The sequence below is a fragment of the Photinus pyralis genome, unplaced genomic scaffold (genome assembly GCF_008802855.1).
Source record: "Photinus pyralis isolate 1611_PpyrPB1 unplaced genomic scaffold, Ppyr1.3 Ppyr1.4_LG6, whole genome shotgun sequence".
NCBI classification, from domain to species: domain Eukaryota; kingdom Metazoa; phylum Arthropoda; class Insecta; order Coleoptera; family Lampyridae; genus Photinus; species Photinus pyralis.
This window is the reverse complement of record NW_022170663.1, coordinates 24,946,703-25,090,881: the sequence shown is the minus strand read 5'-3', so window position 1 is coordinate 25,090,881 and position 144,179 is coordinate 24,946,703. Positions and strand designations below refer to the sequence as shown.

The following is a 144,179-nucleotide window of genomic DNA, read 5'->3' as shown; positions in this document are numbered from 1 at the left end:
CTACACAAACTATACACACACCTCTCAACGCTAAACAAAATTTTAATCCAACCAAAGGAATGGTGCCACTGAAATTGAATGCAATTTTCCAATCAATGAAACAGAATACTACATCCTCGGTTTCGGTTCCATTCTTGTAAATAAATACAATACAAAATCAGTTTCATGCAAATATTTTGCCCGGGTCGATTCCTCTAGGAGTATTAAAATTAATCTGCACATTTCAAAAAATAATGGACCGCTATTTTATACAAATAAAAAAAAAATTACTTACAGTTATTTACGTAATATTTTGTTCTGGTAACACTTCCTTGGAAAATGCGGTTTGCTTTAAAAGTATGGACACAGATCGCTTCGATTATACAGTTGACTTTCTGCAACTCCCTGTGTTGGATGGAACAAATTAGTGGAAAAGATGCCCATACTACTTTAGGATACAAGTAAACCGGCTTTAAATTCCTGAAACTAATGATCGTGATTATGCACAATAACGAAATGCTAATGTTCCGCTGAATTGATATTAATTTATCCCAATTTATTAACTAGATTTTGTTGCACCGATTAATTTTTATGTATCGCACAATGCAATATCCAACTTTGAGGAACTGGTTTTTAACTATAGTCATTACTATGAGCGACTCGGAAAAAAATAAATTCTTTGCTCATCACAATGAGTTTTAGTATCCGTTTATTTAATCTCGTTTTTATTTGAAAACCGCTTCGCCGACTCGAAAATGTTCCCTGGCATAATGTGCGTACTGACTCGTAACTACTCGTCTGCCAAAAACCCCCCTTACAATCTGTTCTACCTAATGTTTATCTCAAGAACAGGTTGCGTCCTTACCCAAATTCATACGTTGTTATCGCTCTTATTCGAGACATACTTTTGTTCACGTTGGCTATGAAGCGGTATATGTGAAAAAAAAACAAAATTCAAATTTCAAAATAAATCTTTTGCAATTTTAAGGTAGTATTGAAAATCATTCACCATTTCTTTACTCAAAGCTGAACGTTATTTTTTGGAATAGATTGATTCCTATAGTTTCTCGATTAAGGAAAGATAGATGCTAGATAGATTTTTGAAGTGCAATTCGTATGCTTCGTAGCAACTGTATTGCGGCCAAAAATTCTAGAAAATATCGACATAAACTTATCAGTCTTGGGAAAAAATGACATCTGTTAAATAATTTATCATAATCAGTTCCTAATTCCATATTTTTTGAAATAAAAGTGCTCACTGTAGAAAACGTTACAATAATCTTTAATTTCATTGACATGCCAACGGGTATGGTTAATGTTAACATGTATTTTGTTAATTAAAAAGTAGCTGAATACCTACGTTGGCAGGTGAGCGAAAGGCAGACGACGATATTTTGTCGAACAGGAAACAACTTTCAGATAAACGTCGCTCTTCATTAAAAAAAAGTTACAAATAAGTGGAGGGACGGACTGACGGATAATGAAATTTGAGATCAGCTTTCAAGAAAATGGGGGACATACAAATGGAGGTATTTTGCTGTCTATTAATAGCACTCTTCTGTAAAGAAAATGGTCTGAGGAACAGTTGCACGTCTTTTGGGAAAATGCACTAAATGGTTCCGAGATTATGGAGCAATTTCGATTTTGGAGTTCAGGAGTAGGATGACTATCGTACTGTCCTGCGGTAGTATTACCTAAGGACGGTCAAAAAAGGTTAAAGCGTGTATAAAATGATACCTGGTTGTACAGGGTGATTCAAATTCGTGACTCACCGTTGAAAGAAATTCATTTAAATGCGTCGACATCATAAGACATGTTTATTCAGCAAGATCTTGTTACCCGTGGATATTCTGTTGGGAAATGACTGTAAAACTTTTAGTTTTGAAATTTTTCTTGTAAATTTGTGTAAAAGTATAGAATGTGACACGTCATTATTTTTCTTCTTTTGTCGCCTATTTCATTCTGTAAAAATCCAATGTGGCACCCACAAAAACTAAGAAAGTAGCAACCTGTAGCTTCTACATATATTGCGCTATGGAAATTGTGATAACAGATTCAGATTCTCCGAAAAAAATGACCGAAAATGACCGATAAACAGATCGGCAGACTGAAAAAAGCGCTACTGCTAATGCTCCTCAAACGATTGCTGTCACTTTACAGTGAGTACCTATACTGAAACCAAACCTTGCTTTGGGACATGCAAAGTTTATCCTTTTGGTAGATAATTAGTGAGAACCTTTATACATAAACATTTTCAGACCGCCTGGCACACAATTGAAAACCTACGCTATATAATGCAAGAAAATTTAAAAGCTCTTAGAGAATATTGAATTAACCCCCGACGCGACGATTTTTAAGGTATTCACAATTGGGTCTTCGCATCGCCAGTAGATATGTATTGTCTAGACGTCCCGACCACCATTTGAAAGTACCTTCTTCTCGATACTCCATTCTCTAATGTATGATGAACTATAACCGAATGAGACCTTTCATTAAAATACCATATGACATGAAGGGTCGAAAATGTGTTGACCACAGTTTCCCAAGCAAACAAAGAAAATTTTAAGGAAAGGCGAACAAATCTTCACGAAACAAGTACAAAACAATTGCATATGATATGTTTCAAGGCACTCTGAGAATAAGAGGCGTTGCATTAAATTGCAACCTCCAACAGTAATTTTAATTTGCTTCAACACAAAGGGGCCCAAAACCTTGGAATCGGCGCACATATTAGAGCGAAATAGTACAAAATATGATATTGGTGTTTAGCATTAGGTTGGAGAAAATTTTTACTTTCTCTGAAAAAAAGAGCGCACAAGACAAATAGACGTGTTTTTGGAATTTTTGATTCTTATTAAATTACAATTGGTGGTTCATTTTAAAATGAAAGTCATGTATGTAAATTATCTTGTCTTATCTTGTACATCTTGTCCCTCAGAGCAGGTAAGGTTTGCCGCAGATAACATGATTTAAATCGTATCTGTACGCCGACGCCGTTCAGATACAGCATCAAATAATGAACAACATTATTTGGAAGCCGCCACACATATCATAATGCTATGTTTTTACGCACATTATCAGAAACGCCATCGTTAAATTTTCAAGTTATAACAAAACGCGCCGTTTCTGAGTTACTAATCACCGAAGCTTTGTCAAGTAATACCGCAATACTCTTGGACCCTTTCAAATTAGCACATATATAGATTTAATCATTGAATAAGTAATACTTATTCAATGATTTAATGCAGTATTTAAGTGGCAATGGAGCATTTTTTTATAAAGGTATATCGGTTCTGTAACCACCAATTGAAATTTTAATCTTCCGCCTTACGCCTATTTTAATTAAATGTCAACACTTTGGCATACACTACGTAAAAAGCTTTACAAATGTGGAACAGTTCAATCAAGCACTCCCCGAGTAGCTTCGGGAAACGACAAAAATTATTATAAAAGGAAAATTGTACATTGATTGGTACCGTCAGAACAGAACACTTTGGTAGTTGGCACACTTTGCGTTCTTATCTAAATTATAGGGCAGCGGAAAAAATTAATGTAGATAGGCAAAGCGTCGCACCGAAAAGACAAATACATTTTGTAAAGCTTAAAATGGAATTTAAACTTAATATCCGGTTTTATGTTGACAAAGCTTAAGTAATGTTAGTAATTAAAGTTTAAAATATTGAGTATTACACGAAGGTTTACATCCCACATTTTTTAATCCTTAAAATTCTTTTAGAAGAGCTTTTAAATTTTATTATTTTCGGTGTATGAAACGAAGTTTTAATTTAGCTCAGGGCAATTTTCTCTTATTTTCAGTAAAAAAATACACAACCTATTGCGATATTTGCCTTTGTGCGTTACGGTTTTTTTAAGTGCAAGAATAACGGTGAAGAGGCTGCTAATATAAACACCTTATTTCAATCAACCATAGCATAGCCACAAAGCTAAAACTGTTGAAGTTTACCGCGGAAATGGTTTTTAAGACTGAAATTAGTACTTTGCATACTCGCATTGATCATGGTCAGGGATCGCTACCGATTAATACACTCTCAATCAGCTTGGTGCACATGATAAAATCGCTCCAGCTAAAGCTGTCGTGATTTTATCACACTTTTGATCTCTTGATAAATAACACATAAAGTAAAATCAGTCCAATAGAAACATTTTTTACAAGCGATCAAAGAATAACACCCACTTTTTTCAACTTTTCTAAAAAACTGAGTTAACTTTTTTTAATGGACCACGCAACATTGGCGCATTTTGATAAAACTAATAATTACTAGTATACAATACATTATATAAACACTGAAAATCCTATAAATTATACAGAGTGAAACCTATCCATTGCGGATTTATCGAAAACCAATGATTAAAGGAAGGAGGTGGACAACTTTTTAACCAAAACCTACTTCACTCCCTTTCACCATTCTCTTAAAAATTTTAAATGACAAGTGGCATCGAGTAATAGCTTGCTTGAAAGGTCATTCGAAGTTCTTTATTTTGACGTTTGATTTCTTAAAATCGGTCGATTCGTTTTCGAGAAAATTAGAAAAACCTTTATTTAATTAAATTAAACGACCTATCTTAATTTGTTCAGATAGAAAACTTTCCCGGAAGTAAAGTGGAAGTCTAACTTAAGTAATATCTATGAATTCCACCCATATAATAAATGATTTATTTTTGAAAACTATACCCACCCTGTATCTCAAAAGTTAAGACTTTTAGGACATAAGTTCATATGAAGTTTTCTTTTTAAAATGGACGCAAAAATGTCCCCCTCAAATATTGACATTCAATTATGAAACACCCTGTATTTTGCTATTGTAAAGCCATCCTGTACGATTTTGACTCTCAATGTTTTGTATGAGTGAATAGCAACTTATTACTACCACCTTCTAGTTTAAGAAAGCAATAATTAGGAACTTTTTCTCTCTGTTCTAAATAATTAAAATCACAACCGCTGAACTTTAACTACCTTTAAACACCTTTAAATACCTTAAATTACACGCTTTTTATTCTGTCGGTGAATTTTTAAATGCGGAATGGCACCTGTAACTATTAATAATTTTTTTCTTTTGTAGGTAGTACATGTTTTTGTTTTGTTTCTTAAGCGTTCGTGTTATCTACTTGGCGAATCTGATATACTCGCAGCACTATCATAGAGTAGGTATTTACATTATTTAAAAAAAATGACCTCACTGTAACACATTTACCCCCGATCTTGCTATGTATACCTAATGTATTACAGTAACTCATACACGAAACACGTTCGAGGTTAATGCTTAGATTGAATATAAGAACATCACGTCATATTCTATACATTGTTCTGTTCACTGAGCTTAACCAACGAAGTGTTGAAACCATGTAAAGTTCTCATCTTTGCGAAATCGATTTAACAAACCGGTTTTAATCAAATTCGTTTTTGTTCTCTTGTTTATGAACGTGCTTCTGAACTGTTATTTCATATCTACGACATGCACTCATATGAGAGGCGTGGAGCTTTGAGGATTAAGCTTTATTATCACATACTGTGGCAGAAGTGGTATTTTTCAGCTCACCAAACTACATAGAAGTTGCTCGCACAGTTACGTTTTTCATTCGCTGATATGTTTTAGATTTAATCATAATGTGGACGTCGATTTTTAATATAGATAAAGTGACTTTGCGTTACGTTTTATGTTGCTTTGTGGATTCTTGCAATTCACTTTGAGAAATGAAAGGAAACTACGAAAAAATGATCTGCTCGGCCTTTGTTACAGCTTTCTTTCGAAAAAATAAAAGCAATGTTGATTAATACGGTCCAGTATAAATTGAATGTCAAAAAGTCAGAGGTCATCTTGGAGAACGTACTAATGGAATTAGTGCAATTCCTCAAACTTTATCGTGAGAAAATTGGCGACAATTTGTATTCTCATATGGTTATAATAAACTTCCAAATTTAGGTTGTGGTTAGCACACATTGCTTTACAATAATTGATATGGCTTCTGCTATAAAATAAAATTTTGTAGTATACACGACGATAAATGGAACTAGCCATTACGTGAAAGTTAATTCACTCGTGGTTGCGCCACTCGTGTATTGACATATTTCACTCGATGTTTAAAATATCCCTTTATCGTTTACCGTTTATATAATAAATAACAATTATTTTCTAGCTTTCTATACCTAAAGGATTAATTAATTGATGTTTGGTCATTTAAACTTTGACAGTCTCACATCGTGTTTCATCGGACAACTCTATATTATACTGTATGGTCTAAGATGCAATTTCAAAGGATGTCAGGCGACATCTAACGGAGGAATTTTACAACACTTGTTACAGGGTGTTAACAAATACAATTTTTACGTCACCCATTCTTGATTTTTGTTACAAGAGAAAGTATGAAATGCATTTCGATAGACAATATGATAAGATCCATAATGTTGCCATAAATACGACTAATTTCAAGATGCATATTGGATAAAACAGAAAGCCACGGCCGAGGAATAACACAAATAGAAATAACCAACTTAGAAAGCCGAGAGAACCAAGTGAGTTACCCATTTCTGAGAAATTTCGGAGAATAGTCACTGTTACACTTAACGAAAGAGAGACCTACTGTTCGTGGAAAAAGCAGCGCATATACGCGTTCGTTTTTTCTTTCCATTTATTAGCGTCACATACGCGTAGGTCAGACGATTTCTCTATAGTAGTCTTGTAAAATTTGTGTTTTTTTCCGCAGAGATTTCCGCCATTGAGTAAACGTAATTGTAATATGAATCGTACGTAATAGCGTTGAGTGAACTCCTTCACTCAACAATATAAGGATTACACAGACCCCATGAATCCGGCTCTATTGATGTTATATGTGGATGTTATGTAGAGATTTCACGGTAGGCAGTTTCATAACGTACTAATGATCGTATAACAAAAAATTCCCAACTCGAGCGTAAAGGACTGATCTGCGCCATTTATATGTGAGACTTTTCGCAACTTATAATTGTTCCTTATTATTCGTGACGTTTTAAAAGTGCTAATTTCTTAATATCTCGACCAATAGCATTAAAGTAGTAGAAAGGAAAGTCATCTTCTCGCACAATTTAGCAATAAATAAAATCGTTTAGACTCCATTCTAATGATTTTTATGATGAAACCCTTTGCACCGTTGGAGGATAAAGATAAGTAAGGAAATGGAAGAAAAGGAATCCAATTTGAAAGGGAATCAATTCTAACTGTTGCTGTAAGTAAACGACTGTGAACAAAATGCAGAATCGATAATCATTTTGTATTATTGAGCTTGGTTTCCACTGCAAATCTGCGTACAAAATCATAAAGATGTTGTGTACTAATTTTTCATTGCCCGCTTAAACGAAATGGAATTGCTAGAGAACTTATTACACATTTTTGGAAGTGTAATGGAATAAAAACAAAACTGTATTTAGAAAGTAAACATACGTAATAGGACTTTTATCAGCGAAAGTAAATTTTATTTAATTAATATTTCCCGCGAATTTTTTGTAAAGTCAGTTGTTTTAAGGAAATTTCTTCTTCTCTTAAGTAATTACTTTTGTTTTCCCAGGTGCACTTTGTTCCACAGCAATTCTTGTGAGTGAGATGGAGGGTGCTCATTATTAACACGCAAATGCTTTGGCAGATAATTTTCTGTAAGTAAACACGAATGCAGTATCTAATCAGTAGGCAGCAGTTAATATTACTGTTTGAAATTTCCTGCTTTGGTGCATTCCGGAAAACGCCGTGATTACGAAAAGCGCATCTGTATAGATTACACCTACCTATCTGCAGCGCACAAATTCGATAAAACTGCACCGAACTTCTGCTACACTGAATGCAATCAAGCTAACCTTATTAAATAATACAATAATTTTCAGTGAGGAAGCAACTTTTGTTGGAATAACTGAAAATTGGAATATAGGGAATTTGGCACACTGCGCTTATATGTAGATACGAAAAGCTTGAGGTAAAGTTTTTTCTCGAGTAGTTTTGTAACTGTATATCGTTTTTCGGTGTAATCCTGTCAGTGCCACTGCCGGATTAAATTGTTTAATCTTGTGTGATTTTATAGTAGATATATAAAGGAACAATATCCGGTGTGTCCAATACTGTAGCTAAATATTGCTCAATTGACTTTTAAATACGTAGTATAACAATTTGCTGTCCAATAGTATACAGAGTAAAACAATCAATCAGAGAAAATTGGGTGGTTGAAAACAAAAGCTTTTATTTAAGTAAATGAGAGATGCTTTGTTTGTGAGTCCCCAAAAAGTACAGTATCGTAAATTTAATTACGTGATTTATTTATTGCAAATTAACAATAAATGTATTTATAACAGTAAAAATTATTTATCACTTATACATACACAATTTATAATAGCGCGAATTATTTATTACTACAAAAGCTTTTATTTAAATAAATGAGAGATGCTTTGTTTGTGAGTCCCCAAAAAGTACAGTATCGTAAATTTAATTACGTGATTTATTTATTGCAAATTAACAATAAATGTATTTATAACAGTAAAAATTATTTATCACTTATACATACACAATTTATAATAGCGCGAATTATTTATTACTACAAAAGCTTTTATTTAAATAAATGAGAGATGCTTTGTTTGTGAGTCCCCAAAAAGTACAGTATCGTAAATTTAATTACGTGATTTATTTATTGCAAATTAACAAAGAATGCATTTATAACAGTAAAAATTATTTATCACTTATACATACACAATTTATAATAGCGCGAACTATTTATTACTTTGGCGTTGAAATTGGAACTCTCTGAAACGCAATTCTGTTTGTTTATATAGCAAACCCCCCTCTTTCTTGAAAGATCTCGATCGCTTGCGAGCGCTCCCAAGTATTCTAGAATGTTCTCGAACTGACACAAGTTTTCTCAATTAAATTCCATTGAATTACACATAATATATGGGAAACTTATCTAACTTATCCGAGGATTCCTGCACGATGTCGACTTTACCCTAGGGTAAGGTCGGCATTCTCGATGATTGTAGGCTTTTCAGAAGGTATTAAACTGATTCCATCCAGGATATAAATGGAAATGTAACTGGCTCCCCAAATCAATTGACCCTTATAGTCTTTAAATATTAACCACCATCTTCATCCGATCAAAGATCGGAATTAAACTGTTGAAAAAGTTTCTAAATAATTTTCGCAATAGTTTAGAAAGCGTACCACAAGTCCACTTTACTTAAAGTTGAAATATCTATGCACCCATTACTATGCCAACCACGCGCCTATATTGTTTTTCCCGTCGCAACTCTGCGTCCAGTAAATTTTACAGCGCCATATTTGCACAACGAAAGAATCCACGATTTTTTTGGTGTTTTATACTTTATATGTACTCTAATTTCTGCGGAACATTCCGCATGGGTCCGATTTGATGTTGGATGGGTAGGTCGGGAATCGTTACCATTTCTCCAGGCGATACAGCAGAGTGGGAAAACTGAGAAATACGCTTGTAAGCATCTCTACTGGGCTATTCGGGATTATTTGCGAGGAAACGATGTTGAGAGTGTGTACGTGTGGGGATGGAGCAAGAGTACATACGGTGTGGAGATTGGTGACTCCATCTTGAAGGTGGTGTGGTCGAAGATCTATAATCAATCCGTGGTACTGAACGGTAGGCGTAGGCCGACATCCAAGGTAAGCTCTTGAATACCGAAGGTCGTTACGGGCGTACCATTTGCTGCTGGAAAGTGTGTTGCTTGAGCGGTCTCTCTCGGGTAGTATTGTAAGAACAGAACCAGAATCAATGACGTAAGAGCCCCTTCTCACGAGGCGTTTTTGACGCGCTGCAGAGTGCAAGACAAGTTTGTTGCGTGGAAAGCGCACTTACCAGGTGGGGCCACCATTCTCTAAAAAAATGGGGTCTAGAGCGTCAATCTCGATGCACTGGAAGTGACAGCTATGGTATTTCACTTTACATTTTACCTATCCATTTTTCAAATGTGACCAATATGTTCAACCAGAATGGAAACGGATATGAAACACCGCAAATTCAGTTCTTTTTCACATAAACACTTCACCCACCCGATACAAAGAATTTACATGGTTTAGACATGAAAAAAATTTTCCAGTCTACGACTAGAACAATTTTTTTACTGTGGTAACACCTGAAAATAATCATAAAAAAGGTAGAGAACAAAATTTAGCATCAAAGAAATACAATTTTGCCGACTTGATGAAATTTGGTACAAAAATATAAAGGCGGGAATATCTCAAAACTTTCATTTTCAACAATTTAGCAATTTATTAACTAATTTCACAATGAAATAGAAAATATGGACAGATTGTATAATAAGACTGAAATAATTATTTCTTAAGCAAAAGTTTGCATATAGCGACGGCTCTAATTTGAATGAAATAAATATACCGAAAATGAATTAAACATGAACTGTTCCAATTAAATTTAAATAAAATATTCATTTCAAGTTAACTGTCAAGTGTCCTTCGGATTTTTATTTCCCAATGACAAACACTTTTTCCCTTGAATATGCAAAATTGTCAACCCTACAAAAATGCATAAGCTTTTCACATTAATTACCATCCGCACCCGGCTACAGAATCTACTAATTTTCATTTTATGTGAAAATATATATTGGTATTTTTTAATTAAAATATCAAGGCGAACATTTTTCCAACTGTTTGTTTACAAAAATATATACAACGTATTATGAAATTTAACATGTTCCCAAAAGTTGATATACGTATTTAATTCACAAGGGTATTTTTTGCTGTCGTCCATTTCCTGTGTGCCGGGATATGATTAATCTAATATTTTCATTTGGCTTAGTTTATTTAATTTACATGCGAAATAACTGACTAATGAAACATAGTGGGCTAAATTCCATTTATGCTAAATTGAAAAATGCATTTCGAGTTGCGGTTTAGCATTTTATTCTGACACCTTCTCGTCGTGAAACGGGGTTAAGTTAATAATAAATTTCAATTCAGTTTAATAGGTAATCCCATAGCCTTTTTAGCAAACCAAAGGTCCTTAGTCAGAAATTAATTATCTGTCGATTATTTAGTAGACAGATAAATAGTACTTATTAACGAAGGATATTTCATAATTTAATAATAATTAATAATCGTGCATATTGCTTGAGAAGGTTTCTGATTCAGATCCGGTTGTACAGTATGTCCTATTTTGGTTGATGCTGCAGTGTATCTCAGCTGTTTTTGAAAATAGAGACTTTGGTTTTCGCGACTACGTGTGTTTCTAAGATACAGGGTGAAAACGAACAGTTTTACTGTTGAGATGTTATCATAGCTTAGTACATAACCTACCCATAAATAAGCTATAAAAAAAAGGTAAAAACCGTTTTAGATGTTTTTACGTAGAATCCAATAGCGTAGTAAATAGTTATTTATATAACAAGAGCGCGAAGTTCAATTTCGCGCATTGAGACTGAAGGTATTTTGACGAGGCGAAGCCGAGTTAAAATATCAGTGAAATGCGCGAAATAACTTCGCGCTAGCGTTATATACACTATTTTTTCTACAACTGAACCGATTGTTAATTAAATTGCTGTTTAAGTTCAACTTTGTCCCGTGCGCGAAATACTTTTTTGTACTCATTGAATGGAAAGATAATGTTTCCAAGCATCCTCGATGCACGGGAAAACGACTTTCCCGCATCGCGGTGTTTTTTTAGTTTCCGCTGGAGAGAAGGGGTTATGCGCGTTCTTCGGTTGGTAGTACTTATTGAAGTCAACGAACGTCATGTCATGGTTAACTGTCATCTGCTGTAAAATCAATTAAACCGTTGGTTGAGGGTATTTAGTGCGATTAATCGGAAACAGACGTACACTAAGTTTTACGTAAATATATAAACAAGAACTTATAACGCAATCAAATTATTTTTCAGAATTGGAACTCAAGAAAAAGTAAAATTTATTGTTAAAACGTCTTAAAATGTGACCAGTGATATTCTGCAACTATTGGCATATGCAGTTTAAGAAAGCACATATTAACACACACAAAGCTTCCAAGGATTTTAAATGTAACGAGTGTATTTACGCAACTCAAGATATTCAGTGAAAACGATGCAATGCCGTGACCAGTAGTAGCACTCATTGCAAAGGCAAAATATGTATTAACCAAAGATGTGGAAGTTTTAAATGTGACCAGTGCATTATTAAAAGTGGGTAAAAATGTTACCAACCAAACATATGATTGTGTTACCAACTCATGATTAAAAAAAAGCTAATTTACAAAACTTTATTAATTTTGACCTTTTTTTACGCAATTCGTTACAAAAAATATTGTACCTAACTCTTTCGGAAAGAATTTTCCCGCATTCGCACTAAATGCAGCACTCCCTACGGTCGTGCTGCAAACAAAGTGCTCATGCGGGAAAATTAACTTACCGAACTTGTTAGGTAAATAACTATTTTTCACTGTTGACGATTTCGCGCACGTTGTCAAGAGCAACCTTACTTATTAATTAACCGATTAAAAATCTAGTACTTCGCGTTTCGAGATCCGTCAGAAAATGACAGGTTTTTTTGACAGTTGTAGAAAAAAAAATTTTTGGGTTACCGTTTCTAAGATTTGACCCAATGTTGGTATTTTTTAAATGCAACCACCCTATATATCTTAACATCAATTATTTGCATTCGTTTTTTTCCCCTTATATCTATTTAAGTCGTCTCATTATTTGATTTAATATGCATGCGAAGTTTTTGTATCGAAATATCAAATTTTTTTTCATACAGTAATGTTGTTTTCATGTTGTGCCATGTTTTAAAGTCTCATGCAAACGTTGTGCTCTTTGTATCTTACTTTTCTGTTTATTTGGTGCCATTTAAACTTCGTGCTATTACAATTTTCAGATTATTCAAATTTTTCGATTGGAAGCTCAGCTGCTTCACTACTTATACCTGATGTTGTAAAATTATTTTCGACCATCAGTTTTGAACTATTGAATGGAAAACCTTCATGTATCTTCATTTTGTGTATAACACAAATTAAGTGTCCTTATGGTTTTTACTTTGGCTTTACTTAACATCCTGGCTTAATGTAAATAAAAATGACACAGTAGTTCTTGGAAATTACTGCACCGGGTGATCCAAAATAATTGCAGACAGTTTAAATTTGGCGCTTAAAGCTTCTAGTGTTTTTTTCTTAAGGCATTGGCAAACATGTTTAGGTGTAGGTGTGTGAAATTTGCTTAAGACTCTGCAGAGGGTTCCTCCATAGTTCTTCATTTTGCGGATGTACGTCTAAGTCTATCAAAGAAACCTCCATTTTTTTCAAAGCTGCAAACTTCTTCACGAAATTATTCTTGAGAAATTTAGTTATCTTTCAGAGATTGTTCAGACCTTCAAAGATTACTCAAGATAGATCTCAAAAAATCCTTCAGGTTTTTTTCAGTGACTTTAGGGGTTGCGAAGATCTTCAGAGATACACTTGAGACTCATGAACGCCCCTTTAACTTTGTTTGCATATTCGAGATAATTTGTACTTATTTTAAGAATTCTAGTAAGAGTGTTCATTTGCGTTCTCTGACAATTTGTATCAATTCATGACCCATTACAAACACTTAAGATTCTGCAGTGCCTCACATAAGAGATTCTTCAGAATTTTCAGATATTTATCCCCTCGAACAAGGATATTTTAGAGGTTCTGCAAATGGTGGAGAAATTCTGTGGTGTACTCGTGTTTAAGTGTCTTTCAGATAATCCTCATATTTAAAGCTGTAAAATTTTCTTCGTATACTTTTTGTTGAAGTTCTCGTCCTCTGTTTGTCTGTCTCTCTCGTGTGTTTGGTCAGCCAGTCTAATTCAAATTGAGTAAGGTTACGTTCCTGTGACCTGAAGAAAATGTAAGTTAAAGAAAATTAGCGCGATACGTTATGTTTAGGTGCGTTTTTTCTGTGTCGCAATTAGTGGTTTGAGACCGGATTTTTTGGGATTTCAACAGAAAACTGGAAGGAGTAGTTTTGATTATTTTGTTTCATTTCGATTGCTTATGGGGGGTATGTAAACGGACCTTGTTGTAGTCCGCTTTGATCGATAATTTGTTTTGTGTGTTTAGAATAAATTTTGTTTTTGTGAATTCATGTAAATCGTGTGTTTATTCGAACCCTTTAACGATCCAGATAAATGTCTACTCATACTTAATTATGATTAATTTTGTTGATCTGGAAACTGGAAAAACAGTTTTAAGATATACACGGTTCTTGACATGATAAATCAACGTGTTGGATGTTAATAAAGATTTTTTTAGAAATCTGTCTTTTTGTTTCTTATTAATGCTAAAAATAAAACATCTTTGTTACTTCTTTTTTCTGTATTTTTAGCGCAATAAAAGCAATTCGAAGTAAAATCGAATTATCTTGCTTCCTGATTCCTGAACAATTTGTTTTTTTTACTGACTCTTCTTCCTGCCTGATTTATAGCTGATGCAATTGCGTTGGGCCTGTTGATAAACTTGCAAAATCTGCAATAAGAACGTTATTTTTACCGGCCAAAGCAAATGATTTGATATGTAAAACCTGGAATAAACTTCTTGAGGATTCTATTCATAATTCCTGAAAATTAACGATCAACAGGCCCAGCGTAATCGCATTAGCTGTAAAACAGGCAGGAAGAAGAGTTAGTGAACAAAAACAAATTGTTCAGGAAAGCAAAAGAATCCGATTTTACTTCGAATTGCTTTTATTGTGGTAAAAATTCAGAAAAAAGAAATAATAAAGATGTTTTATAAGGCAGTTGGGCACTCGAAACAAAAGAAAATATTTTAGCAACAACAAAGAGGAGAGAGAAGACAGATTTCAAAAACTTTTTATTAGCGCGGATCCAATACTTTAATTTAGTTGCAAAAAAAGCTATTTACCTACTATGTCTAAAACAGTGTTTATCCTAAAACTATTCCCACTGCAGTTTTTGCCGCTTTTCTTAAAATTTTTATATTGGAATAATATTTTTTATTTTTGAGTATTAAAATATAAGTCCTTACGAAAATTTTGCTACCCCGCCCATCTCTGTACGATGAAAAAAAATAGATTTTTCATCCCCTTGAAAAAGAGGTGGTTTTTTTTCAGTAATCGTGAGATCTTAGAAACCGTTCAACTTTACAGGCCCAAAAAATTATGTCCTTTTTTTATCATAAAATAAGCTGTTTCCTCCAAATTTCAAACGCCTACGACTTTTTTTCACAAAAATAAGAATAAAAAACGAAAAAAAAACAGTTTTTCTGGTTTTTCTAGGAAAATTGGAGGTTATGTGAAAATAGTGCAGATACAAAAGTTACTCATTTTCTAAATCTATAACTTTTATATTAAACATTTTCGTCTGAAATTAATAGTTTTGCCACTTTCCAGCCCTTTCAACCCCCGCGATTTCAGCTGTTTTAATTTAAATTTTTTCCCAATTTCTAATCATTTCACCTGCTTGAAAAACCCGGTTTCGCCCGGTCACTAATATTTTTTAAAAAATAAATCATTTTAGAACTATTTAGCCTGGACTATTATGGACGAGCCGGTTATTTGGCCGAGCCAGCTTACGAGCGAGGCGCAAATAAGCATGGTGAGTCCAAATAAAGCCTATTTATGAACGTGATATATAAAAAGCATTATGTACGACTGTAACAACCCTTAAAGAAGAAAATTTCATGGAATTCAATAAACGATAAAATCTATATATCATTGACAACAGATGTCAAGCATTTGTCAAGTATAGTATTTTCGTTCTAGGATTGCCGGTATGTCGTTAGCGCTTTATGTTTGAATACTCATTCCTACATTGTTCTTGTCCTTTTCTAGCTTATGTAAATCATTCTCACCTTAAATGTTATGTTGGGCATTTCTGAACGCCCCGGGCAATTATCAGGTAAACAAGGCTATTAACCATTGAGATATAATGAGATTTTCTTTTGTTACAAGTTTAAAGATCAGTGGTTATAAACATTTTATTTGCCAATGTTGTGATACATGATATCTACATAGAATGATTGATGTCTAATTCAATTGCGACATGCCCAAAGTTTGAGAACCGCTTACTTTTACGAAATCTTGAACCATACAGTTTACAAGTGGGAATTCCTAATTACATACCGGCAATGCTAGAACGAAAGCACTATATTTCTATAATCTGTTCACCCAACAGATGCAGTTAAGCCACTCCCAATAAATTATGGCCAATGTAATAACAGATCCGTTTCACAGTCACAAAATTGTAAAAACCGGGAAATTTAAAATCGCATATCAGATTGTATGACCGAGTGTATGACTAAGTTATAAAGTGTTATGTTTTGAATATTAACAGCAGTACATAGTTTCAAATTGTTTAATTTTAATTGTTTCAAAAAGACTAGTTTGTTGGTATAAATGAAATGAACGGCAAATTGAGGCAAGGCAAATACAAAACGCAATGGCAGGTTTGACGTTAAGGGTGTCAATTTAGATACAGCAATTATAATTGGAACCAAATAGTTGCGTGTGTTACAGGTTTTGAAAATTCGGCCAATTAAAAATGTTCATTTAAATTTGTCGGGAATTTTTTGGGAGGAGCTTAACTGCATCTGTTGGGTGAACAGATAATAAATACTTGAATTTACCTTGGATCGACACCTAACTACGACTGTCACATTGACAGGCGGCCGTTTTACTTTATCATTATGGACTAGGCCATAATATTGCAAATTATGGCCGCTAATTGCGACTGTAATCACCGTATTATTAAGCAGTCGTAGGTACATAAATAATTATATTTCTTATAGAAGCTTTAGAGAAAATGCGTTCGATATTAAATATTAAATCATTTGTTTTTTAAGTTAAATACAAAAGTTCATTATAAAAAGTTTCAGTGTCTTTGAAGGGCCATGGGACACCTTATATAGAACTCTTTCTCATATTTATCAAGAACTCTAGATTTTTATGGTGCTGTTGACGATTAATCAAGGATTGAGAGCAATCGATACTCGAATTTGTTTATTTAGTTGTAGCATATATGCTAAATTACATGAAAAGGTTAATGAAGTAGACCCCTTTGGTTTAGAAAAGTTTGCGTATTCACATTAAGCCTGATAAAGTACAAGTGCACTTCCGATTTCAAATGCGAACGTTACGCCACAGAAACCCAATATCTGTCAAAGAACTTGTGGGTATTGATTTAACGTCTGTCGAGTGTCCTACCCGTTTAATGACACCGGAAAATTTGGGTTAAGGGTGCATGAAGAAAAATTTCGGGAAACACGTGTTTAGTTGGTTAAGTGTTCCTCTTTACGACCTTGCGGACGATACTTTTAACGATGTGGGTATAGTATTACGCACTTTAAGAAAGGAGTACACGTGCTTGTGTTGAATATGATGTGTAAGTGATGATCACAGGACGTAACCACAGACTTTTGCTGTGGTTTGGATTTTGAAAGCTGTTTCGTTGTAGTAAAGCTTGTGCACAGAGCATTAGGATTTAGTTACATTGTTTATGTGGCACTGTAGTTAATATTTGAAATTCGGCACATCAAGCACCGGTTCTAACGTCAACTGCACTTAACAGAGTGATATGAGTTCCAGGTTTGCTTTAGGGAAGCTGAAAACGCTTTCGCTTTCCCACTGGAAAACACTGAGAGAATTCTGAATTGAACCTGAAGTCATAGTAATAGGTCGAGAACGAGAAAGGTTACCATAATACCTTCACATAAATCTCTCTGGCGCGTTTTTTTTGATCATATTGTATTATCACGCCGCATAAATAAAAGATATTAGAATTTTAGTTGGTCATAAATCGTAACCTAAGGTGCACATACCTTCCCCTTTATTAAACTTTAAATGGGGTAGTTTACAGCAACGTGTAGCAACGTAATGACAATATAATTCACTAACTACTCATTTCTGGCAATAACTGCCTGCTACAAGAATCCGAATAAATTAATAGCGCGTAATGGGAAACGCCGCGATTACGGCGCCAAATTGAGATCACGCAACCTCACGGTTTAAAGAAAACGAGCAAATAAAATCTTTGTCTTATTGACGATTTCATTGCTTTATCGAGGGTATAACTTTAATGGGGAGGCATCACCACAGCTTCCTTCGATTTATCGCCTCCGAAAGTGAGAATAATAACTCCCAGTTTCTTTCATACAATTTAATGGTATTTAAAAGGGTTCGAAATCAGTTCTTGAACACAATCAAATCATTGCTCTATAGGTCATTATCCATATATAATTAACAAAATGTTCATTTAGATGTTCTAAGCATGAAATTAGGATAAGTGACTATACAAGCTTTTTCAACACTGTTTGCACTTTCACACGCATAATTAACATCTCTTTGTATTATGGTCAACTGTAGGAGCAGATTAAGATCATATGTGTCCATCCTCCGTCCTGTACTGGCTAAAAATAAAATAAATACGCATTTGAACTTAGTTGATCGAATATATTAATAAAAAGAAAGGCGATCAAATTCAATTTTTCATTACACGTTCTTGGATGTAAATGTAATACTAAACAAATTCTCATTTGAGTAAAGGAATGGTATCACTGAAATTAACTGCAAATTTTCCAATCAATGAATCAAAATGACCCAAATCCTTTGCTAAGATTGGATTCTTATCAATAAGTACAATACAAAATTGGTTCATTAAAATGGTTCTCATAGGTCGATTCGTTTAGGAATATTAAAATTAATGCAAACAAAATTAATATGCGAATTCCTAAAAATAATCGACCACTTCTTTGTACAAATCAAAAAACTTAAAATAACTTACAGTAATTGGCGTGGATGAGATTCCTTTCAGCTTAGAATGGGTGTTATCTTTTCCCAGAAAATGCCGCTTCCTTTAGAAATATGGAAACAGACGGCTTTGATGACTTCCTGATGAATGTCCATACGTATTGCGAATCTAAGCAAACCGGCCTCAAATTCGCGAAAAATAACGCTGGAAGTTAATGCACCGGAATAAAATTCCAATGTTTCGCTGTGTAGATACTGATTTTGCACAATTTATCAACTAGCTTTTGTTGCAGGTAAATTGCACTGATTAATTTCCTTTAAATTCCCTGCCATATGCCGTTGCATATAAAATTTTATTTATCTCACAAGGCGCTGTCACTCATCTTTAAAGAACTTAGTTATAGCGAGCCATTACCGTTAGCTATCCGACAAATTAGTCTAAACCTACGCCCCAGCGCAAAATTAAGCTTGCTGATAACTCGCACTTTGCCACCAATCTGATTTTACTAATTCGCTTTCTACCTACGTGATTGACATTAACAGCTAGCTGGTTTCTGTACTTTCACTAAAAGAAAACTAGTTAGAGTTCGCCCGTTATAAGTTTGTCTCGTGTTTTATTTTTATTTTGAGTAGGTTTATTCATTTTTCGTTAACAAAAATACTACCAAAACTGCCTTGTGTCGTGGAGCGGTCCAGAATTAGGTCAAAGTACTTAATACACTAGCAGTTATTTTACAAACAAGCAATTTGTGTGATTTTAGGAAATGACAGCAAGAACCTTTATTACAATCGTCTTCCCCATCGATATACTAATAATTAATTTTGCAATCTAAAGTTGTAATTAATTTATATTGTGGAAATAATTAGATTTCACCGTTGCACTCTCCCCCTCGTAATAATAAAGTGTACCCATAGGTTCGGGGCATTAAATTGATGAAGACGTTCAGTTTTATTGGTAATTCCTCTTTGGCGCGTTTTAATTCGCTTCAATAATCTAAAAAACAAATTTAATAGAATAAATTTGACGCGACGGTGGCTTAAGAATTTGTAAAATGGAATTTGGAAAATTGTCACGCTCTCAATACTTGTACGCATTACGACTTCAATTTTATTTTAGACTTACAAACCTAATCAGAAAACCAGTAAGAAATGAAAGTGAAATGGAATTAAGTGAAGGAAAGTTCGTCCTTATTTCGTTTTACAAATTTGCTTAAGCTTTAAATATTCAGAAGAATTAAGCTGGAACTAATCAATATTGATATCGTCCTAATTAATTAAATTAATTAAGTAGTTCACGACATGCATTTGTCTAAGATTAGGGAAATGTATTTTGTTTTGGTATGGAAAATGCTGAAAGTGAGTAGTAAATATTCGCATTGTTTAGCAATTTTTCTTTTTATTTCAAATGAATTGTAGTAAGTAGGTTTTGCGAAAAATTATGTTTTAAGAGAAAATAAAATAATGCACTTCATTGTGTTTAGACCATATCTATTTTGTTCAGTGTAGTTTCAAAGTGTGCTTGAAAGAGTATTTTTAAAGGGCACTACTGCTAGATTTTGTCGTTAATTTAGCACGTGATTACGGTAGCATTTTTACTTGGCACATACTTGAACAGTTGTGAAGCTTAGACGTTGCTTTTAGGCCAAAACCCTTATCTCAACACTAATTTCATTATAAAGACAGACATTTCAACAATGAAAATAATGCAATTTAGTTGTTTGAGGAATCATTCAAATGTTTAGGTTAGTTATGTTTTGTCTGGATGAAATAACAGTACATTGTCACTGCACCATTTTTTCCACTTTGCGTTTGTAATTATTTTGCCGTTTGCGAGGATAAAATTCCTTCAAAAATGTCTCACCCATCAACCAGAACAAACGAGTGGGAATTATTTAAAGGTTAGGTCAGGCCACTTTCTCGGATGGGGCTCCGAATGCATTGCATTGCATTGCATTAACCTTGGTTATATACACTTAACCATGGCACAATCTCCAGAATAAGCACCCTAGTTTTCTTTGAAACGATCCAGATGACCCTGGAAGGGGTCCAGTTTTAAGACATTCGGCAGTTAATTTTCTGTATACTCAATTAATTTACTTATTTGCAGCTCAACTAAGACACTGGTATTAATTTTGGTGTATGGTAATTTCATAAATACATTGAACGATTCAGGATTCAATCATTTTACCATTCACAAATTTCTCATGAGCCATAATTTAATAGTTGCTTCACATATTGGTTCAAACTTGACCCGTATTCTGATTTTCATATGCCACTTTACTGAATGCCTCAGCGTACTGCTTTGAGACTTCTATAACTGATTCTGAATTGTAGAGAAGCACGAGTGATGCATCCTTTGGGGAAAAATAGGATATAAGTTAATAAGTGTCATTCCTTTAGCCGAGTCAAAGGTACCTACTCTCTTGAATGTGCTGAGTCCGGTTGTGGACAATTAGCACCCAAATAACTCGCACGAACGTACTCGGTACTCAAAATAAATAATCTAAATAATTTGTATACGGTTAATACGGTCCGTAATTTTTCAGTCATTTTTAATAATTAGAAAAATGTGCTACTAGACATTGGTCGAGCTGCCTTTCCATACGTCATCAATTTTCTGGTCTTGAGCCTTTGTTTGGTCTTTAATAAATAGCAAAAAATATGCTATTTCAATCGATCCCTTATAGATGTCGTATGTAGTCAACGTAGTGTCGGAGTGTCGAAATAACATAAGTAGGTACAATTTATTGATGCAATCAAACTCTCTTAAACTCTCTTAAAAGATGATGAGTGTCAGATCTGGGCACCTGGGCAAGGGTGACTGAGCGCGTCGAAAACCCCCAACACGTTATTAGCTCCCTTCAGATCCTTTTCCGCTTTAGATCCTTTTTCGTCTGCCCATGTATGGAACAACTCACAATCACATTCGGTAAACTGGTATTCAGGCTTTTTTATCCATAGGTTAGCGAGACAAAACACGTGTTCGTGTGAATCAAACACGAAAAAAATCAACCCCAACCGTTTCGCCGCCTCCGTTTCGTCCCCAGCCGTATCGCCTCCTAAAAGGAGAAACGGAGGAGGTGAAAGTCCGTACTCCGACTTTGTACAGCAACCTTCGTTGTACCTTCACCGAAAAAGCGCACGGTAGTAGCTCAGTAGCCCCAATCGACCTCCGAAAATTTCAAAAAAGTAATTACACAAATTTTGATTAACACCTCAAATAATAATCTAATGTGGGTCGCACAATAGATTCGAATAAACACACAATTGATTGATAGATTGACAATGACAAAAATTTATTTCGAAACATAAAAACAAATTAACAACAAAATCCACGGAAGAAAGCTTACAAAACGTGTGTGGAGATATTACTCCGCACTCAAGCGGTCGACAAATAAAATAAGAAATCTTAAAATCACTCTTTTCTTATCGTGGTACAAAATTTGCGATACTAGTCGCATTTAACTCACAAAAACACTTGCTGACAACTTCTGAATTTCACATTCTCTTTAACTCTCTTAACACTAAACTTGTTCCTACTTGTTGCATTTTATAACAATTTTTCGGTAGCTGTTCGGAGGACTTTTAACTTTTAGTAATAAGAGAAACTTAACAAAAGGTCTCACTGTACTACAACTTACAAGTGCTTTTTTTTTTCAACTCGAAAAAACTTTTTCCAAAATCGGAAATGTGTTATGAGTAATGACGAAACGTCTTCAAGTATACAAATAGGGCCTAACTGCCCGAAATCGTAGCCTACCGATAGAACTAGCCGTGACACTCATCCCCACTATTGCTTTGACGTCACAACTGACGGCGGCCGTCATATCAAGTAAGTTTTATGTTAACTTATTTTGTAATGTTGTATACTTAAATTAACTGTATTCGAACAGAATAAGTAAGAAAATGCCCAATACGTGCTGCGTCCCTGGTTGCAAAAGCAATTATAGTTCAAGACACAAGGTTACTGTTTTTCTTTTTCCGAAAAATGAAGACAATCAAAAAAAGTGGTTAAGATGTATTCACCGGGACAATTTCGAAATTACTAGTTACTCCAGGGTTTGTATAAAGCAGGGTTTGTATAAAGAGCAGAAATGGTATGTATGTTTCATTCCATTACTGAATCTCGCCCTTTGTACACATTTCTATGTAATTTAACCTAGGTACTTATTAAAGACATTTATTATTTCTCCGACATTTTCATTATTGGGGTAGATAAGAAAACTATACAAGACGGTACAGTATGAAGAGTTCCACGAGACCAGATTAAACTTGCCGAAGACGCGTATCCCACCATTTTCGAAAATCAGCCATCATATATGAAAGGGATGTAAATGATGAGTAACGGGAAAATATAGACCTGCGCAACTACAAATGACCGAAAACCCGTAGTCTCTAGGTGGTCCAGGGGCCGAAATATCGATGGAACAGACAGATAGGCAGACGACGGAAAATCGAGCACATATAAGCGTCACCTCAACTTCGTTGTGTTACGCTAAAAAAGGCAGATGTGTGTATTAGAATGTCTTTATTTTTTTCAGTGAGTATTTTGTTGTTTATGCACGTATTTAATAAAATTTTTTGCATAATTACACGTGTCTATAATTAGGAAAAAACATATAACAATCCTGCGGCTCAAAATAAGTAATTACTTAATGTTTACGCGTTAAATGAGTACGCGCGCGGATCAAATTGCATTTAAACACATAGTATCGCGTTGCAGTGGCCCATCTCCAGTTGTGACGCCACTAAAGCAATGTCACGGCTAGATCTATCGGTAGGCTACGCCGAAATTTAGCGTAAACAAATTTTTACCCTCTTTAACCGTCGCGAAACTCAACAGCATTTTTTCTCGTTGTCTCCAGTATTTAAGACCACTTCTACCATAAAATAATCTCCTTCTTTATTAAATTTCCAATAAATCATCATGAAGTAATGCGGCAAACATCCCCACTTTTCCAATATGAAAGGCGCCAAGGAAAAAACCCATTAAAGGCGTTAAGACACAGGCCGTGAGAAAAAGAAGCGTGAAAGGTACATGTAGTTAAGATTCCTTAAAAGAAGTGTGAAAGAGGTAGGCGTGCAGTAGAGGGCACAGAATCGCCAAAGTCGTTTAGAAATGATTTTCGTTTACACTGCGGGGTTAAAAGCTGAAACCAATTTTAAATGATGCATGATCATTAGAAATATCGAAATCCAGAAGGCGTCAAAAATCGTCCTGTACGGGGTGGCTCTAGAGGGTAAATTGTAAAAAACACCCCAAATTTTTTTTTGCATATTTTGAATTTATTGAATATATACTTTGCACTGCCCATAGCTCAGGTATGTGAAACCGATACAACTATTTATTATTTAGTGTTTTTTACGACCGAAAAGCACGGGATTAAATGAGGAATCTCAACTTTCGCCGGCGTCTAACGAACTCGACCGTAATATTTTGACAAATTAGCGCTTCAACTCGTCGTATCTAATTTATTTGCATCCTGATCAAAAAATATCCATTAATAACGTTGTAGAGCGTATTCTGGACATTCTGAACCACTATTTGTAATTCACTTCACATTACCGAAAAGTTTTGTATCGATTTATTTATAAACGCGCGCCTATGACTGAGTAAGGACGATTATCGCTTGCGCAAATGCATATACGCGGTTTATAAGGCAGAAAGTCGCGTATCTCCCTACTTGTACTATATTAAAAACGTTCTGGATATTAAATATCCCAGGTACTGTTTATTTTTTTAGATGCAAATTTTATACTATATAATTTTTTAACATTATTCAAATACTTAATCACAATCTAGTTCCTATTCGGATGTTTCTTGAGAGGTTTTCGAAATAATCTGAAGCTTTTTGCAAGTGGGATTCCGTCCCATACATTTACAGGAGCCAATGCACGGTAATTGCTTTTTGAGCACGAACATGGTATGATAAAGCACGAACAATGAAATCTGGAACATCCTAAAAAATAAGGTTATGTAAAATAATACAAAGACAAAATGTAATTAACATAAACCTTTTCTGCAGTTACATTTAGCCAAAATAGATGTATCAGCAGGCATTGATGGTCAACCACTACCATGAAAAATCTATCAAAGATTGCACATTTGCACGCGTACAAAGAGAACCTCGCAAAAGGAAAATATAAAGCGTATACTTGACAATGTATCTACAGTTGTGGCATTTACCTATTTATTCATTCCTCGTTTAACAAGCAACAATTAACAGATTTTTTATGTCGTCAGTTATATGAGTTTTCGAAAGATTCTAGTTTAACATTTGTAACCAGTGGAGGATTCAAAGACCTTACTGAATATAGATCAAAGTTTCCTCTTTGTAGTGATTTACTTGCCTCTTCACACGAAGAAGCAGATACCAGAATCCTACTGCACATTCTACAAGCAAAATTAGAAGGATATTCAAGGTGTATTATTGACTGCAGAGATGCCGACGTTCTTGTCTTACTTGCTCATTTCAAAAACCATCTCACCGAGGAAGTGTGGGTAAAAGTTGGAACGAACGACAACGTAGGGTTTATAGCAGTACACGAACTAGTCATTTCCCCAAGTCTATTGACAAACTTGCCTGCATTTCACGCAATTACTGGTTGTGATTCTACAAGTCAATTTGTTGGACTTGGCAAAACAACATGCTGGAAAATTGGTTTATTGTATCATGATTTACTAAACGGTGTTGGATCTTCGACACTTAATGAAGATACATTCAATAATATGACTCAATTTGTCATTAAATTATGCACAACTTCTGATATAAGTTGTATAAATCGTTTACGCAGTATCATGGTTTCTTCAAATTCCATCCACAAATTGCCACCTACTGCAGGTAGTCTTTATCAGCACTGTTTACGCGTAAATTATCAAACATACATTTGGCTGAACAGTCTTAACCCAAAACCGTCTCTAGCAGATCCTCTGGAAAATGGTTGGAAAATTGTTGGGAATAATTTCGTTCCAGTTCTTACAACGAAACCATCAATGCCTGCAGCTGATACATCTATTTTGGCTAAATGTAACTGCAGAAAAGGTTTTTGTTAATTACATTTTGTCTTTGTATTATTTTACATAACTTTATTTCTTAGGATGTTCCAGATTTCATTGTTCGTGCTCAAAAAAGCAATTACCGTGCATTGGCTTCTGTAAATGTATGGGACGGAAGCCCACTTGCAGAAATTCTTTCACGAAAAAGGTTCAGATTATTTCGAAAACCTCTCAAGAAACATCCGAATCGGTACTAGATTCGGATTAAGTATTTGCGTTAATGTTAAAAAATTATGTAGTATAAAATTTGCATCTAAAAAAATAAACAGTGACTGGGATATTTAATATCCAGAACGTTTTTAATATAGTACAAGTAGGGAGATACGCGACTTTCTGCCTTATAAACCGCCTATATGCATTTGCGCAAGCGATAATCGTCCTTACTCAGTCATAGGCGCGCGTTTATAAATAAATCGATACAAAACTTTTCGGTAATGTGAAGTGAATTACAAATAGTGGTTCAGAATGTCCAGAAAACGCTCTACAACGTTATTAATGGATATTTTTTTATCAGGATGCAAATAAATTAGATACGACGAGTTGAAGCGCTAATTTGTCAAAATATTACGGTCGAGTTCGTTAGACGCCGGCGAAAGTTGAGATTCCTCATTTAATCCCGTGCTTTTCGGTCGTAAAAAACACTAAATAATAAATAGTTGTATCGGTTTCACATACCTGAGCTATGGGCAGTGCAAAGTATATATTCAATAAATTCAAAATATGCAAAAAAAAATTTGGGGTGTTTTTTTACAATTTACCCTCTAGAGCCACCCCGTACAGGACGATTTTTGACGCCTTCTGGATTTCGATATTTCTAATGATCATGCATCATTTAAAATTGGTTTCAGCTTTTAACCCCGAAGTGTAAACGAAAGTCACAATTTATGGCAGTGGGAACTCTACTATAACTACAGTAGCTTGAAGGAAAAAAATAGTACTTTGTGTACCAAGGCGGGAAAGTGGTTGTTTTCCGGGGCGAAGGAAGACATGGCCAGGCGAGGCGTCGTAGATTTACCCCTTTCCCTTATAATATAGTTCAACGCAATTTCAATTTCTAGCGCGCTTGCGATTGCACAGTGCGGAGTCACCGAAGGGAGTCACGGTGCAACAGAGTAGATGTGCAAGTGGAGAATACCGATCATGTGCGAACTGAGTTGACATTTCCGGCATTTCACTGGCACGTGATTATTTCCTTAGAAAATAACGGGATTTAAGGGGTTGTAATTAATACCAGGCGCATTTGAAATTATTACTGGTCTTGTGTATTAACAAATGTGTTTTAAAATTGAATGTGTGTTTTCAGGGACAAAATCACACCAGTTACATTTTAAATCCTTGGCAGGATCCATGTCTTGTCAAATGTTAGATGCTTTTAAGACTGGATTTATGCTTGGTGACGAACGCGCAATGGGCACACTTTAAATCCTTGATGATCTTGTATTTTAAAAAAACGTGTTTTATAAATAGATTTGTTCATTCCTTACAGTCACACTGGACACATTTTTAACTTCGGGGTAGTCTCGTATGTCAAAATGCTACTTATTATGGATAAGCGGTGTTCTACTTACAGTGCAAAGTACATCTTGGTGTTAAATGTATTGACACAGATGCTCGTTATTGAAAGTAAATGGGAGATTATGACTTAAGTTTGAAACGTTTGAATTGGTCACGTGACATTGGGAAAGTATTCAAATTCACGAAACATTGATAGGTATAGCTTCGCGGTAATTAAATAAATTCTTGAATTCAGTAAAATAAAGTGAACATAGGGTAAATTTAATTATTAAATCAGTGTTGACGATTTTATGTTTCTTATTTAATTAAAAAGAAATAACTTCTTTGACATTTTTAAAGTCACTAAATATAGAAAGTACCGCAATCCATTGGGCTCGTGTGTTAGAGAGAGAACGCATGATTTTTGCCCAAAAATGGCGGAAGTTACCAGATTTTAGTAACTTTAATGTTAGGGATTGTTCCACCTGTTTGGAGATATCTGTATATATTTTTATAAAACATGACAGTACTATGAAGTTAGGTTATAAAAAATGACAGTTATTCAGATTTTATTTGTCAATTTTTTTAAGTTGGCAGCAAATTTGCCCAAAAATGGCGGATGATTGCGGTACTTTCTATATCTAGTGACTTTAGACATTTTATTACAACCGCGCCATCTAGCTTACATAAGACGTATTTTTTTTCTCGCCTAGCCGACAAAATTGAATTTTCTCGCACCATGCGTGCCATTGTCTTCTTTCGCGTCCTCACACAGGCGAGAAAATGTAAGTTTCTCCTTGTATAGGATAAAAAAGAGTTTGAAAAAACGGGTGAAGAAAGTGTGAGAGGAGGACTGAATGAAGGTGGATTGAAAGAAGGACGGCATAGTAACGGAATGTAGTATGCAGTATGACGTTGTGGAAAATTTGCGTTTGAATTTACAAACCTACAAAAAAACCATGTTTTGAAGTAACAACTTTTCAAAAAAATGGAAAAAGGGAAAATCAATAAGTAAATTGTAGACAAAGATGTGTATTGAGCTAGCCGAGGATCAAATCATAATTTCAAGCTTAAAGCAGGTGTTAGCAGACGTAGAAAAAGAGGTTAGGGAGAATCCAAATGGATTTTCTCATTTCATACGAAGGACGGAACCTTTTTTTCTCCAGTGGGTCCTTGTTTTTAAATTCATAAGAATAGAATTAGTGAGGGAGTGTAATGAATTGGTTGGAACAACAATGGGAACTTTTTCTTTATATTTTGCGAAATAGGAGAAAACTTCAATATTTAACAAAATTCACTTTACTGTTTTTTATCGGGTTTAATGAACACCTCCTTGGAAATTAGATATAGCGACTTGAACTTGAACTTGAAAAATTCAAACCCAAAATTAAAATACCGTCACAAAATATGCACTAAAGAGGTCCACTAAGTGAAGAGGCGTATAACGAGCGTAAAGAAAGAAAGTGTTAAGTAAGGCAACCAGAGGCGGGAAGCAGTACCTACTTAAGATGCGAAAGAGGTGTTTAGAAATGGTAAACAAAGCGCATGGAAGCGGTGTGATATAGGTGCAAAGGCAGATGCTAAAGAATGAATGGTCAGGGAAATAGGCATACCGCTTGCATGATGGAGGAATGAAGAGAAGTGGAGTAGAGCCAGCTTGAAGGAGACGAGGAGGACGGACACGCGAGAAAGGCATACGAGGAGGAGACGTGACATATTGATAAGAAGGAAAGAATAAGTCTTTGTCTTTGAATTTTTGATATTGGTGTATAAGTAGTGATTGCGAAAACTGAATTACAACAATCTCTTTTAGTTTACAAGATGAGATGGGATGATATTAATCCTGGGACCAAATAGAAAAATCTGATCGTGATAACTCTATCTGAGTAATACAATAGATTCAGTACACACTTAATTGATTGACAATGACAAAAAAATTATTTCGAAACACATACGCAATAACTCATCAATAAATACCTGAATTAAAAAGGGGCACAAGCCCGTTACATTTACCCCACACGTGGTCGACGCAAATAAATAGGTCTTACAGTTTTTTAAACAATCTATAATCTTATCATAACAATGCTTTTTCGATAATCAGACGCATCTGAAACTAAGATAAAAAACACCTGTTAACCACCAGGAACCTTCATCAATTAAAGGACAAAATTTCTGTCTTATGGCTATTCATACGGGAAACACTTCAAACTTTTTGCTAATAAGATAACGTTTCGTTATAGTTTCCCAAAATGAACGTTACTTTCTTCCGTAAACGGACCGCATTAAACTTGGAACGAAATTTAACTTAACTGTATCTGCACAGATTATTCTGATTGCGTCGAAACCGCGCCTTTAAATAATAACCAAAAAGGTCAATTAATTGACAAATTAGCATACAAAAGCGAACACGCTCTTTTCCCGTCGCGCAGCAATCAGAATACGATGAGACAGTCCCCTCTTTAATTTCGTATTTAACGCCACTTTCACTAAGCCACCATACTCCTACTTCCGCCAATAAGGAACACTTGAGATGTCTCCTCTTCCATAACAAAAACCACGTGCGTCTTGAAACCAATTAACTTGCATGATAGGAAAGGTCCTTATCGAACACGACCAGATAGCACTTAAAAATAGACACTAAAATCTCGTGGAGCGCGGATAAACGGGGTTCTACTGTGCAATGAATGACAGGTAAGTATAAGATAATATTCTAAAAAGGATTTTTTCTGTAATATGTACATCGCAGCAAAAAGATGAAGCAAAGGTGTGTGAGAGAGAAAGAACTAGTCACTTTTATCGACACTTTCTAATCGGTACCAAGTCGCACTTTTGAATTTTTTCTTTTCACATTTCAAGTTACAGTTTATCACTTACGAGTTACAACGCATCTGAAAAACTGTTGCTTTCTTTGACACCCGCGGATAGTTGGAAATGTCGCTGTAGCGGGTGGTCCACAATGTCGGGCATTTACGCATGGTATAATAACGCACAAACCACAGGGTATATTTATTAGCGGCGCAATAAAGCTAAACGAGCATTCAAAGAAGATAACGTTAAGCATTAAATCTTAACTGCGGTAGCTTCCATTATTCGATAATGAAATGGTTTATGACACATTAAGCTACTACCGATAACGTTCTTTTTCACAAGTTATGTGCCAGTTTACATTTTCATTATAATTAATGTAATGATCTTAGAAAAATAAATGTGCCCATTACTAATCCTTTTAATTACACCTCCAGGTAATTTCACGTGCTTTACGAGGGCACAAATTATCTTACGACAGAAAGTGTAAAATTTCCATGCAGGGAATGAATAAATATCAACTTTATTAAGGAGGGACCGATTCCATTACCGAGACCTGGACGTAGGGATCCGCGTTTTAATGGCATGTTAAAAAACCCCGAACAAATTAATAGTAAGCGACGAGTTTGAGATTAAAGACAAACTTTTTTTAGGCCTCCTTGGAACGTCGGGATATAATCATCAGCCATAACAAATTAGTTTTGTGATTGTGCTCCGGGCAGACGTTTACTCGGTCAGCCAACCTGTCCTTGTAATTTTACAAAATTTCCATTAGAAACACAAACAGTTCATTGATAATTGGATGACCTGAAGAGTTTGTTTTCCTTATGCAATCGATTTCTCATATTTTGACGAGAGCGTCCCTAATATAAGGAAAGAACGCTAAAACGCAAAACAAATGGCCTTTATTACAACAGTAGTATCCTTTCAGACAAGCTTACGAGGAAAAATAACGAAAATGTTAAATAAGAAAAGGATTTATTTGAAAAATTAGGTTTGTTACAATGTTTCCTTTATTTTTGCAACACATAAAGAAAAACGGAGCCATAAAAAAGCATTGTAGATGTTGGCGGTAACGACAATGCTTACTACCTTTAACGATGTTGGCATGTATAGAATTCAAATCTAAATGTTGCCAGTTAAATGTCGTTTTTATTCACATCGTTAAATTCGCCCACTTTTATGGTTACTTGCATTATGTTTCTCGTTTGCAACGTTTTCACCTTATAAGTATTCAAAAACTGAATTTTTTAGAATGCAATAAAATGCTTCTGATTTCTGCTAAATGCGGCGATTCTGTCTATGGTGGCAAAGAAACTGCGCGTTCTGCTCCAAAGTTTTCGCCTGAATATGCTGAATTTCAACTTTTAAAATTCCATCTAAAAATAAATGGGAAACCACCGAAGTGCAGTGTGACCCTATGCAAATTATTCTACTGACAGGGCTTTTTTATAAATTCCGAAACCGGTTCCGTTAAAATAACGTGCGGAGGTGTCGAAAACAACCGGCAAGTGGGTCACGCACGGAAAAAATCAACACAAGAGGAACCATTCTACTGAATTGAGTTTTATTTTTGTTAGGTTATATGTAAACAGCCCAAAACGATACTCGGAAGGACTATAAACTTGAACGTTTTGATGAGATAAGATGGGGGATACAGATTGACTAAAGAGAGAAATTTATGTACGCGAAAAGCTGCTTTCACGAAGATGTACGAATATGTTGAAGATACTTACGTTTAAAATAAAAACAAAATCATATGCCGCAAGAGAAAGATTTACAACTCCCTCCTAATGGCGCCCGAGGAATAATAAAAAAGTAGCTACTTTAAGCTTAAATTTTCTTTATTCCATTAGGCTCAATGCAGTTATATAGCGGGGATGTCACTTTTATATGTAAATTGTATCTAAGGAATTTATTTTGCATGACAAAAAACGCGATTTGCCTGTTTTTGTCGTTGAAGCTGCGATGATATTTAGAGCGAGTTGGATTCCATACGCGCAACTCCCGTTTCATAGACTCAGAAATTGAGTTCTCTTATTTTTTAACTAACTCTTCGTTATTATGCGGCAACTGTACGTAATTACTACATAATTAGTATGCTATACTACATAGTTATGAACGTGCCTAATTTTCATAGTTTTCCACAAAAGACTAAGGACTCAGACACTCAAACTTCTGTCGTGAATACCTACTATATACATCTATTATAATCGGAAATTTTACCTCAACGTATCGTAATCTTAAAAACCCAAAAAATTTGCTCTGCTTAGTTCTCAAAATGATTTCAATGTAGCTTGAAAGGAAAAACACAAGAGTGTATTTAAACTATTAATATTGTAGTTATACCTACTGTTAACAGACATTATTTATTTATGTTATTATTGATATTTATTAAGCATAATTTATCTAAAGAATTAGATCATGATTTTTTGATAGAATTGTTCATTTTGAACGCTTCTTGAACCGTTCAAAATTGTCTGATTTATCCTGATCCTTTTTCAATTAAGGGTGAGTGGATCCTCCTCGTACGATGGCCAGTGGTGTATGTTTTGAAGCAAACTTCCTATATGAATATGTACCAAAGCGAGTCTTCAAAAAAGAAACGAAAGAATTTGGCCTGACTACTGAGATCAGTTAGTGAGCAAATCCCACACATTTCTCTCTGTACTCTTTGACAGTCTTACATTTGTTTTTTGATAGGATGGTTTCAAGCAACAGCTTCACAGATTCAGCCATCCCGCAGTCAGCGACCTGTAAGAAAGCATCGGATGGAGGATACTCACTGACGAGTTACGTCATATATCCTTGAACGAATGTCTTGTGACGTTATTTTCTTTACCGTGTAATCTTTGCTTTGGCTTATATTTGAATTACTATGTGGAATCCTTCTCGAATAACATTATGCGAACTCTTACCTTTATATAGCAATCCTTATGCCATCTAGGTGTTCACATTATAACCCGATCCTTTATTTGCGATATAGTTTTCTTTTAAAAAGCTTTTGTCTAGTGTTCTGTTGATTGGCGCGATTATTCTTCTCCCACTCACTGTCGACGCGCGCAGTCCTTGTTGAAGAACTCGATTCGATCTTGACTTGTATTTGAACTACACGCCATTACACTTACTTGACATATTCGTCTACCTTTATTGGGATTTAATTAGTGGTGTTGTACTAAAATTAGTGAAGTTTTCTCTTATCATCTTACTTCCAATTTCGCTGATGACGCATTGCTGCGGATTTATCTTACAAGTTTAAGGCCGTTTTGCGGTATGTTATCTATGACGCATTATCTTTTTATTTTAAATAATCTAAGGCTACTTTCGTACTCCCTAAGTTTTCTTACTTATTATTTTGGTTTTACCAATTGCTTCCTGACTGTACATTGATATTTTGACGTGGAAACGCGAATACCCGATTTTCCATATGGTGCAATAGAATTCCATTGAAGTTTCGACGCCATTACAATCAAAAACGCTCTACATATTTCTACCTTACCGACTGAAGAATTGACTGAAGAATCACCGCCATTTCATGTGAAACCGATATTTGAACTGCTGACCCAATTTTACGAAGTTCGTTGACCTACGATTCATTCCTCCGAAACGCAAGTACTTAATTAACGAGACGTGTGGAGTTAGTACTGTGTAAATTTTTAATTAACGTTATGTATTTTGTTTTGAAGAACTTGCTCGTGTAATTTCTTTTGAATTGATAAGATTGCTTTGTCATTGAAGATAGATTCAGTTATTTTATTTGTACATTTTTATAGTATTTTTCTCTTAAAATTTCATGTCATTTTTTTTTATATCATACCGATTGTGAAAACCAACCCTTAGTCGAACCAAATTTTGTTTTGTTGTAAAGTCATTTGAATTTTTGATTCTTTTTAGTATTGATTGCAATTCTACGTACAAGAATAACCATTCGTGTCTTACGTTAACCATTGCTTATGCGATATATTGTGCAACGCGAATCACTACCCTTCTTATATTTTTTTGTTTTTGTGTCTGACTGTTTTCAGATTTGCAGTTTCGCGTCCTCTGAGCTCGGAAGGTTGCGACCGGAGTTCAAGGTAAATTTAGTTATTTTCGTCGTTTTTCCCTTTTAACGTTTGATTACATTTTGGTTGTTGATACTAACGAGTTGTGATTATTACTTTGTTTGAAAGTCACTTAATGATTATAGCTCCGTTGTTTCTGCGGAAGCCTTTGGATAAATATTTTCCCCAGGCTACGTGTTGGCTTCTCATTTGTTTTATTAGAGATTATTTTAAATTCCCAGTTTGATATACTAGATCGATATATTACAGTGTCAGATTTGTGATATTTTGAGATCTTTGTTATTAAACTACCCGCATTTATACATCAAATACTGTTTGTTTTCCCCATAATTGTGTATTCCTTTGAGTTTAGTAAGACGAGAACAAGGATCTCTTGGTCTGCCTTGTTCATCCCTTTAGTATTCCTCTCTCTCTAAATTCATCAAAGACTAAGTGGCGCCTATCCGGATTACTTTTACTGTTTCCTTCCCTTTTTGGCTTATTTGTGTGTGTATAGAAGAACCCCATTTTCACCCCGACCCACCTCTACTTTGCCTGAGCTTACCGTGTGCTTATCTAAGGTAATTTTGTCACGTTGGCCCAAAGTGAACGTAACAGTCTTACAAAAGTTTCTCTGCAGCAGCCTTGATCACCCGCAATTGCTCTTCCTCATGATTGCTGCTTGTTTTATTGTACCAGTTGTCGTACAGCTTTTTTGCCCGACATCGCGAAAACAAAGAAATATTTGGTGGCTGAGCCCGCGGCCAATCACACAAAATTGTATCTTGTCGCCAAAGCGTTCCTCACGGCGGCGATTTTCGATAGTTCGGCCGTCAGGCTTGAAATCACCTTTGATGTGACTCACGAGTTCATTTAAAGAGAACTGACATTCCACCCTCTATCCGGCTAGGAAAAAATAGATACAGTCCAGCTATTTTATCTCCTAGTCCTAGTGGCGGCGATACCGACTTGTTTTCAGGGTATCATTAACGGTGTATTGTGGATGGCCTTATTTTCTGGAGACCCGGGTCATGTTGAGGATTTCTTTCATAAAATTGAACATGCGTGGCGCATATATACTTGTATTAAGCTTTTACCACCCGCACGTTAGTAAGGGGGTTATTGCATTAGGGTAAAAATGACCCCCCCTCCCTTTTCTGACGGAAACACACGTTTTGAGGCACCAGGGAAACCGAATCAAACAAAATCTCGATGATGTCGATCGGTCTGTCAGTCTGTCTGTCTGTAGTCTCATTTCCGGCTAAACGACTGAACCGATTGGTACCAAATTTGGTACTCATACTCCTAGACATAAAAAGTCAGTCGCGCACGCTCAGGTGTGCGGGTGGCATCTGTGCTAGCCACAGCAATTTTTTTTTTATAAAATGGGGATATGTCGGTAATACTTCAATATATGTAGGGGAAGTTTTTAAAGAGGTTCTCCAAATTGAATGTTAAAAGGTTAAAAACCCCCTGGTTGCGATGAAAACGTTTCTTTATTAACAAAATCTCCGGCGTCGCACAATGGGCGTTGGCCACAGTATTTCCTAGTCGCTGTCCATGTAGTCCGAGTCGGAGCTGTCGACACTAAGATGGATGATGAGGTCCGAAACTTGATCGATAACTCCGCACCGAGTACACCATTGGTCTATAACGGTCTCCGTGTCACTCACGACAGAACGCCAGCGTTCCGGCATACATTCCGCCAGCGCACGGTTCCAAATTTGGAGGACATTGCCGTCCCCATAGCCGTCCTCACGTATGTGATTATTATAGTGGGCTTCGCCTAACAAAAATCAAATAGTAAAACTTGCAAACTTGTCTAAAAATTTCGATGGCGATGAACGGCAGTGTTAAGGCAGCAAGCGTAAAACTTCATGGCCGTACTCGGGCAAGTAGGAAAGAGAGAAAGGAAAGAGGGTAGAGACCCCTATCATTTGCTACTTCTTTAGTATGATTTGCCCGTAAAATGAGTACTTTCCTCGATATTGGTGTCAAAAATTGACCGAATCTTAAAATTTCACTTTTCTGGAAAAAATTGTCATTTTTCAAGGGCAGTATCTCAGTGAGTATTGAACCTACCGGGCTTGTTCTCATCTCAAATTGTAGCATAACACATATCTGTTAGCAAAACGTATAGCTCAGGACTTAACTAAGCTGCAAACTTGGATATACATTACCAATACCTAGTGGTCCTAATAAAAATCATAACTGGCCGTTAGTTTGCGATTTTAGCAATTTCTTTTGTTAGAAATGACTAGCTTAGAAGGTCTACGTACCCGACTATTTCCTAGGTCGCGTCGGGTGCTATTCTGCGCTGCGGAATTATTGGCTCCGTAGTAACTTTTTTTATTTAAATGAAACGTTGCGAATTCGGCTTACTCATTGAGTGGAACACTGTCACTTTAGATGCCAAGCACGGCAGCTTTCCCGTAATATCCTTTACGCTGTCAACACTTCGCGCTTTGTCCCGCTCGACTATTTCATCGAAATTTCTTATTCTTTACAAATTCGCCTAAAAACAGATTATAGCGACCATCTTCATTCCTTTAGCCAATCAACTTCGCACCAATCTTATCCTTTCAGAAACCATGACTCAGGCACAACTAGAGCTTAGAATTGAAAAGTAAGCGTTTCACACGGTACAATTATGAGTAACTATGAACGGTCAGAAAATAACAACCATTAACTCTGTCTTATTGCTCGTTATCGACCGTCAGACTGGCGCTAAAATCCTACTCGCGCCATTCACCGACCAGTGACACATGCGGTAACCTTTTAATTACAAAACAGAAAGCGCGAGATTCATTAGAAAACAAGAGAGTTTTCAATGGATTGCTCTCGGCATGTCGTAGTTAATTTAGTGCGCTATTTATTACAAAATTTACTTATTGTTCATCTGGAACAGATTGTAAATATGCAATAAAAATTTAAGAAAAAAATTAGAAAACTATTAACTTTAAAAAATTGAAAATAACATTTTGGAAAAACGAGTCTTCTAATGGCACCACCCTGTATATTTCATAATACTCGACTCCTAAAACACGCGTAACCCTAAAGAAATTTAATTGTAAACCATTAATTTGCCGAAACCGCCCTTAATCTCGTTCCAACTACCAAAAACGCCGCTACAGGCATGTGTCCTAATTGCTAATGCAAAAAATTAAAACTAAATAAACCTAATTGAAGACCTCCCGTTACCAACAATTTGCCAGGCATCCACATTTTTTAGAGCTGCAGGGATCTGTTACTTTCCACACCGCATCATTGCACTAAAAACAATTAGGGAAACATCTAGCAGTACGTTTGCTCCTTTTACATTTCAACGATTTCTTGCTTGTAGTAAGGGGTAAACGATAGGAAGATAGTAGTAATGTACACAGTTAATCTATATTTATGGCCATTCTGCAAAAGCGTTTAAGTGTGTGTTGCCAGTGACCATGTTGAATGGAGGGATAGCTTCTGAAATTAAAGGTCGATGGCAGGATTGATTATTGAAAACGGTTTCTCCTTGTAATTTGTAAACTCTGGGGAAATTTCGAAAATAGTGAAAGGTTGGGGGTTGATTTAACGTTCTTAATGACCAGAAAACTTTTTTTACTAATTACAACTTTTTACCTAGCGCATAATTTAGTGAATACAGTCGCAACCACACAGCTAATTTTACTGTTTTTTTTTTTACAGAAAAGGAAAGGTTTTCGTTTCCACATCGTATACTACTTAAATTCTTAGTAATGCAAAAACGTTCCTTCACAAGAACGATGCGTGTATTTTTAGTCTGTCGCCGGAAATTGTTCTAATTACTAGATACACGATAACAAATGAATGTTTATGATGCGTTTTTACAGGATACAAACTTCGGGTTAAACTTAAAATGATAAATTCTTTACATCATCACGACCACAATTTGTCTGGAAAGACACTTCAAAATAGCTTTAAAAATTTACTCTTTTCCGCGAAAAAAATGGAAAAAATTCAATGCAAACAATGATCTCGTTACTTGTATTGTCCTAGACTCACGTCATAACGTGGCCGATTTCGAGCTTGAGGACGAAAGTTCACGAAACCTCAGTTACCTACAACTGAGACTTTTATACCTTCTAGTTTGTGACGATGCATTTTTGTTCTTTCGAAGGTCGGGTCGAAAGTTACAGGGTCACATTTGTTCCCTAACCCATACATACGCTGGAGATTTTTAATAATAAGTTTCTGTATGTGTTAATAATGTTTTATACCTCACGGTAATCTCTTGGAAGCGAGGTGTCGTGAAGAGGAAAGTGGACGATTTCACCCGGTTCTTGAAACCGTGAACATTGCACTATCTTGCATTTTAATTTCAACCCCACAGTAGGGTGAATACTTTGAGAAAACAATGTTCTCGCAAATTATATACATCAAGTTGAATCGATCTTTTAACGTAAAGTGATAGCCCTATTATCCGAGATAAATATGTAATAACAAATTTCAATAACATATCCTAATTTGAGATAAAAGTTTATCTCGTGCATCAGGTTTACCACAGAAAAACCTACATCGAATCGATCAGTAAAAATAAATATTCGCAAATTTTTTCTCGTGTAAGAAATCCAGTTCCTTTAATGCTTTCAGGAGGAGGCTTTTATAAAAGCAGACGAAATAATATTAGCGAATCCACAAATGTTTTATCTCACTCTTTGTAACGAAATTATTTGCAAAACTTTTACAGTCTTAATGTGCTTTTTTCGTTTGTCATTATTGAATGCAGATGAATGCCTCTTTTTTGTTTGGCGCAAAGAAATGAGCAAACATCTGCTTCCTCGCTTCGGGTTTTTTTCTTAGCAATCGATTTAGCGACTCCCTTAGCAAGGGCTTGTTGCATGCAGGTCGAGGATTTAAATTTGATATTAACCTTCGTTTGACATTGTTTTTTCAACAAGTCCTCCCATTTCCACCTGCATTTTTATTTCATTGTGTCTCATTTTGTTACCGTTTTCCTTAGTGTATGATTAAAATTAACATAATTTATGCTTATAGCAATACCTCGTAAACGAAATATCTTATAGTAACTATAATGTTCACGCTATAATGCGGAATAAAAGTGAAGAAATAGGCAATTTGGTCACCTTTCCGTCGGAAAGTTTTTTCTTGTTTAAACGATCAGACTGACCTTCAAGATGAAATTTTTTGGCGAATAGTCTCTTTGATGTTTATCTCGCAAGAAAAACGCAAATTTTAAACGTGTTGGTAAAGGTGGTATTAGTGAGATCACGAATGCGTAAGAACTTATATATTGTCTTTACCTAAGAAGGGGCAAACTAAAAAGTATATGAATTTCTTCTAACTTTTGTGTAATGATCTTTTTTTAATTGCGGGCGCGGATATTGCTCTACAGGTACGTTCTAAAACGTGGAGTTCAACTTCCCTTAAATCACTCGCGGTGCAGTAGCTTAATGCGTAAGTTCTATTCGCGATAATGGACAAATATCTCAATGTTTTTTAATCAGCATGTCTTTGATTTGTTTTATTATACAATAATTCGTTGTTTATACTCACTTGCAAATATTTATTTATCCACTGTGTAAAATCCGCATTTTTTTCACCAAAATCTGTTGTCTTGACCGTAATTACGACGCAAATTTATTGAAACTTTAAATGGCTCGGTTCCCGATCGTATCGGTCACTAGCAACACGAATTAATTTTAATTTTTTCTTAAGGATGCACCCACCCACCGGGTCTGTGATCGTTTATTCGTTAACAAATCCCGCGCTACCAGTCAAAAATGATGGGAAAACCCATTTCCCTAAATTACTGACACCTCAGTTAACATTGCAACTTAAGAACACTAATAAAGCTAAAGTACGAAATAAACTCCATATTCTATGTCTCTATCGACTTCCTAATGCAATTAAGAAACAAAGCCCCATAGAAAACTAAATACGTAGAAACAATTAATGTATGTTCGCTGCACTGCAGTTGACCAATTTATCCTTTCAGAGTCCAACAAAACCACTATTTGTCTCGGAAATGATTTTGAACCGCCCGATAAAATTTCATGCGTAATGCTTATACTATCCAAATTCCCACAATCTCAAAAACTCTAAATTTAACTACGCCCAATAGTTTCGGCTATGCGTTGTCTGCTAGTCACTCAGTCAGTAACGGAACTACTACAGTTTCCAAGACATTTGCCTCATTTGCGCTGACTCTTTTACACCTGGGATACGCAAATTACATTTATGCCTTTAACAGCCCATAAGAGGTCTTAAAGAACATAATAATGCTTAAGGGTGTTTACTGTTTAAGAGTACTTAAGACCCTTAAGAGTCCTACATTGTTCTTTCTGAGACTTTCAGCCTTTAAAATCCATTACGAACATTTAAAGGGCATTATTATTATTGTGTAAGGGTCCTTAGTCACAGAGTAATGTTACCTAAAAATCTCGTGCATTCACAGACGAAAGCAAGTGTACTAATTAATTATTTATAAATGGATCTCGTCAGCCAACTGGCAATATTTTGTTAAACTGGAAACGGCAAACATTAAAAGCGAATTAAGTTAATTGATTTATGATTAACCCATCCTTGTAATCCAATCCTCGTTAAAATTATTCCGGAAATGAATGCTTAGAAGGTAGTTAAACGAGAATTTAACTTTTACTGATTTTCACTCAGCTTGAATTTATTATAATACAGTCCGGATTAGCAAAATTAAAATGTAATTGGAGAAAAATTATTATCTCGTTTAATTGTGCCAACGATGGATAAAGTTTATTATAGGTAATCGCATTTAATACCGCCAAAACAATATGACTATAGCTTAATTGTGAGGGAAATTATAAATTTCGCTTCGAACTTCGCGAAGTTCCACCAGTTGCCAAGTTGGATGTATAAGCGGAACGGTGTTGGGGAGTTCCCATAGTTTTCCTTTCAGGAGATATACACAGATCTTCATCTTACGAAAACGTACATTAGCGCATCACAGTTGGAGTTTAGCATTTTTGAAATAATTTGGTTAGTATAAAGCTAAATGCGGAGCTTTTTTGAGGAAAAGTCAGTCATATAATATGCATTTATCTTATTCTAAGAAAACAAAGTTTCAATAACAGTAACTTCCTCATATTAATTTTTTTCATTAATTTTTAATTTATTATGTTGTAATTTATGTACTGAAGTGAACCGTCTTTAATAATTTACACTTGGTATAAGAACGCTATGAAGATTTTAGCATAATGTACCGATTTATCTGAACTAATATTTCTAAACGAGCGTTGAAAGATCTTTCTTAAGCATTAATATGGGTCACCTCGTAAACGAACTATATTTATTTGACGCAGTTTCGATAGTATACATTTCAATAACTTGTCACATTCACATTGCGTGACCGACTGCATAAACAAAAACCTTTGGTCCCGATCCATTATAGTTCTGGGAAGTCATAAATGAACGAAATGGGTATTTAACTTGTAAAGAAAGCGCTCGGGACATCAGTCAATAAAATTCCTTTGTAGAGTAACTTACTGAGTCGACATGTGCAATTTAGGAGGTGAGGAAACGAATTCGTCGAATAAACATATAGTAGAAATGTACAAGTTGCGGTTGGGAATACTTAATTGTAAAGATACTGTGGTGCAATATTGTTGCCACTGTTAATGAACATCAATTTTCACCGTAGGGGGCATTGGTCAGGGTCGGACTTAAATAAATAAAAGTTAGAAGTTACAGATTTGTTCACGTGCTTTATTGTTAATGAAAATTAAGCCGCGCGAGTTCAAACCACAAACACAACTGCAAATCTGCTATATTGCTGGGATCCGAACATTCGGGCAGCATAAAAAATAAATGCAATGCTCCACGTTGCCGCGAGCAAATAATAATGCCGTGTGCAATGGCCCGACCAAAATAAACTGTACACCAAACACCATAAACCTATCTAGCCTTCTTATTAAAATTCTCCCAGGACACGTCCGTATATCGACTTCAAATAATGGGAACCATAAAAATCCTTACATACCAAGATTTTAAACAAATTTTGAAGGCACCTGAAACAACAAAATTGATCATAAATTAAGGATGAGACTTTTATCTGGATGGTTCAAGGGTTCGAATAAACACACGATTTACATGAATTCACACAAATCAATCATAAAATTCTACCAATCAAAATGGACCGTCCGTTTACATACCCCGCGTAAGCGTTCGATAACAATTAAACAAATCAATGAAATCATAAGCTACTTACAGTTTTCTGTTAAAATCCCAAAAATCAGGGCAAACCACTAACTGGCAATACGAAATCTTACGCAGCACGCGCGTATTTTGAACTTTCAACAAACAGTAACTCGGCCTGAAAATTATCGGAACGGCCCAGTTCTTACGCCAACTTTAGTATTTAACGTGTCTTCCCTACTTCTAAAATTCGAAAAGACTTCCTCCAATTAACAGAACGTAGCAAAACGATAACCAATCAAATCTCCGTTTCTTGATATAAGTCACGTTGGTATCAAAATTTTACGCGGAATTGTCTTATCTCAAATAACAATTTTCTACAAAAAACACGCAGTTTTTTGCCCATTATAATGCATTGGTCTCACTAAAAATTACATCAACCTTTTACCAAAATAATCAAAGTCACTTAAATGATTTAACAAAACAAAATTGATGACAAAAATAAGCGATAATTTGCCCTACATTTAACAATTGTAGGAAATAATCTTTCTACAAGAATAGAAAACATCACTTGTATACAAACGTGTGTGTTTACACGTAAAACCGCACCAGAGTTATTAAATAATTTGAAACAAAAATTTAACTAACAATTAAATGACCCGTTCAGGCGTCTGGACCGACTGGAAAAAGAAGTAAGAAGGTAAGTGAACACGTTTCCTGGAAGAGTTTCAGTAGCTCGTTATCCTTCCTTGTAATCATTTGAGACCCTAGAGCTACTCTCGGTTGTAAGAGGAAACTTTTATTTGAATTTTGATTTAAATGTTTTAACGTTTTAATTCAATTTCATTTTCCCCAGTTTTTTGTGTTTTATTTATGTTTGTTTAATCGATCCTCGACTAACTTGACACAACGTAGGTCCTATCACTAGACAGGTTTTTAACTTGTCGATCATGGGGTATGGAGTTTCGGTTAGTTTTGATTTTGATGAAATACTGGCCAAAGCACGGGGGCGGCGGCGCCGCCAACTTCACAGAAAACGGTCAACGGCTACAGGCGAACGGTAAAAAAGACAACCGGCCTCGCGCTTCTCTTTAAAACATTTCCGTGACTTATGCCATCTTCGATTCCACTTCCTAAATCTATTATTTATTAACCTACGCACAATGCTTATCTGACCACAAAAATAATTATTGTTTAGCCATGCGCCATCTCTTATCTAGGAAATGAGAAAAACATGAGATAAACTTATTAAATATTACGAAAATAATTTCGACAGGTCTCTTGTCTTGTAACACGTACAAGTAATTTCTTAACAATTAAATAAACAAAATAAGCAAATTACAACAATATTTTTCTAATAAAGTTTGTATGTTACTATTTGGAATCTCTTCAATATAAGCCGTCTTCATTTGGCTGCACATCTAACTGTCAATGCAGGAGAGCAAAGTGTTTACATAATACTTCAAAGAACGTTATCAGTTCGTTTGTCAGGCAAAGGCATTGAAACTCTTTAAGAACATAACAAGTTTCCTATATTTACACATGCCGATGCGTTGTATGGCAACGGAGTAGGTACGTTATTTGTAATTACTTCCTGCTTTCTACCCTTGCCTACTTTACTGTAAATTGTGTGATTAACCAATTTATACACTGTTTGAGAAACGGAAATGTAAGGAAAACACACGCGCCCATAACATACGCATACGGAACAATTATTTATAAGGAATTTGCCGGTTTTCTGGTACGTGATCTAAATTTAGGATGTAGGTATTCATCCCTGTTTAGGTCTACCAATTACCGTAGACAATAAGAGGAGTGCTATTAGAAAGCGTAATGTAAGCCAAATATGTTTCTCATTTTCTGGGCAATTAATTGCAGCTCCCACTCGAAATAAGAGGTACGAGCGCTTTTGATTTCCCCTAGAATTTCGTGAGCTAAACAGTCAGTTGTAGTAAAGAGCGTTTTAAGCAGCTTTCAAAGAATAATTTGTTTCTGTCTGCATTACGTATACATACACGTTGGCTATTTTCCGAGACCAGATAACGCTAGGAGGAAACAACTTTGATTTTTTGGTGTACACCCCTTTGAATTAATTTGAATTAACGTGAATTAATTTGAGTTAACGTGAACTAATGTGAATTAATTTGAATTAACGTGAATTAATGTGAGTTTGAATTAACGTGAATTAATGTGAATTAATTTGAATTAACGTGAATTAATTTGAACTAACGTGAATTAATCTGAATTAACGCGAATTAATTTGAACTAACGTGAATTAATTTGAATTAACGTGAATTAATTTGCTTTAAAGCTAATTATTCTGAATTGACCTGAATTAATTTGTTTGCATTTCTATAACACTTCCAAGAAACACTAACTTTCAAAATTATGAACCGATTTTTGACCAAACTTTAAGGATTGGTGTAACTCATAAATATCTCGGTCAAGTTTGTGAATTTACACCTTTTGGAACAAAATGGTGGCCACTTTTATATTAGCGTCGAATTTTAAACGAGACAGTTCGTGGTCTGAATTCCAGAAAATGGTTGCTCGTTATCAGCACGTGGAATATATGTCAAAGGTATTGGCGCTCGCAGTGATGAGTTTAATTCAAGGTTACCCACATTATTTGCATGTCGAACACGGGTTCTAAGCTGGTCCATTAAACCTAGATTTTGAATTAACACTTGAACCTTACAGTTAAAAACCCTAAAAGAAAATCAAACGTAACCCCTCTTTCTTGATGAACTAAAATGTACATACCTCCTAAATAAGGAGGCTAATTATAGATGAATGCAACAATCGTAGATGGACATTCTGATAGCCGAAATCCAAAGAAGAGGTACACTTCAATTACGGAAACTGCAAATGGCGTACTTACGATAAAGAGAAAAAAAACGCAACGTAACTTCCTCATACGGAGTTAAAAGCGAATCCATTCACTAAAAATATTTCTGGAATCCTCAAATTAATGAATTCAATCGCCCGAGATTACTATATATTGATGATGGCAATTAAAATTCCATGCGTTCTAAGCTAACGCTTCAGCTGTTGGATTTTAATGAAGTCTGACCCAATACGGTTCTGCACAGAAAGGAAGGAAAAATGAATGATGAATGTGACAATAGACAGCCACTGCGTAGTAAAATTGCGCGGTTAAAATTCCTACAATAGATGCAGTCATCTATTAAACTGCTGTTCAAAAGTTACGAGGATCGTTCAACGAAATATACAGTGTGCAATAATAATGCTTCAAATGAAGAAAAGAAACCGTTACATACTTCACAGTATTGCATTTTGCTACCGGGACAAGTCAATGTTTTTACTACCTGTTTATGCAACGGCAGGATCGCGGTATAACTTGAAGCAAGTCTCCCCATACATCATACATCTCTAATAAGAGCAATTTTTTACAATTTTGAAGGCTATTGGATATCTCTATCTGGCACCTAACACGCATGCCATGTTGTGGTTGTTTTGTAGAACAACTCACTGCCCTGTAACTTGTCAAAGTGTCACCTTTGATTAGGAAAGCTCTTCACTTGTGTCATTTGACGTGTAAAAAAACTAATTTCGTTTGTAACCATTCAGATCTCTGAATGCATTGATGCACAATGCTGCATTTCACACTCCGGCTTATAAAGGAGTACGGTCGTATTATTTACACGGGAATGAAAAGTGTATCATTTATAAGTACGCAGAACGAGCGCTCGAGTGGAGAGTGCTATTCGGTATTTGTAAAAATCCTTTAGGCTGAAAGCTCACTTTTGCTGTAAAATTCTAAGTCATTCCCTGTGAAGCCGTGTTTTCAAAATGATGCTCTCAACGCGTTGATCCGATTATGTTGCGCCCAAAGCGTAGAGTACCTTTTAATAATACTGTCTCTTTATTACAGCTCCTATTTAATGCCGTCTACAAATTACAGTGTAGAATGCGCATTTACGGTTAAGGTTCTTTAGAGTAATATTTTTAAGAGTCTCATTTTTAACGAGGCCTGTAATTTATCATCCGTATTGTTTTAATTTAGATGCTATCCTAAAAGTTGGAAACAAACAAAACTTTTATTTTGATTAAGTTGGACATCTGGAGAATTTTAATATAATCTGTTCCATAACTTTTTAGTTATATGTTATGTATAAATGCCGTTTGGGCAAAGTTAAGATGACAGTATCTAGTATACCGTGAAGATGTCATCGTTGTAGAATACGCGTATAATCAATAACCGCCCTATTTTGCTCGTCACAGTACGTTCATGTCAACGATTCATTTATTCAAGAATCAAATGCAATTCTGTTGCTGTTACTCAGTTCCTGATGAAAAATGAACTACGAGTCAATGCCGTTATTCTGGAGAAACAAGTACAACACAGATAGAATTCCAGGAAAATCTTGTTTAATTAATTAAACAACCAAAACCTTAGGGCGTGTTCATTTTCTTTTATCTTAATGGGATATTGTTTAAATCAGTAACGCTACAGATTACCACATCGGTTTTAAAATCCTACTCCGAAGGACATGTAAAAACCAATATTTTCAGAGGCAAGTACAAAATAAATAGTGCATATAGGTGAAAGACTTTCATGCACTTGCTAAGATGCACTTTTTTCAGAAATGTTTACTTTCCGTTAAAAAACATTTACATAAAAGTCAGGAAAATGACACATTACAGGCGAGGGTACGAGGCCCTTTTGGTATCGCGCCGTGAATTTTGGTTGTAGACCTTCATCTTCCTCTCGGAACGTACACTTCATTAAAACCAACAGCTGAGGCATTAGTTAAGAACGTATGGAATTATAATTGCCATCATCCATATTTTGTTAATTTCTGGCAATTGGATTCATTAGCCGGCCATACACAGATAGGTTGATCCGCCGGTTTGGAATGGCGCGGTTCAAACGTACAGATGTGAGGGGCTTTCTTTCGGTGATCCAAACGCGTTTGGATTGTCAAATCACGTTCTTTCGAAGTGTCATCTTATGATCATGATTGCTAAAATCGTGAACAAACTGAACATAAAAGTTTTATGATCACGAATTCCTAACCTATAAATGCAAAGATATTTTTGCTCAAATGTTAGGTTAGTCAATATTTGTAACTGAAGAGGAGCATAATCGTGCAAGTGCTTCCACTTATATTTAAATTATTTTCATAATCCAAACAAAAAACATATAATTCGAATGCAAATGTGTACTCCGTAAACTTAACCACACTTTGATTTAAATTCGCGACGCATCAAACTAACAGATTTGTTTGTCACAGTTTAAACCGGCGGATCAACTTTTCTGAGTATCGCCAGCTATTAAATTGGGGATTATGGAACGATTAGTGAACGAATTCGCCCTTAACTCTGTATGAGGATACAATTGCGTTTTTTCTTCTTTATCGGTCGGCAGTCATTTGTTCTACGACATTTTCTATCTAAAATTGGTGCCTCTTCTATGATAAGCCCTCTTATTTTAGAAATATGTTCACTTTATGACATCAAAGAGAGGGTTACATTTGATTTCTTTTAGGGTTCTAGTTTATGGTGCCAGTTTTAGTTTCAATTTTTAGGTTTAATTTAAACCAACTGTAAGGACCAGTTTAAGTTTTGGAGACGCTATTGTATGATTTAAAAAATGTTTGTGCAGACAAATGCAATTATTTTTGCTTTTGAGACCTTTTGAAAAAAATTGCCGCGACGAGAAGTGGGGTGAATTCGGTTCAAACTTTGCACAGTTAACCTTTTACCTATTGAAAATGGGTCAAATCCGCCGTTTTCCTAGATCTGCTTTACACGCTCTTTTGCATTGCAATTTTCGTTTGATTGTTTGCCAGCAGGATAACGTTTATTTTCAAACAGGGCGTTAGCGGCGATACAAAATCTAAATCGGAAGGAAGTAAATTGCAAATAACTTCCAATTCGAAAATAAAAATTACGAACTAACAAAAAACTATAAGAAACTGTAGGACAAACGCAAGAATGCTATGTGTAAACGCACCTACATGCCAGGATATAGTGAAATCAATGAAATCCACATGATTTCACTTTTTTGTTTATAAACAGGGTCGCTTTTATTGCTACCTCATATTAACGATGTTTGGATAAGCCATTATTCTTTTTTGTTGTCCAGAGGTACTTCATTATTAGTATGAAAACATGCAAATGGGTTTTCATTTGTAACAGGCTACGTTTTGTGCATTTAGAGTAATTTCCTTTTTATTCCTAATGTAGAAGAAATTATTTGTACATTATAAAAATTCATATTGTATCGTTAGCGTTGTTATTTCTAACAATATAACGACGGGGAAATGTAATACAATAGCAGTGAGCGAAAAGGAACGATTTTCGCTCGCAAGAAAAAGACGTGTGTTGTTAACGTCATGTTTTAGATTTAGTCAAAGAAAAGCTACGTTGATAAATTTTGCTCTTCTATAATAATCAATACTAATCAATGTTAAAGAAGTAGTGAGAGAACAAAACGTTATCCTCCTTGTTCCCAATACGAGTGGAAAATTGCAAACCATTACGGCAGAACATTTGGGTGGGTTTTCATAAGCTCCATACTGAAAAACCGCATATCTTTTCGTGGGTATTTAAAAACCGCTTACTAAATAATTTAAATTTCATTATTTAAATTTGTTTCGTTGTTTACTAGAATAAGTTAAATTAGCTGGCTAGCAGGAATATTTTTAGTTCAGTTAAAGAATTAGGATTTTGTACTTTTTGTTTGCATTTTATTGTGTTTACTCATAATAAATGTATTTTATTTCAGATAATCTTTTGTATTTTTAATATCGGTGCAAAGAGAGGAAAGTAAAATTTTATTTGGAGTTAGCACGCCAAATAATCTGAGGTGGATACACACTGATGAAGATGCAATTAGATCAAATATCCAGAAGCTAATGATGCTAGGAGTAACGCTATATTCATTAATTACGAAACGTGGGCCGTGGCAGAAATAAGATGAATATTTCAGTTTACTGTTTTGTAGACACTTTACGGTTTCCATACCGCAGAATGGATAGCCTCACCTCAAACCAATTCGAAGCAACACACCCTTACCTGTAAGTAGTAACGTCTGCATGCAACTGGGGCCTGTAATAATAAAATCCGGAGCGAGACACTTCTATTGCAATTCTGAAACATGAATTTAATATCAGCCCATTTTTTTAATTTTTCCGAACCGTTATACGTTATACACGGGTTTTAATAAGAGGTGCCTTTACTTTGCTAACCTTATTACTGCGAAAGATTAGCTTCAACTCGGAAAGTCTGTAATTGAATATACTTCGTTTGCTATAATTACTCGTCTCCGTAAGTCTTAAATTTCATCCACAAGTGTATACACTAAGACTGACTAAATAAATTTGTATAAAGAAAAATCGTTTCCATAAATTTTCCATCGATATTTATGAGAGGGGAGGTATCCTGGTGGTTGGCTTTCATATGTAGTATTGAGACATAAGAGCGAGATAGAGTAGATTTATTGCGAAGAAAACTGCAAGAGTGGAAAGTACCAACCCTATACAGGGAATTTTTCTTAATTGTATACATAGGAAATATGAATAGGAGGAATTAATGCCAAGGTTTGATGAAGTACCAGGTGCTAAACAAAATTAAGACGATGACCATTTGAGTGCATGTTATCATTAACGAACGAAAGGCATTACGAAATTGAAAATTCATGATAAACAACCGACTAAACTCAATGAAAAACTAAAGTGTATACATGGCCAATTAGTCTTATATGGGAAAGTAAAAATCATATCGAGTGATTTTCCGCAATGCTTAAGTGTACATAATTATGTCTATAAACAGTTCAATTTTCTACGAAGTAGACATCTTGCTGAAACTATATTGTACCGGAAAATTGAAATCACTGCGACCTGCAACTTTGCAGTGTACGAATCTACCCTTCTAGCTCCGCTCCAGCTGTTTCTACTATTTCGTTCCTTCGGACTATAGCAATTTGTGGGACCGTTAACAATTTTTTCACGATGATTGTGGTTCATCATAACATAAATATCCAAAAATAGATAAAAAAATATCGACTTATACTTAAACCATAATCTGTTATATTATGCTTAAACTTTTTCAGATATATAAACGTGGCCAAATTTGTGTGCATTCCACATCAGTTGAACAAAAATTGTGAACACGCAGTGGAAATAGTTGACTACTAAATCACGTTTTGTAATTAGTTTTTTTAAAATATAAATTCATTTACATCAATTTTGAACGTTATTAATCCTATAACATAAAGTAGGCGAAGGCGTATTGCGAAGGGTTATTTCCACCTACAGTTTGTGAGGGAATGGGACTCTAATTCAGTTGGGTAACTTCAAAAATATATGTACTTCATGATTCAACCTTTGTACTAACAATAGGAAGAGAGTCCATTAACGTTTTAAATACCTATAGCATTTTTTACGCGCTATAAAGTGCTAGTGTATTATAATAATAGCGACCACTCTAACTAGAGCATAGAGCGTGAAATACAAAAATGAAATTTTATTCAAAAGCGTTTACATTCCACTTTAAACACTTTTCGCTACAAAAAGAAACAGTTACAGTAAGTTCCATTTAAATTATACCGTTGATAGGACACTCAAATGTATGATACTTCTGCATGTGGGTACTTAAATAATGTAATGAATTTATACTGGAAATTAAAGGTTAAAGGTGAAAATATTATCACCTTGAAAGTCAAGGAAAAAGTGTGACCTACGCCAATCCGATAAATAATCAAATTACACGTATTCAAATACCTATCGTTTTATGACGTTTACCAATTACCAGTGATCCTGGATATTAAAATCTTAAATATGAATTAGAACGGTGTTTGATCTCATATAGCAAAACGGAAAAATTAACTTCTAAATATACCTACTGAATTACATATCACTTTCGGTTTAATTAGATTATGTACCACCTCACATCGCTTCATTTGGTTTGCGAGATCCTAATAAGAAACAGTCCAAAACGTGGTTGCTGTTCTATATTAATACACTCACCGCATTTAGCAGTGGAACCCCAAATAAATTGATTAACGATTGGAAATTCGTCCCTTGAAATTTAATTAGTTTTGACACGTACACGTAAATTTTCTCATTGTAGATACCCATCATTCACAGTAGCTCAGCATGCGTTTAAAATACAGATTTTCAATTTTTTAAGTACCACGTAATTTAGACCAATAGTGTCTTTAGCTTTGTAAGGAATTTGAGCGAGTTTTTTAATTTCTTGCACGTGGTACATTAAAATGAAAAGTTACATAGCACTCTATCTATACGTAACACAAAATTTCCCAGCTGCCCTAAATTATCCAAACACCGTATATATTAATCTCAAATGAAAACCACCCACACATATGGAAAGTTCCACTTGAACTAACTACGCAACGAAAACTACAATTACCTCCAACACCTTGTACTACTGTTCAACCTACTCATATCAAATAATAAAATCCACCCTGTAGTAAGTACGCCAAATGGAAATTCTCCGAAATGATTATAACCATTGAGTAATTAATCCTTCACTCAACGTTATAACATAATTCGTAATTGTTTTAAACGTAAATGAAGCGACGTTCGCAATGAAACGTCTACGTACATGCGAAAACATCACGTATGTGCTATCTATAACAAAAAGAAAACAAAGTTACCTGCCCTAAATACGGCCCCTACTTCAATTGTTAATTATTTTATAAAGTTTGCGCACTGTTAAGAAGTTATAGCCTTGCAATTCATTTATAAAGCAAACGCTCAAATAAAATGGCAAGCAAGTAATACAAAACAATTGCCCTACATCCCATGCCAATTACAGTAATTACAAAGTAAGTAATAAAGCATGCATTTACCTATTTTTGCGGATTAAACACATCGGGAAAACATTACATTAATGAAATGCATGAAAACGGGAACTATAAAATTCAAAAACTGTCAAGTATATCACACACAAATTTTTCTCAAAAAATGTGCTAGGAACATATGTAAACACATTTCTGATAACTTAATACACAAAGAAGTTAGATAGTTTTATCTACAACCATCTGGGGTCTAAAAAAGACTGATTGAGTGATCTAAACATTGAAAAGGCAACTTTTGCCCATAACTCAAAAACAAAAAGCTCTTGAGACTCTCTTTCTTCTCATAGCGAGTAATCACTCTGTTGATTGGTCTACACATACCAAAATTCTAACCGCCTTATCTTAGTTTGGGTTGGAATACTGAACGAATTAAAGTTTACAAGTATGGATTCAATAGTGTACAGAGAAAGGGAGATAACAGTTCCTAGGTGACCAACTTTTACATAATAAATATTTAAAGAGACTTCCCCAATTACGTTTTGGTGAAATACGCATAAAAATTAGAAAAAGTTTTCTACGTAAAATTCTTTTTCACAACGCCGCCGTGATTGTTTAGGGCAACAAATGGATTTACGGTATCTCTTAGTTCGTATTATTTAAAAACGTCAAGAGATCCAGAGATTCCGGCGTTATGCAAAATTACCCTAGGGCAAAGTCAGCGTTCTTTGGTAATTGCAGTGTTGACAATTGATGCAGCTCATCTCAGATGAAATAGATTGTACAGACTGCGAGTTTTACATCTAAATATACTTTTACTAGAATTTTACACCAGAACTGTGAATTATTTGCCTTTTAAGCCAATTATTATTATTAACATCACGCAGGCGAGCTTTCCGCTTTCGTAGCTGCACCCTGTCTTCTCTTTTTCTTTGTGATTCACTACTTATATTGCCGCGTGGAAAAACTGACCCAACGCAAATCTTGCGGAAACGTCCCTTTTAAACCAATAGCAGACCAGCATTTTTGTTTATTCTTCTCCTCTACCCGTACGAAGCGGAATATATATAAATTCGAAATAAAATTGTTTCCACACTCTCGATTATTGAAAAATTGATATCAGTTCTTACGAGACGAATGAATATGTTGTATAAAGGTTTTTTTAGTAGGAAAAAAAAATTTATTAAAAAGTATTGTAACAGTAAAAAAAGGTGGGGAAGGAACATCCTTAAAAATATTCTTCAGCTAGATTGGTCCATTAAATCATACTATCTGAGATTGTACCGTAAGATTCTTCATGAAAAGAAAACGCAGATGCAGATAAGAGATTAGAAAGGATTAAATTAATTGGAAAATAAATAGTTTGTAGGTAAATTAGATAAATGAATATCTCCGGCTTTTCATGTCAACGGGGAATCTCATTTCTGCTCACTTTTTTGGTAAAAATTTATTAAGTGCTTTGGATGTTTAAATTAATAATTAGTGAACTTTGAAAGGTACCGAAAATAATTACACATCATACAATCACTGTCATACTTTTTTTTTTACATTTTTAGACAGTCCGAAAATGCTTTTCACATGCCGTGTAATGTCTGCTATTAAATAGGGTTTTGGTTTTTTTTTCTTGCACTACAACGGAACTAATGGAAATCGACGACAATTCCATATAATTAAAGCCCCTGTAATTTAATAACCCGATTTCCATTCTGACAGATACCCATTACACGATTTAGTTCACAACATCGCCTACTACACAACATTTACGCCATGTCACACTAACTTAATTTAAACTGATCGAAAATAAACACTTTACAGTGAACCCATAAATTCGTGGACGCGACTTAAAAATTGCGACCCTTAATTGCCTTAGGGTAGAAATTAGATTCAAGTTTCCTGAAATAACGCGGTGATATTTAAGGCAACTCGAGGATGATGGTTATATGAAGCGAAATTTCGTACTGTTAGAACCTACATCATAAAAGCAATTTCTATGGTCCGCTACTCCTATGTTCCGATAACGAGAACGCTAAAGTTGTTATAGACCCTATTTGGTAGATAGCTTCGTCAAAAAGAAATACTTTAGAGGGCGGTATTTTTTTTTCAAAGTAAATCTCGGGAATCTCGGAAATCATATAATATTCTATTATAATTTTAAAATTACGAAACTAACGTTACCTTAATAATTAGAAATTCTGTATGAATTTTAGATGAAAGTGCCATTTACTCTCTTAGTTACAAGTGCAGTTTTCGTTATTGGGTGAAGTTTATGTTTTTGAGAAATAGTACTAAGCTTTAATTTTTTGAATGCATTCCACTTCGGTATAAACCAAAAAATTGTACACCTCTTTTTGGGACTCGGTTTCTGTCTTAGCCAATAAATGAAAAGTAGCAAACATTGAAAGAGCATTATGAATAAACTGCTCCTTTAATTCCCCACCTTGATTTCAGTTTTCAATTTTAACATAAACGTCATTGAAATGTAGATAAACACGTTAGGCATTGATTTACGTTTAGTCATCCTTGCATACAAAGGTGTAATTTTAGTTGAAATATAATAATATAGTTTTGTTTCTAAAATAGATCAGTGATCCAATGTTTGTTTGTCGCCTGTAAGGTTTTACAGAACGTTTTACAATCATAAGGGTGAGTTTTCATTGTCAAATAAATTAAAACTGTTCAGAAGAGCGATAAGTAATAATATATTATGAGCTGGCGGCCGCTAACGTCATGAGATAAACTTCTCACAAATTACGAAAATAATGGTTCTTATCCTACAGCATGTAACATTTAACAATTAAGTAAACAAAATAAACAAATTATAATACGGCTAAACATAAAATAGACATCGTTCCAAGCGGCGCAAAATTTTACACATTTCCCCCCCTTAAATTGAACATAAAATCAAAAAACACTTTTCTCCCCCCCTCCCCCCCTCACCTACCTCAAGGCCTCTCAGAAAATTTCAAACATAGCATAAGCTAGTGATTTGTCAGTTACAATTTCCTTATACAATGGCTACCACGTACAACTCTTCTCTCTATATTGCTTCTATTCTATTAATAAACCATCCTCCTGTTTGAACCCTCGAAATCGCTGCTTTTCAACTATCTTCTGTCTTAAAATCCGTAATTCTTCCGTCTCCTGGCTCACCCTTATCATTCCCAGCAAACCCAGTTCTCAACGAACGAAAATATTATCTCGATAACATAACACCTGTTTTAAGTGTTTGCAAATTAAATACATTTTTAGCGATAAGCAACTCTTATCTTCGGAAGGAGAAAAAACATGAGATAAACTTATCACAAATTATGGAAATAATGTTCCTTGTCTTACAACACATAAATTCTTACAATTAAGTAATTACACTACGTGCTAATCAAGAGTTTGTTGGATTACTTTAAATTCATTTAATAAAATTATTGTCCACCGGACTATGTGCCCCCAGCAACTCGAAGAGTTAATAAATGATTAGATAAGGTCCTTTATTTCTATTGAATACTCACTCAACCGGTGGAGTCTTGAATGTATGGGTCTACCGTGGATCCTAAGTTGTTTTTGTTACAGAATCTGTTGCGTGTAAAGCAAAGCATCGATATTTTTTGTGTGGACTGTATATGGAATGCTTGCTATGGTTTTCTGTAAGACGGATGATGAAAGAATATGGACAGTGATTATTTACGTTCTCATCGATTAAAAAATAAATTGATTCAAATTTTCTTTGGCGAGTCCATACGGAACGTACACATGTACTATAAATAAAGCAGGAACAGTTATGAAAGGAATATTCACGAAATATTATCGAAAAGGTCTTCGTAGACGAATGTGCGATAATGAAACTAAGGTTATAAGCGTTCTGAAGGATGTCGGTTACCTTTTACGATAGCGATAAGGTAGCTTTTTGGTTGATTAAACGACGAAAGTGATGATTTGCAGTGACAATCACGAAATTTTCCGTTGCAGAAGACGATGACGGCGATGAACAAATTAAATTCGATGAAATGACATGATGCATTTTAACAGTCATGTTCATTGTTGACGGTTGTACGACGACATCTTGTATTCGAATGTTGTTCCACAATTGTGCATATTCAGTTCCTGCTCATTTTAACTTTGACGGCTCATGCGCGGCCCATAGCCAGCGGAAATATATACAGGGACAGGCGAAATAGTTATACACAGGGCGTGCTAAGGATAATTGATTGTTCCAAATTCTTTCGATTTACCAATTCATTCAGATTCCGTAAATGCTTTGGGTTCTTTACTTCAGATTCCTCTAATCCGTCAAATTTAATGTTTCAGGTTCTTAAGGTCTTCTGGATTAATCCCGATTGCTAAGACTGTTGAATTCCAAGTTCTTTTTTTCAGGTTTCCAAAGTCTTCCTTTGCTTTGAAGTTTCCTGAGTCTGTTCTATTTTTTGATGTCATTTTTTGTGTCGTCCAAAACTGCAGATTAATAAAAGGTCACCTTTCCTACATTTGGGAGAACCTATAGCACAGTTACTGAAAAAGGCTTTTCCGTTGGCTACCAGGGCTTTATATATCATTTTCCGAACGTTCTTAGGGATTTTAATTGTAACTATTAACGTAATTTGATGGTTTGCAATTCATTAGTGTTACCCGATCGATGAATGATGAAAGTTTCTGTGTATGCTGTCTTCCTTCAGAAGTAGCGTGCGAGTTAATTATCATACTCGATATCGAAGCAGATTACGAGTAGTGCGAGGCCCTTCAGGCATTAGTCAAACTAAATATATACCGAGCTCTGTGGTTTGGGAGGTTCTTTGATTTTTTCAGTTCACTTCTTGGCGTCAACGTCGAACTTTATTCACGGTAACTGTTTCGCAAACAAAGAAAATCAGGTTCTTATTCAGTAATTGAGAAATATATATTTGATTGACTTTTACAAAATTTTAATACTGTCTATTATTTTTTTTTAACTAAGCCACCCACATGTTATACTGCATTTCTAACAGTAGCGTTGTTTTAAATTGTTGCTTGCACGGTGCGAATTTTTACTTGGAATATTATTTTATTTGTCCGAAATCGATTACCTAGAGGAAAATGTTTATAATTATAAGATTTTCTACGCAACCAGCCTTTTAATAAGGCGCTTATAATTCTAATGGGACAATACATCGAATAAGAATAGAAGCTTTGTGAATCCTCGGGTACCAGTAGGTATAACCTTTGTCTTGGCAATGAACAATCCATAAACAATGCATAAACAGTAAATAAATTAGTACTTTTGGTTGCATAAAACAGTAAATAAATTGGCAGTCTGTGCAAGGTTACACTTAACGAAATGCAAATTTTCAGCTCAGCTGAATACTTAGAAGCTATATGTAACATAATCTAATTTGATTCGCAGACATACAGATAAATACATTAACTAATGAATTACCTTGCGTTAACACTAACGACAAAGGCAAAAGATAAAATTAAAGTGCAATCTACAGTTGATTGGAAAGTAGAAACTTCTATACTTCATGTAATCAATTGCGGATCAATTCGTCACGACAATTGGTAAGGATAAACGGAAAGATAAACTAACGGCAAAGGCAATGATCAACAGGGTACTTGCAAGTTTGCAATTTCCGGTATTTGTGGTAAACATTTCCGTAGCGATCCTTCCATCTTAGATATAATGTAATAGATCAGGTCCAGCTAATCGATAGTTAGCATCTAGGTTAGCATTTTTCAATTCGAAAGCGAGTATCGGTATTTCAATTTCATCCAGAACACGGAATTTCTTTTACGTAACGTCCAAAGAAAAATATATCTAAAAAATATGAAATGTTACAAAGCAGGTCTACTTCCAATTTCAGATTACGAGATAGATAAAACGAAGATACGTAATTAAATTAACACATATGGCATAACATAAAACAAACAACAAAGGGGAATTCTATATGAAAATAACATTACCTAAAGATGACTACAGCCCTACCTCGTTCGTGTGAAGACGCTTAGATAATTAGCTAAACAATTTTAGCGTGATGACTGGAATTTTCCAATTCAAACCGAAATTCTTCGCAAAGATAGACCTGTCATTCTCCCGAAAAAAGCAAAAGTCAACTACTCCCAACACTCTAAGAGCGCATTCAGTCTGTTACACAAACCAAAGGAACGTTACACTAGTCAGAGGGTCGAGGTGGGATGTGTATCCGCGATGTTTGTTTACATGACCCTTGGGCGCGATAGTCAATTGAATGCTGCCATGCCACTCCTTATGATCGTACGCGTAAGGATACAGAGGGATGATTGGTTCTGACCACCAATTAGCGCCCATTTACTAGGCTACTTTCCTTGTTAAAAATACCAACCCCCCTCATGGCACCTCCGTTTTTCACATTATAAAATATACAACTTTGCCCTTTAAAATCAAGTTTATATCACGTTGAGCACATCGTAAACATGAAAGTGATATTAATTATGAGAACCTATTATTTAAATTGGCGAAACCGTTACCATCTAACTTTATTAACAATGACGCATATAATGAAGGAGTTATTTAGTTAATAATTAAGGAGAACTCGTGCCACTAAGGAACTTTGACGACATTAACCTTCCCAAATGTCTACAGTCGGAGTATAATACGTGTTCACTTAACTGAAATAATAATCACGCAGCATATCTACAATTATTCAGGTATTTCTCTGGTCTCTTGGAAATACTTAGAATAACTGTGTCAGTATGCAGTGAAAGCTGTGACCCTTTATGTGTTCTCATAGTGAACGGCGCTTTTCAGGTTTCATGGTATGTAGCTCGCAGCGCTTTCTGAGTCAAACAAATGGACTGTTTTTCAATGGATTTATATTTTCGAAATGTCCTTATCTAGAATATGATCCCATTTATCCGCTGTTCCTTAGCTGACAAAAACAAAACCTTATGCGCGCTGAAGATTAAATTGACTTATTAGTTTGGGTAATATTTGCTATGCAATTTTTTGGGTGCCATTTTTACTTTTTTCTAATAAAATACCGCCGAATAGCAAGAACAAACATGTTCTGCATACCATACGTTCTATTAACGTAAACTTATTTTTTAATTTCGGCGTTTTGAGCAGTCCCACCTTTTAGAGCGGCGCGCTTCTCAATTAAAACCGCGGCTCTTTGTCCTTCATAACGAAACATTTTTAGCATGTTGAAAATTTCCTAATTTTCAGGAAGGGAATTTCTTTGAAGTTTTCATAAAAGTTCAGTTCACAAGATGCGACCGTTATCGCATTCACATTGAAAGCTTTGTTACCAAGACGGGGAGTATCCGAGAAATGCATTTTCTCCGGAGAACTTCTTTATTTCTCACCTTTTATGATATAAATCGATCGGCTTACGCCTTTGAGCAACTGGCCTGTTCGGACTAAAGCTTAAATGGATAGGTCCCTCGGTACAACTCACGTTGGCTTCGCGGAAATGGGAAAAAGGATGTTCTCTGGGTTTTCACGTAACATTGTCATACACAACTAACCTTTACACCGCACCAAAAGCAATGATACGTGTACTATTTCATTGAAACTCAGGTCAATAACTCCTTAAGGCTTAAGAGAAGATAGGCAGGATCATAAAGGGGACGCGCTATTGTAACTGGAGCAAATGTTTTTTCTACAGTAACATTTTACCAGGAACGGTAATAATGATAAGAAAATTCACGTGGAATGATGTGAACCGACACTCTGCAAATAAAATACACTTTATTGGCGCGTAAAGCGAAACTTTATGTACATGGTGTAATAAAGATCACAGCTGCTAAAGCGTAGGTTATAAAATGTATCAATTGTTTCTGTTAATTTAAGGCGTCAAATCGCCTTCGAAATCCAGTTACAGGTTGACATTTTCCATAAATCATAACCGAAACAGCAGTAGTTTCTACTATTGTACATTTTTGCCTTCGTATTTCATAGCACTAATTTTGTGGTATTAATTTAGACACGAACTTGACGGTGCAGTTGAAACATACGTGCATTCAAACAGGGTTTTAGAGTCACTTTGTACTTTATTGACAACCTACCGTCTGGTCTACAATGGATTGTTGTTCCGGGAGGGTTGCAGCATTTGACAATGGTTGGTGACATTTTCCACTCTGCACATATTTAACCAAATGTGGGAAGGGCACAAGTGCACCATGGTTCTACGTATCATGCTAGGTCCTTATCTTGACGGTTCGCAGGTTCTAATGTCCTCCGTCTTTTCTCCCAAGAAGATTCCTTCCAGGTTTTCATGGATAAAAGTCGTCCAAACCCTCGTTGCTTATAGGACCACTCGTTCCACGTAACATGCTAGTGCCTGATCTTGACGATTCGAGTTCTAATGTCCTCCGCCTCTTCTCCCAAGAAGATCTCTTCTCCCAAGAAGATTCCTTCCAGGTTTTCATGGATAAAAGTCATCCAAACTCTCGTTGCTTATAGGACCACTCGTTCCACGTAACATGCTAGGTCCTGATATTGCCGATTCAGGTTATAATGTCCTCCGTCTTTTCTCCAAAAAAGATTCCATTCCAGGTTTTCATGGATAAAAGTCATCCAAGCCCTCGTTGCTTATAGGACCACTCGCATTTTAAGCTTTCAAGCTAATTTACCTTGAGCTTGACTTCTCAAACACTTGACAGACGGGATACTTCATTTAGCTTCGTGCTGTTTCATAAGACATCGAATAAACTCACGTAAGGCAACGTGCACCCAGGTTGAGACCCAACGTTTTACTAACGTTTCTGAATGCACCCAATAGGAGGCGCATGGAGAAATTAATATGCTGGAAAAAAGGATTATATTCCACTACACTGCGTTACCCTGCACCATGCTACCCTATTCTACGTTGGGCTACACTAAATCACAATACAAGAACATGACGTGAGTCAATTGTAGGTATATACGAACGAGAGATCCGAGGAAAAAACTCGTAAAAATGGAGAAAGCTAGGGAGAAAGTATCCAAAGTTTAATGAACATTATGAAAAATATGAGTTTTTGAAAGTTTCCCAAAAAACAGTGACAATTATACAATCTAGAAGGGCGATTCCACTAACCAAAAAATGTAGAAGAAACAAAAGAAGAGTTCAAAATCCGAAGTAAAATTGAAAGAGCTGCTGGATAGACCATCAAGCATACAAACCAAATGTGAAATGGAAGAGAAACACGGAAATGCAGTAAAGCCTACTCGACTGATTCGGACATTGTAAATCATTGCAGAACAGTAACGATGGATGAACTGCACTTCCATTTTCTTAAAAATGTCCCTGTCCCGTATCAGAGTTCCAAAAAATAGCGATGGCAACATTAATCCAGTGAGTTTAGACATGTATTTAGGATATCTATTTAAGATATTTTGAAGGATAAGGGACAATTGAAGAAAGTGATCGATTGAAGAGGCAAATTCGACGTTGAGAATTTCTTGAAAAATTGGAGAGACCAGATCTAGGACGTTTGACATCTTTCACAAACCAGGACTACAAGTGCGACGAACTTTGGAGCAAAAATATTAAATTTTAGTTGTATAATTCTATCCATAAACCATTAATCTTTGTACGAAGCGGTGAAAGCCGGCGGAATGGTACGGTTGTCTCGAGCGCCACCACGAGTTGTTTCCTTGCCCTTAGTCAAGATCGCATGTTTCCGAACGGTGCGGTTGCCACATTGTAAGTCAATCAGAGAACGGTCATCCAGGCAACAACGATCGACCAGTGGCAAAACTTCAAAGCAGAATATTACGGCACACGGAAACGGTATCAATTTTTCTAGTGGGAACGGGAGCAAAATTACCTATCGGTATCTACTGGGAGAACAACACTAAGGAAAGTGAAAATTGGTAAAAACTTACCTTGAAATTGAACGCTTCAGTTAAATTAAACTTACGACAAAATTGCAAAAATTTAGCGGTCCACGTTGAAAAGACCAAAAGATCCCGTCTAAATCATACTCATACTTCGGTTCCCTGTTGTCTTAAAAATCTGGGAAATGGCTTAAACATCTTGATACGTTAGCGCGCTTTCAATGATACTAAACATAACTTAATCGGATGATGCTTACTCAATTGGCCGGGTTGCAATTCCAAAATTCGATACTCCAGAACACCGACCACTCTTTATACACACCATGGGGTAAAATTCTTGTTCTACGACCTCCCTGAAAATGAGGTCAAAACGTATAATTTAGAAGCATGATTAGTACCCATTACCTACACCCGTGCGCAATGAAGAAAATGGGGGTTTACAGTGTAGTTGAATTCCGCAGTTCTAATTTAATAAGCGTGTACCTGAAACCATAAAACATTTTTTTGGACAGTAAAAGTTTATTTAAAAATAGAGGCTGATTAGCAAAAAATAATGAACATGTGCGGTTTTAAAGGTTTATTCAAAACGATATGATTGTGGCGGGCTCTGTTGCGACGAACTTCCCCCTTCGCTCGTGCACAACCGGTACCTTAAAAGATGAAAGCACAATATTATTTCAAGTTCCTTTAATGGATGACTAATTATATAATTGTACGATTCAATTCACAAAGTAAACGGTCGGTCGGTCTCTCGGGCGCCACCAAGACTTCACTCAGCACCCCCGAAGTCTTGGGAAAAGGGGCGGTGCGGTCTTCGCGGACGGGGTGGAAAGCCTCCGGGTATCCTCTAGTGGAGAACGGAATAACCAGGGATCGGTCAGGGTTCACCACAAAATGGCGGCGGTCACTTCCGGATTACCTAAAACAAAATATGGCCGACGGCCCTGACGGTAAATTTCCTAAAGGGAATAAAGCAATAAAGCACAAATCAATTAGCGGTGTCTAGGGGAACGAAAAGCGGAAAAACAAGGAGAACAGAATATACTTCCCCCCCTTTAATCAACGTAATTGAAAATTAAGCGCTTACCTTGGTTAAGTAACGGCACAGACAACATATACTACAGACGGTCAATCTTAAGGGGAAAAAGCACGCTAAGTTTTGTTTCAAATGTCCCCTTATTTAAAAGCCTGCTATCCCTCTATTTTGCTCCATCTATTAGCGCATACAACAATGTGTTGGTTCTTCTACAGATTTCTTTTATTGGAATGGTTTTGCAAATTGTCTAGGGAAAGAAGTATTGATACTTTATTGTTAGAAAGCTGTCCCACAAGAAATCCCCATAATTTACATCTGGGGCGAAGTGCTGATCATCTTTGCAGGTACACATCACATACAAAGCAAATATCACTTTATATTCGCAATTACGTATTACTCGTTGTCTTTGGGTGCATAAGAAACGATATATCTAACTTGCACCACTTTTCGAATTCTCGAAAAAAAGTGTAATCTCCGTGTTTGTTTATATACCTACGTTACGTACTCTACTTGCCTACTTGTCTCTCCCTTTGTGGAATAAATCTTGCAATCAGCAATTTAACTTCATTTAACTTGGATAAAGAAAACCTAAACGTAAGCAAATTTTCGAATGATTATTTGTATCATATGTAATAAATCCCATTTAAGGTGTGCAATTATAGGTCAATTACAGCGGTAATTGCATTGTAGAAAACGAAAGAGCCCTGCGATAATTGCACATTTCATGGGAATACACTTTAACAATTTTATAAGTAGGTAAGGTGAGTTTGTAATGTTTATTCGGGAAATATTCCCCCGAATTACACTCGTGCATCAAAATAAACCTGATAATTTTTAGCGCATTTTCCAACGAAGTTGGGTGCGCTATTGCAGCCACTTTCTCTGTCCGTCCGTCTGTCCGTCTGTCCGAGGCCTTAACTACTTCTACAGTTTTCAAGATATTTAGTTCGTTCTTTTTGCATTCGGTAGCGTATCGCTCTGGCACCTGAGTCAAAGAAAATCTTGACGATTGAACTGCGCATGCGCAGGCTGCGCAATGTTGACTTTTTTATTTATTAATATATTTTGTTGAAATTTTAATCACAGATACTTGTAGTAAAGGCAAATATATCGCATACAGTAAAAATCAGATGTGCGCATGCGCAGAATGCGCAATGCAAACTTTCTTATTTATGGAGATATTTCTTTGAAATTTTAACCAAAGATACTTATAGTAAAAGCAAACGTATTGCAAATTGTAAATATGAGATTAATAAGCGCATGCGCAGGACGCGCAATATCAACTGCGCAGTAAGTGTCAACTTCCTTATTTATGAAAATATTTTTTTTAAATTTTAACCATATATGCGTCTAGTAATGAAAAACGTAGCGCACATAGGTATGGCCTTTGGAGAAGTATTGATCAATTTATGGAAAATGCGCTGAAGTTACACTTCATACTTTGTTAAAAGAGCATTTTGATGCGCTTGTGCAATTACCTACGAAAATTGTCACAAAGCAAAGTTTTAATAGCGATCCTCGAGATGGTTTATAGTTTTGTATCTATTACTGTCTGCCGGTTTAGTGTGTTGTCACTTCACTCAACCAAACCATGTATTGTATGCAAAAAAATCCCCTGAATCCGTAAATGACAGTCTAGCTAACCGGAAACTCCGGGAACATATTGCTATACACAAGAAAACGAAGAAAATATGGGAAAATATCGTTTTTTCGCATTTGACTTAATTAGGTATCTCGTATTCTCGTTAACTATTCCTCTTACGGAAAAAATGAAGAGAACGATTTGCTTAGAATCGATTTTTCTATCAGATACAGTTGGTATGATTTTTTATTAAACAGCGTGCCAAGGGCCTATTATAAAGTTACTTTCTTGTTCTGTTTCTGGGGTTTCCACTAAACAGGCCACTAAACTAATTCCACAGTCCGTCGATTTGCAAAACTCATCGGGACAACAGACAATTGTTGGAATAGGTTGTTTTACGGTTCCACCATCCATAAAAATATTGAAAACGCTCCGGGAGTCATCCAGTTTGAAGGACAAACCATTGAGAAGGGCGTATCAACAAAAACAAATGGTAATTTTTGGGATTACTTTTTTTGTATTTTTCCAGAAAAAACAATAACATTTAAAAATGAACGGTTCTGTACCAACTGAAAATTCGATTCTAAACAAATTCATTTCTATGAGCTCGAGCAATAGTTGACGAGATAATTGGAAGTCAAATGCGAAAAAAACTGCATTTTTCCATTTTTTCTTGGTTTTTTTTTTGTATAGCAATATGTTCCGGGAGCTTCCGGGCAGGGAACTACATAAAATACACTTGGTTTCGTTGTGTGAAATGCCAACATCCAGTTTAGAATACTTTTGGAGCTAATTTGACTGGACAGCGACGTCGGAAGTACGGGTCAGAGGGGGCGAGTGGCCCCCTCAGTTTTTACACAAGGTGGGGCCGCGCCCCCTCTAAGAAAGAGTAGATAAATCACTAAAAAGCGACTAACACATCTTCTACTGCATGTGCATGCAGAAATTACAAAAAGTGTAGAAGTAGAGGATATATTGAAAGAATTTGCCAGGAAACCACGGAAAGGCGGAAAATTTTTGGATATATTTAATTTTTTATACTTGCTTTTCTTTACGATGCTCAATAGTGCAATAAACAGGGACAAAATTTTTGTAACTTGTATGTTCTAGTTCTTCATTATTTTTTAAATAAAATATTAATGATCTATGGCTATGGTTTTCTCAATCGAGTCAAGTATCTCTGAGTTGCTCAGTTGCATGTAACTAGACATCCTCCGACACTTTTTTAAATTTTTTTCAAAACTTCTTTCAAAAATACATTATTTGATTGATTAAATAAACAGGTTTCAGGGTCACTTAAAAAACCCACTGCTTTGCATTAATTCGTACACAATTTTGCATGGGAAGGACCTTTCAGACTCAATGGTCGCTGATTTTTGCCCCCCCCCCCAACCGTTATTCACTTCCGACGTCGCTGTGACTGGACTATGTTGACCCTACACATTGACATAAAATAAAGTTCGTTAAGTGCTCTCTCCCCTAATCAAAAAATGTTGTGATGGTATTATCACAGATACATATAGGTAGGCAAGGCCGTGCGAGGGGGAGGGGCGAGGAGCGCCAGGCTCTGGACGCCAAGTCGGTAATTCCATGGAGTTAGGAAATCAAACAAAAGCGCCTGCATTTTGATCTCAAATTGCCATGGCACCACTGATTTTCTTAAAAGCGCCAGTTTTTAATTATCCAATTTCTTGGATTTAAAGTTCAGAAAATTAAAAGCTATAGTATGCATGGATTCGTAATTTTTTTCTCTACAAAAAACCTAAATAGACTTTCTCTCTAAAATAATTAGAGAAGTCAATAATCAGAAATGAAAAAATTACTATTGCAATTCCTATGGTGCGTTGTTCAAGTCACCACCAGGTATAATAATATATTTATTATGGAAAAACAAAAATTATGTTTATTATTCTAATAAAATCTTTCCTTGTCCAACCTCATAATTTTATATGTGGAGGCCAAATTTAGTTTCCGCCCTTGTATAATAACCAAACCCGCTCCATCAATTTTTTAAATGTTTAGAAAAGAGAAAAATGAAGAATTAAAATGTATCCTATTTCATGTAATTTATGATGTTATACAAGTGAGCGCTTATCTTATCTACGTAAAAGCCGGCGTTGAAGCCGAGGAAATAAGGTTTGAGTATATGTATTTTATTTTTACAAAAATGACTCCATCTATTACACACGTTTACCACACACAACAGTTTTCTGTGCGTCTACCACATTTTACAACAATTTATTTCGACTGCTTCAAGGTAGACAACACACTAGTCGTACTCTATTACGTGTTGCGTTTATTTCTATAGCATTGCATTGACCGTCTGTAGTATATGTTGTCTGTTGCTAATACTTGATATTGGGGGTTGTGCTAAGTATATGTTGTTCTGTGGTATAGGTATGCTTATGGGATTAGCACTCCATATTAAAATATACACTACCTTATACTTGCTTGAACATTGGCAATAAAAAACACTAAACATATTAACCATCGTTTCACTTCATCGTTCACAATTGCAACTTGATTTACGGATACAATAATACGCACTAATTTATTTAAACTAATCTGTTATGATTAAAAGACACGCTATCATCAATTTACCCATTGCGTTATCATTCAGAAAATTGGAACAACGAGCTAAATGTCATGCACTGTCTTGCAGTGGTCTTTTTATTGTTTAGCTGCAAAAATACTGTTTAGCTGCATTTTCCAAATTAAGGGAAAGTATTCAGACTGATTCCTGATCTTTTCAATTTTGTTTTAAACAACAAATATGACAAATATTCAATTGGTTCCGGCAGACAAACTTTTGGTAAAACTATCGTGAAGCATTCATGAAAAAAGCTGGGAAGGAAACCCTCGAAACCAATGCTCAGTTTTGGAGACCAGCATTTGGGTAATATACGTTTTAAACTATGACCTTTAATTGCAATCGATCGACTATACCTTAAATTTAATCGATGGACTTAGTGGACCACCTGGTTTCGAGTTGTTTCTTCTTCTTCTTTAATGCTGCCGAATGACGTTTGCGGCTTCATTTTGATCACGCATCTTGTTTTACGGCGCGGTGAGTTCTTTTCGGCCTTGTAGGACACGGTTGAGTTGCACATCTTTTCTCTGTTTATAATAAATCTGTCTCATTCATTAGATTTTACGCTTCCAACTATGTCGGATCAGAGAAAGTGTCACAACTTGATTTATTCCAAATATCAATAGCAAAAATAATAATAATCGTCCACAACAGTTGGATAACGTCTCACATAAATACAAAACATTGCTACAAATATTCAATGACTATGACTTACGTGACACAACTCTTAGTAAATTCCCCAATTTACCAAACCCTCAATCGAGAATAATCGATTACACTGATTACTGAACCTTTAAAACCTTTTCACAAATTAATTCACGCTCCGGGCAAAGATTCGCACGTATAGGGCCAAGTACAAGTAAAACATAAGGAAATTCTTACCTTAGCTTAGTCCTCGCATCTAAATCTGAAAACAATCAAGAGAAGAACCTCCCACGCCGCAGGTCTCGGTATACAATTAGTTGATTAATGCCTGAAGGGCCTCGCTGTACTCGTAATGTGCGTCTATACTAGGCGCGCTATTTAATTGGCCAACCCCTTCAGAAGTAAGTGGTGGTTTCAAGTCTATTATGCATCGGTAGGAATTACGATAACTTACTGACCAAGTTACGGTAACAATTACAATTAAAAGTTATCCCTTGAAGAGGTATTTAACGATACACTTTATAATACGCAGAAGTTAAGATCGTTTTGCCTGACTGGTAAAACATGTTGGATAAATCCAGTTCGGATGCTTATCTCATTGCCCAATTGTCCAGATGGTGGTTTCGGTACAATCAATACAATGGCTTAAAGGTGGAATTTTTAAGACCATTTTGCCCCAAATATGAAAAATTCCGGTTTTTCACTTCAGACTTCATTTTTGACCCTTCGTGTTCCTCGATCCCAAAAACGTAGGTCCAGCTCCAGATCCTTGAACTGTAAAAATTGGGCATTTTAGACTGAGAACACGCCAGGGTAATCCAAAAATCGCTATATTGGACGCCATCTTATATATTTCCCTTACGGTCCATTTTCAGACTTGACAACAGGCAGAATCTCAACGGGGTTGAAATAGAGGAATACCACTTGTAACTCAATTGTGAAGCGAGATGCTGATAGCATTTGGGTTTTCTCAAAAGTAGCCCTGAGTATTATAGGGGTTTTGTATCCCTCGTATGCAACTCGTAAAGATTTCCTTTGTAGGCGCAAAGAGACAAAAATACGAAGAAAGTAAAATAGAATTTGACAAAAATGAACGAGATTAAAAAACCGCGAAACCCCACACAAGGCGAGGCAACCAAAAAACGAACGCACCTGAAACTGAAAAATCGAAAAAAGATTAGCTAAGGAGAAAACAAACTCAAAAAGTTTTTTTACCTAACGACGCAAGGCTGGTGTGTTAATTCTTTTTCCGTTTTTCATCATTCAGTCAAAATACAAAAAGGTATAAATTTTAATAAGTTAAATTACAATTAGAGTATTTAAATTAGGACACCACAGTACGCTCAATCCAATCAATGTAATTAGCCACCCTTGTATACGCAAAAGGATAGTCAATGGAGCATTCGGCTGTACTCCAAACTGCAATTCCTTCAATATGCCATTGGGTACGATGAGAAAACATTAGAGGACCTCCCGAGTCTCCTTCGCACGAACGATCCTTATTGTCTGCAAGCTCTTTGGTGCACATGATATTATCGGTAACGTATCGATTGCGATCTTTAATATCTGAAAACTCCGTACGACATTGTTCATTTGATATCAATCTGGATGTGATTCTCTTCTTAATGATTGCATAGTTTTTATCAGTAGCTACTCGTCCAAACCCGGTTAAAGTCATTATCTCTCCAATACGTGCATATCTTGTTTCAGCGTCTGGAAGACATATTGGGCGAATATAATCTGAAACTCAACAATTAAAGCTGTACTTTAGCCAAAGTGGACCTTACCAGAATACGAAACTGATCTGTTGAGCCTCAGCAAGGCAATATCATTCACGCCAGTTCTTCTGTTATAATTCGGATGCTTAATCTTCCGCTCAATACCGACATCTTCAACGGGGTTGCTACAATCGTCAATGTCCGAAAATTTTACGCAATCCACATCGTGCTTAATATTATACTCCCCGAAACGCACTGCTACCCTAAATAACAACAGAAACTGCACTTTCCAATTTTTCGCGAGTAAAGTTAACTTACACCGTGCTAGTTGCTAGCCTCAGGCACTGAGCTGCTGTTAACACGTATCGATTATTTATCAGACTTCCGGCACATCCAAATTCGTAAAAATCCTCGTCATCGTTCTGCTCCAAATCGGAATCACGTTTGTATTTGAACACGCCCAGCCAAGGAAACTCGTCTATCGCCGTTACGTTTCCCGCATAAAAGTAATCGTCGGTGTGCTGAAATCCGCAAAATCTTTTGTCGGATATTTTTTGCCTTGTCGGGGATGCGCGGACGGTGACTTGATCGTACGAATCATTAGCTGCTGTTCGGGACGACTTCGTGCCGCAACAAACGAACGGTTGGGTTTCGCTGGACCAAGATCCGCAATGTGATTCGCGAACGAAGTCTATTGCTTCTTTCTTCTGGGTAATTAGTACCTCGAGTAGTTGAGGGCATTTATAAAGGGGCTTGCATGATGCTGTTTCGTTGTTGGGTGTAATGCAATTGTCATCTGTAAAAGATCGACTATATAAATTAGTGTTAGGTAACTGATTTAGATACTATGATATGTTCAATAAAATTTCATTCACTTTAGCGGCAGCCACGAATTAACAGGTCGCAAACAGTACCATTTTTGTCCCAAATTTACTGAACAGTGTAACATTTAGGCAAATATAATTGACGCAAAAATGAGTACCCAATGTTACTTGCTACATTACGATAATTGCTGTATGTACCTGCTCGAATTTGAATTAGGGATGTCAATAGCACTAGTACGAGTACACATGTATGCATATTTATGCCACTCTTGAACACGTCGTTACTATGAAACAGCGCACGTACCTTCTGAACGAACGCTTTACACTATAACATACCACATACATAGCTTACTTTACTGGTGTGGTTTTTCCATGTAACTTTCCGTAGGAAAGTCTTGAACGCGCGAAAACGATTGGAAATATGCAAATCTAAATATTCATTATAGTAGGAATTTATATCAGGTCATTAGCGGACATGATGGTAAGAGCGTATTTCCCGAGATATTTCCCCAAATATCTCATACAACGTTTGTGCACAAAAATAATGTACACGCACCTAATATGCTTACTTATAGGTTTAGACTAAGTAACCATGAAAAACAAGCACAAAATGTCCCCAAATGTTACCATTACCGATCATTACAGAGTGCTATCATCTCGTCAAAATTAGAAATGAAGCTGTAGGAGGTATAGAGGATGAAGTTTCAGCGAGAGATGAACAGACGAAGTTCACAGTTTCCCTCCCTCCATTTTCAAAAGTTTTACTTTGCACCACCATTGTTTAAAAGTATTTAAACAATGGCGCCACTATAATATCCATGCATATCTAAAATCTGACACCACTGGTTGTCTCATGTAAAAGTGATGCACGTTTTATTTTCAAAGACAGCATCTCGGGAAATAATTAATAGGGGTGGCCCCCCTCAAGACCACAAAATTTGAACACCATCTGGCACACCTTCAAGGTATAGGCTACCTATTTCAAAATTGCATATAGGACAATTCCGCTAAAGATAGTTCAAAACCGCAGAAGTTACTCCGGAAAGGCTGACAGAGGGACGGACGGACAATAACACATTTTTTTTAATTTTTAAAAAAATTTTGGTGGTAGAGGGGGTCCAAACAAATGTATTTATTCAATTAAAGCAAATCTAAACCGTTTCGTTTGGGTACTACACCATCAAACATTTGTGTTTATTAAGCGGCACAGCAAATCGATGCAAGTTTTATAGGGGAGGCGATGGTGTCTGTCTGTCCACCTGTCCATGTACAGGATAACTGTCAAACGCTTTGTATAAGTAAAAATTTAAATAATTGCTCAAAACTTCTTTTCCGATTGATTTCATATTTTGACAGCGATTAATTCCAATATGGTCGTGTTGTACCTACTACAAAAGGTGCCCATTAGAATTTAAAGGGATTTATTTTTATTGTTAGAAATATTTAAAACCACCCAAAACCGTGTAAGTCGTATAGTGGGAGCCAATCTGAACGTAACTACCTCTTTGGTAATCATTTACTAAATTAAATTCCAAAAAAATATATTTTTCTCGTGCCTTGGTGGGAAAGTGTTGTAAATGAACTAGTAAGCTATGTAAAAATTAACATTGTTATGGAAAACAAGAGTAGATGACCGAGAAACATTTTCTTTTGTGATAAAACAAATGGATCAATCACACAATTTACTCCAAAGTTTCAAAATGTGGTCTATAGAATTAATGGAAAACATGTTTTTTGATCTTTCCAATAATGCGCCGCGAATGGTAGATTTTTATAATTTAAAATTTCGTGTGACGGTTAGTCGGTCAATAGTTGAAGGTATCAAGATAGTTGCACGTTGAGATTGATTTGCACTATACAGGGTGACAATTTGAAAACTTACCACCCCCCATATCTTAGTAAATAAACGAGATATTTAAAAAAAATCAAAATCCGTTTCGGTAATTCGGAGGGGGAATCACAATGACATAGTTGGCGACTCACCCCCTCACACCCCCTGTGCCCCAGCCACCCCAACTTTTAAATCTTAAATAGTGACCCCCCATGTGTGATACGTCGTTGGAAAGCTCTGAAAAAATGCTTTCCAACCATACCAAATAACATTTGGGTTAGTAATTATCGTGCAAATCAAAAAATAAACATGGAAAATCGTATTTAACTTGAACTTCCAAAGCCGACTCGACAGCAACTCATTTTTGATCGCCAGTTATAATCTATTCTCAAACTCTTGTTGAACCTTTGATGTTGATTTTGCAATATTTCGAGATTCTTGAATTATTCTCTGTCTTAGTTCGTCTATGTTCGCCGGTTGCGTTATAAATACGACAGATTTCAAATGTATCATATTAGTTAATTTTTTGATTTGCACGATAATTACTAACCTAAATGTAATGCCATTTGGTATGATTGGAAAGCATTTTTTCAGAGCTCTCCAACGACGTATCACACATGAGGGATCACTATTTAAGATTTAAAAGTTGGGGTGGCTGTGGCGCAAGGGGTTGGAGGGGGTGCGTCGCCAACTATGTCATTGTGATTCCCCCTCCGAATTACCGAAACAGATTTTGATTTTTTTAAATATCTCGTTTATTTACTAAGATATGGGGGGTGGTAAGTTTTCAAATTGTCACCCTGTATACATCCGAATCGATTTCCAAAATACTATATACACCACTAGAGGCCGTCCTGCTTCGCCGGAAGTACAGTGGCTTTCTATGAATTTTATTGGTGAGACTGGTAGTATTTGCTATATTTTTTGGTAGTTTGTCCACGTCCTACATTTTTGCTTCATATGTAATTGAAAGTTGAGCCCATCCTACTCCACAGGAAGTATGTCTATTCTTTTGTGCCTAATCTTGCGTGTAAACAAAAGTTTCCGGATAACCGAACAAACACATTTTTGGCTGCATTATGTATTTTATGCGTGTATATCTTAAATGCTAAATGATGCCTAATTGAGACAAGGGTCGATTAATAATTGATCTTGAAAGGGGGAGGTGCATCGTTTGGGTCAGATGATCCAATGGACGTCCTGACTGTTCTTTAATTTCTATCCTTTATTTGAAATCCAGGGGTAGTAAGGGAAATAAATATAATATAAAAGCCAGGAGGAAAAAGTAATAGACAATAGAACAAGACGATGAAGAGAGGTTTCCCGTGAAAGGTAATTCACTGGTGGCGTAGCCACTCGATAATTGACATCTTTCACTCGATGGTTAGCTTTTCTTTATCTTAGATTCCGTCGTTTCCATGGAAACAATATTGTATTCTGTTCTGAACTTCATTTTGTTTCATGCTCTGCGTCCCATTTTTAAGAAGAATGACAGATGTGATTAGAATGTGCAATCATTTGTTTTACTTTATTTACCCTTCCGGTTAAAGTGATCACTGATCTGCTGTTGCTGTTAAGAGAGCGATATCAAGAACATCAAGTCAGTGTAATGAACAAATCAATTATAGGACCTTATAATAGGAACTGGAAGTGCATGTGCCCTTGCCGCCTTTATCGTAATAAAAACTGAAATGGAAACGCGAATAAAGCAAAACTTGTGATCCGCTGATGTCACAGTTGCGCTTTGAAACGAGTTCGTTTTATTGTTAGAATGTCTCTGGGAATCGGACTGCCTTGTTATGATCTAGCGGGCAAAATGTATGAGGAGACAATCACACTGTATCGTTTCTAAAATGCAATGAAAACAACACACCGACGAAAAGGTATACGTTCGATGAAGATTTCCATTTTGCATTTTAGTTCTTATAAATAAAAAAGTTAATCTTTCGGTGGTTATATTTTCTCTTTTAGTAGCCACCGAAAGGTAAACTTTTTGATTAGGTTGTTTAATAACCAAATAAACTAAAACCATGAACCGCATTTGCATAAGAAAATGTAGGAGTGCCGAAACCCGATCCCCGTTAGACATCCATAAAAGCAAAACATTTCAAATACACAATTATGGTCATGAGTCATGACGGTACGTATTCCTTATAAAATTTCAAGTTAGTTACGTAAAGCAGTGATATCAGGCGGTTCCACCCCTTTAGGTGATTTGTATTAGTAGTTATCCAGTTAGTAGTTAGTAGTCCACCGATGATCACAGCTGCGCTACGGCATGTAAGTCTTTAAGTAACAATTTTTTAAAATTTACTCTTTACCACCCGCATGTTAGTAAGGGAGGTATTGCATTGGGGTAAAAAATGACCTCGCACTTTTTTTTACTTCTTTGGTAATGCTCTTCTTAATCCGTAAGTAAATACTTGAAAGTCTAATCGGTTACTCGTTTTGGTTTTACAAATCTAGTAATAAGTCGGTATAAGCTTTCCTTTCATTGCGTGAAGGATCACCATAACAAGATTTTCTTCATTCTTAAATTTGAATACCCAAAATTTGTCTTACTTTCGAGCTCTTAAAACAGGTGTAACGGTAGCTCTAAATTGGGTTTTATTTTTTTTAATTCTATACCAAACAGGAAAGCCTTTTTGGGATTTCAAAGGTTAAAGCAGGTTAGGCATTATAGATAATGTTTTCCAATAAACCATGTAGCTACTGGAATCTTATGAATAAATCTGTGAGAATTGGGTGGAATTGAAGATTGTCTTTTTTGGGTCTTTTAATTTCCGTAGAGCATTATTTTCATAATGGGTTCCGGATGTAGTCCTGGTGGACAAGATGTCGTTATAACTAGAGCTAAAGTGGGAATCTTAATTGACCTTATCTACTCTAAACCACTGAATAAGTAGAGATGACCGCATTTCATTGATAACAAGCCATTCGCGGGTGGTAGTTAATCAGAAAAGATAGATACATTCGGTGGAGGTATTAACCGTAGAATTCCGAGTAAAAATTTAATTTCGAGAGCCTTCGTTGGCCTTTGCCGCGTTGGTAAAAATGTAGCTTATTTTCGTGAAACAGCGCAAGATGTCTGTGATCGCTATAAAACTGGCCTAAAGGCCAAGAGTGTGGTGAAATTCATATTCTAATTTGGAATTTTGTTTCGCTGGGAAAGTAAAGTGTATAATTTCAAAAAAGGAATCTATGCTTCGGAAAAGCGCGAATTAATTAATGTACTAGTCCGGAAGGGAAATGTTTCACGCGCGTGTGCGCACTATAAAAACAAGTAATTATCACGGGCTAAGGAATAACGCCATTGTACATTTCGTGTAAAAATTCCGTTGACAGAGTTCAAGGTGACAGTTTAATTTAAAAGAAATAATTAGATCACGGACGTTTTTCGTTAATGTAGGACAAATTCGCGCAGTAATCCATGAAAAAACGGCGCCTTTCTCTTTGAACATTACTAGGGGCATTATTAGGGAAATTCATTTCCACTACTAAACAACTGTATAAGCGGTTTATTATCCGAAAAAAATTCCATTGCGTTTTCCATCTGCGCGTGAATACTGTGACACCCGACGGCTATCCAAAAATTAGATCTACATTCCATTGGAGCTAGGATAATCTAGAAAGTATCCGTATCACAGAGGAACCCGATTTAATTTGTACGTGACGGAAACCACCGACTTCATGAAGACAGGTCTTCAGTTTTTATTGCACAAATTAAATTGTGTTGGTTGGATCCGTTAAATAATCTAAATCAAAGAGAAAAATTTCATTGATGTAATTAGTAATTAGAATTTTGCGTGGCTATGTATTAAAAGAAAACATTCGTAAGTATATGTAATGTGTTAACTAAGGACCTATTAACAGGGATGTAATTTTCATCGAAATCCCGCTGTTTTTTTTTATATCACGTTGGGATATTTATTGTCTATTAAACCCAAACCATTGAATAACTTAATTTTTTATTCAATGCCAAAACTCAAACAAGATCACAAAGTATTAGCCGGGGAAATCCGTGAGAATTCTGACGTATAGCATAGCACTCATATGTTGTCGTATAGACGTTGACGTAGTATTGCGGCAATTATATTTGTTCATGAAAATATAAATAAATGATAGTACCTGCATGACTTCTAAGTAAATGTAGTAATAACACTAATACGAAAACACACATGATAGCAGATAGCACGACTACAAGACTACATCTGCGTCATGGGTTTGCCGCAGTAGTCAGAACACGGACTACTGATCTTGTGCAGTGATTTCTGGTATATTTATTAACTTCGTCGATGGAATTTTATTACTCAATATCGTGGTTCAACGTATACGAGGGGTTAGTTAGCATGAACTTTTTTGAGTTGACTAATAAGATATACTAATTTGTGAAAGTAGTACCTATAGATGTAACAAAACTGGGAATCTTTTAAACGGACAAGAAGCGATATTTTAGTAGGAGTGAGTTTTGGTCAGATAACTATTTATTTTTGAAAGGGGTAATGGGCAAATAGGTTTTTGCTGATGGGTATGGTAGAAATCACGATCAAAAACTGGGTTGCAAAGGGGAAGATTAGATGTCAAAGATGTGCTCAGATATACCAATCGAATGCGATTTTCAGTAGGGGCATTTTTTTGGAATCGCGACTTTTAATTCAATAGCACTGATCCTTTAGGAATAAACGAGGAGCAGACAGACGGATGGACAAAATCATCACATAAGGGTTATGTTTATTCTTTTGAAAAATTTCCCTAAAATTCATGACATCAGGAAAGTTGGGCTTACATAAATGGAGAAATTTCCCATTTCCTACAAACACAAACGCACAAAAGTGTATTTCTTCGCTCCTGCCCTGATTGTATTGCATATAGTTTTGGTTTCGAATGGGTTAGTTATCGTCAGATTATAGTACTCATGTCCATAGACTGTGACTTTTTGCTCCGTTTTATCAAAAAAAAATTCGTTTTTGTACAATGGAGTACGTTGATATGTTTATTGATTTAATAATTGTAAACTGAGTAGGTTGTACTCACAAATTGCAGATTGTTAAACGGTAAATAATCATAAACAATGCCAATATTTACGGTTTTAATGTTTGTTATAGGACACAAAATTGAAATTATAATTAGTGCAGTTATTGAATGTAACTACCGTGCTTGCCGAAACGGAGGCGGAGACTGCTTTATCGGTAATCAAACCTCTTGTAAAATTATATTGTATTGAATCTTAGGCCGAAACACTTCGGACGAGCACCACAGGATGTGAAAAGTTCAGGTACCTTTCAGAATCTTCAATACTTGCTTCGGTACAGAAGTTTTTCGGAAAGTATTTGCAATTATTTGTATGGAATATGGAAAAGCTCTGATTTTTCACTTCCTGGTAGTAATAATAATACCATTGTGGCAATACCTAGTAAAGTAGTAAACTGCTCAATGATGCCAGCAGTATGTAGGTGCGTTTTCTATATCGTTTTCACAGCTTTCCACGCTGTGTATTTGGCCATTTTTAAGGGTGAAGGTGTTATCGAAGGAAAATGATCTCATACTCTATTGACGACAATTTTTTTTCAACAAAATGGCTCCCATCAGTAAGTTATAGTCTAAAAATTCCGCAACTTGTATTTACAACCGCCAGTATAACTATTATATCTGTCGTCAAAAAATCGTCTTCACGCACTTAATTTTCTCTTTATTTTTCCGTATGCTTTGACTAAAAATTTCCGTGAGTTCTTACCTTCTTAACATTTCCCAAATGGTTGTATCAGAGGTTAAATATCACCAGGTTTGCCCATGAAGGATTTATACAGGGTGCCTTATTTTAGTAATATGCATAACGGTCTATCCCTAGTTTTTCTAAGCAAAACAATATCTGTGCAACATTTTACCTAGGCGATCGTGCAAACAATAGTAAGCCGTCTACCACCCTTAATACTCAATATTAGGTTAAGATATCTTCCAGTCATAATCAAATTATTACGATTATTTAAAATTTAATGTTATAATCGCCATCCTTTGGTTATAAAGTATGTTGTCCACTCTACTTTCAAATGAGGACGATCAATCAATTAGAAAGCTAAAGTTAAAATATTTAGGTAACATCTAATTTGTCAGCCTGAGCATTTTGTCTGCCGTAGTGTCAACAATAACACAGTGATAGCTTCGAATATAAAATATGGTTTTATGTTCAAATGTGATTAGACACTATAATTTCAAAGTCAAGGCACCACTGTACTTTCGATCCATTCCATATAATTAAAAACTTTGGTGAAAGCAAACGGATATGCAATGTCGCAGATAGTGCTACTCCACACTGCAACTCCTTCAATGTGCCATTGTGTGCGGTACGAAAACATCAAAGGACCTCCAGAATCGCCTTCGCACGAACGGTCGTTGCTCACTTCCAACTCTTTGGTGCACATGATGTTGTCAGTAACTTTTCTGCGCGCGCTACTGTCAATTATGGTAAACTCCTGGTCGCACTGTTCATTTGAAATCAATTGTGACAAAATCTTCTTTTTTATTATTGCAAACTTGTCGTGGGTACCTATTCTACCAAATCCCGATAATGTCATCGTATCTCCAACCTGGGCAAATTTTGTTTGGCTATCCGGAAGACATATGGGTCGAATGTAATCTGAAACGCTATATTCTCTACGTGACCTGTTCAAACTTAACTAGATTAGGTACCTGTAAACGCGACTTTGCGATTAAGCCTTAACAGGGCGATATCATTTAAACCTAATCGTCTATTGTACTGGGGATGCCTAATTTTCTTCTCAATCCCCACATCCTCTACTGGACTACTGCAGTCGTCGAGTTCCGAAAATTTTACGCAGTCCGTATCGTGTTGGATGTTATATTCCCCCAAACGCACAGCTACCCTAGAGAATGGACCTGTACCATTACATTTTATACTAATAAGACTTACGCAGAGCTGGTTCGTAACCTTAGACACTGTGCTGCAGTAAGGACATATCGTTTGCTGATGAGACTACCAGAGCAACCAAACTCAACAAAGTGATCATTCAGGTTGTCATCCAAATCCGCATCGCGTTTGTACTTCAAAACTGCCAACCATGGAAACTCGTCTATCGCCGTTACGTTACCAGTGTAGAAATAATCATCGGTGTGTTGGTAACCGCAAAATCGCTTATCCGATATTGGCTTTCGGATGACAGGGGGAATAGTACTCTCGCCCTTTTTCGGTATATCCTCTACCACCTTAGATGCCTTGGTTCCACAACACACTAGCGGTTGGGTTTCACTGGACCATGTTCCACAATGTGATTCGCGAACGAAATTTAAAACTTCTTTCCTTTGGGTGATTAGCGCTTGGAGAAGCACTAGGCAGGTATATAGTGGCTGACATTTTGCTTTTTCGTTGTTGGGGGTAATACATTCAACATCTGCAGGTTCATTCGCTGTAATAGGCATGAAAATAGAATAATTCACATTTCGCCTGAAGTACATTGACTGACTTGGAAAAGTTGTTTTTCCAAACCACTCACATCATTAATTTCGACTCGGTCTAGGTAACTTCTCAGATAATTAAATAAATGAATATAAATTACATACTTTACCTCCAGTAACTAGAAAAACAAAAGTCGTCAACCCCAACGTAAAGTCAAACATTAATTTCACTAGATCCATATCCAATCATAGATATTTGCAATGTTTCGGTGTCAATACCACTACAACTGGACAATTACGAACTGGTTTTCTTGCTTTTCCTATGAAGAGCGCGCGACATCTTAAAAATTGAATGCATGTGAGTGTGCCTACGCTACAATACTGAAATATATTGACGAAATGAAGATAACCTCTGCTATGTTTACTATATTAATCTATCGCTTGTCCAAATAGCAGATGCCCTTAGACAACGCACGTAGATATAGCAGAATAATGGCCATTAAGTAGATGCTTGGCAGGCCATCGCCTTCTGGGATCCCATCCTACACATATATTTCCGACGATTTAATTAATTAGTCACTAGAGCATAGTAGTGTAAACTCAAGACATCGCTGCACTTTGTAGTTTGTCTGCTCTCCTGCTACGGTGATCTATATTGAGGTACGATTTAAATAATTAGTCATGTTCCAGTATCGTATTTGTATTGTTTCAGGGTTTCGCTTGACTGCAGCTCCCCTAGTGTGAAATGAAGACATTTTGTACCTTGTCTGCTATCCTGCTACATTCATGTACGATTTAAGTAATTAGTCACCATGTAGCATGTAACTAAGGCACTATATAATGTGCCAGGGATTCCCCTTTTACCACTCACGAGAGCATCGTAGAATGAAATGTTACTTCTGGGGTACTTTGAAGTTTGTCTGCTCCTCTGCTACGTTAATAGGGACAGAGATGCGATTTAAATATACGGTCATGATGCAAGATGTAACTAATGCACCTCTATTTTTTCAGGGCTTCCCTCTTACAACTCTCGAGACCATCGTAGTGTTGAAATGAAGACATCGGGAGGTAACAACTTTGTAGCTTGTCTGTCCTCCTGCTACGTTGATGTATACAGAGGTACGATTTAAATAATTAGCCATGTTCCAGTATCGTATTTGTATTGTTTCAGGGTTTCGCTTCACTGCAACTCCCCTAGTGTGAAATGAAGACATTCTGTACCTTGTCTGCTATCCTGCTACATTCATGTACTTAGAGGTACGTTTTAAGTAATTAGCCACCTGGCAGCATGTAACTAAGGCACTATATAATGTTCCAGGGATCCCCCTTTTACCACTCACGAGAGCATCGTAGGATGAAATGTTACTTCTGGGGTACTTTGAAGTTTGTCTGCTCCCCTGCTACGTTAAAAGGGACAGAGGTTCGATTTAAATATACGGTCATGATGCAAGATGTAACTAATGCACCTCTATTTTTTCAGGGCTTCTCTCTTACAACTCTCGAGAGCATCGTAGTGTTGAAATGAAGACATTGTGAGGTATCAACTTTGTAGCTTGTCTGTCCTCCTGCTTTGTTGATGTATACAGAGGTACGATTTAAATATTTTATCATGATAAGGGTGATCTACATTCCAAGAGACCTGAGAGTTATTTTTATTTTGGATTCCGCTTCCTTTGTTTGGTTGATAGTAATGAAGTTTATATGAGTATATTTTTATGCAAATACCTACAGGTACTTTTGGCAATATGGAGTTGGTATTTGTTTTGGGGTGCCTGAGCACAAATAGTTTATATCACAGCGCAATTGAGAAACAATTAGCACAACAAAAATTTCCACGGTTAATGTTAATTAAACTCATTTCATCTCATCTCTCCCTTTACATCAAAATAAAAGTATGAGAGGAGGAGGAAAGCCATATTCAATGGCGATCAGATATTTTTTCAAATTTCCAGAAGTAATTGAAGATTCGGTAAGTATTATCTTTAGGTAGAAATTTAAAAAAAAATTACAAAATCAGAAAGGGCATATCCAATATCTCACTCAAAGACCTAGGATACAATCCTTCTTGATGCGTTTTATGGTTTTCGAAAAAAAAATGAAGAAGAAATGCAATTTTGGAAACATTGTAAGGGCAGTTTCCCAATGAAACATTTCTAATCTTTGTTTTAGTCGAAAAACCTGTTTGTAACTGTAGATGTAATTTTGGATTTCAATTTTTTGATTTGTTCAAAATTTCACTCTAAATGTGAGATATTTTAAGTTTAAGAGTGGATCAGTTTGAGCTTGAAATATTATTGGAATTTGTAGGGTATCGAAATTTAAATGGTTAATTTGTTTGAAAAGTGTCATTTGTGGTGGACTTTTAGTAATACACTTTGAAACCGTGGGGGAACTGAAGTCCGTCTTTTCGGTATCATTTCAATTTTAATGGCTCTTTGTTAATCTCAATCTTGAGGCGAAAATGGTTGTAACATGGTCCATATAACAATTTCGATTCGCGTTTTGGTCACGACACAATAAAGACCAGAGTTTAGGTTTCGCGTTTAAGCTTTTGAAGCGACCAGTTAGGTTCCATTTTTGAAAAGTTAAATAATTCGTATCTTGTCTTGACCGCAATATAGGAAATAGTATCGCGTAATTTTCTAGTAAAATTTGGGAACATTTTCGTGTGCCGAACGCTGCAGTTATAAGTGCGGAATCCGTAATAACATTTGAACCAAGTTCGTATTGTGAATATTCACCGCCATCAGTAGTCGTATACGGAACATAAATTTCACGCAAATATTGCGAAAAATCCAAAAGAAGTGATGAACAATTAAACAAGGACATTCTAGTACATATCTCAGAAAGCAACTACGTTTCTATCTGTTTGCATTATTCGTAATTTCGACAAAGAAGCTTGCCGCAAAAATCTAGAATTCCATACACATCGTCCGTCGGTAGCGTTTAGAGTACATTGTCACCGAAGGAAGGCTATATCCACCTAGTTCTGTAACAACATTGTTCCAAAAAAGGTTCTTCATATAATATAATGTACCTACCATTTTTGGTCGATTATGCACCGTGTACGTAAAGTCTGGGATCAAAGTGACCGCATACCATTGCACTCAGCGATACATATCCAAAATTTTAACAAAATTAACTTAATAAACACAAAACTTTAAATTAGCAGCACAATTAGAGTGAAGGCAAATGTTGTTATCAATGTTGAACAATCATGCGAAAAATCTGAATTGCTCATTGTGAGATTAGCAGGACAATTAGCACTTAAATAAAATAAAATTTTGGAGCCATATCCCAAAAAATAACGTGACTCGCACATAACTTTAAATCAGCACCGAGGGGTAAACCGCGATGGGAAATCAGTGTACACGTTTGAGGAAATCTATGGGAAATCATAGGAATTCCGGGGGAACTCCTAGGAAAGCTAAGAATTCCAAGGAATTCCAAGGAATTCCATGTGTATTCAGGAGGAATTCCAAGGAAATCACAGGAACTCCGAGGAAATCAAGGGAACTCGTGCTGCATTTTATTATTTAATTTGGTCTTAACTAATTTTTTTATTTGTTTATGGTATTTTTCTCATTTAATAATGAGTTTTTCTCATTGCAAATAGGTCTATTAAAATATAAAATAGTGTTTCGTCTAAGGTCGTGTCTTTATCCGTCCGTCCGTCCGCCCGTCCGCTAACTTTGCGACGCTACTAGTTCTTTATCTTAAGAGCTATTGTTCTACTATTTGGTTCGTTATGGTGTCGAGTCTTGTACCAAGGAAGGAATTTTTTCTGTACCGCTTACAAAAAAAGTTATTGTAAAAAAAACAAAAAACCGTTTTTTACATGTTCCATAATTGTACCCTTTTGCCGTTTATTAACGATCCTAGAGATCGTTTATAATTTTGCATTGCAATCTGTCGCCTGCCGGTTGGTCTCTCCGTCTGTTCCTTTGTCTGTCTGTCCATCTATCTGTCCGTGTGAACGATAACTTTGTTTAGAAATGTTCGATCGCTTTACATCTCCGTGAGTTATGAACTGAATTGCATGAAATTCAATATGGGCATAGATTTAGCCATATAATACGCAATGCCAAAAGTTGAATCGACTCGATTCAAAATTCACAGTGCCCTTTTCGCATCTCGACCATAAACCGAATTGCAAACTTTTTTACTTATAAAAGTATTTGAATGAAATTTGATACATAGGCACTTGGAATAAAGGAAAATCAAACGCCAATTTTAAAATTTGGTTTTGCGCATGCGCAGTGCCAACTTTTTTATTTATGGAAGAATTTAAACGAAATTTGATACATATGCACTTCGAATAAAGGAAAATCAAACGCCAAGTTGAAAATTTGGTTATGCGCAGTGCCAACTTTTTTATTTATGGAAGAATTTAAACGAAATTTGATACATAGGCACTTGGGATAAAGGAAAATCAAACGCCAATTTCAAAATTTGGCTTTGCGCATGCGCAGTGCCAACTTTTTTATTTATGGAAGAATTTAAATGAAATGTGATACATAGGCACTTGGAATAAAGGAAAATCTAGCGCTAGTTTCAAAATTTTATTTTGCGAATGCGCAGTGCCAACTTTTTTTATCTATGGAACTATTTAAGTGAAATTTGATACTTAGGCGCTTGGAACAAAGGAAAATCTAACATTAGTTTTAAAATTTAGGTTTGCGCATGCGCAGCTCCAACTTTCTTATTTAGAAAAGCATTGAAATGAAATTCTTCTCATAAACTGAAATTGAAGTAGCACGTCAACAATGGATTGCCCATGTGCAACGCTATTTTTCATATTTGTGGCCGGATTTTTACGATTTTAACAGAAGTTGCATCTTACAAATGGGAAATGAATGCAAGTGGAAATGCGCTTTATGTAAATCGTTTACGATTACTTTTTAACTTGACATTTGACACTTTTATATTTTTTTTATGGTTTTACCTCGGGTTTTACTTACCAGGAAATTGTTAAATCAACGGAATAACAATGAAATAATTAAAAAACTTTAAAAAATCAGAGGAACTCACAGGAACTCCAAAAGAAAATCGAGGGAACTCCAAGGAAATCAGAGGTTTTCCGTGGAAGTTGGAGGAACTCGGAGGAAATCAGGGAAACTCCGAAGAAATCAAATGAACTCTGAAGAACTCGAAGGAACTCAGAGGAAATCTAATATTTATAGGAAATCAGTGTACAAAATTTGGGTTGCGGTTTACCCCTCGATCAGCACAAAATGAGCTCAAAATTAATGCAATAAAAATTTGTGTAAATACACACTATAGTGTGGGGTGTCATCAGAAAAAAAGGAATTTCTCATTAACGTGATGAGCACAAAATTTTAAATTAGCACTACTTAGTATAAAATAAAATATTGGAATGGATATTGGGGTTTCGATAATGACGTATTGGAATGAAAATGCAAAACCGGGGTCAAGAGCCAAAATCTGCCTCTGCGAATTGCAGTCGGACTTTTTTTTTAAGACTAATTCAGCATTTTCAATTTAAAAGATCACCAAATACCAAATTTTGTCGAAGTAAGAATTTTTTCTCGTCCCCTTGGGGTAGCAATTTTGGGAAAATGTTATTCGCGACCTTCATTGCATTTAAATTTAAAAATTGGTTTGTTTTGATTCCCTCTGCAACCCGAGTTAGCAACTCAAATGTGTAGTGGAATGTATATTCCTTGGCACCGAGATAATAACATTTCAAATTACCATTCCAGACAATTATTGCAAATTTTGCGTTAATAGGATGTGCATTTGAATTAATCTGTCTCTGAATTTCGAATTAAGCACATGGCCACCGCGTTGGCTGGTTAATAATTATGATAACAGCAAAACGTTGTGGGAGTAGGCAACTAATTGTTGTAATTGACATGTCAAATTGTCTTTAAACAGAACGGGGTGTATTTATTACATGCTGCATTTATATTGTTAATGAACCAGTCTATATAATTACAGTTTGCCATACACTCAATGCTATAGTCAACAGCGTTCTTCCTTGCGCGTGCACCTACAATGAAATACTTAATTTTTGTGCTATCGTATCTTCTTCTCGTGTACTCAATGAGACTACCGGAAGAGCAAGTGCCATCACCCGATTCATTGAAGGATTCAGTTGCTCTGCAGGAAATGCAGATGCTACCACCACCTACAAAAGAAAAAGATGGATTTGAAACAATTTCGACGCCAATTATAATAACAGGTACCACAACAACTAAAAATGAAGCGCGATGAATTGCTGCTAATGCTCCACAGGGAGCAGTTTGTTCATTAGCAGTTGGCCTGAATTCAACGGTGTGTCGTTTTTATTACTTATGAATATTTTCTACCTCATCATATTTTGTAATTTTGTATGCCTTGAAGAAATATAATATAATGTATAGAACCTTTTGGTTTGATTGGTTGTTGTAGGTATACAATATTTCGAGGATGATAAAATGTAAGTAACCCAAGATAAATTAAAATGGTAATCGTTTCAAACCAAAACTGAAAATGAATTGGTCTCAACCATGCACTGATTAGATGTTTGGGCATTGTTGGCTTATATGCAAACCTCAAAAACAGCAACTAAAAAGACTTTTACAGACCAAAAGGGTGGGGGGGGGGCAGTTCCGTACAGTACCCCATTGCAACACACGTGATTATTGCAGGATCGTTAAGTAATATGGTTGACAATTCAATTACACATATATTTTGGATTCTGAATACCTTCGCATATGCCGGGCGTAGCAGCCTCTCCAAGAATTTAGTCAACTGCCGTGGGAATGTTTCCCTGGAAGGAACTGACAGGGGTGCATTTCCACCACTTTTGTTGCCATTGCGCTGGATCGCGACATATGCCAAACAATATGGTGGATTTTGTGCATTGGGGAGGTTGTGGGGGGTCAAAATCCTTTAGTAGCCTTTTCTTGGTGGTCAGATTCACAGATCACAATATATATTACAAAAGGTCGTTTTCTGTTCGATATAAGACAAATCATCCTTTTTTTGAAGATCTTTTTGTTTGCTCCAAATTGTGTTGTAGGTAGTGGCTGTGCGTCAATTTGGATTCTTGGCTAAATCAAACTTATATTACTAGGGTTGTGCAATGAATAGTAAAGCGAATGCAATTCTCAAGTGGTATTATACTCCTATAGTCACTGAGCTCTTAAATCCCACTCTTACCAAAAAAATAATTATTGCATAATTAAAAATTCGGTATCGAAATTGTTTTGTTGATAACATACGACCATTAATTGCAAAAGGGAAAGCTGTTATTTGAAATAATTGCATTTCGTCGGCCTCCTTAAACTTATAGGCGTAGGAAAGTACCGATAGTGGGTATGGTACACTGTACCTATTGATTTCAAAAATGAACCATTTAGGACGCTATGTGACAAACAAACAATTTTTGTGCAACTAATTTTAATATCCCAAAAGTTTTGCATTTTTACTCAAACCAGCAACATTTGATACCATCTTCGTAGCATTGCGCTAAGGGCGCTATCCCATAACTGCATACTTTTTTACATCGTGTAGCCAGGAGGGAAACTCCGAAACCAACGCAACTGTTATTCTCATCTGTCAAAAAAGTCTGTTACAAATAAGCCATGTCAAATGCAACACTTACATCCTGGCCCGGTTTCTTTTTTGGATTCCTTATCTGTATTCGTAGCTGTTAGAAATTTTTATTACCAGTAGAACATGCGAAATGTCAACACTTACGTTTTGGTTTGTCTTCATTGGTTTCTTTGGGGTCGTCATCTACCGCTTCAGTATAAAGTATAAATGCAAATAAAGTTGCAAAAATAAACGCTCGGGAGGCATTCATATCTCATAGTCTACTGGTATTTAAAAGTACAATTCCTTATTTATAGTGAACGTTGTTGGAAATAAGTCACGATTTCCTATTACTTGTGGAACCGTGATGTGTTATCATGCATGTTGTATACATTAACACCTTTTAAAGCCTCGTAGTCCGTCTAGTCGTGACCATTCGCGATGTGGCAAAGAATTGTAACGATTTATTTTCTTCATTACAAAGCGTTATAATTGTTTACGGTTTATTACTTGTTGAAATATCCCCGTAACTGTTGGAGCGTTTTGATCCTATTGTTGGAATATAACAACACAATTTTAACCGCGCAGAATGCTGGCGCCGTGGTTTTTGGTTGTCGACCGTCATCTTCCTCTTTCTGTCGTAAACCGTATCGAGTCACTTCGTTTAAACATATAGCTAAAGCGCGAGTTAGAACGCATGGAATTTTAATTGCCTTCATCCACACGTATATTGATCTGTGGCGGTTGGATTGGATTCATATCACCTTTCTTTAGGTTTCGGGTGCTGCTTCATCTATGATTAGCCCTCTTATTTAAGAGGTATGTAGTTTTAAGGTTATCAAGGAAAGGGGTTATCTTTGATTTCTTTTAGGGTTTTAATTGTTAGTACCAGTTAAGTATAAGTTTTCTTTATTTTACAATAACCATGAGTTGTGCGTGAGGGAAAATAAACTTCGTCAATCAAAATAAATGCGGAATGCTGTAGGGCGAGTAGGATTACATTTTATTTTCAGTGCTTTGCGAACGTTTGAGGTAAACAGTCGATACGGAGAGACAGAAACGTGTATTTATTTAAATTGCCTGTTGTATTTTAGTTTGAATAGAAGTATTTCACGAGTGTTGGGCTTTTAGTCTAATCGAACCGTGTAATTAACGTACGGCGGACGTTGATGCAGCGAACAACTCTAAATTTCGAATGAAGTTTATATAATTTCGTATTAATAATTTTCTTTGATTTTTAATATATATTGTGCAAACAGAAAGTTTGACTCTCTCTGACGAAACCACCTTACCCAAAAGGGGCGATTATAAACGCAGTTTTCTCCAAGATCCCTTGCATTATTATTTACTTCATCCCAGCGAGTTGTGTCGTATCTTTAACAAAATAAATTTCAACTGCTTTCGACTGACAATTATTTTTTAAAGGAAATATTGATAACAAATTATAAGTCAGACTTTTCAATCTTTTATTATTACAGTTAAAACATAACATTTAAAGAGAAACTGTCATCTGTAAAGATAGAGGCCAGTTTGGGTTTATTTTTATACATTTTTCACGAATTTCTTTGTAAATGTGTTGAGTTTAAGGGTAGATCCGTTTGGGTTTTGAATATTATTGGAAATTGTAGGATATCGAAATTTAGATAGTTAATTCGCCCAATAAAATGTAATTTGTGGTGGAATTTCACTAATAAAGTGAAGGTTTGTAGGGTGAGTAGGCTCAAAAGTCAGACTTCGTTTAGTATTTTTATTTGGTAATCCAATTCCAATTATTCACTAATAAAATTTTAAACCGCGGTGGAAATGTAGTTTGGTCTGCATCATTCAAGTTTCAATAGCTCGTTTGCCCTATTGATGAGTTCAGGATATTCCGGCGCTACGATACCGCAAGTGAATACCAAATTCAGTCTTGTTTAATGGCTATAACCTTACATTGCTTAAATTAGCATAAGGCAAAGCTACCGTGTAAAACGCTGACCGCATAAATTTTGTTGAAATAATTAACGATGGTTGGGATTGGTAGAACAAAAAACTTTAACCAGCACATCAATTAAAAATTGCAATACTTAAAATATTATATTTGCACAGAACTGGACATTTTACATTAGGTAACCAATATTGCACCAGATTGCTTCATCCTAGGCACTGTAGCAGCACAGTAACCCATTAATGCAGAGTCCTAGCGCGGGAGCAATTACACATTGTGTTCTGCATACAGTATTTAGTAATCCAACAGCACCAAATAGATAGCATGGGTTACCCTCGGCTAAAATTAAAATTTAAATAGATCAGAGTTATAAAAACGAATTAACTTACTTCCCGATGTTTGCGGTTTTGGGGTTTGTGCAGAAGATTGTGCGACAAACACGACTAAGGAAATTACAACAAGAATTAGCAGCTTCATTGTTCGTGCGATGGATGTACTACCTTGCGGCGTAATAGACTGCTGTTGCCGAGGTTCCAAGATCGTTTTATACTCTACTATTGCGTTCACGCTACTTGCAAATATCTCTTAAAAATTGTGTATACTTATACGCAATATTGGCGCTATCTACAACTACTATGTTGTAAGCAAGAGTATACCTAATTTTATGGAATATTTATTTCTTTCTTAGTTGGTCAAATAAGACCCGATTACCATTATGTTGTTTGCATTGAAGGACTCTGCAAAAGGAAAACTGCTAGATTGTCACTACTGTGGTGGAAAGTATTTTGAAAATTATGCAATATTTCGAAATCAGGGGAAGTATTAGATAGATAGTGTTAATCAGCCAATTGAAAAACAAAAAATTGATTAGTTCAATATTAATGATTCATAACTTCAAATGGGCAAAAAAAACCTTTACACGATTGTCGGCAAATAAAGCACTCGGCCCCAAGGTAACCCAGTACTTTAATATTTCCTCTCCAATAATTTTCCTAACGAGTTTGGTGAAAGATTTTACCCGAACTATATGTTTTTAATGTAATCATAATATAAAGACTGCTCTGGTAAGGTGATAAGAAATACCAAAAGTAGCCAGGGAAAGGGTTACTACCAGTGTTCTTGACATCATCAGTATGAAGCTCTCATTTTTTTATGGTGTTTGATCTGTAGGTAGACTCCAAATCGATCGGAGTTTTGAAGATGGACGACTACATCAAAACTTGTGCCAAAAAAATCGATATTTAAAGAAAAAGGAACGGGCTGTAACTTCTGATCTAGTGGTACAATCTTGAAAATTCTGGTTGTTTGGATTCTACAGACCAAAATCTACAAGGGGAAGTTTTTTACCGATCGATTTAAAACTTGTCCATTTTCGCGATAGGGTCTTCTCCTATAACTACGAGTGTAAACTGATAGATTATATGATTATAGATTATGGCTTATGGAATCTAAAACTACTATAATAAATAAAATTTCCTTTAAGTCAAATGTGTAGCAGTCAAGTGTATTAAAACACCATAAAAATGATCCAACACACCATTTATAATGTATGCCTTATATAGTAGGCAACCCATAATGCACATGTGTACGTATGTATCCATATACTTAAAACAATTGCCCAAAAGTTACTAAATTTAGTAACTTTTTCGGATGTAAATCAGACTTTTCAAGTTACTCCTCTTAGTTTAAAAACAGAGTATAGAATGTATGATGATATCCTGTTAATTATTTTATTTCTTTAGCATATTAAGACTAAGAGAAGCATCAGTTTTTTTGAATACATATTGCATATTTTAATGGGAATTAAATTAACTTTTTAGTTGCTGTGCTCAGTAAATTTGATAGTGTACTTTTGAAAAATTAAACAGTAAATTACTTGAAATGTGTGCTTATTACAAACTGGTCATGAAGGCATTTTCACCGCTCGCACGTTAGTAAGGGAGGTATTGCGTTGGGGTAAAAAATGACCCCCCCCCCACTTTTTTTGACAGAAATACACGTTTTGAGGCACCAGGAATTCGAATCAAACAAAATCTCTATGATGTCGGTCTATCTGTTTGCCTGTCTATCGGTCCGGCGATACTCTCATTTCCGGGTCTAAACCGATTGGAACCAAATTTGGTACATATATTCTTACACATAAAAGGAAGAGCTGAAAAGCTTTTGTGTTTATTAAAAAATAAATAAAATAGTACAAACGGTTTTACAGGACTTCTCTTTTCGGGGCTTAATCCGCAATTTAAAAACAGGCCTACATTACTGTAATATTTATGCTGATGCATTTCAAAAACTGGCATAATTATTTTTTAGAGGTAACCTAATAGTGATGAAAATTGATTATCATCAAAGGATGGGAATGAGACTGGCCACTATGTTCACCACAAAATACTAAATGTATTAAGAAGCCTGTTTAGCAGATAAATTTAACGAACAGTTGAAAGATCGAAGCTTTCTCTGTCTCTTATTACCATAAGTCGCAGATATCGAGATGTTGGTCCTGTGGGCGCATGAACGAGTCAATAGTAAAAGGTAATTTTTTAACTTTAATTTAAACGCACTAAAATTACACGAAATAAGCATAAACTATAAACACCTTTAAAAAGTTGTAGGGCGGTTAAAAATCTACATATCTGAGATAAATTGAAATATACAGGGTCGACCACAAAGTTGTGGAGAATGATAGTTACGTTTTTAGCGCATTTTTGCAAAAATTTTTTTTTGTAAAAAGTAGCTTTTAATCTCACTTTGGCTGGCTGGCTGGCTGGCTGGCTGGCAGTAAATGCGCGCCCGTAGAAAAATGCTTGTAAAAAGACAAGGAGTGTACATGTAACTATCGGGGCTGTGTAATTAAGAACGTTAGGGATGGGGCTACAAGATTTGGAGACGACGACATCTGGACGTCATCCCCGAGCGTATTATACTAACCTGGAGATTTTTCAGTTTTTATCTATCTTCTTCTACAGTTTTTCTCCGATTGTTTTCAAATTGGTGTCGTCGGGAAGATCTTGTCAACGCGCACAACTCCTGCGTGGCGGAATTTTGTTTTTTTTTCCTAGGGGCGAAATAAACCACCTTTTGCGCGGCGCGCTTCGAGGGGTAGTCGACTTTGGGCGCCCAAAAGTTTCTTACAGCGCGAATCGCGGTCTCTCTTTCTCGTGTCACTAATAGAAGGTCGAGCTATGTGAAGTACCCAAAAGTTGAATACGATTTTATGCCGGGATTTTAGCGAAATCTACCAAAATGTAAATTACGAATGAACGGGACGTCGGAACTGTGTATCGACAAAGGGAATGTGGTAACCCCCGACGAGATCTTACTGATGGTGGAGTCGAAACTTCAAATCCTAATTGTTGCGGGTGATCAGAAGTGGGTGTCGACAAAGGGAATATGGTAACCCCCAAAGGATTTTACTGATGGTGGAGTCAAAACTTCAAACGCGAATTGCGAGTGCACGGTAAGTGAGAAAATGGTACCGACAAAGTGAACGTGGTAGCTTTCGGCAAGATCTTATTGATGGTGGAGTCAATATTGGCTAATAAAACACTGAACTGCCACACAAAAATGCGCTGAAGTCCCTTCGATCTCACACGAGGACTTTGATCATTTTTTTAATGAACTACCGTATAGTTTCTTCGAACTCCTCTGCTATTCAAGAATACCTTCAATTTTCAGAGTTAGTGAAATATCTAGGAATTACACTTGACAAAAAATTTCGTCCAGATTTATAGGCTACACCCTTCGCACCACAATCCAAAACGTCTCGTATTTTGACCCTCTCGATCTAAAGTTATGGGCAAAAAACGAATTTTCCAAAAAAAATTAAGAGGCTGTAACTTTTGATCTAATAGGCCAATCGATTTTTTTTACCAAAAAATGACTACTCCAAAAATTATCGAGTAAAGGCTTTTTCTTATTCGTTTTGATACGAAGAATCCAAAACGTCTCGTATTTTGTTGATTAGTGATTAGATCTCTGGTTTGACAGTAATGGGCAAAAAACGAATTTTCAAAAAAAAATTCAGGGGGCTGTAACGGTTGTTCTCGTAGCCTTTGCATTTCACCGAAAATCGACTACTCCAAAACGACCAGAATTTCTAAGATTGGACCACTATATTATTATATATAACGGACAAAAAAATCGATTTTTAAAGAAAAAGGGAGAAAGGGTATAACTTTAGAGGCTGTGGCCTTAAAAGTTTTGGTCGGAATCTATGACAGCTCAGAATGTTGACCATCCGCCATATTCTCCCAAACCGAGCCTACTTACGTTTTGCTTTTGGTACTGGTTGGCTGGAAAGCGGTAAAAGCTTAAACGATTTCAAATACTCAAATGTCAGGCTTTACAGTTTTGCGCGGTGGTTCGAAAGGATGCAGAAGGGTATTCAATTTAACGGTGAATGCTTCAAATATTAGTTTTATCATCCTTTGTTTAAGTTATTGTTATTATAAGAAGTAAGATTTTCACTCAATATAATTAAATCTCGCATCATAATTCATAAAAGCCCTGGTGCTCCAGTACTATGTTTCTTGTCTAGATCCCACCTTTACGTTAACACATCCTTTTAACAATAAAATAAGAATAGGTATAGGTTCTCGTCCAGTTTGTTATACCGGGTGAATTATATTCTAAACCGGAACATAGAGAAAAATGTTTTGTTTTGCAGATTGTTGCTCCCCATGTTAACTAACGATAAATACGAATTTTCAGTTATATTTCTCCTTACTTTATCAAAATTCAGCAATAAATCCAATTAGCAAAATCATGTTAAGGCATAACAGTCACACAAATAATCTTCTTTTGATTGATGTCATTATAAACCTTCTAAGTTAACATGGGGAGCAATAATCTGCAAAACAAAAGAAATCAGTACATTCTGTCTGTCTATCCGAAATTATGAAACTTTCCGAAGGTAGAGGTTTTCGAATTTCGTGTTCCACTAATCGATTGCTTAGGATTTGGATTTGAAAGATTTGATTACATTTTGTGTCTTTCTTTTATACTTTCTCTACTCCAGAACACATACTTACCCATCAAAAAGTAGATACCTACCTGATTGAGCTTGGGAAATTTCTTAATTCGGTTTTACTTTTTAGACGCGGTCTTCAGGCAGTACCTACCTCATCGCCAGCAATCCAAACGATGGCACTATTCCAAAACTGCAACGAATTAGCACGGACCTTGGTCGCTTATCAACCCTGTAGAGATCGTCAGCAAAGCGCAACATTCATTCAGGTAGGACCAATGAAACACAGACTATGCGTTTACTGAATAATATCTTATTGTAGCAAATATGAGCACTATTCACCACATCAAATCCGACGCTGACATCAACGAGTGTTCCAGCCGTCAACGGTACCTAGTTTTTGTGTTACAAAAATAAAACTCAATTTCTTTTCAGAATATATAATTGATTAATTTTCCATCGGTGTGAAACCGGGATGTTGGAAATCTGGAAAATACCAGTCACTTGGTGCGAAGCTACAGATCAGTGGAACTAGGCCTAAACCCCTTTGAGGTCGCATTCCGTCTAGAGGAAGGATGCAACGATGCCATCTTAGGAAATCGTCAAAGCGGTATCGGGCGACCAAACAACTTACCAACACTCAACAGTTACCCTTTGGTTGGCATTCGTTTCAAATCCGCTACATCCTTAAGGTAAGCAATTTTTGGAGTCCCATTTAAATTTTGTGAATGTCGCTTCATCAAGTATCCAAGTAGCCTATAAGAGATTTTAAGAGAAATTAAAAAAAGTGATTCAAAAAAGTTAGGAGTGATTCAAAAAAGTGATTCAAAAAAGTTTTTTGAATTCAAAAAGGATTTCAAAAAATTTCCTTGATTTAAAAAGGATTGTTTCAAAACAAACAAAAAATTTTTAAACTTTTTTATTGTATTTTTCAATAGTTACATTTGGGAAATTTTTAATAAAGTTTAAATATAGCTTCTCTTATTAATTAAAAAAATTTCGTTTGCTTTCAGTTTTCATTGGTTTTTTTTGCTGGGGGGGGGGGGGTGGAGAGACTATGTCGTGTGATGAACTAGTGCGAGCTACCAGCAAAGTGCAGTTAGGGCAGTACAATATTATTCTAGAGATGAACAAATGAAATACGTTTCTTTTTTGTATTACAAAGATCTTCCTGTAACAGTGATAACTTAAAAAATAAATAACTTGATACGTATATTTTGTTCTCAATTGAAGCTACTAGTAGTGAAACACCATTGTCACTTTGATTGACTACTAGTAGCTACCTTAACAGTAAACCTCGATGGCGGATGGACCGGAATGATGATAATGACAGCGCCGAATTCGAAGTGGTGATGGTGAATAGTACTCATCCCTACAACAATAAGATTATCCAGTAAACGTGTAGACAGGATTTCATTGTCCTACCTAAGAATGTTGGTCTTTGTTGAGAATTGCAGAGTTGACTAGTTCCTTCGGTCTTCGTCGTTTTAGATAGCTAGCGATGAAGGTAGGTACCGCTTGAGACCGGCTAAAAAGTGAAGTCGGATTAAAAAAGATCTTTTGATGGGTAAGTATGTATCCCAAAAGAGCCGAGATATTTGTGAACTAAATCAGATCAAATCAGTTGAATTTGGCCTGTAGAATCCATAATTTCAAACAGTTCCAAGATTGGGCCACTAGTTCAAAAGTTACAGCCCTTTGAATTTTTTTTCGAAATTGGTTTTTAGTCTATAACTTTTGATTGAGAAGTCTGATCGAAAAAGTACGAATTGTTTTGGATTCTACTCACCAAAATTAATAACAAAAAGTGTTTTCCCGAGATATTTTGGTATAGTCGATTTTTGGTAAAAAAGGAAGGTTTTTACACTGCCTTTTTTTGAGGCCCGCAAAAAAAATTGTCTCAGATCGACCCGGAGAAAAAATGTTCTTATAGAATGTGGCCTGTAGAATCCATAATTTCAAGCAGTTCCAAGATTGGGCTACTAGTTCAAAAATTACAGCCCTCTGAATTTTCTTTCGAAATTGGTTTCTAGTCTATAACTTTTGATTGAGTAGTCTGATCGAAAAAGTACGAATTGATTTGGATTCTACGCACCAAAATTAATAAGAAAAAGTGTTTTCCCGAGAAATTTTGGTGTAGTCGATTTTTGGTAAAAAAGGAAGGTTTACACTGCCTTTTTTTGAGGCCCGAAAAAAAAATTGTCTCAGATCGACCCGGAAAAAAAATTTTCTTATAGAATGTGGCCTGTAGAATCCATAATTTCAAACAGTTCCAAGATTGGGCTACTAGTTCAAAAGTTACAGCCCTTTGAATTTTCTTTCGAAATTGGTTTCTAGTCTATAACTTTTGATTGAGTAGTCTGATCGAAAAAGTACGAATTGTTTTGGCAAACTTGATTATTCGTAGCGCACCGGAAAAAAGCTCCTACCTTCGGTGCGCCTGGCATACATGAGAGGACAGCACTTTCGCAAAGGTAGGTATAATGAAAAAAAGCTTATTCGAAAAGCGATAACCTTCCCAAATGTATTTGACCATACAGTTTCTTATCTTGAACGTTGTAAATCATATAAGTATGTAAACTATTTTACGAAAAACAGCTAGAGTACATACTATAGTCTTGCAAAACAACCAAAATTAGAACTATGTCCACAACTACAAGGTAATCCAAATATTGAAAACCTTGAGGTGTGTTATTTTACATTTAAAAAAACGGTTCTTAATCAAGTAATAGTATTTTATCTAACCAACTTCTACCTTAATTGCTGCGAGAAGAATAACGCACCCATGGCCTAAATATTAGGCCATGAACCCACCCACCTTAACATAACAAATTGTCGAACAGGAGACAATTTTTTAAATACCTACTTGAGTTTAGGGCACAATTATTTGAGTATCAAATCTAAAGTTGAAAAGTTGATCGAGAGCCTAAAAGCTACTAATTAGAGAGCCTAAACGCTACTAATCAGTGTAGCTCATTTAAAGATCCATCCGATTTGCCAACCAACTTGAATGTTACTTTTTTTCAAAAAGCTTAAATACTTACTTTGAATGAAGATACGTGGTGATAATTTGAAGACTTACTTTTATTCTTTTCACTAAAAAAATAGCTTCAATTATATAATTGTACTAGTTAATACTGAAAACACTAGCTAAAGCCCTTTTTTCTATTTTATGCGGGAAGTTGTAGAAATTTTGGTTAGTCATTTGGGTAATCATTGACCAGTTAGAATTGATTTAAAGTTATTCTGCGTATGCCGCATAATGGGCCAACTAGCTCAGGGTTGGGAAATAAAATGAAAGCTCGAGATCTTCCACAGCGGTAGTTTGTTTTGGGCATATGATCTTCGTCCTTCGTTACCACTTACGAATGGGGTTGAGCGCCACTCAATTTCTATTTTTCCCCGTATAAAATCGAGAGGATAAGAGATACGATTGGACAGCGTATCACACAAATACAAAATATTCCCCCAACTATTCAAAATTATAACTTATGCTACTCACAATAACTCTTAGTAAGTTTAGTAGTTTAGTAGATAATTAAATATGCTAATATATGAACGTGATGTAAGGGTTTTCCCATTCTGAACACCTGTCTATTCTGATTTTCTGTAATGCTTTATTGATACGAATATTAGAGAAACGTTTTTCTAATTGGCAACTTTCTGCACTGCCGTGGGTCAATTATTTCTGGTAGTAATGCTGTCATGTAAAATTTCTTGAGCGTTGGGAGCATATTCGTTTCCCAAAATGTCACGTCCTTGCATATTACTGACATTCCAGTAGGAGTCCATATTCATTTGCAAACACAAAAAGACAAAGTACTACACGAAGTAAATAAACTTACTTACACTGATAAGTGTTGAGGATATATCATAGGTTTTTATATCATGTTACCAGATACTAATGATAATTTGTATCTAATTAGTTCCATTTTCACAATAATAACATATTACTTTTTGTACTACATATTTGGTTTTATGGATATTGCCATAATACCACAGTTTCAATTTCAATGCAATTTCGAAGTCTTTTCAACTGCTTGGTACATTGGGGGCCTTAGCCATTGAGATTCCTACGCCGTTAAACCCGTTGCCAAGAAGAATTTGGGAGCATCTAAGATTGTTATTCAAAAGCATAATTATACCAACAAATACTTACCTATTGCTTGTAAAGTATTCTTTTGTAGTACCACAGATTAAATACAATAATCTGTGGTAGTCCCTAGATATAGGTACCTATAGATTTATACTTACCCAAGTATAATCTGAGACTGAACGTAATTTCTTTATAATAATAAAGATGGAACCAACAACGGATATTAAACTTCATCTTTTGATAAGTATAGAGTCAAGTAGGTACAAGGATATCGTGAGAAAAACAATTTGGGATATTTTGACCTATTAAATAGGTAATTGTAGCCGCGTTCCCTAAAAACGTTTCACGTCAAATGTTTTTTGAAGGTGTATGTATCGTCTGCAGTTAGAAAATTAAATTTAAAAAAAAACTAATTACTTTTGGGTGTGATATTTAACAAATAAAGAACTAGATATCGGTGAAATGAAGTTGCAAAAAGGAATTAGCGCTTATTATTGTTATTACTGCACGTGCGGTTACGTTTCTTGGCGTGCGAAGAGATTTAAAACTCCTATAATGTGGTATCGCTCTTAGTTCACCGCGACACCGATAAATCAATAATGATCGATTAAACTTATTAGCTCAGGTAAATCAATGGGTTAATAATAGGGGGTTAATTTCGTTTTCACAGGTATCTCGTTAATGTCAATAACTTGTAATCAAAATTTAGACCAAATTTGTTTCAGAAATTGATACTCCACTATGCCCAGAGGAATTATGAAACTTTCATCATTCTGTGTACCTCTGAATTTCAAACCTTTTGCTCCTGTTAGTAAAGAGTAACCATTGTAATTCCAATTGTGAAAGATTACGTTAACTAGAATACATTTATTTTAATTGAAACATAAAGAAAGCAAACATGTACAGTTATGTCGCACCTAAAAATCTAACCCTAAATTATTTTAATTAATTAAATATATAAACAAATCTAATTTATTAAGACACTCTAATAATTCAGTCCACGGGCTAAAGGCAAACTTCACAAATAAACTGTCCTTTATTTTACCGCGGTATTTGACGCTCCCGTGTATTTCGTTCCAAGGCCAACGTGTTGAGGGCTGTGAACAAGGGAAGGGCGATAAGTAAATAAATAAATAAATAAATTCCTCCCACCCTATACCAAAATTTAGGTTTACGCACCCCCAATATTGCGTAAAGGACTAGGTAATCATCTTCCACGTGGAAATAAACGCACACAACCGCACTTACTGACCATTCACTTGCAAATGAATTATGAATAAATGCATATAGTACATAACCGTCTCCGTAAGACTGTAATATTGATAAGCAGAGACTTAATCGCACGCATATAGAATCCTTACCTACAGCGTGGCCCATCTAAAATGGTACATCCGTAATAATTGGAGAAGAAATTTCGCCACCGAGAGGGATATATTTGACGATGATTTTTATTTGTTTTCTTTGCTTACTTTATCCCCTCCCGATTTTAAAAACTTAGAGCTTGTGTGACACATCAAATGAAAGCTTTTGAAAAATCCTATTTATCTCCGCAGGTAAATTGAGATTAGAGTTGACTGTTTTACAAATGTGCACAAATTAGCACAAATAGCGATCACAATTATCACACCTAAGAAAGAACTTCCAAATATTTATAACGCACAGAGATCTTATGTATATCCTTCTAAATGAAACTACCCGCGGAGGAAAGTCTTTGAGGACGGCAAATTGGGTTGGTAGTTAGTAAAATTACCTCTAAATTTTTAATTTTACAACAGTAATTCAAGTCCGAAAATAAAATCTAGAACGCGTGTTAAAGAGAAGACCTCTTAGTAAAATTTGTTGCTATTTTGTCGAGCAATTTTCGTCTTATGGAACTCTAAAGTAAAATTTAGTGCGAAAAACCCAAAAAAGGCACTTTTATCATTGGTCTTGCACAACGTAGAGTTAATCTCCACCAGACTTTTACAGATTGTGCCACTACATCAAATCTTACGGGGCATCAAAACCGATTTCCAAAGAAAAAGAAAAGTACTATAACCTATGATGTAGTGGTCCAATCTTAAAAATTCTTGTCGGTGTGACACTTAATAAAATCTGTTACAAAATGGCCTTAAGTCAACCGGAAAAAGCCTTTTCTCATAGATCTTCGTTTGTAGAAACCCAAACGAACAGAATTTTCAAGATTTAACCACTACCTGAAAAGTCATGGACAAGATGACTTTCATCTTAATGTGGAAAAAACAGGAGGGTTGTAGTTTTTCGCATGCCTTGTAATATTGTGATCTGATTCCGAAAATTCTCGCTCTAATCTACCAGAAACATGAATGTTCAAGGTTACAAAATCGGTGCATATGGCTTGGGCTTATTCTACCACGAGGAGGGCTTGTCAGATGGCGTATAATTCCGCAGAGTATACGTTGGCACTAGAATTGTGGCTCTAAATGGTTCCCTGTTTACAAACATTGCACTTCCAGTTCTAGGTGGGGGTTTCGCCTTTTGTTAATCGAGTCATGTCTAAGTTCACGTTATGATGGGTAAGTGTTGCCCATGGTGAAAACAGTGTGTCGTCGTATAGTACAGTGGGGGTGATGTTATGGTGTTTTGTTAATAGTGCACGGGAGTTTCTCTGTATTTGTTCTAAATCTGTATTTGTCCAACATATAATCCCATAGCGGACTGGCGGTCCGGCTGAGATCTCAGCAATTACAATATTTAGAGACTTCAAATTTTCACTAAACGATTCTGCTGATGTGCAGTTTATTTTGAGTTAGATTACTTGTGGGATCGATAAAATGACAAATTTTATTTGAATTTTATAAAGGAAGCTTTTAAAAAAGGATTGATTTGTCGTTTTGAACTTTGCTAGTAAAGTACTGATCTGTAACACCATTCATTTGTTGACCTACTTCTGGTTTAACGTCTGTTTTCCACACCTCGCGATACTTACATGAAGTGCGAGATCTGTGAATTTTTCGTACTGTTTTCGTAGACTGGCATAAAAAATTCCAATCGATCTGATACAAGCTGTTCACACGCGAAATTGAGTACCTTTACATGTGGCCCAATTAATTCGTGAAACATGACTATCTCCACGAAGCTTATCTATACTGCCAGATATAACTCTCAAAGTACAAATAAGTATATCAAAAACTATAAATTGCGGAATCACGCTAAGTTGATCGCTTTTTCTCATCAGTTAACGTGCGCTGAGTAAATATGAAGTTTTTCATTCCTGCGTTGATTTTCCTAAGTTTGGCGGTGTTTGTTTCAGAAGTGTTTGGACAAGCCCCAGGAAGTAAGTAGATATTAGTTCTAAGTTACTATATATCTATATAATTAATTTTTAGCTGCGGGAGGTTTTTGCAAATTTGCAGGTGTAGCAATTATAGGAACTAAGTGCGCAGAAACTTGCTACATTTTACCAGCGCTGGCTAATTGCGACGGTCCGCTGAAATGTTGTTTGGGCGGATGATGCTGGAGACACGTTGTAATAAAACAACATAATTTGAACATTTGGAATAAAATTAGTACATTTTAATGGCTCTTTCATTATTTTGATATGTGCATTCCATTTTTCGGTAATACTCTTGAAGGTTGTATTGATGTGACCTTACCGGAAGATTTCTCGTGGTGTGAGGCTTTAAAAACATACCTTATCAATGTAGGGAGATAAAAATTGTCTTTATCCCCAAAACCTTGCAAAATCGACTACACCTAAAGCTTATCGCCCAATCAGTTTCATGTCTTTTCTTCTTAAGACACTTAAAAGAATGTGCGCTAGATATGCAAGGGAGAAGGCGCTAACACAGTTTCCGCTGCACCCTAACCAAGACGTATAACTACCTAGGAAGGTATACAGAGTCAGCCCTGCGGTGCTTCGTAGCCGTAGGGCGGATTGAGAGATCGCTAGACTATAAACAGTCCACACTGATTTGCTAAAAAAGACATTCCCGAGTCGAGCTAAGACAACTCCTTTTCTATCGCTTTCGGCCCACTTCTTTTTAAATGTAGAATGCAGTTTTAGTTCTCTAACTGTCGTTGCAGTCTTCCGATGGTGACAATTGTAATTTTTTAAAGACATATCCTTACTTATGAACCGAAATGCATGAATTTCAAACTGGGAATAGCCAGTATCATATTATAATATGCAATTCAAAACTGTAAGTCCACTCAAATTCAATAAACTCACACCATTTGGCCTTCCCGTCATTTATTAATCGAATTTCATGAAATTGAAACTGGGCATAGCCAATAGCATATCAAATGTTTGGAATGCTTTGGAATTTTTGATTAGGTATCGTCAGAGTGGCTTCTCTTGCATGTTCTAGTGTTAGCATATTCAAATGATGTCTTTATCCAAAAACAAGTCCCGCCAGGGACAACACGACCCTAACCAAGATGCCACGTGCGGCATCCATTGAACCGAATATGACCTTCGGTTCAGAAGGTCTGCAATGAAAGAGGTAAGTAATGAGGAAGGCCGGCTTCCAAGCTTTTATAATGTACATTTATATTTTCATGTATTTACTACCCAAATGCTATTTATAATTTATATTAATTATTTTTATATTTGATGAATGTCCACAGATATGGTCTACGCAATAAAGATAAAGATCGTAATTTTCCTTATTTAGGTTGAGGACTCCTATATTCGGCGCCGCAATACGTTAGTGAAACGTTGCTATATATACGACCCTACATATATTTGGAGGTACTAGCAGATACTGCTCTCAAAACAGGGTAGCAAAAAAACGCTAAATTAATCACTTTTGATTGTTTCGTCGGGCGTTAAGCGGTTAACGTGCGCTACGTAATCATGAAGCTTCTCATATCTGCCCTGATTACCGTAAGTTTGTCAGCGTTTGTTTTAGAAGTGTCTGGACAAGCCCCAGGGAGTAAGTGCATTTCAATTTTAAGTTAATATGTTACTTATATAATTCATTTTTAGCCGATGGAGGATTTTGCTTTTTTTCAGGTAGTAAACCAATGATAGGAACTAAGTGCTTAGCAACTTGTGCCTTTATGCCGGCGCTGGGAAATTGCGTCGATCCGCTAAAATGTTGTCTTTTCGGATGATACTGGAGACACTTTGTCGTAAAACAATCTTATTTGAACATTTGCAATAAAACAATTACATTTGCTGACTGCCATTTTTTTGACATGTACAAGTGTACTGTCTACTTGATTGAGGTTGCCCTAGTACATCCTTTACAGGCGAATTATTCTTACCAACAATCGTGTACTGAATCAAGCAGTAAACCGCTGCCATGATCCTTATGACTGGGACAAGACTGAAAGTTAGAGGTTGGGGATTTTAAATGAGTAACCTGCCTTTCTAAGCGTTCACTTTGAGTTGGCGGCGAATTTTCCTGGATCTGATGTACGCACTAATTTAATTTGAGAGGTTTTGTCGTTTGGATAGCCACCAACTCCAGACCTTGCTTGAGGGTTGTGTTCGGGTATCCTCTCCTGAAGATTTTTGGTACTGTGAAACTTTGACAAAAGATCCACTGGACGCAATCTTTCGCAAATTTCCGCATGTAACAGTTTTCTTTTACGACTGCAAAGTACATTCAAACGGAAATTTTAGCTTATATTGTAAAATTATAATGTAGATTATGTAGTTTGCTATTCTCGTGGGAAAATTATTTTTTACATATAAATTTTCAAAAATGCGCTAAAAAGGCACTGTGAATATTGAATCGATTAGGTTCAACTTTTGATATTGCGTATTATATCGTTAAAGCTATCCCCAGTTTGAATTTAATGCAATTCACGAACCTACATAATGTCATCGTAATCGGTCCATCCGTTATCTTTGCATGGACATGAAGCAATCGAGCGAGCAAGCGCCGAACCGATTGGGAGAAAGCATTAGGCATCTCGCTTAACAACTCGGTACAATTTGCAGTTAATAATAAAATAAAAATTACGAAGCATTTCCCAAGTTTCGTGGATCAACCTTACTTCCAAATGAGAAAGAACACTATTCCCGATTCCGAAAACACCGGTCCATCTGGTTCTAGAGTGGTTTTGTTACAAGTTCGCCGGACACGCATAATTATTACAATTGCAATGTCTACAATGCAAAACGATAATTTTATTATTAATACCACATAATCAAATGACGAATTTCTTTTTGTCAAGAAAAATTTCTGCTGATCACTAGTGGCAATTTCCGCTAAACTAATGATTTATTTGCCTCTTAATTAAAATATGCAGCGTTTTTATTAGACAAGAATAAAGCACTCAGTGGGTAAACTCACCTTATCCACCACCTTACGCACCACACCACGAAATTTTTACAGCAGATACCGAATGTTACGAACGCCCATAACAACTAAAACAATTTCTGTACCGTTATCGTGACGAATAGTAAGAACTTTCACCCCGATAATTCATATAAAACAGGTCTTTTTATATATACTTTGTGAGTAATTCTCCCTTAGCAGATTGGTCACCGCGAAATAATCAACGCTCTAAATTGTGTAACTAAAATTAATATAATAAACAAAACACAAAAAAGTCCTTGCACGAAAGACTCCCCGTCTCTCGAGCATTTTAAGATCCTTTTAAGGTCCCTACGCGTATGCTCGAAAGGATTGATTTGTATGATTGTAATATTTTCGGGTATTGTGGTCCAAAATCTATTAGAAAAGGCTCCCCCATTGATATTTGCCAACTTTGAGCTTTGTGCTTTTTAAATTCGGTTTTGGTAGGTACTTAATTCTTGTGGCACTCGTGGTTGTTCGATCTTGACGATTTTCATTTTTTGAATTGTACACACAAAAATCTATTACAAAAGCGATCTGTGAAATTTTTTTCTTGATTGACTGGAGATGCAAGGGTATACACGTTGCTTTTCCTTAAGTTTTCGCACCAGGCTTTGTAGCAGTCGCAAGATGTTGATTTTCATTGAGACTATTTTGCTCTCTCGACTTTTAATTTAAAAGCGCTGTTCGGCCGAAGTTTTGTTGCAGGCCCTAAATCTCGAAATTTTTCTACAAGTAAAAATCTATACGACCCCACTTTAACATCCGATTGGTTCTTCGTACACGATAAAAATCCGATCCGGCAAAACTGGACTCCGTGTGAACTCCAAATTTGCCTTTACTGGGTCAGCAAAAATTAATAGGCTGTATATAGGGCAAGGATATGGTATACACATGTTTCAAAACCCACTCGTGTGGGTTGCCGCGTACCACAACTGTAAATGATGAGTAACAAGCAAATATAGACCATAGACATTATTAGTTATATTATATATTATATTATATATATTAGTTAGCGAAAACCTTAAGTCTATAACTGTCCCAGGATTCGAGATCTCGAAGAAACAGACAGACAGACGACGGAAAATTGAGCATATAAGCGTTACCGCAACGTCGTTGTGTTACGCTAAAAAACCAACGGTGAAACATGGAGATAAGGAATGTACCACAATCTTGGAGGTAATTTGAGTTTTAGATAATAAATTAGCATACAATTGTAGAATATTAGTTATTCGCCCTTCCAGCCAAAAGATTATGAAAAAATGCAAACCGCAAAATTGCATTTAGGCTACATTAGTGACACATAAATGTTTTCCGCCCCCCTTTTAGAATCTCTTGTGAAAAACCTCTGAGCAACCCAAGGAGCAACCTATGAACAATTGCGAAAAATATTTGGACATCAAAATTTATTGGTCAAAAACCAATTTCTAAGAGAAAAAGCACGAGATGATACATTTTCCCATACCTTTCGGTGCAGTCGTCTAGTCTTGAAAATTTTTGCCATTTTGGATTGTATAGGTATGTCAAAATCTATATCAAACACCCAGATGCGTTTAGTAGACATATCTTTCCATGTGCTGTGGAATTGCAATTGCTCGTGGAACTGTACTTTTTCTTGTCCTTTTGTACTCCACATGACCTAATTTAACAAAAGATTTGTTTTCCGATCGATCTGTTAAATCGATTTTAGAAACAAGAGAGCTTTTGCGAGTTCTTATATAAAAAACTGTTAAATTGGTACCACCGTTAGTTAACACTTGCTATGGCCCTTTATACACACTCACGAATTACCTTGGTATCATTTTTATTAAAATCGACTGTATATCTGGATGTATTTGTAATTTTCCTTACCCTTCTAATACGTTAAGAGTGGCTATCTCTATCAATATTATGAAATACTTTCTAAATGGGACAACGAAAACTATAAATCACGCTAGAATGGTGACTTTTTATTGTCTCATCGCGGGTTGGGTGGTTAACGTGCACTAATAACGTAATCATGAAGTTTTTCATATTTGTCTTAATTACCCTGGCGTTTGTTTCAGAAGTGTTTGGACAAGCAGCAGCGGGGAGTAAGTAGATTTCAATTTTAAGTTAATATATATCTATTTAATTTTTAGCCGAGGGAGGATTTTGCACTTTTTTAGGTATACCAATTGTGGGAACTAAGTGCTTAACAACTTGTCTAATTGGACCATGGCCGGCCAATTGCATCGGTCCGCTAAATTGTTGTTTTGCCGGATGATACTGATGAAGACTCGTTGTAATAAAACAACATCATTTGAACATTTACAATAAAACTAGCACATTTGATTACTCTTGCATTCTTTTGGCATGTAGGTACATTTGTACGTTCTAGTTGCCCTAGTATCCTTTACCTATACAGGCCTTGTTCAATTACTAGAATTATCGTTACCAATAACCGTGCCCTGAATCAAGCAGTGAACCACTGTCCACTACCATGACCCTCATAACTCGGACAAATCTAAAAGTTAAAGTTTGCGGATTTTAAAGGAGTAATCTGCCTTTCCAACCGTTCAGCGTGTGTTAGCCGCCGATTTTCCTTGGCCTGGCATATCCACATTTGAGAAGTTGGCATTTGGATAGCCACCAACTCCAGACCTTGAGAGAGTAAATTCAAACTAAACTTTTAGTTTGTGTACAAAATTATATAGTGACGAACTTATGTACTTTGCAAATCTCGTGGAATTAGGGGCAAATAATAAATTTAAAATCTGCTCTCAAAGCTTTTCAGGAGTGCTTGAGGGTGCTAATTAAACTAATTATTCAGGCTAAAGTTTATGGTGCTGTTCAGGCATTCCACGATTCAGTGTACATTAATATCAAGAGCAAGAGCCTACTTCGGAAAGCTTACGTTATAGTTTAGTCAAATGGTGCACGAAAAGTACTCCAACTGAAAAGTTCAGGTGTAATGATTTTGAGTGGTTTCTTAACTTTGTACGTCGTGTATGGTTTCCACGCAAGAAATATTGGGGAAATTAGTCATTTTTTGAAAAAGGAACAAAAAATAAAAGAAGTGCAATTTTTCCTTTTAACTGAATAAGGGGCAGAGCAAAGTTCAAACCTTGCGCACTTAACCTATATTCCAATGGGTCAAATACAAAGACCTCAAAGAGAATCCAACATCGATTGGGGATGGAAGATAAAACAATTGTATTAAACATACTGTCTATAAAATTTTGACCGATGCGTGGTACGTTAAAAAACGTTCATCAGAACGGAAAGAACGTCTTCTAATAGTTGAGACAGCGGCCAATGTAATTCTTGAAGAGATACGATCACTACCGTATGCGCTTCCTCCAGTTTCTTTCTTTAACGAAAATGAATTAGGTCTTGTTCCTGAGGTTCCAAAGTTTTCTTAAAAAGATTGGGGAACACTAACAAGTGGAGAGAAAAGATTGAGCCATTTCACATAGGCCAACTTCTTTTCTTACCCTCTTGCCAATTGGGCTGTCAGCTTTTTTTAAATGAAAAGTTTGGGTTACGAAAAGTAATTGATGGTGTATCAGTCTTGGGATTTTGCGGCTTTTATTCCGAAGCTGTTCGTCTTGAGGTGTCAGCAATCATGAAACAATCATATTATCAAAGCCACCTTTAACTTGACTAAAAGCACATATGTGATAAAACATATCAGTAAAATTCAAGTCCTCGCAAATCTTATTCGTTTAAATCCTGGCAACCGCAATCTTTTGTTGCACTCTCGTCTTTATCCCTCGCTTTTGGGTATTCAATTTTATGCTTTTTGCAAAATATATGCTAACTTTAGATCTGCCGCCTTTCTGTTAAAGGGAAAGTTGCACTTCTATAATATATTTTTGTTCTACTTTCTAAAAATTACTTTGCAAGTTGAAAACCTCTAAAGAAACATTATTTTTATTGACTTTTTGATTATTTGATGAAATTTTTGTTGGACAACTTCAGGTTGGCGTTCAGTCCACCAAAAAACATACGGTAAACCAGTATAAACAATCACACATTCCAGTTCCTACTACCGTTTGACTGGACTATTATCCCACCAGAATAAAAACTGAACCTCTACGAGTATTCGCCGCTGCATAAAACTATAGGAACGATAACAGCCTAAAACAGACGGAAAAAAAACCGCAGACCCTGTAAATATTTAATTAATTTCTGTTTGAAGAGCGTACGACTACTAGTTGTAATTCAAGATCGATCACGTTAATAAAGCACAACGGTTTCTGAAGGAGATCAATGGGTGACAACAATGAATTACGAACATATAGTGACATTTAAATCGGTAAGAAGCTGTAGTTGAAATATTCCTTGAAGAGGAAACTATCCAAAAACTACTAAATTTCAAAGTAAGTCGTTTATCCTAGTTGACCCCAATGACCTAGTTCCTTATCTACTGGGAGATTTGATTACAGGATAGAAAGAAACTTTATTTACTAAATAAATGCCTGCTTGTTGTGGTAACAAGTTGCCTATTTTAAGACACAGGAGTATAAATGATTATTAATGATATTTAATTTTGAGTGACGCACTTTACAATTTTTTTAGAATTTCTTTGCCGAAACCATACTCTTTGAATCGATTTGCGAGACGTTTTGTCAAAAAAAATGACCTTGCTTTCGTGTTCAACATCCACACAAAATGTCAGTGGTTTGGCAGATCAGGTGTCTTGGGTCTTGTAATTGACGTGGATGTAGGGTTGAATTTGAAATTTACACTCGAACTATTGAAACGCAAGACTAAAACTTAAAAAATTTCGAACTTAAAATTTGAAGATAGAACTTCAACCCCACAAAGAATTGGCATGTAACATCTCATTGAACACAAAAATCAACGTACCTCTAATTAATAAGGTAGCTATTTAGAAAATAAAAATATTACAGCAAACAGAATTCCTAAAATATTTGCACAAGATAATGAATAGTTCAACAAATTGCTGCCACTTACGTATTGAATGAATTCCATTTATAGCCTTCCAACTACAGAAAATGTTTCTCTCTACATCCATACAAGAATTACCCAAAACACATGTGAAATCGACAGACTATTACACTTAACAATTTGCAATGAAACCTTCATAGACTTTAATCAATATCGGCCAACGTACTCGTAAAAGAATGGATACGAAAACGGCTTCGCCTTTGAAATCCACCAATCATAATTAGCTACTCCCATTCATTTTGATTGTGGTACTTAACTAACTCTTGGCCACCGTTTACTTTTTCCTAACACTCTTGGGAATGGAACTCCTAAAATGAATAAGGGAGCAATTTATTTGAAATCACTTGGATCAAGTGGCCGCGTTTTAGCCGAGGAGGCTGCCCAGTCATTAGACACAAAAACTTTTGTGCTTGATTTAATTTTTTATTCAATGGCTTGATCTAGTCCTGTGATGGGTTTCGCTGTCTTTTTTCGGTTTTGAGCTGGATATTTTTGCTCCATTGCAATTCAGTTCAGTCGGAGTCCTATTCTAAAAATTTGAAATTTTGGATCTGAGAATTTGTTGTATCTTATGCCCAGTTGCACCAACAAAATTAAGCCTTTCTTAAAGTTAAGTAGAACTTAAAATCTATGGCAACGATTATTAAGACAATCGTTGTTATGGCATTTAAGTTATGCTTAACTTTAAGCAATGCTTAATTTTAACGGTGCAACTGGCCATTAGTACCCTATATCGTTTTTCATTATGTAGGTATGGCACTGTACAGATCATCAAAATCTTTTTAAGACGCACTTAATTAAAGCGTGTAAAATTAATTTTCCAACGAATTACTTAATTGCAGGATAAAAGCAATTGAATGTTGCCGTATAAATAAACTTGGTCGTTTAATAATTACGTACATAACTAACAAACACAATTAGCATGATAGGCCTTATAGTAACCATTTACTTCTGTTCCGCGACTTGGGCATGGATCGATCCAGATTATTGTCAAATCAACGCGTGTGATGCTGTGGAGTCAATGCAAAGAGCTCTGGGTGCACAACTGACGATTCTAAATAACAGCGAGAATGATTTACGTTACGAAATTGTTAAATTAGAACGAAGAGTGCGATCTTTGGAACAACCTGGTGAGTGCCTTCCGCTCTGTACACGCAAATAGTGACAGGTTTATAGTTTGGCCCATTTCCAATTCAGAGGACCGCTGGCATGATTGTGTTCAGGGACCGTGCAAATGTAAGCCGGAAACTAAAAGTGTATCGTGCTGGAACAAACATGTCATGGCACTGCCTCTCGGTCAAGTTATTCCACAAGATTTGCAAACACTGTGAGTACAAAACATGTTGCTTACTTTGTTTAGTTTTCCGGCCCATCAGGGACTTGGGTGTCAATTTCCTAACAACGTTAAATAAGGATTCCTTCAAGCACCTACCGCGCTTGAGTCAGTTGGACTTATTCAATAACAAGATCAATCACCTCCCGGACAAGATCTTCGAGCAGTTATGGGAAATACAATACTTGTACGCTAAGTATGGCAACGAATTTGTAATAATATGCGCAATTATAGGACTGTCCACAAGAATTTCCTTCAAGAAGTTTCCGAGGGTATATTCACAGACTTAAAAAATCTGCGAACGCTTGATTTATCGTATAACAAACTCAATTCGTTACCCTCGCGCTTATTTTCAGGAAACCCTAATTTAGTAGTTCTATACCTATCAGGAAACATGGTGAAGATATTACCGGTAGGGTTGTTCAACAACCTGCAGCACTTAGAAGATTTGGATCTCAGCTCGAACTCAATGGAGGCCATACACGAAACCATTTTCCACGGCCTTTGGAAAGTTAAGCGACTGAATTTGGCGGAAAACAAAATTGAAAACCTTCACCTAGGTGATTGATTTGATAGAGCCCAATTGTTTATATACCCATTACAGACACATTTAGAGACTTGGAGTCGTTGGAAAATTTGAACTTACGTAGAAATCACCTTGTTGTGATATCGCCGGTTCTACTTTCTAACTTGGTAAACCTAGCCGTATTGGAACTATCATCAAACAAAATCGTGAAGGTATCCCGCTGATAATATCGCGCATTTTTCAGAGAGATTGTGTTACAGATTAGCGAGGGAGTTTTCGATTTGGGAAGCCTGAAGGAGTTGCACCTACAGCAGAATTACATGTACGAGTTGCCAGAGAACCTCTTTCTTCAGACGCGTAGGTTGGAAAAGCTAGTGCTGTTTTCCAATACGTTTGTGGAGCTAAGGGAAAATAGCTTCCGGGGATTAAGTAACCTTACATCCTTAGTTCTGAATAATAACCTGTTGAAACGGCTTCATCCCAAGATATTCAGTCACGTTCCCAATTTGGAGAAGTTGTAAGTGTAAATTACTCAGCCAAATTGATCTAGTTCCCTTTAAGGCGCTTGGATAGCAACAGTTTCCTATATCTACCAATGAAATCGCTCGACTATCTACAAAAGCTAACCGCAATTAAATTAACGAAAAATCCTTGGCATTGCGATTGTAATACCTTATACTTATCAACGTAGGTCTCCTCAAAGATACAGTAATCGAAACTAATCACTTTATTAAGGTGGATTAACGAGAATTCGAATAAGCTGTGGGATTCCCAGCCGACTTGTAAAGGACCGGGCGAATTAGGTGGTGCCGAAATACGAAGTATGAATTTTGACAGTTTGTGTCATGGACAGTGGGCCAGTATGATCAATCTATCGGCGCGAATTCCTGTGCGACCGTCAACACTTACGCCGCACCCGTAGCCTATCTTTGATAAAGCTAATCAGAAAAAACTTGGTAGTACTTGTAATAATTTCCAATCATTGTTCTCTGGGAAATGATTTAATAGTTATTCATGCTGTTGACACCTTGTGTGTGTCCATATCTATCATTGGAGTATTTTGTTTTGACATAGAGAAGATTTTATTGTCATTAAAGATCAGAAAAATGTGAAAATTTCTTTAATGAGACGAAGTACTTATACAGAGTGTCTTATATAAAAAAAAATTGGGAATCAAAACAAGAATTTTTTCCGAATAAACCGAGGCTCCAACGTGTTTCGTTTAGGAGCCATCCTGAAAAAAGTGGTGAAATTAGCATTTCTTCTTAAATTTTTTTATCAGAACCATAAAAGCTATAAAAACTGGGTGAGGGTGGCTCCCAAACGAAACACGTTGGGCTCTCGGTTTATTTAGAAAAAAATGCTTGTTTTAATCTCCTCTGCCACCCAATTTTTTTACATATTTATATGTTACACCCTGTATTAGCTTAAGGTTACCCTGCTCCAGAAACTGACGTATGCGATGAAAATTCAAAAAAGTGAAGAGTGAGAGGAATCTGACAACAGACAAGAGCCCTTTAAAGGAACTTGACATAGGTTTACAAATTGAAAGAAGCATGGGCGGAACATGAACAGAGTGTAAGGAACTCAGTGAAGGATCTTGCAATTTGAGGGGGATTTGGAGGAAATAGAAAAAATCTAGGGGAAACATGCAGTGAATTTAAAGAAATCTTTAGAGAAGCTTATAGGAACTTGGGTAATAAACGTGAAAGTAAACCAGTGACGCGGGCAATCGGGCACTTGTTCTGTCATCCGCTGGTACTTTGCTCGGTGCCGTATTCCGTAATTTTTGTTATGCCGAACCTACTTCTGGAAAAGTAAACAGAAATTGAAAAAATTTATTGGGACATTCCTATGACGTTTGATTATATTTTTAGCATTTCATAAACATTTTTTCATTTTTGATTTTTGACCTAATGAATTTTCAAAACCCCTTACCATTAAATTCTTTCGAAGCTCTTAGTGAATGTTTTACCAAGTTATGTACAGGTCACGATTTTTAAGACATGGATAAATGGGAACCAAAAAGAGCACTTTTTCCATATAAATCAACAATTCAAAGTGTTTCGTTTTCGAGCTACGCTGTGTTTTTCGTTAATTTTTTTAGCAATCATCATAAGGCCTACAAATCGAGAACGAAGCTTTTTGGTTATGCTCTTTCTAATTCTCTCAAAATTTCAACCGCAAAAATGGCACTTAGTGTGAAAAAATTTTGATCCCTACAGAATTTGGTATCTGAGTTTCTTTAAAGAAACAAAGAACAGCACCTAATTAGCAGTGTTTATACTAAAAGAACCTCGATTTCAGCATACTCAACCCTTTTGATGCAACGCGAGCGCTTGTTCGAATATATTCAGGTGATTGGGCCAAATTGAAGAATTTAGTGGAAGCTTAACAAGAATTTGGTTGGTGGATAAGTGGAATTTAAAGGACATGACAGCGAATTTACCGAAAACTTGCGGAAGCATTTTAAAATAAGAGAATGTTAGAAAAATCAGACGATCCTGAGAAGCGAGCGAGCTTGAATGATACTAAAAAACAAATTATTGAAAGCTTTAGGGGTATATCAGGAAATTGCAGAATTTGACGAGTTTAGAGGAACTTTTTTTGGTGTCAAACACAAGCACCGAATAATAGTGGGGCACTCGCTGTTTTGGTCACTGCCGTGTATAATATGTTGCCTGCTCAAACAGACTGGTATCATTGGACAATTTAACGTTTCGCGTATTTTATGCTGCCTACCCAAAGGAAATGTTTTACGTGACACGGAATAAAAACACTATTATTTTGTATTCAATTAGCTAACCGACAAATTAGGCTTAGGGTGCTGGAATTTTAGGCGAGCAAAAGAAGGAGTGTCCAAAAATTATCTGAAAATCAAAGAGGCACATCAAACATACCTTTCCTAGTTCTTATTAATTAAGGTAATTATGATACGTGCATACACACAAAATTGCGCGAAGTGCGTTGCGTTGCGGCTTCAATCATTCCTATCTAGCTTTGAAGTTTGGGAAATGCTTGAGCCCTTTGAGGCACATCCCTAGTGATATCAGTGGTTTTTTCAAGTATACGAAAATCATTTATCGTTGTTTAATGTTAGAAACCCCAAAAAAGAAATCGAGTGGTGTAAGATCAGGAATGTGTTTCTTGGCATCTTAGGCATTGTCGGATAGTGTTTTTCTGTTTAGAAAGGTTCAAGCCGATCGCGACTACCATATTCCCGACATATTTGATGCCAAAGATTTTTTTATTGTTCTCACTTGTGGGGTGAAAGAAAAATAATATTAATAAATACATTTTTTGCACCCCTTAGGCAATTTTGAAAAAGTGATATTGCAAAACATTTTTCTTCTTACTTTTATTAACACTATAACAAACACCACATTTCGATAGGAACTATTTGCATAAATTTACAACTTTTAGGCACAGTTTCTCTGGTCTATTATCACCCCAAATTTTCAGTCAAAATGCTTAAAACTCCATCACTTTCCGCGGAAGCCCTAAGAAACTTCCGGATTTTTGGCATAGAGTCAGAGAGATCTATTTTTCATTTCTTCTAGTGACTAAATATCGGATCCTTTCGTCTATCTTTTGATGCCTGATCGTGACAAAAGTAACCGTTTCGTCGATTTTCGATGTATCTTTGGGGTAAGTATTGGTTACTTGTCTAACTAAATATCTGATAATGATAAATGTAACATTTTAGAAGAAATGGGTGTCTAGAAAGTTCTGGTCTATAAAGGGTTTAACTCGTTCTATAAGTAATAGGCGTAAAATACCCGAAAACGTCTTAGAATGCTCTGAAAAGGAACCTAAAAAATTTGGGAAAGAACCTACAGGGTTTTGAAAATGATCTATACTGTTCTGTAAATATCCAGAATGCTCTGTAGAGATGATAGAAAGCTCCTGAAGATTTTCCAGAACGTATAAGTGCGTTCAAGACCATAACGTATCTCCAGAGGAAGCTACTAGTTTTTTACTTATTTATACGTTTCGCCCCTCATAATAATTAAAGCAATCCAGAAGGCGCTAACCCAAGAAGGTACTCAAACTTTCTCTTAAACCTCTTGAAGGTTCATAAACACTAAAAACCTCGCAAAGACTCTAAAGCATTGAGAAGGCTCTGAAGGCTTTTGAACATTCTTCGAAACTGTACGCCATTCCAAGAGCTCTTAAGGATTCTTAAAAACTCTTACAAACATAAAGGTTATTAAAAGGATATCGTAAAGATCAACCGAATGAAGTGCAGTATTGTCTCGGTATTGTTTAAAATAAAAGATGGCCCGATAATCTTTCACTAGAACCTGCTCTACCTAATACGATACTAGCTGAAGTATTTAGCGTCTTTTATTTCCACAGCTCATTTCAATCATTTGGATTACTCTACGTACTGAAAACTGAAAACTGAAAACTTTGTAAATTTGTAGTATATACTCACAAATATTTTATATTAAATTGGCGCTCTTTAACTGTGAGAGTAGATAAAGTGATGCATTCTAATGACATCAGACATTCTTATTTCAAATGGGACAAAGACCACGAAATAAAATGACGTTCAGAACATATGACAATGCTGTTTCTATTGGAAACGACCGCGACGCCAGAACCTAATTCTATTTTTGACGTTTAAATTAAATTCAGAAGCTTTACTTCTGCTATAAAATAAAGTTTTGTATTATACACGACGATAAAGGGAAACTAACCATCTAGTGATGTTTAATTTACTTAATGGGTAAAATATCCCTTATCGACCTATATAATAAACAAATATTATTGATATGTAATGTGACATATTTTTTTAACAGCTCTTACACTTACTTTTTTCCTGGTACACGACACTCCTCACTCCTGGGTGTAACCCACATCAACAAGAATAATCCTGTAGATAGTGCGGTTTACGACGCACCCTGGGCGGTCTTGAATTCGAGTCACTCGTTACAGCTGATGTTGAAACAGGGCTCTCGCTGTGGTCCAACGTTTTCTTAGTGGTCTCCACAACGGCTTCTGGAGTCATATGACTAGAATCAGTATCGCTGGAATTCGCCTCACCTATCGGATCTTTTCTGGCTGGTTCGACCTCGTAATTGATCTGCGTCTGTGCCGATTCATTACTTTACCATCTGGAGTTTGAACGTTGTGACTCAACGGTCCTGTGGCTTGAAAGACAGTTCAGGGGATCCATTTCGAACCTGTCGTGTATGCTCTGGAGTAATCAGGTTCGTCGTAAAGTCTAAATGCAATAGCGTCCAGGGTGCCCGTGCCCTCCCCCCCTCCCTAACTGCAACATGTATTAATTTTTTCCTCAATTTGATCATTCATCTTTCTCCCCCTGGTGAAATCACGACTCTGGTGCTCCAAAGAATGCAACTTTGATAAAACGAAAATTCCTTTTTTCTTGGAAAAGTGGTTGAAACTCTTCGCGAAGTTTTGCTTTAAATCAGTCTGAAGTTCCAACACAATATATTATATCATCATAGTATGGCAAAACCCCAGGTATGCATGCCAACAACACGATGTTGAAACGTTTGTGGAGCTTCTCAGATCCCAAGCTGTAATTTCTTACACTTAAACGTTCCCAGATGCGTTAGTATTGTTTGAGCCATGAGGACTTCTTCGTCAACCCTTAACTGTAAATATGCCTACGCCATATCAACCTTACCAAACACTTTTAAAATGTAACTGAAATATTTTGGATCGACGAAACCAGGCACGCATCTGGACGTAAGGTCACCGGGTATCCAAATTTCGTTGTTGTCCTTTATCACAGTCCCTACTGGATTACCTCATGTTGGATGCGCTATTGAGTGAAAGACGCCCTGGAATATGAGTCTGTCAAGTTATTTCACACCATTTAAAGACTCTTAAAATATCTTTAAGATCTGTTAAAGGTTTTAAAGGTCTAACGACTTGTTGAAAACTCTTGAAGGCTGCGATAAAATATGTCATTCTGATCAACATTGAAATAGATGTGACCTAGCTAGTACGCGACTGTGGGTGTGTAAAGTTTGAACCGAATCGCTAACACATACAGAAATTAATAAGGAATCAATTAAATTTGCTCGGCTCCATCACTTTTGACCGGAATTCGAATGAAAAAATAGTTAAATACTGACAAACAGAAATTTGCATCTCTACTCTGGCCAAGACCTGTGTTCCTCTTTAGAACTACCGCTGTTCGTCACATCCAGAGATATTCAATCAGATTATATTTGAACTGAAAACTTTTTCCTCATTGTTCTATCTTATCTATAAACGGTGATCCAATAGCAAATTGCAATACTGAATCATACTTTCGACATTTATCTGTACTTCTGATAACTAATGAAAATCGATTAGATAAAACAGTCCGTCGTTTTTATGTACTCACTAACCTAATGGAACATGTTGCACAATTAAATTAAAAAATATGGATATCTTGTTCCTGTGTCTAATATTTGGTCTGTTAGGAAGTTCTGGCGCGGATCTGAATGGTAAGCTTACTTTAAATAGTACAGTAATATACGCATTGCAACCACAGGAAATTGCGAGCTGGAGGAGGTCACTGCTGGATACTGGTCAACTGAGTACACCAATCAGAAGGTCAATGATGATGAGACGAAGGAATTTAAACGGTTTAAAGCTACCAATGTGGAAGGTGTGGTTCAATTGGAAAGAGACGGTGATGTCACTAAATGTATTTGTAGGTGTTAAGATTTCAACGGTAAACAACTACAAGTACTTTTCGGTTCAGCTTGAAGATAACGCCGTCATAATTTCCCCGTCGGCGGAATTCAAAAATATCGAAATTAATGAAAATAGTAATAGACAGTTCAAAATTATAGCTAGTCTAATTTTCAGTTGTACGAACGGATCTGGAGTTTTGGTAGTGTATCCTTGGTGTAACACAAACGCTTTAATTAATTTTTAGGCGTTTTACCAACCCATAAATGATTTGAACACGTATACTCCCGAGTTTCAACAATCTTCCTACAGTTACCGTCTTCCGATGCCTCTACCAGCTAACTTTGACATGTCATGCTTGTTTGACGTACCCATCGTCGTTTGCGATCAAGATATCACGAATACTCAAGTGACTTTTGCCATTACTCCTTCGGAAGACTTTTCAATTATTTGGCAAGGAGCGACTGACACCAGTAACAAATGCCACAGAGCTGTTGTTAAAACTGCAAAACCACTGTCTCTAACAGAGCTAAAAGACTACGTTTTGTCGGCTACAGTAAGATTCTCAGTTAATTATAAAGCAATTCACCTTCGTTTACTAGGATATTGGTACTCCGACCAAGAGGAGTGAGGCCCAACTTCGAATAGAAGTGAATCAGGAGCAGTCAATACCAAAGAATCCACAATTTAAGTTGGCGTACTACACCGCAAGGTACAATGACGAAAAGGACACGCACAGCGTGACATTTGATACCGATATAACCTTGAATCTCAATGATTACGTCACCACTTACTCTTTAGAAGGAGGTGATATACCCATCACATTTTACCTGGTAATAACTGTCCAATTCCAACAGAGCACAAACAGCACTTTGATCTACAATCGACAAGTAATGGAGTTGCAGTAACTTTGAAAACTAATTTGCCTGATGAGGTTTTGAACGAAAACGCCATTGTGTTGCTTACCCTCGAAGCGAAGATTGATAAAGCGGAAGACACAGGCCGGACTGTTTTGGTCGTTTATTTGCCGAAGAAAGTTACAACGACGCCTGGTAAGTTTTCGTAGTGCCAAGATGTTTGGTAACCATGTCAGTATAGCACCGACAACATGCCCAGAGACAGTCACACCGACCGAGTGCCCCGTGTGCACAACTGAGCCATCAGTCTCTACAACAATTGCCGTGTGCCCCACTTGTAAGTGCTTGTAACAATTCCGTGCTTTTCACCTGAGTTTGCGACTTTTCTTTACAGGTAAACCTTGCTCTACGGAATGTCCACCTTGCTCAACTACTGAAAGTAAGTAAGTTCTAGTCTACCGACTCTTTGCAAAACCGCCGTCTTTCAACAAATTTCATGTGAACAATCTCGAAATTTTGCTTTCCTAATGTACCAACGACCGCTTAGCTTTTGCATTTCATAATACATGACTAATTTGTTAGATCCGGAATGCCCAACGTGTGCACCGTGCACTGCATGTCCAACTACAGAGCGCCCTGCAGTATCATCAACAACTTCAACAGGTAAGTTCTGTCTCTCCTAACATAATATCATTATCCAAAGCTTTTACCTGGAAATTTTATAATTTCCCAGATCCCGAGAGTTCCTCTACAGAGCGCCCTGCAACAAGTTCACCACGTAAGTCATTATCCAGAGGAAGCCACTTATCGCTTCGCATTGTCGCCTGATGTGATTAATCTTTTAGGCCCTCCATCCCCATCAACAACTTATCAGACTAGTACGGAGAGTCTAGTGACATCAGAATGGTCTACTTCACCAGGTAAGATTCCCATTCAAACTCCTTGCAGAGGTGCAGTACGATGAACGCGCAACGCTTTTATTTTCTAGTGCGAAGCAAACTTTTAAGTTGCATTGATAATTTTGTGTTGAATATCTGACGTGCTTGTGAGCTCCGCTAGAATGCCCTCCGTGTGTATGCCAAGTAAGTCTGCGAAGTTGTTTAAAAAGTTTTCCTGAAATCAACCCCCACCCCCGACTGTATAACAAATAGGTTATTTATCGTGTGCAGTGTGCCCACAAATGACTCTATATACATTTCAATGTGACCAACTTAGATCTGTCATGATGATTACACACAACTCACTCAATTAGAGACTTTCTTTAATTAAAATTAAAATAACATAATTTTATTTAAAAAACTGATTTTTATTTTAAATTTTAATTCAATTCGAGCAAACTTACAAAACAAAGCGGTTCAATTACCAAAAGGTCGAAATCGCTTAAAGGAAATATTAATAGTAAAATCTATAAAATGAACGAGAATTTTCATCAAATATTGCGACCTTTCATTTTATACAATTACAAAAATAAACACCCTATATACGACTGTCCTTTTGTCGGTGAAGATGCTACAAATTTTGCAATGAAGGTGACCTTCCTATGACGATATTTTCAGTAGGTAACGGAATTGTAGATTTTTGCCGGTGGAAAGGCTTCTTAGTTGAGTTTTCAAATGATGTCAGAAATCTGAACAGGTCAGTATTGCACCTCTAGCTCGGTTGCAAATAAGGGGCTGACAATTTCTTTTGTTTGTTCACTAAACTGCAACGAGATTGTATCATAAAAATTGTTAAAAAATGCCTCCGACGAGCGGATCACCCTATTAAATATTATCTCTTTTACTCCTCTGTTTTACACAAGAGATCTTTCGTTATCCGAAAATATGCTACAAATGTTCTTTGCTTTGTATTGTCCAGCAAAATAATAATACCGAAGTGACAAATGTTTGTACGAGTATATTGATGAAAAATCAGAAAAATATTAAGGGTGGTTTAATGATGCATCTACTTTTATTACATTGAAATTTCTATTTACTAAACTTCTGCCTGTCACAAATTCGGAATAATTGAAATTTACTTCGAGGTGGCTCTTTTCTTAGCTCTAAATAGATCAATGGTTTAAAGTTGAATCGCGAATAATTTGCAGAAATACCTTTACACTTCAAACCCACATAAATTTTTCGATTTTACAGTGACAAATTAGGTTATAAACAACACCTGAACTTGATTTCCTTCACAGTCAAATTTAATGAAATTCCTTTGATTCCGAAAGAGAAAGTTTGATTAGAATGGAGAATGGAGCTTCTTTTTAATAATAATACTCATTAATGACGATATTTTACATTGTTCTAGACTACTTCAGGTTAGGATTTCTCATTTAAACTTTTAATCGTAATGATACACTATAAAGTCAAAATTTAACTTGTGGCAACGGATCGTAAAGCTGTCGATTGAAATTGGCACAAGAATACGGAAATATGACTAACCTCTTGTTTACAATGTTATCTTCGGCGTGGAAGGTCTGGAATTCTTACGGATAACTATGTTGAATTATCACTATGGGGTAGTTATCAGGTGATTTCAATTGGATTGCATGCTGAAAACCAACATAATTTACGCTGTGTCGCGGAACTAATATTCACTTTTTTAAAAGGCTCCTAAATCAAACCACCACGTAATTTTTCCACTAGGGCAGATGATGATTTCAGAAAACCCCAATTGGTTAAAAAAATAGACACCACGGTCGCCTTGAAAACTATTGTTTTTTATAAGTTCGGTTATATCCGAAAGCTGATTTAAATAGTTATAGCTCAAAGCCGCTATTTAAATTTTTCGCTAGATAAAATTTAGAACAATTACTTCACTTTGAACGTATAAGAAAAGGAAAAAAGCTCTCCGTATTACAATCGACAATAAAAACCTGAACTTGTTATGAATTATGTTCCTAAAACCTTGACTCTTTTTAAACTTAGAATTTTTTCTTCCACATACTCCAATGGAAAAATCGCAAAAAATTTTAAGCAAAGAAAACCGCTCAGTATTTTACATTCAAATCACATTTTTCGATGTTAACAAAACCAGAAGAATTTCCACTAAATAACTGTTTTTATAATCTTTTGAAAGTTCGGAAATCCCCAACGTTCAAACCTTTTCTTTTTCACTAACCACGAGAAAGTTTTACCACGGAATATGGGTTCATTATTCGAAAACAGATCCTCAAGCTAGTTTATTCACTATGTCCATTTTACTGATGCAGCGGCTTTTGGTCATATGACGAAAGTTTTGAGTATTTACAATAAAAGTTTATTGCATCCCAATTTGTTAGATCCGGAATGCCCAATTATAACGTGTGAACCGTGCACAGTATGTCCAACTACAGAGCGTCCTGCAGTATCATCAACAACTTCAACATGTAAGTTCTGTCTCTCCTAACATAATATCATTATCCAAAGCTTTTACCTGGAAATAATTAAATATAAATAATTTCCCAGATCCCGAGAGTTCCTCTACAGAGCGCCCTGCAACAAGTTCACCACGTAAGTCATTATCCAGAGGAAGCCACTTATCGCTTCGCATTGTCGCCTGATGTGATTAATCTTTTAGGCCCTCCATCCTCATCAACAACCTATCAGACTAGTCTAGTGACATCAGAATCGTCTACTTCACCAGGTAAGATTCCCATTCAAACTCCTTGCAGACGTGCAGTACGATGAACACGCAACGCTTTCATTTTCTGGTGCGAAGCAAACTTATAAGTTGCATGATAATTTTGTGTTGAATATCTGACGTGCTTGTGAGCTCCGCTAGAATGCTCTCCGTACGTATGCCAAGTAAGTCTGCGAAGTTGCTTTAAAAGTTTTCCTGAAATCACCCCCCCCCCCCCCCCTTATTTGTACAATCGACAAAATAAAAACCTGAACTTGTTATGAGTTATGTTCCTAAACCCGTGACTCTTTTTAAACTTAGAAATTTTGCTTCCACATACTCCAATGGAAAAATCGCAAAAAATGTTAAGCAAAAAAACCGCTCAGTATTTTATATTCAAATTCACGGAATTTGTTGGATGGCTAGCAAGTGGATGTATTAACTTTTACGAAGTGTTTTAATTTTAATCACTATCTTTGCATTTTTCGATGTTAACAAAACCAGGAGAATTTCCGCTAAATAACTGTTTTTATAATCTTTTGAATCCGAAATCCTAGACGTCCAAACCTTTTTTTTTCATTAACCACAAGAAAGTTTTACTACGGAACATTTATATGGGTTCACTATTCGAAAATATATCCTCGAGTTTATTCACTATGTCCATTTTGCTGATGCAGCGGCTTTTAGTTATACGACGAAAGTTGTGGGTATTTACAGTAAAAGTTTATTGCATCCTCGGCCATGTCTAATTTGTTACTGATTAATGTCTTTTGTCTGTATAAAATTAATGATTTTGGTTCTCAAAAAATTTAAGTGGAATGGAAATACAAAGTGCACTTCAAATGCTTTTTGCCACGGGCGAGGGGACATTTTACCGCAATACTCATTTCAATACAAAAATACCCATGGTGACTGCATCTGGTAAAATTAAACCTAATGCCTACATAATCTTAAATCCAGGATCCGTGTGCAGGCAGGTGGAGGAATTTTCGAAAAAAATCAATTTCACAGATTAATATTTGAATGAATTTTTCTTTACTTATAATACGTGTTGTCATCGCTAGCAACATTGAAAACAAAATCAGTTCGTTCCAAAAATAAGTTGATTCAATTTTTTTTTTTAATTAATTTGTTAGATCCGGAGTGCCCAATAACGTGTAAACCCTGCACTGAATGTCCAGCTACAGAGTGCCCTGCATTATCATCCACTTCACGATGTAAGTTCTGTTTCCCAGCATTATCCAAAGCTTTTACCTGGAAATATTATCATTTGTCAGATCCCGAGTCCACCACGTGCAAGCCTTGTACCGAGTGTCCCCCTACGGTGTGCCCTTCAACAAGTTCACCATGTAAGTCTCCTTACACTTTCATTACCCGGAGGAAACCGTTGAAAAGCTCATTGCTTCGCATTGTTGCCTGATATGATTAATCTTTTAGGCCCTGAATGCCCAACAACGTGTAAGCCTTGTACGGAATGTCCAGTAACAGGATGGTCTACTTTACCAGGTAAGATTCGCATTCAATCTCCCTACAGGCGTGCGTGTGAGTTACTTTAAAAGATTTCCTGAAGTCAACCCCCACCCCCAACTTTACAACAAATTATCTTTCACGATTCAAAGACTAACAGTAGTGGCGACGGACGTCCCGGAATCGAATACGGTTCAACATTTATCAAAGTTCTTGTACTAGGAACACAAATATTTTTCAATTTTTACTAGGTGTCACGCACTGGTCACAACGGCCCGAAATGCCAATCGTTTTTGAAATCTTACTCGTTCTCTATCCCAAATGACTTCAAAAACCCCAAGCTTTCTGTTTTATTAACCTGTTTTTTCGCTTCGTAACCCAACAGTACTCATCAGAAGGTGCGACACGATACAACTCCAAGACCCTATGGAACTATCTGTTTTCCTAAAGCGATTACGGAACAATGCCCCACAGAAAATCAAACACACATAAAGACACAATCAAACAATCTATTCTTCAAATTCTAACCAAAACTACTATCCATCTGGGAAACATTTCGACTCGAATCCCCTCCCCCTTCCCCAAAAAAATTTCAATTCAACTGCAGAACGAGGTGTTTAAAAGGAAAATCGGAGTTTAAATATGCAAATAATGCGCAAACATGAATATTTATGTACAAGTTTGAGGGTACTTAGACTGGGTTTTAAATAGAAGTCCTACGCGAATATCGTAGTGACTTCAGCAGGTACTTTGCTTGAGGGCGAATCGAGCTAATGTGACGTCTGTACAGGTCCAGAATGTCCGACCACATGTGGAACTCCAACCGAATGCCCCCCATGTTCGACTACTCCAAGTAAGTTGCATTTGTAACTTTTTTTACGAAACACTAAAACGCCAATGGAATCAACGTGGCATATACTCACATCTTTTGTATCTTATTTCATCTGCGAAATTTACAAAAAAAAATTATTTCAGATCCACCCACGCCGACCATAAGTTTTGAACAGAAAACTTACGTTTTCACAATTCCACCTATCGCATCAATCACTGTGGGTGTCGTGAGAGCGAATTCCAATACGCAAGAGGCTGTTAAATATACAATGCACCCATTAGAAGGTACCTACTAAATATAATTCCAAGCGACCATCACTCTATTTTAAATAATAGGTTCTACGATTCCGACGCAACTCAAGCTAAGTGAGTCAAGTGGAAGGTTGACGGTAGAAGAGAAGCTCACCATTGGCACCTACAAGTTTCAAATAAAAGCTGAAGGGGTTGTAAGTAAAGTAGGCGACGTCACAGACGTAAGTTTTTCTCCACGTGGAGTATCACTTGAAACTCACCCTTACTGTTCAGGTTGTAATTAACGTTGTCACTGAAGCAGCTACAATGTATTCCGTAATTGTGAAAGAAATAGATGAGCTATCCGAAGCTGTGATTACTTTGCCCTGTGAAAAAACGACGTCAACTTGCGCTTACGAATTTGACTATCAGTACCCAGAGACTAACCCACGTAAGTGCAGAGACACAAAGTCCACCTATTAATCTTTCAATTTGTAGCACTGTTCACCGTCGAAAATGGTCACCTAAAAAGTTCAAGCATAAATCTACAAATGGATCAAATAAAAAATCTCCTAGTACCCCAGTTCACCGTGAACCTAAAGTTGCGCCAAAAGGCGCCTACACTCAGAAACTTAACATCTGTACGAGCGCTAAATGTGAAAGCTGAAGAGAGCAGGCAATGGGTACTGCTCCCCACTCAACTTCGACGCGAATCGGATTCGCTTTTGGTTTCCGTCATTATTAACGACATCAACAATAATCCGCCCGTTTTTAAAGAGGGAACTAATTTGGTGGTGGGATACCCTGTTCAGAAACTGGTTCACGAATTGCACCCACCCTATTTGGTTCAAGTGAAAGCAACTGATCTAGATCGTCGTCCCCTAAATGCCGAGATTCGGTACTCCACAAACAGTCCAAACTTTATAGTTCATCCCCTAAGTGGTACGATATACCCTGGCAAATCGGCATTGGTTGATGACAAACCAGTAACTTTTGAAGTCATTGCAAAAGATAGAGCTGGAGGGGATAATTCGCTATCTGCAATCCTTCGAATTCAGGTAAGTCTTAAAGAGTGTCCCATACTTTGATTAGGTGAACGTTTCAGGTTGTACCTTTAAGCAAGGGTCAGTTAACGCTACTAAACGTGCCTGGGATGGTACTTGAGGATATTGACGAGGTCATATCGTCACTGTCCGATAAGTCTAAAATGAAGATTAGATACCTAAAGACTACAACTGTTTATCCTCCCTTTGACGCTGGTCGTAGTATACTGAATTTATTGACGTTTGGAGCTACAAAAAGTGAATCTGATCACTCTCTCAGTATTGTTATATATGCCTTTGACTCCAATAATGAAGTCATACCTACGGAAAAAGTTCAGAGGTATTAAAGTCTGTCAATGCTCTCTTTTAAACAAAGTTATTGTAGCAATCTGAGTGGAATGGAAAACATAGTGGTCGAGTCATGGATCCCTTCAGCGGATAGTGAACCTGTCAATAACACTGGATTCATAGCAGCAATAGCCGTGCTTAGCGTTCTAGTGGTTGTACTTCTAATTGGAATAGGTTTGCTATACTTCTTTAAAATACGCAAAATTAGCAAAGGTGGCGCACCTTATCGCAATCTTAGTCACATAGACACCGTGACAAAAAAATCGGTAGAAGACGAGTAAGTACAATGCCAATTTTCTCTTTAGGTTTTTAAAATATTTGTAGAAACCCAAGCGAAGTCCTGCCAAAAGCGCGGTCAACAGGATTTGGTTTTAACTCACAACCGCCCGAAGATGACAGTTATAGTAACGAACACAACGGTTACTTCGATTTTTTAGATTCAGAAAGGTCTTCCGTTCAACCATCGGTAAAGAGCAACGAAAACAAGTTAGATAACGTGGTTCCTCAACCAGATCTACAACGGGGTGTTGACAGTTTATCGGCGCAACTATTAAAGAAGATCAATGAGAGGGCCCGCGAAGACACTCCATCGGAGACGGACGTCGACGAATTGAAGGATCAAAAGAAATCAGTTAGTTTTAAACCAACAGTGCAAAAGATAAACATTGTAGTTGATGAGGAAAAGAATGATAATGATATTGGTAACAAATTGTAAATATCTTTGGGTAGTGTCTCCGCATCAGACCTCCTAGTAGTATTAATTTAATGCATTGTTGTTAATTATTTTCGTAAAACAATAAAAACCAATATATCATTATAGTCACATAATTTTTTCATGACATCTAGTGCCCCTAAATTATTTAAGTAAATGGATCTTAGGGTCTGTATTCTTACAGTGTGGTTTAGTGTGTTATACAAATTGTTCCTTTGGCTCAAAGTAAGCGCAAATTCTGATAATTTTAGTACCTATTTTCAAAGGAATATTAAAGACAATTCATTTTCTTTTTATCATGAAGCTTTTGGAATACACGTTTTCAGAATCTATGATCTCTTGGTCAAATGGAATCTTTTTGCTACATATATGCGGTCCAGATATTGCAAGTAAAAACGTTCCATCTATCTATAAAGCATTACTTCGGGAAGGGCTTAAAAGGCACTTTTAGAGGGTTTCTACTCTTTGATTTTTTATTACATCACTTTGTAGTATTTTATAGCGCATTCCCGAATATTCTGCAAAAATCGAATAAACCTTATTTCTATCAATGGTTTTTGAAGATGTGTTTATTACGTCAAAGTTTTTCCTTACTTAATATAATCAATTGTAAAACACACAACGTTACAAATTTATTTACCAGTTCTCTCTTCTGCACCTACTAAACAATACACACATGGGCGTCATTAGCCGTGTTGCAACTTTCTTTACACTCTTATAACACCTTACCAGGAGAATTATCGAGCGCACAGAGGAAACATTAGTTTTAAATACATCTTCTTAAGGTGGCGTTTACATTGAGAAATTGGACCCTTCTGGGTACAAATTTTTGGTTGAAATAGCATTCATTCAAATATATAACGTTCCGACATTTGCATGAAACAAAGATTATTTAGCTAATTCCTGCACTTTCGCCGTTATTTAGGAAATAAGTTGTTAAAAAACTCCCATATAAATTATATATCTTTCATTTTTATCAGATCACACACTGATATACTTCATTCACAAGCTTAAACCCTTAGCAACCATCAGTCGTTAACAGGAGTTTATTTTTTACCCCGAAACAAAGTTATTGAGGAAATCGCAAGGCAACTTTTGCACTTTTTGTAAACGCCACCTTAAACAAGTTTCCTTGAAACAGGACTGCAGAACTTTTTTAATATTTCCCTCCTATATTATCGATTCGATGGTTTCCCCTTCTACGAGGAAAGATAAGGAATTTTAGCAAAACCATTTAGCATGTAGGAAAGATATTATTTGACGTAAAATCCGTGATAGGTATGTAATTACTTAATTTAGAAAAACCACAACTTTCGCCTAATTTTTCGATCTCGAGGGATCTCTGATGGTTTTAGAGGATCTGCGAAAACCTCAGGGGCTTTCAAATCATCCCCACTTATTAAAACCTACTCAATCTTTAGTCAAAGTACCCAAAATCCCGATAGAGATGAAATTTGGCACATACCTCAGAATTTTCGTTAAAACTTCAGCAGGGTCAACGAAATGCGCCCATTTTAGTAAGGAAAATCCCTTTCAAAGAAGCCCTCTGTAAACTCTACCGTATTTACAGAGTGGGGATATGGCATAAGGGCGTGCATCTACTTAGTCCAGAAACCGAAATAGTGCAGTATTTGGCATTTAGGCATCGTTTTTTTACGCATATTTCAGAGATCTGTATTAATTCCAACGTGCATTTTTTGTGTAAGTATTTCTGCTTAAAGTCGTAAACTTAGGATAGACATCTTAGTGTAGGTACGCCCAAACAACCTGAAAACAATCCAATAACTTTGGAATACTTTCCAGATGAAAAGTAGGTATCGACTGCACACATAAAAATTAGAACGCTCACATTTGAAATTAATTCACATATTTTGGGGTTAACATTTTTTTAACCCACGGTTTTTAAGTGCGACCGCCATCTTGAATTTTTTTGAATGGTAACATAGGTCATGTGATACGCCATTATACAGAGCTTTTTTTTCTCTTCTTAATCATGCCTCATGCATGGTGTCAAACTAGAAAATATTGCAGAAAAATTAGATAAACCTATGCCGTACGATTTGGCTGGCTAATATATTGCACTTTACGTTTGGATACTTTTAAATTAACATAATGTCAAAAATAAACAAAAAATAATAATGAACACGTGTTTAATACGTGGCAAAAACCCAGTACATATGGTTTGTTTCCTTATACCTTTTGTATTAGGTACTTGAGAAAAAAACCTTAATTTTGAGGTCGATAAAGTTGCCACCCGTACTTTGCCCAAATCAAAGATAAATATCCCTCTAATTTAGGACTAATTAAAGACTAATTTATACCCACTTAGTTCCGCCGGAAACCCGATTTTTACAGTGAACTTGAAATCAAGCTAGTTCCGCCACCTTTCCCGATTCAAAATTTATTAGTTCCATCAAAAACTATATGAATTAAAGACTAATTTGTATCAAAGTTAGATTTTGATTGTTTAAACAACTTATATGTTATTTAAACAGTTTTTAACTAAAAAAGGGCAATTTTCAGAATTAATAAAAAGAAATGCAACGTATAAATTAAAGACTAACTTGTATTTTTTGGTAAACAAACAAATTATATTGTTAAGAAGTCAATTTTTGTTTAATCAGCATCATCTCAAAGTTTTAATAGGCTAAAAAAGTGAACTATTCTTGTGTATTGAATTTTAGATTAATTTGTGTTCAAATGTAGTTTATTATAAACAGATTAATTTATCATTTAGTTCTTGGTTATATTCCAGCGAGGAATTTTTGGGGTTTTCATTATAAAAACAAAAAGATTTAGGCTTCCTATATAACTTGAGACAGTTACCTTCTGAATTTAGGACTAGAATTATTTTATTAGCTGTTTAGTTTCTGATTATACTCCAGCAAAGCATGTTAAGACTTTTTATTTTAAAACGCAAATAGATGTTCATAATATACTTCATTTTATTTATTGCTTTATAACTGTATGATCCTTTTTTCAGCCCTGTTTGACAACAGGATACTACATGATTTAACCTACATGACCCATCGAGCTCTCTACGAGGACAGATTTTGATAAGTTTTCGACAACTTTCGAATGATCGAAAAAATTGGGCGATATCTAATAACTCTGTTTATAACAAAATTACGAACAATCGCCTACGATTTTTAGTAGGGGAACTTTTTGATACTCGGCTCGCATACGGAAACACGACTTTTTATTTGGCTGATATTCATTAGCACTGATCCTTGAACTCGTAGAAACCGTTTGGCGACGTTGGAGACATTGGAAATGATACCGTATAACGTTATATGTAGAACAGAAATAACTCGAACCTCGAAAAGCTTCATAACATGCTCGTGATACCTACTATTAAAGGAAATGTGTGAAAATTTTAGATCGGAATTAACAATTGACCACTATTAAGTATTAAGTAAGTACCGTATCGCTAGTACCTATCCGCGACTTTGCGTTAACCTACCGATTATGGCCGAATACGATACAATCTTCACTTTATGCGACACCGTTGTCTTTTGGCCTTGAACGAAACCTGTATTTTTAACGCATTTTTGGAAAAAAATACGCTATTTAATCCATTATGGCTGGCTGGCTGTCCGGCTGAGATCACAATTGCTAGAGACTGTAAATTTTCACTAAAAGCTTTCTGTTATAGTGTAGATGTGCCGGCTCCAGTCTATTTTGATTTAGATCACTCATGAGATCAATAATTTTAAACTTTACCTAATGAAATACTGATCTGCATTACCAAAAATGCGGTTCATCATGCATATGCTGATTTACAACCTGTTTCTACTCATACAAGAAAATAAACATTCCAATGTTAAAAAAACAATTTATTTAATGATGTCACAGATTCCCTGTAAACACAATTTAGTGTACAAATACAAACTTGGATGAAGATGAAAATGTGATCGCCATTAAAGATGAAACCAAAGCTCTCACGTTCAAACCGTCTGATATACTGGGTGAATACTTTCAAATCGAACATAGGGAATTAACATGGGAAAACAGTTTTTCGCAGATTGTTGCTCCCAAAATTAACTTAGAGAGTTCATAATGCCACCATTGGAAAGAAGATTTTTTTCCGCGTTTTATGATATGTAAATAAAATTATTAACGTCTAGTTGCATGTTTAATTATTATTTTGCGAAATTAGGTAGTCAAAATGTGTACTTGGTTTAAAAAATCACGGTAGTCATGAAAACAAGGTACGATAACTGTCAATAATTTTAATTTGTAGGTACTTACTACAAAACTTACGATGTATTCCATTGAGGAAAAAGTGTTTATTGTAAAAAAACGTTTACATCGGTAATAGTTACCGCAGAGTGCGAGATTTATTTTCCGTGGAATTTAATCAAACCTCTATAATTCCGTCAATATCGACAATACGACAGATAGTTTTTCAATTTGACAATTCAAGATGCTTAAATCTACGGGTCATGGCTACATGATTTTCAAAGTTCATTTTATTTTGCGAATTTTTGATAAAATTATGAGAAAATACAAATAAAACTTAACTAATTCGCATTTAGTTAGATGAATAAAAAATCTTCTTTCCAGTGGTGCCATTATGAACCCTCTAAGTTAATTGGGGGAGTAACAAGCTGCGAAAAACTGTTTTCCCATGTTAATTTCGGTTTGAAAGTATTCACCCGGTGTACATACCTATTGACTAGAAAAGTAGAACGCTTCCATTTAAAATCAATTATTTCATTTAAGTATTTTGAAGTTAAAAACATTCTTTTGGCACATGGTTTTTCGACTGCGTCCGCCATCTTGAATTTTTTAATGGCAACATAGGTGATGTGATACGTTTTTTTCTCTTTTCTCTTTTTCTTTTTCTTTCTATCTTAAACGTGTATGGTGTTAAATTAGATAATAACGCATAAAAATTATATAGAAAAACCTTTCCATACACTTGGCTGGCTAATATATTGCATTTGAAATTTAGATAGGTAACGGGCGATCAAAAATGAGTTGCTGTCGAGTCGCCTTTGGAAGTTCAAGTTAAATACGATTTCCCATGTAAACAAAAGTTCCAAAGGTGACTCGACAGCAACTCATTTTTGATCGCACAGTACCTAACTAACTAACAGAACGTCAAAAATTAACATAAAGCAATGAGCAGAAGTTTACCGTCTCATCTTTTAATAGTGACCCTTTATAATGTAATAATACATTATCTAAAGATTTTTCTAATTTATCTGTATTATTTTTTAGGTTAACACCATACATAAATATAGCAAGAAAGAGAAAACACAATCTTTTTAATGATGTATGTATCACATGACCTATGTTGACATTTAACAAATTATATAAAAACCCTGAAAGCCGTAAGAAGACTTTTAAAGAACTCTTGGAGGTTCTGGACGCTGTTAGAAAGTGGTGGCCAGTTGCAACTCTTTGTTTAAAGACTCCAAAGCTGCTTAATGCCCTTAAAAGGTCTTAGAGGTTCCACAAAACTCAGAATACTAGGTAACAACTTTGAAGGATTATTAACAGCACTTTAAACTCAATCACTTTCTAAAAGGTTGCCGTGACCAATGGGAACCCTTAGAAAGAAAACATTTTGTTTTTAAAGCTCTTCAGAAAGATCTAAGATTATGATTCTCATACACCCCAATTATTCTTAAATGCTCTTAAAGTCTTACACGTTTTTAAGGACTAATAAAGGCTTTTAAGACATCTTAACTTCTTGGAACCTTTGTTCTGGTGCCAAAGTGTAAACATAATAGAAGTTAAGTAATTGAGAAATATCAGTAGTTTACAACGAGGTAACGGTGGTGATAAAAGGGCATATAATATTGGCCGAAAATGCGTTAGAACGTGTTTATTTGTTTTTTGATTTAAATGGGCGTGAAACTTGAAATTATTAGGATTTTGGAATCCTCATTCAGAAGCCATAATTATAAGGGAAACATTCGGAATTCTCAATTTCTTGAATTGAAAAATTGTTAAAACAGAGTTAAGTATTTAGAAAAAGTTTTTGAATCTCAACAATTCTCAGATTGTTTTGAAATTCCAAATCACGCATATTTAATTTGCCCTATTTGTCCGCGCTGTAATTATTTGTTGTTGGTCTGACCTCTGAGCTAAGAAAGATCTTTGTTCGAACCTGAACCAAAAAAATGTCCAGAAGGATTTGCCAGGGTGGCCCAGAAGTGAACTTTACCCGTTGTTGGTGAGCTAATTTAAAGTTTATTTTCAACGGACCACTTATCAAACTTATATTTTAATACCCAAGTAATTCTTGCAGAGGATATCAAAATAAAAGAAATATTAATATCACGTACAGTAAGTAAGAAAATCGCTTGATGCGTCGATTACTTTAAATGGAAGGAAAAATGGTCCTATAGAAAGCAGGACCTTTTATGGGAAGGTAGACAATAGCTCCAGGCGCTGATAAAACGAAGTTGATAAGCGTACAAAAATAGTCTATTTACCTAATGTTTCATCATTTTCCGCAAGATAAGGGTTTTCCAGAAATAGAATCCTAATGAACATCGCACCCATAAAAATAGGGTCTTCGTGAATGTCCATTTTTGATCAAGGATGTAAAGAATGTAAGTACCTACGTGCTGCATTAAAAGGCTTGATAAGTTTAATTGTACTGTAAAGCAATTGCCACCCTCTTTACAATACAAAGACGTCGACCAAGCCCACATCCACCTATTAAGTTATTCGCCTTGATAAATAAGGCACGTAGATTACTGTAGTCTGCAATGATTACCCATGTAGTCATCAACTAGAAAAAGATAAGATTGGCCCATAATCGCAATCAAAGCAAGCTGATGACATACTTAATACACCAGTACCATAATAATTACGTGTTGCACATACGAATTTGAAGTTGCAGAATAATTCCCGTGTCTCGACCTCACTAATTTGAACAAATTGAGTTAAGTGGCAGCATGAATGCTCACTCGTTAAAAACGTTTATACGGCTATAGCCACAACATCGTGTGTAATTAGCACTCCGATGAGTTCGCTCTTACGTATAATAGAAAATGTCGGTAAACATTAAGAAGATAAAAAACTTGCTATCATTGAAAACGTCCAATTTAGTTAATAGCGCGAATGCGGCCGGCAAGCCTCAAATTGGTTTTAAAATCGCGTATAATGAAGACACCAAGGAGTTGAAAGTGAAAGTGATAGGTGCCAGGCATCTGCCACCCTTATACGGAAATGTTCGTCCCGAAGGGTACCTCGTGAAGGTAAAGCGTCAATTAGAGTAATAATTGTTATTATAAACCCCGGATTTAGGTCAGAGTCTTTCCCGCAAGAGAAAAATTCGAAACGCAGCTGGTTAAGGACTCATGGCCTACATTCAATGAGGACTTCACCTTTACGTTACCCACCGCTTCGCGTGGAAGCTTCGAGAGCTTTTTTACAGGAAAATTCGTCGTACTTACAGTTTATGCCCTGCTAAATAGTCAGCAAAACACGGTGGGCTCAAAATCGAAGAGATCATTAAAAAAATTCTTTTCATTTGGCGAAAATGAGGAGGAGAAAAGGGAGAGGAGGAGAAGCAGTAATCGGATGTCATTAACTAATAGAAGAACTGTGGGTGCGGTTACCTACAATTTGGAATACAAGACGTTCACTTTGGAGCTAAAAAATAACTTCTGCGGCACCCCGGATATTTGGCGAGAGATACAAGATATTTCCAGTGGTTTAGATGTCGAATCCGTAGGTGACTGCAAATCGCGATGGGGTTAATAGCTGTGTATTTTAGAGGGAGAGCAAGAAGGGCTCGGTCGAGGTTACTTTGGTTTACTCTAACAGTGAGGATGGAAATAATGATTTATTTGAAATATCGTTGTCTAGATTAAGATGTAGCATGAGCACAATGACTGAACACGAGCAACTTAAAGGTATGAGGACTAATAATAATTTTAAGTGCAGTTTTATGCGCAATAACTAGAATGTTTATTTACAAAACGTAGTTTACGTCTTTATAAACAAGGTTATATTTATCGACCTCTTCATTAATCTTTGTTAATGTAAACGGCTAATAAGTGCTCCCCCATTACCTTAAGGAATTGGTAATCGCGCATATTTAAACCAAATTAGTTACGTTGAAATTGTAATCGTCTGTATTATGAACCATTATCAAACTATTTCTGTAACAGGTTACGTTAGAAATGCTTGCCGTAACATAATTAGGTATTAAAAAAATTATTTGCCGCAATCAAAACTTTACAAGAGGGAATAGGTACTTTTCGAAATATTTTTTAATTATGGTTCTTGAAAGAAATGATAGAAAATATGTATCTTGGAAAAAAAACAATGGCTTACTGTTATGACACAAAATTGCGATCTTCCCTTTTTAGAGTCTTGTAGTGCGCTACTTAATGCAAATACCGGGATCCGTAGGAACCAAGGGCTCACAATAACAGGTCGGAAATTTATCTACGTATAGTGCTCATGAAAGGAAACAAAATTATGCAGTATCAGAAATCGGAATACATAAGCGTCTAAGTCTATACCTACGTACATATAGGACAATCCTATAGTTAAATACCGGGCTGTCTTCAATTTACCTACATTAAATATTTTCAATAAAATGGCGAAGTGTTTCTATAGGCTTTAAATTTGCTACACAATTTTATTTTGGACCGTTTTTTAAGTAATTAAACTAGGCCTAGGATTTTGAAATCGTTTTTTGAATATTTCAAAGGTACCTTTGATTTTTCCAAACTAAAATTACGTCACAAATTAGTTTCCAGCTAAGCAGGGCTGCTTCGTAGAAGCGCAAAGCTCAATTCGACAATTTTTTTGTTATTTACAAGAGACGACTAAACAGTCGAAGGACACACTGTATATTTCCTCGGGTTCTCTATCGTGCCAGGTTCATTGTTATTGGTAAAGGAGACCAATAATTGCCGAATCAATGTTTTGAAAACATAGATTTTTGTAACATTTTTTTGAGAGTAACGTACCTGAGGGCTTGTTTGCAAATTAAAGTTACTTAAAGCGCAAATTTTCCTGTAGAGAATTTCCTCAGGGAGGAATACCCATGTAGCATTCTCTTCCTAAGTCGATCTCTTGTATGCTAATTTTCTACTAGAAAAAAAATTCTTTAAGCCGCCAGTATGTGAAGGGAAATTTTCTTGAGAGGTGAATTTACTTGTGAGGTGTTTTGCAAATTACAGTTACTTAGGTTGCGAATTTTCCGTTAGAGAATTTTCTCAAGGTTTGGATTCACCTGTCAAGTTTTCCTATGAACACGATTTCTTGTAAGATAATTTCTACTGTGATTTTTTTTTACAATTTTTCAAATGACAAGCATTTTACAGAAATTTTCCTTAATGAAAACCTTTTTAAGAAGTAAATGTAATAGGTTGCCGTTTTGTAAATTATAGTTACTTTGGGGGAATTTTCCTTGACAGATTTTATGAAGGTTCGAATTCGTCTAGAACAAGTTTTCCGTATATTCTCTTTAGACGATTTCTCCACTGTGAATTTATTTGAAAATTATCTTTTAGATGTCAAGTAAAATGCCCTCTAGAGAAAATTTTCTTGGGAGATGTACCTGATGGCTGATTTGCTTTAGTGTGACAAAAAATGTTTTTTCTTTAAATAGAAATACCCGTATATTATGGCACTTTCGGACTCTCCAGTTTCATGTAAATATCCTATACCGGTTAATGTTAATGGCGGATACCTCCAGAATTTGCTAAAATAATGATTGAGATTTTAAAATTTTAAATTTAAAAAAATATTTTTTCTTCCACCCTGTGTTCCTACATTTTGCCTCAAAATATGCACAATTAAAAACACAATCGACGGGTGCAAGCGTATTTCAGAACACGCCTCCATTTCAATTTTATTTACCCGTTATTAAATCACAACCCTGTATATTGCAGACATACCCGTAAATATAGAATAGGGTTCATACTATACAGACGGTTTTACCTATTGAGTTCGAAGTAATGGAAAGTACTACTAAAGCTTGATTCGAGAACGGAAATACTGTTAGTGATATCAACAAACGACACTAAGAAAGATTTTCCCGCCACATTACCATGGAATTCTGTAATGAGCTACGCTACAATGTAAGTATTTTTTGCGATCATACTAGGTATCAAGTAGCACAAGAAACATTAAACTTCAAGATTATATTATTTTGTGGGCCGGGGCTCTGGAAACAAAAGGAAATAAATGTTCATTCACTTAAAAAACTGGAACATCCATTTAAATTATTTGTCATTTGTGTCACTCGACCCAACGTTCAATTTAAAATTATTGAAAAGGTGGCAACATTGCTTAGGGGATTGACGCCAGGGGTATAAATTTTTAAGTAAAAGATGTCCCCCATCCAACCAAAAATGACTTTTTTGCGTTTTTTTTACAAAGAAAAAGTATTTCCTTACTAGGTATTCAGCCTGTTTCGTTTTCGTTGTGCCACCCGGTATGGTGCCAACATATCCACGTTGATTTCAGTAGAGCTGAGAGAATTGCGAAACTTGGATGAATAATTTTTGAATGTTTAGCCCATAACAAGTTATGTTGTTATGTTGTCCAGCTAGTTTGTTCCCGAAGGCAGTCCAATATTGCACCCGAATCTACAAAAAGGTACATTTACCTATTTTTAAGTTTCATTGCATTTAACAGGTCTTGAATAAAGTTAATAAACGGATTTATACACCCTGTAGACACACCTACAACACACACATCAATAACTGTTTCTATCATACACTTTGAAATAGAATTTATGTGGCGTTTAGTCATAACTTGCTCAAAGCAATTTCGGAAAAAAAGCTTAATTGTGCCGCTTTGTATGTTTCTTTTAATTATAAAGCATCGGCGAGGCACTCAAAGAAATTAATGGCACATATTGAAAGTCACATAAATAGTAATTTACAGTTCATTAATAAAACATTTATGATAAAGTGACAAATATGATTTGCATAAATTATTATTGGAAAATTTTGTAGTGCATTTAAACTTTAGAAACCAATAACAAACGTTATATGCGTTCATTTAAGTATGGTTATTTTAACCCATTTCTAACGATTCTATTCCTTCATTCATGCTGAAAAAATGGATTGGAAATGTGAAATTACACAGCTTAATTTATGAGCTAAATTATGTATTGATTTGATAATAATATATTGTATGTACGAGTAATGAGTATATAGCGCGATTGAAAAAATATGCAGTAAGTGGCGCCCTGCAAATACTGTATAGCAATGTCGCATAAGTCGAGTGATGTCGAGGTTTTGTGGAGCTCCAATCAAAATTTGAATGAAAGAAATGGTGGTAAGCGTTGATGATCAAAATTTCTTGACTAAGTTGATACACAAATTCTATATTTATCGCTTGATGAGCTAGGCAAGATTTTCAAAAAAATTAGTTCTGAAAAAGGGGTCCCAAATATATCTGATGTTGATGGCGATAAAGTATAGACAACTAAATTAATTGCCATGAAGACAAAAATCTGCTAAAGGGTTGAAAAGCAAATATCCGAATATTGAGATGCTTTCATTTAAATGTTCTGACGCGTACCTACGTTTCTTGTCCTTTTTGCATTTATTCCTAGCAATCCAACCCAATTATTTTGAACTTTGAATTAATGAATTAAATAGGCGCTTAAGATTCGTCAATGGCCAAAAACACAACAAATTTTCTTTATGCGATCAAATTGGATTCCTGATTTTTAATTATCTTTTAAGCTTTGCAATTATAAGACGTGATTCAGGTGCTGTCAAAAGTTATAGAAATGGATCTTCAAATACGAGCGCACTTGAAAAACTAGCACTATCAGTGAGCACTAAAGGCACTATTCCAAAATGCGTTGAATTCAATCTCTTAAGTTTGTCGGATTGATTTGACGGGTTGTATCAAATCGAATTGCAACCCTGCAACGTTTATGCTGCATATTTCAACTGGATCGTAGTGATTTTCATTTTTTGTAGGTATCTCCCCAACACTTTTTTTAGTAAACATCATCACAAAATCATGTTACCCATATCGTTTTTAATTAAATTTAAAATAAATGTCAGACCTGAATTCGAAAAAGAGCGTTTTTTTTCTATTAATTGACGATTTAATTTGTTTTTACTATTAAATTTTCTTATGGAATGCGTGACTTGTGACAGTGGAAGAAGTCTTGGCCTATGCCTCAATTCAAAACTTAACCGCCGGCCCGATTTTGTTTCTCAAAAAAAAAGTTTATAACAGCGAAGTCGTTAAAGTTAAAGGTATAACGAGTTATATAAAAAAATAGGTACTTTCCAAATCTGCAATAAAGTATGGAGTGTTCAGATTTAAAAAAAACATGTTTGATACAGCACGCCCTGGTGATCAAAAATTGTTTGAGGTAGTTCACTCTGCAGTTTACAAAAAAAGGTTGTGGATTACTTTTAAAAAGAAAAACAAGAAAAATTGGAAAGCTCTCTAAATATTTCTGAATAACCTTGCTTAAATAAAATACTGCATTTAATTAGTTTATACTCAATTTACTTTTTTATTATTTATTTATTTACTATACAACGTATGTAAATGGCGATGAATAAAAAGAGAAACATTGACTCAACAGGCACAATTTGACTGAAAAATTAAAAAAAAGGTACTTTAAACTTTTTTGATTCTACTAACAGTTTTATACCCGATACTTTCTTTTCGGTAATTTATACAAGCTCGATTTATGTTATTAAAATAAATATTATTTCAAACTAAACAAGAAAAATTGCATAGTTACAGGGTCCTAAAATTAACGCCTCTCATTCTAATATATCGAATGTATATTTCAGTAAACCGAAGTAAGTAGATTTTGTGCAATTTTTCAAAATTATCCATCGCAAGATGGTGTAAACAAATCAATCACCACCCGTAAGTTGACAGTTCTTTAAAAATCCATCAGCAATGTCGAAAAATCATTCAAAAGAAATTCTATAAAGCACATTTGATGTAATCTGAAGGATTTTTAAAGAGTCTAGCCGTAATATTAGAAGAACTTGTGTAGAATCTCTAAAAAAGTTATCAGATTGCCTAAAGAATTAATAAACAATTTATAAAGATACTCTCAATTTTGTTATTATATTTCTCAAAGTACTACTAAAAGGCTTTGAAACAAGCAACAGTGTATAGGAGAATACTTAAAAAAATCTGCAGGATTTTAAATGAGAGGTTTCTTCACCTGAATAATCTGAAATAATATTTAGGGACCAAAAAGCAATTTGTGATTAAGTATACTAGAAAAGCATTTGAGCACTGAAAAAATTTTAAAAATTCTATGTAAATCGCGAAAAAAAAGTCTAGCAGAGATCTCCTGAAGAATTCTGAAACCCACGAATCTTTAATTGTCAAACTTATGCCGGTTTTCAGATCATACTGCAAGTTCGCATAGTTGGAATAGTGCCTACCACAAATCGTACCACTCTTTTGGTAACGTCAACGTATTCGAAAACATTTCTCATCTGCTTACGTAAAAATATAAAAATTTTAGCTCACTTTACTGCAATAAAATAGTGTATGTCATATAAATCAAACGAAGCACATTTAAGTGCCTGCTTAAAAATGACGTGCTTCCGTAATTAAACATTTTAAAATTAGTCTCCTTAAATTATACTTTTATTTTTGTTTCACTCAAATGCACGTCACGAAAATGCAAAATGTAGACCCCATGAGGGTTGCGCACTTCTTGATTTGCAATTGTCATCGTGTATGCACTTGCTCATGCGAAATTGATTCATAAAAACGTTTAATTGGAAAAAGTGAAAGAATGCGGCAGAAAACTTGTTTAAATGGCAATTTCCTAAACGGAAGTTGTGCAACGACTTTTCCACGCGTATAAACGCATTTGGTTTTGTATTTAAAATTTAAAAAGAGATTAAATGTAACTAAAAATAGTCCAATTGAATTACAAATTCCATTGATTTCAGGTTCTCTTTACATTAAAATGACATCGACGAGACAGGATGTGCTAATTTCAAAATGGAAGAGCGATCCTTTCGAACCAACAATTAGCTTAAAAATAGAACCGCAAACAGCTGTTTTACAAACGTTTGTTAAAAATAATGATTTGAAGGACGTGAAGATAGTTATTAAGTTGAAATGCAAGAATTTGGTCGGGAAGAAAACGTTGCTGGGAGAATTTACCATTGATTACAAGACGAAGATTTGGGCTCAGGTGATTAAGGTACCTTGTAGTCCTATTACTCGAATGATTAATTTGGAGTAAGTAGCAAATTAAACGAACATTTGGTAGCTCTGGTATGTTTCCTGCGCTTTCGTGATATGTGTAATAGTCGTATACTAATTATTATCTACATTTGTCAAGTTTTCGAATAACTTAACTATCTACTTTTTAGCTGAATATTCATGCGAGTGTAAACAATATGTGCCAATAAACAATTTCCTTCACTTTTAATACTCTCTTCTTTCAATTTACCACGTTTTTTTAGGAAAAAAGTGTAGGTCTATGCCAAGTAAAAAAATTATAAGAGACAGTTACACGATACATACAAGAAACCAAGAAAAAATTCGAAGATAATGTAGCTAACAAGGTAGGCAAGAAGAAACCTGTGGTATATTGCCTCAGATAAAGATAATTTCTTCTACTCATTTGATTATTTAAAACATAATGAGAAGAGTATTAGCAACAATAAATAACAAAAGAATGTTTAAACTGCAAAGCATGTTGCCTAAATAGAAGTTCGACTCAATCTGATTCATGGGTTAATCCGTTTTTATCACTACTCATTTATTATTACTAAATAAACGTTTACAATTTTCCTTATTATTGCCAATAGCAAAAAAGCCGACTGTAATCATTTTTTTTTTACTAATCACTGCCAATTATTTTTTTGTTACATTTAATACGTTATAGGCTACACTTATACTAATTTGAAGACCATGACTTCGTAATTAATTATGATAATCTATGCTGTATCTTAGCAAATTACAAACTAATGATGAAATCAAATTTTACCTTCCGGGCAAGTTTGTTTAAAAACCCCGTCATTACTGATAGTTATATTATTATTTATAACGCGAGTGTAGATTGCGTCATGATCCCAATCGTACGGGATCTTTAGATTACACTTGAGAATGGTGTTTCTTTAGATGTATCAGGCTTGGTCGTCTTTGTAATCACCAGTTGGATCTCTTTGATCAAAAATTATACCCATAGCTATCGGATAGGTAACAGTTAAATTTACAGGAAAGGTATGTAGTTCGTTAAAACAACACCAAGTTATACCGCCCTTTGAGTTGAATTAATTGACGAAAGAAATTATGTAGAATCGATCCAGGTGCTACCAGCATTGTTTGTAGTTTATCGCTATTGGAAACTAACAAAACGGGTACAGGTATGCTGTCAAGATTTCTCAAGAATTTTAACTACTGTTTATACTTAGAATTATATTACCATATCGTTAGGAGCTAAACACAAGTCCTCAAATTACAGATCTGCTGCTTTATGGACTACCCGGCACACAGAATAGGAATTTAAATGAGTTTTGTGTTACAAGAGAGAAACGCCTCTATAACGGTTTCAGGGATCAAATGGCTGCTTCTGAAATGCTCCAAAGGAGGCTCAAAAGTTTTTTAGTTTACTATTTTACTTCATTAGTTTTTTTTACACCGCAGCATTGGAATGAAGACACTCATCTGAACAGTGTGATCAAACTTCTGGTAAATTTGATTATTTGTTTTTGGACAGTAGCACACAAAGAGAAACACATTAGGCAGCAAAATACCAACATGAAGGCATCCTTTTGAGTGTTCATGACTTTTTTATTTCAAGTTTTAAGCGCACTGGCTGCAAAGAAATTTCCATGAAAAAATCTTGGCTGTTGACTTCAGTAAAACCTTCAATAGTGTATTTTAAAAAATTGTTATGGTAATAAATTACCCCAAAATTTCAACAATTTGAAAAAAATGGTGGTGTATTTTTGTACATGTATTAAACTTTTGCTTAATATAGTCCAACAATTTAATGATTTTTTCTTATTATTGGCAATGGGATTGAAAAGTGACTGGCTTGGCTATGTAAGTAGGTTACATGGCCTCAACCTTTAAGGATTAGCAGAATCATAATCTAATCTTTTCGGAACCGTGCGGTAAAGTATTGAACCGATGGAGCTAACCGTATTTAAAAATCAATAGAATAAAATTAAATGATTCGAAATTATCATAAACAAAATGCTACTTTATTTAAATAAAGGGCCGTTACAAAATTGACGCCCAACGTGGGGCTCAAATTAAAACCCTGCAAATTGTTCTCATGTTCTCAGTTTTGATGCATACGCGAAACAGGTTAGTAATACGACGGCAATCTGCATACGCGAAGGTAGGTCAGTGGCTACTAGTGGCGTTACAAGTAATTAAGTGTCGAAAAGTTTAAGGGTAAATTCAGAAACAGAAATGTAATTCATTACGACCAATGCGCCTGACAATTTTTTTTTTTTCGTAAAGGGGAAGCGAAAGTTTAGAATTTTCTGTGGAAGTTAGGTTTCATATTTATACATTTTCTGAAATTCCTCGGTATTAATTAAATACTGAAACAAAGCTACCTATTTTCCGCCTTGAAGTTCATACCCGAAGTTATGACCACACCGTATATTTGGAGAGACACCAGGTATCTAGAAACGTTTTAAATTGGGCGCTTCGTTACTAAGAAATTGTAGTGTCTGAATTTTATTATTTGCTCTAGCACTCAAGGAGTGAGATTTGTGCGATTTGATTTTGTTTAATTGGCTGTCCAGGATGGAAACCGGCAAGGTCGTGCAGTTTAAGGAAAATATCAACGTGACAACGCCGCTTGGCGTCACATTCCAAGGAACAAAAGGGCATTGCTGGACAACAGAATTTGGAGATTTCATTCGGACTATTTAGATAAGTAATAATTAACCGTAATTACTTGAATGAGTTACAGGTAGCAACCACCGATAACATCCAGGAGCGCACTTAAAAAACTTGAAGTTTGACACCGCTCCCAGATTTTTCCGATGTCGGGGAAGGCGTAATTAATTAAAAACAGTTTTAATTTGTTTGAACGTATCGAAGGTATAATGGTACGAGATGCGAATTTCAGTTCTCCCTACTCGAAATGGACGTTTAGATAAATAATAATAATAATAATAATACTCTTTATTATTACCTCAATTGCAAGTTTTGGTGAAGAAAGAAATTACAGTTTAGGTATCAAACAATTAAGGTAGTAAGTGGCGGAGTTCAGCATAGCTTTTTTCTAAATGATCATACTAACGAACTTTGTTTGAGCTGTTCTTCCACTCAACCAGTTAATACTGCTTGTAATTTACATACTTAAGTAGGTAAGTGTTATCTACTATCGAATCACTGACATCAAATGGCATTCAAGTTAGAGAGAATTGTAAAGGTATTGTTTGAGAATGACCTTGAAAGTTCCAGGGTTTCTAATTGCTTTCAAACGTTCCGGTAGCATATTATAATCTTTAGCAAT

General features: G+C 35.8%; 5 protein-coding genes and 4 long non-coding RNA genes across 31 annotated transcripts; 5 read left to right on the top strand and 4 right to left on the bottom strand.

Annotated features, from left to right (window-relative positions):
* Positions 1-68,901: 68,901 nt before the first annotated feature.
* On the bottom strand, positions 68,902-78,355 carry LOC116173341 (phenoloxidase-activating factor 1-like). 3 transcript variants are annotated; one of them, XM_031490748.1, is made up of 4 exons: positions 78,226-78,355; positions 69,665-70,142; positions 69,416-69,609; positions 68,902-69,368 (listed from the first exon to the last, which is right to left on the bottom strand). In XM_031490748.1, the coding sequence occupies exons 1-4, from the start codon at positions 78,242-78,244 to the stop codon at positions 68,953-68,955; spliced, it is 1,107 nt and encodes a 368-aa protein (XP_031346608.1). In that variant the 5' UTR covers positions 78,245-78,355; the 3' UTR covers positions 68,902-68,952. The 3 variants fall into 3 exon arrangements, with proteins under 3 accessions (XP_031346608.1, XP_031346607.1, XP_031346606.1); XM_031490747.1 differs by lacking the exon at positions 78,226-78,355 and adding an exon at positions 76,130-76,252; XM_031490746.1 differs by lacking the exon at positions 78,226-78,355 and adding an exon at positions 70,369-70,653.
* On the top strand, positions 76,152-94,975 carry LOC116173347. 6 transcript variants are annotated; one of them, XR_004145922.1, is made up of 10 exons: positions 79,866-80,071; positions 80,124-80,199; positions 80,423-80,530; positions 80,583-80,668; positions 80,730-80,831; positions 80,892-80,999; positions 93,974-94,112; positions 94,166-94,232; positions 94,279-94,535; positions 94,857-94,975. It is a non-coding gene; the product is annotated as an uncharacterized LOC116173347 (long non-coding RNA). The 6 variants fall into 6 exon arrangements; XR_004145924.1 differs by adding an exon at positions 91,191-91,409 and having other exon boundaries at positions 80,124-80,530; XR_004145923.1 differs by adding an exon at positions 91,191-91,409 and having other exon boundaries at positions 80,124-80,530; positions 93,895-94,112.
* LOC116173340 (phenoloxidase-activating factor 1-like) lies at positions 78,081-79,832 on the bottom strand. The gene is made up of 4 exons (XM_031490745.1): positions 79,582-79,832; positions 78,930-79,422; positions 78,689-78,882; positions 78,081-78,635 (listed from the first exon to the last, which is right to left on the bottom strand). The coding sequence occupies exons 1-4, from the start codon at positions 79,649-79,651 to the stop codon at positions 78,217-78,219; spliced, it is 1,176 nt and encodes a 391-aa protein (XP_031346605.1). The 5' UTR covers positions 79,652-79,832; the 3' UTR covers positions 78,081-78,216.
* LOC116173345 lies at positions 89,016-89,430 on the bottom strand. The gene is made up of 2 exons (XR_004145918.1): positions 89,270-89,430; positions 89,016-89,219 (listed from the first exon to the last, which is right to left on the bottom strand). It is a non-coding gene; the product is annotated as an uncharacterized LOC116173345 (long non-coding RNA).
* On the bottom strand, positions 94,878-137,694 carry LOC116173348. Of its 2 annotated transcripts, XR_004145928.1 has the most exons (3): positions 137,122-137,694; positions 95,269-95,371; positions 94,878-95,215 (listed from the first exon to the last, which is right to left on the bottom strand). It is a non-coding gene; the product is annotated as an uncharacterized LOC116173348 (long non-coding RNA). The 2 variants fall into 2 exon arrangements; XR_004145927.1 differs by lacking the exon at positions 137,122-137,694 and having other exon boundaries at positions 95,269-95,546.
* LOC116173346 lies at positions 101,076-103,080 on the top strand. 2 transcript variants are annotated; one of them, XR_004145919.1, is made up of 4 exons: positions 101,076-101,234; positions 101,287-102,402; positions 102,574-102,834; positions 102,888-103,080. It is a non-coding gene; the product is annotated as an uncharacterized LOC116173346 (long non-coding RNA). The 2 variants fall into 2 exon arrangements; XR_004145920.1 differs by having other exon boundaries at positions 102,527-102,834.
* On the top strand, positions 110,037-112,114 carry LOC116173338 (carboxypeptidase N subunit 2-like). Of its 2 annotated transcripts, none has more exons than XM_031490742.1 (8): positions 110,037-110,276; positions 110,344-110,473; positions 110,523-110,666; positions 110,714-111,039; positions 111,084-111,217; positions 111,266-111,522; positions 111,567-111,692; positions 111,741-112,114. In XM_031490742.1, exons 1-8 carry the CDS (start codon positions 110,069-110,071, stop codon positions 111,925-111,927), a joined length of 1,512 nt encoding a protein of 503 aa, XP_031346602.1. In that variant the 5' UTR covers positions 110,037-110,068; the 3' UTR covers positions 111,928-112,114. The 2 variants fall into 2 exon arrangements, with proteins under 2 accessions (XP_031346602.1, XP_031346601.1); XM_031490741.1 differs by having other exon boundaries at positions 110,039-110,276; positions 110,323-110,473.
* Positions 117,318-126,844, top strand: LOC116173337 (mucin-3A-like). 13 transcript variants are annotated; one of them, XM_031490727.1, is made up of 25 exons: positions 117,318-117,475; positions 117,523-117,639; positions 117,689-117,867; positions 117,913-118,221; positions 118,268-118,472; positions 118,523-118,717; positions 118,764-118,859; positions 118,917-118,961; positions 119,105-119,185; positions 119,256-119,300; positions 119,368-119,442; positions 121,788-121,874; positions 121,954-121,998; positions 122,066-122,131; positions 123,244-123,324; positions 123,385-123,456; positions 123,545-123,613; positions 124,365-124,427; positions 124,550-124,690; positions 124,742-124,878; positions 124,931-125,087; positions 125,135-125,694; positions 125,742-126,019; positions 126,065-126,304; positions 126,352-126,844. In XM_031490727.1, exons 1-25 carry the CDS (start codon positions 117,412-117,414, stop codon positions 126,740-126,742), a joined length of 3,798 nt encoding a protein of 1,265 aa, XP_031346587.1. In that variant the 5' UTR covers positions 117,318-117,411; the 3' UTR covers positions 126,743-126,844. The 13 variants fall into 13 exon arrangements, with proteins under 13 accessions (XP_031346587.1, XP_031346588.1, XP_031346590.1 ...); XM_031490728.1 differs by lacking the exons at positions 123,244-123,324; positions 123,385-123,456; XM_031490730.1 differs by lacking the exons at positions 119,368-119,442; positions 121,788-121,874; positions 121,954-121,998.
* LOC116173342 lies at positions 133,574-141,115 on the top strand. The gene is made up of 4 exons (XM_031490749.1): positions 133,574-133,959; positions 134,009-134,434; positions 134,481-134,619; positions 140,635-141,115. The coding sequence occupies exons 1-4, from the start codon at positions 133,753-133,755 to the stop codon at positions 140,931-140,933; spliced, it is 1,071 nt and encodes a 356-aa protein (XP_031346609.1). The 5' UTR covers positions 133,574-133,752; the 3' UTR covers positions 140,934-141,115.
* The last annotated feature ends 3,064 nt before the right edge of the window (positions 141,116-144,179 follow it).

Coding starts and splice junctions, on each gene's coding strand:
- LOC116173341 (XM_031490746.1), bottom strand. CDS start 70,426: ATGCATACATGTGTACTCGTACTAGTGCTATTGACATCCCTAATTCAA. Junction 69,610..69,664: donor AGGCTAGCAACTAGCACGGT/GTAAGTTAACTT, acceptor GTTGTTATTTAG/GGTAGCAGTGCGTTTCGGGG. Junction 69,369..69,415: donor CAGATCAGTTTCGTATTCTG/GTAAGGTCCACT, acceptor GTTGAGTTTCAG/ATTATATTCGCCCAATATGT.
- LOC116173340 (XM_031490745.1), bottom strand. CDS start 79,651: ATGGATCTAGTGAAATTAATGTTTGACTTTACGTTGGGGTTGACGACT. Junction 79,423..79,581: donor TGTTTTTCTAGTTACTGGAG/GTAAAGTATGTA, acceptor TGCCTATTACAG/CGAATGAACCTGCAGATGTT. Junction 78,883..78,929: donor AGGTTACGAACCAGCTCTGC/GTAAGTCTTATT, acceptor TCCATTCTCTAG/GGTAGCTGTGCGTTTGGGGG.
- LOC116173338 (XM_031490741.1), top strand. CDS start 110,069: ATGATAGGCCTTATAGTAACCATTTACTTCTGTTCCGCGACTTGGGCA. Junction 110,474..110,522: donor CCACAAGATTTGCAAACACT/GTGAGTACAAAA, acceptor CCGGCCCATCAG/GGACTTGGGTGTCAATTTCC. Junction 110,667..110,713: donor TTATGGGAAATACAATACTT/GTACGCTAAGTA, acceptor GCGCAATTATAG/GACTGTCCACAAGAATTTCC.
- LOC116173337 (XM_031490727.1), top strand. CDS start 117,412: ATGGATATCTTGTTCCTGTGTCTAATATTTGGTCTGTTAGGAAGTTCT. Junction 123,457..123,544: donor CCCTTCAACAAGTTCACCAT/GTAAGTCTCCTT, acceptor TTAATCTTTTAG/GCCCTGAATGCCCAACAACG. Junction 125,695..125,741: donor CTGCAATCCTTCGAATTCAG/GTAAGTCTTAAA, acceptor TGAACGTTTCAG/GTTGTACCTTTAAGCAAGGG.
- LOC116173342 (XM_031490749.1), top strand. CDS start 133,753: ATGTCGGTAAACATTAAGAAGATAAAAAACTTGCTATCATTGAAAACG. Junction 134,435..134,480: donor GTGGTTTAGATGTCGAATCC/GTAGGTGACTGC, acceptor TGTGTATTTTAG/AGGGAGAGCAAGAAGGGCTC. Junction 134,620..140,634: donor TGAACACGAGCAACTTAAAG/GTATGAGGACTA, acceptor CATTGATTTCAG/GTTCTCTTTACATTAAAATG.